Raw genomic sequence first — 121,514 nt, 5'->3', positions numbered from 1 at the left:
ACCGAAATGTATGTGCTTGTTACTACACGAATTATTGTTTTCGTAGTAATCCCTGCAGGAAGGATCATTTTACAGCAGTTTACTTTCAATCAGGCTGTCATAGAAAGTCCTTACTTACGACTTTGCTTGACTTTAGCTCATAATCCTCGCTGTCGGTCATATACATTAATTTTACTGGGTGGATTTACTAAGTATTTCTGTGCTCTTATGCAAAACTTGTGTAGGCTGAACGTTAATGCAACCTGCAGAACAGGTTCAGAGCAATAATGCGGCGCTTGGACTGTTACCCCACCCACCTAATCAGCTCCTCCTTCTCCTCTTCCTCAGTCCGTGAAAAACCTCCGCTCCTCGGCGTCTCTCCGCACACACAGTTGGGCTTTGTTTGCTCCTCTTGCTTCCTCCTAAAACAAGAAAGGCACCGGACATTGAATCAAAATGGCCATGGTTCTCGCTTACTGGGACATTCGCGGGGTAAGTCGAGTCGGTTTGGTCGTCGTTTGACTGAATAGTTTGCAGCTTTTCAAGCTGCTGTTGATGCCAGAGGGTGACACCCACCAGAGCCAGCCAGCTTTCTTCCCACCCTCTACCGCTACAGTCTTTTACTAATGCTAATGCTAATATTATATTTGGTCGTCGAAGTTAACGGGGTTATTTGAGGCGCGAGCTAGCCGTTAATATGCTGCTGACTGTGCGCGCGCAGCCCTCATCAGCGAGGCTAGTAACGGTTTTATGGGTTGAATTAATTATGCTTTACTGGATTATTCACATGGTGTAATCTGGGTGGTTTTATGACTGTGGGCGAGATTTTCTTTAAATACGAGATTAAAATCATAATATCATGAGTGAAGTCCTTGTAACACTGTGAGAATATAGTCATATTAGCGGAACAAAGGCGCAATGTTACCAGAAGGAGGTCGAGAAAATGAAAAGCGTCGAGTTAACAAGATCTGACTCAGTTTTTTAATCTGTGACAATGATTGCATTTTCAGTAGCAAAAGTCCTGCTTCTGATAACAATTTGATGTTAATGTAATAAAAGATATAAGTATTTCAATATTTGTAAAATTAATTCCAAAGTATAATTTCTCAAGATGCTTGACATTTCTCTTATTTTAGCGTAGTGGTAAGACTACTTTCACGTAGTCTTGCTACTCAAAATTACCACTTCTCCTAATATTACTACTTTTATTCTTAAAAGGAGAACTAAATACTCGTTGTCTGGCCCTAACACTAAGTCATACTATGAGGTTGGGCAAGTGGCGTTCATGGGTAACTTGAAACAGCCCAATCAGGAGCACTAAAATTCCCCAACTCGGTCCAAGATCAGGCAGATAATCTTTAAGTCAATGTATGGTTACATTGAAAATACTGGTACCCTTATCAACACCTCAAGGTCGGTTCTGGGCGGCTCTAAAAGTGGTGGTAAGAGGATTCACAAATACTAAACTTTTGCATTCCGGGGTTTTTTTTATACATCTTTTGACTTGTGAAGTTTTCGATTCATTTCTTTTTAGGTGTTGAAAAGTTCTACATGTATAAAGTGTAGCATGTAAATTTTACTTTAGCTACCTTTTTACAGATGAATAAGTCTGCCTCAGTGAGCCACAACGCAAAACAGCTATCACTTTTTTTGCATAGAGCCTAATTTATTGTGGTTTTAAAGCTACATTTTAATTCCAATTTAAACAAATTGTGGATTTAGAGAGCTGATAACCAGCTAATGAGTGACTATAGAGAGGCCTGCCGCCTGGGATAGACTGTAGTTACACTTTCCATAAAATGTTATTACAGTCACACACAAGTCATGTAACAATTGAACAATTAAACGCATGTATGTTTTGTTGTATATTAGAAAAAATCTCAGAGGGTACCTGACGTGTGTACGGTAGCAAGAGACTTAATCAAAAGTGAAACAGCCTGTTTTACAGGTTTGCTGCTCCCAGTTTCAAGCCGTGAAGTTCACTTTTTTTTTTCTTTTCTTTTTTTTTTACTTGGGGGCTCATTGTTCCTTTTTATAAAGCTGTATTTTGCAAGCCAATGTAGACAATAGTTGATTCTAACCAATCAGCTCAAAAGTAAAACTATACAAGAGTTTGGTTGGCGGCAGACCGAGACCACCTCAAAAAAAAATGGGTCTTGGTTGTTTGCTTAGCAACAGGATTCACATCAGTTTATTCATACCTGCACAAAAAGTCTGGACCAACGGGGGATACGAACTCTGGTCTGTTTAAAGCATACCAAATGTGTCAGGTCTGAACTCTGGTCTGTTCAAAAACGTACCAAATGTGTCAGGTGTGAATACACCATTAGTTTAGTGCCTATGCAATGTTTTATAAGTGAGGCTCCTGAACTGTTTGTTCATTTATGTCAGATATGGATGACTGTAAACTTGTACTTTGGCATTTTACTTACAAAATAATGCTTCCTGGAGAGAATATTTACTCCTAAGAAGGAATAGTATGAAACATTTAAAACTGCTGATTCATGTGACTTGCACTTTTCGTCTGCCATTCATCATTTAGCCTGATGCATTGTTCCTACTTTGCAGCCTCTTTTGTTAATTATTCACCGCCACATGTATTGGTGGTCAACAGTCATACTGATATAATAAACCAATTTATATACAATAATTAATTTTTCAGACAGTTTTGTTAAAGACTACTGATGACAGCAAATGGTAACTTTCAGTTGGATTAGATCAAATATAAAACATAATGTAATTAAAGGAAATGTATTTCAGTACATTGGTGATTTGTTATGTTTAGACATTAAATTGTGGCTTTCATTTGACATTGCATCAAATGTTTTGTAAAATAAAGTATTTTTGTTTGCTGCATATTACAATTAGCATTATACATTTTTACAAGCTAGAAGACAATCAATCTTCGTCCTCAAAGCAAAATCATTTTTGTGTATCCATGTGACTTTGACCTGTACAACTAGATCAGAACATAATGACATCTTCTCAATTAGCTTATAGGCTTAGTCTTTTAAAAGCCTAAATCAAAGAAATGTGTACTCTTTTCCTCTTAATGACTGCGGAAGAATGCAACAATTATGTTCATCCTTGGTAAATGTAGATTTGTTTGCGAATGTGCTGAGGCTCTGCTGATGATGGGTTTTCGTAGAGAACTGTGTTTCAATGTCCCAACAGAGACAAATGGAGACTTTAACTTGAGAAGATTTTCATGAAGACAATGAATGGCGGGATAATTACATTATAGCACATAGAGAGTGGTCAAGTGTCTTTTTCACAAGCTGTTGTCTTAATGTGATTTAAAACTTAATTAGACACTAAACTCGGTTAAGTGAGAAATCAGATGATCATCTTCTGAGAAGTTGAAATCTAAACCTTACATAAAGCCTAGACAAATCTCAGTCTTATTAAAACTTAAATAATGCTGTGAGTGTTTTTTTTTTGTTTTTTTGTTTATATGAAACTGGATAATTCAATTGTGCGTATTCTGACGTTTGTCCATGTCTGTATTTGGTGTCGATGTCAACCCTGACAATGAAATAATTTCTCCCTATTTTCTGAATCCATGCAGCTCGCCCAGCCCATCCGCCTCCTCCTGGAGTACACCGGCACTGAGTATGATGAAAAGTTTTACACCTGTGGTGAAGGTGATGCGCTGTTTCAGTTAACAGATGAAGAAAATCCACTACATTACCAGATTTGAATAAATCACACATTTCTCTCTTACAGCTCCGGACTATGACAGAAGCTCCTGGCTTGGTGAGAAAGACAAACTTGGAATTGACTTCCCCAACGTAAGAATTATTCAGCTTTGCTTTCACCGTACAGCAGGTTCAAGTGTTTTGTTGATGATGGTTTTGTGATTGACCCTCCCCGTAGCTGCCCTACCTGTTGGATGGAGACAGGAAGATAACGCAGAGCAACGCCATTATGAGATACATCGCTCGCAAACACAATCTGTGTATGTATTGGGGTCCTTCATTCATAATACGAAATCAAGTTGTTTTTTTCTTTAATTTAATTTAATAGTTTTCTGATGCCAAATGTTCTTTATGTGGACTTCCTCCAATTCTTTGTGATAACAGGTGGAGAGACAGAGGCTGAAAAGGTCAGAGTGGACCTGCTGGAGAACCAGGCCATGGACTTTAGAAATGGCTTTGTGAGGCTGTGCTACACCGACTTTGTAAGTAGACGTTTAAATGTTTTCACAGTAAATCTGGACGCCCACTAAAGTCGGCCTTCCCTCCATAAAATCAGGAAAATCAAAAGTCGGGGTACATCAGCTCACTGCAAGGTACGCTGAAGCAGTTCTCTGACTTCCTGGGTGACAGGAAGTGGTTCGCTGGTGATAAGGTAAGTTGTCTCAGTTTGAGTTTATATTGAAAGCTAAAAATTAAGCTTTGTAGCGCATTTTTTGATCCAATAGTATTTCGTCTAATTTGCTGGTTGCTCCTGTGGCCACCTTTCAGCTGATTAGTTATTTTTAAGTATGTTCTATAAAGACCAAATTATTGATGTAAGCGGATTTAAAACATGCAGTGAAAAAATCTAGCCCTCATATTTTAAACAGTTTGAGGAATCGCTTTCATTCCTTTGAGCTTCATTTCAGATGTTACACAATGATACCAGCAGGGGGCGGTGTAGGCTTAATACAGATTAAAATATTTCAGATTTAAAAGTGAAAGAAAGTATGTAATTGTTGTTTTTAGCTCATTTTTTCCTCAGCATCCAGTTTGGGTGGACTTTGGAGGGTTAAAGATTTTGTTTTGGCTTCAAAAACATCAAAACCTTCAGCAAAATGTATTGAAGGCCAAAGTACAGGGTTCCTATGCAATATGGAAAACACATACTTTGTGATTTTATTATTTTTCAGGTCTGAATAAGTTTGGAAAAATACATTTGTATTTCCAGACTTTGTTCCCTGTCCCACTGTCTAGATGTTCTTCCTCCTTAGTGTCCTTGCATTCTTCCTCCTTCCTTAATTGTATATTTCCTCTCTTCTTCCTTGTCAGTTTTTCCTTCCTTATTTTCTTTATTTTCCCAAGTACTCCATCCCCTTGTTCTAATTTTTACCTACCCGAACTCTTTTTTTTTTTTTTTTTTTCTCATGTCATTCCATAGTTGTCTGTCCTTTGCTTGCTTCCTTCCTTTCTGCCCTCCCTCTCAGTTTGCATTCATTCTTTTCTTATGTCCTCTGTTCCTTTCTTTTTTTATCCTTTCTTCAAAGTTACCTCATCTAAAAAAATTGAATATTTTGTAGAAATTGAAACTCTTACTGTGAAGATTAATAAAAATACTGAACTTTTTCACAATATTCAGAATTTTCAGATGTACTTGTGTCTTTCTTCCTTACATTGTCTGGTTATTACAGGTTCCATACTGAAATCCAATGTCTGCCTCCAATTCTTTGTGAACTTTTTTTTATGTCTTAACATGGGCTTAAAGAATTTTACTTGAAAAAATTTAGAAATCCTGACAATTAGAACAAGATTTAATTATGTGGTATTTTATTCATAACTGAATTTACACATTTGCTGATCTTGCACTTACCCAGAACCACAAACCTTGTGGTTCTTCAGGTTGAATGAGCTCCGTACTTCCCATTATTCGTGTTGTACAATTCTGGTGGAAATTAAGATGAGAGCTCAAAAGAGTTTGATAAATTATCTGGCACATATTCATTATGAATTCACTTCCTAAATATGACTGAATGCCCGAGTTTATTGTATACTTTAAAAACTGTTTGGTAATCATTTCCATTCCTATTAGATCACCTTTGTGGACTTCGTCATGTATGAGCTGCTGGATCAACACAGGATGTTTCAGTCTTCATGCTTGGACAACTTCAAAAACCTCAAAGATTTCTTAGACCGCTTTGAGGTAAGAAAACTGATACTGGCAGATGCAAAAAGTGCAAAGATGCTGCCATTCTTTGGTTTGTGAGAAACTGTCTTTGTGACGTCAGTAAGTGTATTTATGGAGTAATTACATAGACCTGAGAACGCATTACTTCAGTAATCAGGGCCAGAGGAACTCATTTCATTTTCCGTCCGCTTATCTCCTCTCCTGTCGTTGTAGGCTCTAGAGAAGATTGCTGCCTACATGAAGTCCAGCCGGTTCATTAAGACTCCCGTCAACAACAAGATGGCCAAATGGGGACACAAGAAGGAGTGAAGACTCAACTCACCTCTGCCTTAGAAATACAAAGTGCTTTCCACAAGTGCAACTTACTGGAGAAACTTAAATTCAGGAATAAATTTGTCATCTTATTTTTTTTTTTTGTATCATGAAGCCTTCATGTCCTTTTGGTTTGTAAAGATATGAAGGTGAATACTTTAATTTCAATCAAAGCACTTGTTAGTTTTGTAACATGTTTTGTTGACAGAATAAACTAAATCTCACTTGAATCTGATTTTATTTATTAAACTTTCTACAATAAATCACATGCAAGAGTCATTTAAAAAAAAAAAACGATGACTTACTGCAGAAGGTATCACACAATTTTAGACATTTATACATGTTCATGGATGATTAGATTAGAGGCAATAGTCCTGATTAGCCTAATACAAAGGTTAGTTATTAACATGTGAAAAAACAGATTACTTCAAGTGATTGATTACTTTTTTTATGTGCTATACAAAAACAGGCCAAACTGAAATAAACAAAGTTGGATAAAGTTCAGTAGATCCTAAGAGTGAGAGCAGATCTCTAGATTCAGAGGGATTCAGAACCGTCAAGTCCAGAAGTTTAAGCGTCACAGCTGTAGTTGTTGTCAGTAGCGGTGGTTGTACATTTGTGACGACTCGCTGGCGAGCTGCAGGGAAAAAAATGAAGCATTACAGATGTTTTCTGCATGCAGAGATGTGATCTGAGAGAACTGGGGGGTTATTGTTGCTTAAAGGTCACTCATAATAGCTAGACTTTTTCTCTACTAGTTAACATACAGTTTTCCTTTTACACTCCTGATCTCTCCTTTTTGAGACTAATATAATTATTTGAGGGTAATATATAGAATATAGCAGTTGCAGGTCGTATGGTGTTTTAACAAATAAACTCCATAGTGCTTCTAGCCACACTATTTTGATTCCAAGGTAAAACTTTATTATATATATTCCAGGAGAATAATCTCCCTGAAAGTTGTTTGATTTTTTTGGTGCCCTGCATGCCTGGGCCTTCTGGGTGTACAGGTTTAGTCTCAAACTGACTGTGACCAATCAAACCGGCCAAGCAGAAGAAACGGATTCATTGTACCTGTCTGTTCATGTCACCGTTGAAATTAAACTACATGGCTAACCATTTTCCAAGCTATCAGAATGAATTAAAATTAGCATCAGCAACTTAGCAAAAGTTTGTTATGACTTACAAATTTTTAGAAGAGTGCACACGACTTACTGCGAGTTGTGACTTAACACCTTGAAGCTGGAAGAAGACTTTTCCAGCTTCTTCAGGGCACACTGTCCTGATATCCTCTTTGCTCATTCCCAGAAGCAGTCTTCCAGTCAGGACACCAAGGCTAGACACAGTGCTGGCCAAGAGAAGTTGGCAACCAAGAATTCCCTGTTTATTCTTTATAAATCATTCATTTTTACTGAATAACCATCCTGAAGTTAGAGACTGGTCCTTACATTCTAGAGAAACCTCTGCTCTCAAGCCATGCTTTCACGTCTGCAGGAGTGGAGTTGTAGTCGAGAGTAACCTGGCTCCGTGAGTCCCACTGTGAAGCAGAGTGAAGAAGAGAGTGTTAAATCGGTTAGTTTTGTTTCTATGTAGCGCCACCGTCCTCTTGGCTCACCCGCTGCTCTTCCGAGGATTCGTTGTTCTCAACTTGCTCCAAAATGTTTGGAGGAACGTTGCCCTCCTCGTTACGGGAGTTTCGAACAAGCCACCATGGCCTAGATTTCTGGACCACCTGTCAAGAAGCGGAGCAGATCATGAAATTTACAAATACCTTGATAGCTCTGCAAGTACAAACAAGCTGGAAAAACAACTCTAACTTTTGAAGATTAAATATTATTAAGCCTTTTGTTGTCTGCAGTTCCAGCATGAACCAAAAATATGTCAATGGTCAAACCTGTTCTAGCTCTCAGAAAGCTAAGCATTCAGATTAAATTTTAACAGTTGATCTGATCAGATCGACTTCTGATCAAAAGTTTGCCTTCTGATTACCGTAGTTGTCATATTTTGCATCTGATCAGATTGAAAATGTCCTAATTCAAAGGACTTTAGAACAACTAGGTAAAATATGGAAGAAAATATACATTATTTTTTAAATCCAAACGCTAGATACTCTAAACAACTTGCAGATTTAACTGCAGTGGAAGGTGGTTAGAAAAAGTATGAAGCAGCTTTGAACATCATAGGTCTTCAAATCCAGGCTTTGGGGACCGATATGCTTCAACACACCTGAGTCAAATAACCAGGTCATTAACAGGCCTGGAGAAGTGTCACTGCATACTGAGGAGATGATTCAGCTGACTTACCACCAGGGTCACATCTAAAAGTGGCAGGACACCGGTCCTGGACGATTGGGATTGCAGATCTAGTTTTCAAGGTCAGTCGAATTAGATTAAGTTTTCTAGTTGTGTCTATCATTCTTTAATGGATTTCTCAACACAGGCATAGTGTTTTTCTGTTAAACTTTGCATTTTACATGTAAATGGCACTGAGCCCCAAAGCCCTTCACACTACATTCGGTCTTTCACATATTCACACACTGATGGTGGCAAGCTACAATCTGACATGCTCAGAAGGCAGACAGAGCTGGAATCAAACCAGCAACCCACTGAGTGCAGGACAAACTCCTACTGCCATCACCACCACCGTCTCAACTAAGGCTGTGTTCCCTAAGTGGTTCTGGCAAACCAGAAAAATGACTTATTTGGCTCGAATCAATGAATTTCTTCTTGCTGCTCTATTATAAAGGCCAGATTGCACTGTTGGCTGATTCTCCCACCTAAGCTGTGGATCTCTGCAGCTCCTCGACATAATCAAGGGTTTCTAGAGGCAGTAGATACTGGGACAAATACAAATAGCCATGCTAGGTATAATAAACCAGTAATGTGTACTATAAATCTAAATGTATACCTTTAAGCGATCATGTTTGACCTCTTACCTGAACCACCTCTCCCTGCGTGACGGTCAGCTCCTGCATGTTCCTTGCTGAGAAGTTGTACATGACACGCATGTAGAGCGGCGGCTCGGTCGGGCTGAAACCGCAACAAACAAAACATTCTGTTAACGTTTTGTATAATAACAGAGCAAGGAACAAGGAAATGTTAGTTGCGTGCGACCCTGCAGGCACTGCTGATAAAACTCACTATTGAGATGGCGGTGATCTCATTGGACCGTTGGACCTGGGCTGTATAAGACACAAGGTACATCATGATAAGAACTGTGGACCTTTAGCTTGTTTCTTCAAACCAAACATGTTCTAGTGTTGCTCTGTTGAATAGTAAGAGTGAAAAATCATAGAAATGATTGCTCTGGCCTTTTTTCTACACGCTATGATTTCAACTCCTGTCAGCAGGTTAAAAGTTTCACTCTTTTCTGTCATTTGAAAACACATCCAGAACTTTACAGTGTTGTGTTAACAGGTAAACAATGTCTTTACAAAAAAAACCCACAATTTAATCTGTTGCTGGAGCTGCTGAGAACCCATGATTTCTAACAGTCATTCACTTGACGACTGGGTAAGTGTTAACCACCTCAGAACGCTGAACCGTAGCTCTGGGCGAGTAGTTCCGGTCATTGTTCATTGGTCCGGGCGGAAAGCGCTGGCTGTTGTTTCTGTTCAGTGGATGGTTCCGCTGAGGATCAGGAGGGGAGTGAAGGGGTGCAGGAGCCTGCCAGCCGTCATAAAACTCTGGGATGTAAGGATCAACATCGCCCGGCCAGGAAGACCTGGGAGCAGAAAGAAGGGTTAAAGGAAAATAACAATAAGAAACTGATACCTACATAAATACAGACTATAGAAGAACCACAGTGCTGGTTCTGTTGGACTTCATAGCTTGACACTGATGACCATGATATATTCTAGAAGTGGCTGGAGAGCTGGGCAGGACTCTGGAACAGTTCTTGATTGGTTTGATTCTTAAGAACAGGGACTTCTTTGTGTCTATAGGTAACTTCTCATCAGAGCACACAGAAGTCACACGTGATTCAATCCTGGGACCTCTCCTATTTAATGTCTGCATGGTCCCACTAGCTCAGGTTTTAACAATAATACTGGTTACCATAGCTATGTGGATGATACTCAGCTCTACAGTATGATGTCACTAGGTGACTCTGAACCCGACCATGTACTGAACAGATGCTTTGAACAAATCAATATCTTCCTACTTTCAGCTGGTAGAAAGTCGGCTTTCTACCAGCTGAACAGAAACAACAGAGATAAATAGACAGACAGACAGACAGATAAGACAAAGCAACAGGTAGAAGCTTAATAATTATCTTTACGAGTTTATTGTATTTGGTAGTTTGTATTTCAAGGGTGCCGTGGATGAGTCTGTTGCAAAATTAAAGACTTCTGGGACACATACGAAACGCCGTAAGCACTGTGAAAACGTTTTAAGCTTTTGTTTTTTGTTACTTTTGTTGATTTCAGATCAAACAATTCAATTATTAGGAAGCATGATGCTGTGGGGAGGCTTTTCTTCAGCGGGGAGAGGCAAGCTAGTCAGAGCAGATTCAAGGTAGTCCTGGAAGAAAAGCTGCAAATAAAATCAGATCCTGGACTGAGGTTCACCTTGAAGCAATAGCTTCAGACTTACAGCCAGAGCCACAATCAAATGGATTTTTCACTGTGTTTGAATGGTCCAGTTAAAGTCTAGACCTAAGCGCAATTATGAATTAGTGATAAGTCCAAGATTTATGTTCCCAGATGGTCTCCTAATTGAACTGAGCTTGAGATATTATGATAACAACAATGGATTTGTCTAGATTTGCGAGCTGATGGAGACCTGCAGCTGTAACCACAGCAACATGAGGGGTTAAATATAAATGCTGACATTTGTCAGATTTTTATTTGTTAAGACCTTTTTTCTTTCCCGTTATAATCTGCTACTTTGTGTTGATTTATTGCATAAAATCCAAAGGTTGTGAGTAGAGATTGACTTGAGTCGCATCACCTAAAACAACTCCTCTGACATTGTTGCAGTGAGTCTGTTTTTCCAGCTATGATTCATAATAAAACACACCTTTCTGACATTTTTCCTCATATTAGAAAATCAACTTAAACTTTGACCTGTAGTTACTTATATTCTGCTGGATGCCTACGCCCAGTTTGGGCTTGGCGGAACAAGAAATTACGAGAGTGGCTTGTATCTGAGGAATTTTTACAAGCTTTATGAAATAAAAAAAGAAGCAGGTGCCTGTAGAAAATGACCGACCTGGGAATGCTCCAGCATTCTCCTAGATTCATCCAGATTTGTTTCTCCTGGGGATCCAAAACTTGACTGAGGAGCCTCACAGCCTCGTCCGTCAGCAGGGGGGAGGTGATTGTTGGAGGTAAATCTTGGGGATACAGAGGAACGGTCTGCGGGGAAAAAAAAAAAAATAGTATGCATGCACTGTCACAACTGAGACCAGATAGGGGAAATACCTGGAGCGGGAGGAGCTTACATTGCCCAGGAAAGAGAAGAAGATATGCACATAAAGATCAGCGGTGGGGTTGCTTAGGGCTCCATTCAGCTGGGCCTGTGATGTCAAGAAAAGTTTAGGTTATTTTTTTCACTGCAGTAACAGATTACTTCACAGCCAAACTGTAGCGACCGAACCATTACGTACCAGCAGATTGAATCCATATTTAATTTTCTGAAGAAATGCGACATATTCATTCCAGTGTGGCAGATTGGATGCTGCGGCACGAAAACAGTCACATCATCAACTTAACCACCAGGCGCGTTATGATATGCGAATGATCTTTGTCGATTATTACCGTTTGATTTGGATTTTTTCTTCTTCGAAAACTTAACCTTGCCCTTGTTTTCTTTCTCCGGAGCTGCATTCATAACTTGTGCTACTTTGCCACCGAAGATCTCCACATCAGTTAAAATGTGGTTAAAAATGTCCTGAGGAAAGGAATGAAAACATAAATGGAGGCTGCAGAAGCTGGACGTTGGACAGTCAAAGAGAGAGCTGCAGAGTACATAGCACTCACCGTGCTTCTCTCCATCTCTGCTCGCTGCATAGCCATGTCTGAATCTTGAAAATCGGAATAATTCGACATCTCTTCTTGTGGAGAATAGGGACGTGAGTCAGGTCTGTAATCTAAATGGATAAGAGATACAAAATGACAGAGAATGTTGATGGTTCCTCAGGTTTGCTGCTGAAACACTTTTTACAGTAAATTTGACCTCACAGAAGCTGGTTACAGTGGGCGGTTTTTTGGAGTTTGTCTCTACCATCTTTGTAAAATAACTCAAGACTGGATGGACTTTTTTTCCCCAAGTTTTGTCATAGATTCTTCAATTAGCTCAACTCTGGACTTAATCAAAGGAATCAATCAAATCCATTTCATTGCATCTCTGGCTGCATGTTTACGTCTAGTGAAACTATCTGAAATCTTTTACAGCCTCTAAAAGGCTATAAAAACCTTTAGAGGCCTTTTACGGCGCTATCTTCCCATCGTCTCCAACCAGCTGCCCTGACATGCTGAGGAAAAGCATCACAACAGCATCAAGCAGCCACCACCATGTTTCACCATGGAGACGGTGACTTCTGGGTAATTTGCTGTGTTTATGCCTCACAAAGCAGATCCGTGTTGGCCCAAAAGTTTAACTAGATTGTATCTGACCAAGACCCCTGGCTGTCTTCTTCCTGTTTTTCCATAAAGTCCCGACCCGTGGAGTACGTGAGTAATAGCCAATCTGTCGACTGCTTCTCCAACCCGAGCAGTGGATCTCTGCTGCTCTTCCACAGATACCATCGGTTGTTGTTCTAAATAATGATCTCTGATGTTGTTTTATACCTACCTAAACATGCTTCAATCTTATACTGCTGTGTTTCTTCATGATGCTTTTTGTTCGCTAACGTTCTCTAACAAAGCGTTAGAGAACAAAGACTCCATTTATACTGATAAAAATAACATCTGTCAGTGGATTCCTGCTCACATATATGTTGTTCTACTGAATAAAATCCTAATTAAATACATTGAAGCTGTTGGCTACATGTGCACCATCTACCCAGCTTGCTTTGAGCGTACCTGGCTGTCTGTTGTCCCACTGCGGGGCCACGTAGTCTGCAGGTGGCAGGTTCTCCTCCTGCTGCACAGGACTGAACCTTTCCCGCCGGAAACTGGTTGTACTCTGGCGACTGAAGATATTTCCAGCATTATTTTCTGAACATCAAATCTCTCCAACTTCTCATAAATGTGATGTTTGCTCAGTCGTGTACCCGATGTCAGGCGTCATTCTGCGTGGGTCTAAATCGCCGCCTCCTCTCTGCATTGCCTTGTCCAGATCAGCCTTAATGATCTCTGCCTGATAAAATAACAAGACCTGCCATTAATCACACCCCCAGCAGCATGTACAGATAGCAGTTTCACATAATTCCTTCTTCTGGAGCGTCCTGGTGCTCAAAGTAAAAGGTTCTCGTGAAAGGTAAAGCTCACCCCCGTCTCCTCACACTGGAACATGAAGACCTGAGGGCCGCGCCTGCGGGCTTCCTGCACGGTAACCACCAGCAGAGAGTTGTAGGCGCAGCTTTCCAGCACTGCACGGGTTTTCACGATGCTCATTAGAGGTATTGAATCCAGCTCCGCCTGTAAAATCAGAAGGAGTCGCTAAAAATTAATCAACAAACAGTATTTCTAAACTCAGAAAACCATCATACTCTGGTTACTAAAGCAGATTCAGGCATACTGGATAGATTACAGTAACAAAGTGAACAAGACCAAGTGGCTTTTTGCTCAGGGTGTCTATAGACGAACTCCAGAAGACCCCAAAACAGGAATCAGATTGTTATATTGAAAGCATTTCCTTTTGTTTATTTGGATATCTTGAACCTCAGATTGTATGAAAATAGCCTCATAACCACATGCAGTCGGGAGGCAACGGTTGGTTTTCCAAGGTCGTTGCCCAGAAACTCACAAAAGTTCTGCTTTTATAAAGATTGGTCAAACCTGATGTTTATAAATTAATCAGATGTTTTGGATTAGCAGCACCAGATTATCCCAGGCTTAACTCAATAGTGTGTCTCCAACTTCATCCAAAGATGATCTTCTATCTGAACAGAACCCAGCCTGTGTCAATGCTCACCATCAATACACAGAAGAGACCTCATCTGAACTGATTACTTATTTTCAAATAGGCCTGTCACAATAAACAATAAATCAATTAATCGCATGATAAATTAAAAGAAACTCGGTCATTTTCATTTGCTTGATTTATCGTTTTTCTCTTTTCTCTTTCCATTTACCAACAACAGAGTGATAAAAATCTTTAGTGTGGTGCTTTGGTCTCAACTATCCTTTTTTTGAAAGATAATTTTGTTTTCACCGACTTCATAAATCATTTTATTTGTTGTTTTCTGTATTTATTTTGAATATTTAAAATGTCTATTTAAATGTTAATTACAATTTAAAGTTTATTTATCTTTGAGTGTGTTTTTGCCATTATTATCCCATTATTATTATTACTATTACTTGGACATTGTCTCAAAACAACAATATTATCGTTTATAGTTCTGGGACAATTCATCATCCAGCAAAATGTGTTATCGTGACCGGCCTATTTTCAAAGTTAATAACTGTGGATATACCCTACATTCCTCATGTTACATCTTTTTACCTCGAATGCATTCACCTCGAAATTATTTCATTTCTGTTTGCCAAATTATTCAGGTCATTATGTAGATAATCAATACCAACCTTGGTCTCAATATCACAGAGCACGACATAGGCTCCCTTTATCTCTAAGATCATCTCTTGGGGCCACAGACGACCTTTGCCGTCCAGCTCCTTGAGCTTGGTCACACAGTCGTCCTCTGTCCTCAGCTCCTGGCCGTCCAGCTCACAGATGAACAGATGCTGTGGGAGGAGCGGGTTTGTGAAGAGAAGTTGAGACTAAATTCAAAATAATAAGCATATCGTCACGCAAGAGCAGATTTCCTACCTCCACTCTGACTTGAAAGCTGTCTGGGTTTTTGTTGAGCGTCTCTGCATACTCTTTTCTCTGCACTGATGAAAAAAAAACATATTTCTTTTCCCCCAGAAAACATAATTATACCTAATTAAGGAGGTGTGATTTGATGTCTGGACATACTGTAGATGGATCTTCCACTGGGTCTGGACATGCTGTTTCCCTGCAGCAGGGATTCCTTGGGCTCATCTTGGTGAAACGCTCGCCTCTGAGGGAAATCCTCCTGAGAGTAACCCCTTAATAATAAGAAGAAGAAAACACAGAAAGATGAAATGGTGTTTTTGAGGCACCTGGACAGCTTGTGTCAATTCAAAAACCTTAATATGCTGAGTTTCAAAACATACAAAGAGGCATTGATGGTCTCTTTATGTTTTACTTCCAAGGAGCCAGACCTTTTTTTTACAAAGTTGTTTTCATCAATTTGTTTTGACTTTTTTACTCATTTTCTGCCCAATTATTGTACGTGTTAATTGTGCCACTATGCAGACTGAAGAGAGTACAAAGGTTAAGGAAAGACATGTTTCCAGGACAAATACACGAAGCACACCCAGTGAACAATGTCTCAAAGCCGTATCTTTAGAAAAAAAATATTTAAATCCAGCAAACAGGCACACAAGTTTTAGCGAAGGTATAAAAAGTTTTTCAAGCAGTGGTTCTTCATAAGTAACATTGGTGACGCTAAAACTACGGCATCTTTGGTGTTTTTCATTGACTCAGCTGGAAATAACGAGGACAATAAATTTCTGTGAGACAGACTGCAAGTTAGAACAACCCAACACTGGTTTGTTTACGAAGTTCAAGAGTCGTTTCACATCTGAAAAATATATTTCTCTGAAAGTGGTCAAGACTGAACATCTAAAGTCCAAAGAAAAACTCCAACTTTCATCAAGCCTGAATTAATATTGACTTTGGAAGTCTGGCTTCTGGGAAAGAAAGAATAAAGAAATGTGAGTTGACTCTGTTATCAGCAAGGGTGAGGCTTATTAAGAGTTGGAGAGCTTTGAATCACAATTAGTGAATTCAAACATGACTGTTTGTTAAACATACCTCAGGGAGTAGGAGAAAGGTCGGCCGTTTCCAAGCATTATGGATCTACTGAGGTCCACACTTCAGGGCGGCGGGGATAATCTGGAATTCACTCCAACCACCATAAAAAGGACGCCTGTCAGGACAACAACAAACAAATCAGGACTTGTCCGGCTCCAGACAACCATCTTCTAACTGGTCACCTGTTTTCCTCTGTGGACAGGCAGATAGTTTTATCTCAAATCCACTTCATTTAGCAAATGGTATCCCTCAGGGTTCAGTATTAGGACCCCTTATAGTTATCCTCTTTATCAGCATTATTGGCAGTCGCGTCATCACGTCACAATTTTTTAAGCTGATGTTACAGTTTTATAAAGCTCAACATCTACAGTCAACCTAAGTTTCACTCAGCTGCAAATGGCTTTTTGCACAAGCAAATGTTTGAGCCCTAAGCTGAGTTTTAAGATAGTTTTTAACTTTGCAGATTAAATTAGTCTCTTTCTGAATATCTGGCATTTCTTTCGTTTACATCTCGTACCCAAATGCCGTTGAAAAAGCTCAATCTGAGTTTTGGGTTATTCTTTTAGCAGGCCTGATAATGAAGGATGTGGTCTCTGGCAACAAACTTAAAAGACTTCTTAATGACTTTCACTAGTTGAAAAAGTTCAATATAAATGTGTTTATGTCATCCAACTGTAAAGAAAGAAGCTGGTTATACAAATATTACTCATTTTGAACTATTGTCTATGCATACCTTCTTGTAGCCTTTTGACCAGCTTGAGGTGATTCTTTGTAGCCATTTTATCCTTTGTTGTAACTAGTTTTACAGGGCTATGGATATCTTTGTCAATTGTTTAAGTTTCAAAAGATTTTATTTGAAAGCTATTTCTATAAATTCACACTAAACAATGATTTAAAACAAAGGACCCTTATAGTTGGCTTATCCAGTTAACTTCCGTATGTGTTTTCTGTCTCTGATCTGAACAGGGCAGATTAATATTTCTTACAAATTTAATAATGCTGCTTTAGTTTGAATAAAGATCTTCAGGGAATTTTAATTGCCAATGTGAGCCTATTCAGCAAAGACACAAAAGTGTTTGCTTTCTACAACAGAACATTGATTATTATCCAATACTGTCCTTGGTAACCTAAAAGAAGGCATGAAAATGAAATTCAGAGATTGTTGGCACTAACAGGGCAATCCTGAGTTAATCAGTTACAGAACCTGTTATAAATTCGGGTTTAAATTAACAAAAAACTGACTAATAATCAAACTTTTCTCCAGACTTTATCTCATGGCTGAAGGAACGACAGTGGTGCATCAGCTTTGCGATTTGGTCGTTGTGTTCACTACTGATTTACGCTTCATTAAGATGTCAATTTAAATAAGTTTGACCAAAAAACTAAACTACAGCTCTGTATTTTAGCCCTAAATATAACATAGACCTCCTGGATTTAATGAAAGACACAAAGTAAGTTTCACTACTAACAGCAAGCCTCTTTCTGTAAAAGCAAACACATTTTCATTCTTAAAAACAGGAACCAAAGCTGTCACCAATAAAGATTTATTTGTCCAACCTCTACTCATATAAAGCACGGCAGATCGTTCAGGACTCACCTCTGAGTATCAGCTCCGCTCCGGAGTCATCGCTCCAGTCAAAATTAACTGAAGGCAGAAAACATCTGATACTCAAGACCATCGCCTAGAAAACGTCCTGGACTTCCGCCTGTAAACTCAAGGATCAAAGTGCAACGTTCTGACAGGAGTGACGGATCGAGAGGGGCGGCCTGATTTGCCATCTGAAGGACAGAAACGCTGTGACTCATTATGACTCCAAAGGGTAGGTGCAGCTTTATATAGCCTTCTTCAGATTTATCTACGGTCTCAAGGATTGTTCTGTATTTATGCAACGAAGCAGCTCAAGAAGGTTCCATTATATCTGAATAGGCAATATATAGCAAACAAATAATGTTTGATCACAATATTGGACAGAACAAAAACCGAGCACACAGTTTAGGTTGAATAAGAGAACCATTTATTTTACCGTCTCTTGACGTGTAAATACTGTACACACCCATAATGTTGACATAGACAACTGTTGAAGAGAAATAGTTCACTCTGTAAAATAAGCATAACGTCTCATCTAGAAACTTTGAGCTGAGGGTCCGATTAGTCTTCTTCAGGGAGGATTACGCTGCGGCTTTGGCCTGGGTAGTCTTAGCCAGCACCTTCAGATCTGCAATGCACTTGGCAATGCTCTCCTTCTCCTGGAAAAGGAAGAAAATAAAAGATGAAGATACGAAACCTAAAAAAAAAAAAAACTTTCCCCAGGCAACCTTACCACACAAACACTCTGCTGCAGTCTTTTCCTCATTGTCCTGTAATAAACTTTAACATGCGGACTTTGAAATATACCAGGTTTTTGTTGTTGTTGTTGCACAAAACCTGGTTGTTTTTTTAAACAACCAGGTTCCTAAAAATCTTCCTTAGTATTTTTTTAAGTTATTTTCCAGACTTTATAATTTCTTATTCAGCAGTTTCTACAACATTCTGGAGACTTGAGAAGAACATTTACCCTGTTGCGTTTAATGATCTGCATGTTTAACAAACCATAACAAAATGCTGAAGCTGGTTGTCTATTCTCAGAACGGGAGTTTCCTGGACTAAATACAGATTATGTGAGGGAAAGTTTGTGTTTGGTTAACCTTTTGATTATGAAAACTAAAGAAAACAAACTTTTCACTGTGTTCAGATATTAAATTTCATATCTCCATATTTTTATGAAATACTTTGGGGCCAACATTGTAAATATCCAGGGTTGACTTCCTTGTAAATAACTCCAAAAAAAAAAAAAAAAGATCAGTGAGTTGGACTGAAGATTAAAAGAACATAATCTAAATATGACAACCCACTTTACTGTCGTGAAATCACATTTTTATCGATTAGTTAATAAAATGAGGAGTAAAATGTGGGAAACTTTAACGTTTTGCCATAAAAATCTCTCACCTACGTCCACAGGAGTTCAAAATCCTTTAAAAATGACAATGTAACATCATTTAATTGATCATCCTGTCAGTGATGGGTTTTTCCCTCGCCATTGCTTAAAGACAGACCTCTCCAAAATTTGGCAAACTGGTAATTCTTAAATATCTCACACAAATTAATCATTGCTTAAATGATCAGAAAAACATTTGTGTATGACTCTCTGATTTCCTATTGAGGCAGCAACATAAACATCAGTGTAAAACGTGTTTTTGATAACAAAACCAAATAAAATCAACATGAACAATTTGTAGCATTTCAAAACAAACATCTAAATATTTACCCAAAACAAATTTTAAAAAAGAATGCAGTTGATTATGTTTTAATCCCATTATGCTGTATCAAAGTCAATACTTTAAATAAATGACACAAGAACAGCTGAGCCATAAAGAGGCACTTATCTTTATTGCGCTAAATAATTTTCCGGCCATAAGTGGGGCCTCTCTGCACAACCGCAAAAGCTTCAAGATCTTATTAAGCTTTGGCTTTTTCATAAAAAAAGGGGAAGGACTGACCTGCTGAGGAGTGATGCTGCCGATGACGTTCTTCTCCACCCAGTTGATCATATGTTCCTGCTGCATGCGGCGGTTCAGGTGCTGAAGGGCAATCTGATAGTCCAGGCGCCTCTTTACCTCGTTGGTCACCATGTGTAGCCTCTCCCTGTAGTTGGTCTCCAACAGCATGGCCACGTTGTTCTGAAGCAGAAGAGGAACAAAAGAAGGCAAATATGTTGGGTCAGAACTTGGACATGATTCTGGATAACATCTATATGTAAGAAAAGGAGTTTTATCTCTAGTTAAATTGGTAGCGTTACAAACCCCCTCAAACACTAATAGCAGAGGATAACAAAGTCTGTGCGTAGTGCAGAAGACATTAACCAAAGTCGTTACTTTTAAGAAGCACAGTTCATCACTGCAGTGCAGTTTACACCGTGATGCAGAAATGTGACCTCACCATCTAGATGCAGCTTATGAATTGTTAATTTAATACACATACACACGTTTGTGTAAAAGTTTTTTTTTTTTTTTATTCAGAACTAATCAAAGTAGTGCACATTAATTTCTTTGGTCAGGCACCTTGAAAATGTTCCTGCAGTTTTTATTTGTAACCAGAAGAGGTCAGTAAAATCTCCTTTTAATTCCTACTGCTCCCATTAAATCGTAAATAGATAAACACTGTTATCAATTATTACTCTATTCAATAAGTACATGTCCCCTTACACTTATTGAATAATTGAAGTACACTTTTTTTGTATCAAGGTTTTATTTATTTCTAGACTTTTTTATTACTTATTTTCAGGGTTAATTAATGTAATTATTCAATTATTTATTTCATAATGGTGTTTTTTTTCTGTGACATTTATTTTTTCAGCTACTTTGCATTTTGCTTAGGTGGCAATATGGAGGACACTGGAGAACTCCATGATGATCTGATGTTCTCCCTGGGAGAATTTGTTTCCCCTGCGCCGCAGGCCTTGCTTTCCCTTGTAAGCAGAGGATGTCTGCTGTTCATGGGCTCTTATTTTGAAACGTACACAACTCCTGAGGTCACCATTGCTCCGACTGGGTTGATTTGAGCGGATTGAGAAGAACGTTTGATTAAACGGAGATAAGTTCCCCTGACAAAAAGTTATTCCACCTCCTTCATTGCCCTGTTATATCAGTTCAAGCTCCTATATCTCACATTTTACGCACTCATGCAGATGAGCCCCACAAAGAAAACTGCGTCCCCTCATTTAAATAAAGCACCTTCATAAAACAATGAGATATATAAATCTTGAATAAATAAAACTGAGTGACAAAGTAAACATCCCATTAAAAAGTTGGTTTTGCTTTAGATCTTTTTTGTTTCATGGAGCCATTTATTGATGGAGAATGTATTAATTAACGGTATTTGCATATTTAATTTGTATTTAATTTCCATAAAATTCAAGTTTGACAGTAGCTGCTCTCCCAGTAACCAGAAAACTTTGCAAATTAGAATTACAAAAACAAATCTGCTTAATGAAAACAGCAATTTTTGAAGAAAAAAAAAAAAGAAAGCTTTTTCAATAAAAAGTTTTTTTACGCTTGCAAGCTTCTCAGCCATATCAAAATGTGAATATTTCACAAAAATGCAATGAAAGCATTTTTCCTGAATCACGCGAGTCATGTGATCAACAGCCAGATGTTATTACTGCTGGACAAAAACAAAGAAGGCACCATCTACCTCCTTTCTTTTAGGAGGAAGATGGCGTGGCATGTTTTTTTTAAGACGTATCGAGTAAACAAACGTATTCACGTTATTTGGTGGAAATGCCACAATTAGGAAACTGTGTTTTTTCAACATTAGTGGAATAGGGACAACGTTTTGCTCACATTTGCAATGAAAACACAGGTAAAGTCGTGACCCACAGGTGAGAAGTCAGAGGTGCTTACCCTCTTGGCGTCGAACAGCATCGCCCGTCCCTCAACTCTCCACTGTTCCTTCTTCTCATTCTCAATCGCCTGAGTCAGGCTGGACATGGCAACGTCCTTCGCCTCCTGGGCCTTGGCCATTTTATCCTGAGAGAAGAAAGATTAAAGAAATGATTTTCAAGCTTGAAGAACATTAAGAACATTGTTTACGAGGGGTGCACCGATTGCAGTTTTCTGATTACTGCAATCGGTGACACAATTTTTTTAAAAGCCTAACTTATCGATTCCGATTTTGGCTGATACCATTTTTTTTTTTTTTGTCCGAAATGTTGCTCAATATATCAAGAAAGTTGCTGAATTGGCAACAATGGGGAGACTATTGTTAACTGTAAATGTGCAGACATGACCTGGTCAGCCGGTTTGTCAGTCAAACTTCTCTCACGGGAGAAAAGAAAAGCACAGCGGTTGATTTTTAGACCTTTGCAAAGGTTGATAACATCGGTGGTTAAGATCGACTTCACATGTAAAAATCGGCTGATCACCGATCTTCCAAAATTAAGGAAAGCAGCACCAATAAATCGGTGCACCCCTATTGTGAACTAAAGATCTGAGAGAACATACTAAAACAAAGCTGCTATGAGTAAAAAAAAAACAAAAAAAACCCATTAAATACAAGGGAGCATTTGGAACCAATATAGTGAAAACTGAACAGTCGGGGTCAAAGTCTTTAACAACCGGACCAAATGCATTGCTAATAATACAACCCTCGTACAGAAGCGTTAATGTGCTTTAAAAAAATTTTTGATTCGGAAGTCAATGACATTATAACAAGAAGTTATTTGTAAATATCAAAGAAGTGTGCTTTTCTGTTGAAATTTTAAGCAAATTTGCTGTGGTAGATACTTAAATTGGTGTATGGTTTTAGAAAAAAGAATGCAGAAGCTATTTGTTAAATATTACAATCCAATAAATCCACATTTTCCTCTCGCCTTCTTTCTTCTTTCAAAACTTCTGTGATTTTAATCTGTTGGGCTCCACCATCTGAGTCGGATGTGGGAACTAAATGTAGTGAAACGAAACCCCACAGACTGACTGGATATCTGATAAGCAAAGAACGACTTAATGAAACTTAAAACAATTCTTTGCAATATTGATACCATGCACACCAACATGGCACTATAGATATGATATATATTTTGCAGCCTTAATTTAAATTGTTTAATTTGAGCTCTTAAATCAGACATGTCCAAAGGAGAGGCGTCTAAGTTAACCCTTTCAATCCTCCTCTGTGATGTAAAGAAAACACGTATAGACACATTGAACAATCTGTTCTGGTTTTCTCTGAGTCTGTAGAGACTGTTGTGTCACGTCTTTATCAGACTAAATGGAGAAAAAAATATATAGACCAGTTTGGATGGAGCAGAGACTCTGAAACAACAAGGGCACCAAACCTTCTCGACTGTAAGTTATTACATTATTGTAAATACAACCTGAAATCAGTTTGCATCAACATTACAAACACATATGAAATTACTTATTTGCAAAAAGTCAAATATGTAGGCACCTCATTTAGCTTGTCAGCAAAAGCTGCAACACTTGGACCAAATTTCTTGACACCATAGACGATGATTGTGCCAATGGTGATGGCGGCTATGGTCTCATGGTTGATGATGTAGATTTCCTTGGAAAGCAAGTACACGAGAAGCCCAGTGCCTAGCATGTATGGTCCTGGAGAAAGACGAAAATATTTTTAATAAGTTAAACTAGTAGTACAACATCCAAGCTGCAGTTTTTGTGAAACAGTTTAGAAATTACTTTTGTTTCTTCACTGTATCCTTTTACAAGAAAAGGGGATGAAGTGACTTTAGGAAAGCCTAGATGGCATAGCAACACCACTCACCCGTGACTCCAGTTTTTGGATATAGGAGCTGGAAAAACTCTTCTGGGATGAGGCCATGGCGGACTTTCCCTCCATACTCTGGCAAAGGAGGTACGGGGGCCAAACTCTGGGAGGATGTTTGGAGGGAGCGAGACGCCTGAACCAGACTGAGAGAGACAAAAAGATCAGTGACTTTAACAGACATTGTCTGCTTGTAACAGATCACCAGGTTACAAGATCCAAAAACGCCTGGATTTTATTTTGTATGGCCGACAATTGGTGACAACTATCACCAATTTAACACCGGTTTCAGCATCCAACAGAGAGATACAGCGTAAAACACCATCAAATGAATTCATTTTGTCAGGATTGCTCCAGGAAACACAGGGTGAAATTTCTTCAGACTTACTTTGAAAAATTCATAGCTAGAGTGAAGTCTGTTTGATTTTAATTACTAGTATTTCTTTTAATCACCATATACTTTCAAATCCAAATGTCTGTTTCTAAGATAATTGTTGAGGCAACACATATTAGGTAAGGATAAGTATTAATAGATACAAACCCAGCTCCAATAGGGCCGCTGCTTTTCAGAGAGCCTGATGCAAACAGAGGGAAACGGTGATTTAGAGCAAAGTCAGAACTAATGCCAACAATGGTTTTACCCTAACAGAGACAATGCCCGTGTAAAATGTCATTAAATGGCAAGATCACACGACAAGAAGCCACTTGTAGGTTTTTTTTGCACAACATAAAACAATACAAGAAGAAAAGTCTGATAAATTTCATATTAAAAGGTTGTGAGCAAATAGAAATAAGCTTTAAAATAAGCTTTAAAGTCTGAAATCCTTAAACTAGAGACGTTAATAACATGACATTAGCAGGCATGCAGCTACCGTTAGCTAATGTAGCTTCAGATTATTACACCAAAAGGAAATTAATGTGGAGATTTAAAATAATTATGCTATTTACATTTTAGGGCAATTAAAACAATAAGGCATTCAATGCGTTATCAGAAATGACGTCAAATGCACAAATATTATATTCTTCCATGTTAGCATGTTAGCATTAGCCTGTCTCGTTCAGTGCGCGGCCTACAGTTTACCCTTCACATACAGTCATTTAAAATGTAATTTCTCTAACTGGAGAGTGTCCAAAATCAGATAACAATTCACGGACGTGATATGACCAAATTTGCTCGTCACAAACCTGCGAGAAAAACGAGTCTGGACAACATGTTTGAAGAGTGAAGTGCCGATTTGTACTTCGCCGGGCACCTTGTTTCGGCCTCTCCGTGCCCTTCTGCAAAGCCACAAGGATGACGGAGACGCGAGAAACAACGCGAGACTACAGAGACAGCCTTGTTTATTTTTTTCTAAAGGCACCAAACTCAGAAAACCACCAGATGGCGGTGTTCGCAAAGACACACCTTCAAGACCTTTTTTTTTGAGAGAAGAAAATGTACAAATGTATGGAAGCCCGTTTCCGCCACTCTGTAAAACAAAAAAAAACAACAACAAAAAATTCTCATTATAATGAGATCTTATAATATCTCATTATAATGAGATAGTATCTCATTATAATGAGATAGTATCTCATTATTTTGAGATACTATCTCATTATACTATCTCATTATAATGAGATAGTATAATGAGATCTTATAATATCTCATTATAATGAGATAGTATCTCATTATAATGAGATAGTATCTCATTATTTTGAGATACTATCTCATTATTTTGAGATACTATCTCATTATACTATCTCATTATAATGAGATAGTATAATGAGATCTTATAATATCTCATTATAATGAGATAGTATCTCATTATTTTGAGATACTATCTCATTATAATGAGATAGTATCTCATTATAATGAGATAGTATCTCAAAATAATGAGATAGTATCTCATTATAATGAAATAGTATCTCAAAATAATGAGATAGTATCTCATTATAATGAGATAGTATCTCAAAATAATGAGATAGTATCTCAAAATAATGAGATAGTATCTCATTATAATGACATAGTATCTCATTATAATGAGATAGTATCTCAAAATAATGAGATAGTATCTCATTATAATGAGATAAAAAAATATATATATATTTTACAGAGTGGCGGAAACGGGCTTCCATACAAATGTGCTCCGAAGTTCCGACGCAAGAATAAAGAGATTTTCTCAGTATTAAACCACAGCGGTGGGAGCAAAGGTCTGTGAATGTCAACAAAATAGGCGCCATTGACACAAAGGTTTAAAACAAAACATTATTCTAGATGAATAAATACACAACAAACACGAAGTCAGGTAAGAGTAGTTTAACGCCAAAAACTAGTACATATAAATTGTGGACGCATTTATGTGTACTATGACGAAACCCTATAACAAACGTTTAATTTTCAGTTTAAAAAAACAAGCCTATCATAATCTCACGATTTGAAAAATAATTATTAATAATTAGTTTCTTCTGTTTTAATAAGTTGTGTTTATTTTTTTTATCTGTCAGGAACATCCACATTAATTTGAGAAGAAAAAAACATGTTGAACATTTTCAGTCACTGTCTGATTTCTGTCTGTAACTCTAGGTCTGGATCTGTTAATTTACGACAGTTTTATGCATTTATTCACTTCAGTGTAAATTTAATTGACTTTAGCAAGTCACAACCAAAATCAGTACTGCAAAATTAACATTGCTCAATAAAACACAAGAAATATACTCTCCAGTCATACAACTTTCATTCTATTTATTTAAAAAAATCAAGAGTTTGGTTGACAAATTTAACTTTATTATAATTTTTAACCCACACAGGGTCAAATTAGAAAACACAGACACTGTTTACATGCAACAAAAGCAGGACAAAGTGCCTTGCATAAGATAGAGGTAATGAGGTATAAGAAAGAAAAAAAAACTTTAAAGGAAATAATAAGCCAGACAAACATAGAAAAAATGGCAAAATGTGCAGTGGAATTGGTTTGAATGACTGAAAAGAAAACAAAATTGTGTTAATGATGAGGATTCTGGAGCTGGAGATAAAAAGTCATAAATCCCTGTGGGAGTCTTAAATCTAACACCACAAAAAATAAAAATAAATAATAAATAAACATAAAAATAATGAATAAAAATATATAAATAAAACTAAGCTATACTGGTATAAGTACCTGCACGTAAGTTGAATGGTTTTTATTTTTGTTATGCTATTATGTCATATTAATATTTTAGATTTATATCATGTTTTATGTGTCAGCATAATATATCAAAGTAGTATACATGTTTTGCTACATTTTATATTATGTACAATGCTACATAATACAGAGGTCTGTAGAGGAAAATCTGTATGAAAGTTTGTTCTAAAGTTAACATTAAAGTTGTGAATGTCAGATTGTCAGCCTGTAGTTGCCACAAATGGGGCAATAAGTTGACTATGTCATCACCAGTTCTCAGCATACTTGAATAAAGCTTCAGCTACTAAAAAAACCACGTGTGCTCACACAGCACTGCTCTCTGTCCAAATGGTGTGTTTTATCCCAGTTGGCTGGCCTGCACTGGAGCGAGTGGGGGGCGGTCTGGCCTGTCTGGGTCTGTCTGTAATCTTGGGGGCCACCCGTGTGTGGCATCAGCGTGGTGCGAGTGGCTGCTGAGATAGAGGAACATATGACGCTGTGGTTCTCTTCACTTCCTGTAAAATTATGCTCAACAGAAACAGCTACATGTGAAACGCAGACAGAAACCCGGGCGCTGTCGGAGAGGAGAGGGAGAAAATGGACGACTTCTTGGCCTCGCTAGAAGACGTTTCTTCAATGAATGGCATGGCCTAAAAGGTGAGCCTCATCTTCACGCCTTTATGTTCATTCTGGGTTTTTTTGTTTGTTTTTATTTTCTTCTTCTTTAAATTATCTTGCACCTGCACGGCTGTAATCAGGGCAGGGCATGCAGGAGTCTCTTGTTGACAACAGTGGAAATAGATTTCAAAGAAGCTTTCTGAGTAGCATTTTCTTAGATATGCCTCTAAACTCGGGTCATCCTGCATGCTTCACAGAGAAAATGGGTCTAACTTGTTTAGAGTGTATGATGGCTTTCACTTTAAACAATGCCAACAACAAAAAGTGTATAAATCTTTAGATTATAACGCTTACAACTCATAACTTTGACTTCACTACTCTCAAACTGCTAAATGTTTATTTTCTGTATGCCCTGTATCATGGTGTAATTTCCCTCTAGCATTGGAGGCTGCGTGAGAGTCCCAGGAGCTGCCATGGAACACCTGGACTTCGGGGCAACACAACACTTCCAAGAGAGAGAGTTTGACAGGAAAGTTGATTACCGAGCAGAGAGACGCGAGTATTTACGAGGACGCAACAACGTGACTTTGTGTCGAAGTCCCACCAGAGAGCTCGACACGAGACAGATCAAGAAGCAGCTAAAGCAAAAGAGGCAGTGGGAGTTTTTGAACCGGAGATTGCTGAGTCCGGAGCCACAGAGCTCAAAGTGCATCATCTGCTCCACGGATCTGTACTCGCTTTCAGAGTCACATCTGTACAGACTCTATAGATCAAGGAGCAAATCTGAGAAACTGGTCACAAAAACGCAAAGTGATGCAGATGGGCATCAAGAGATGATTCTCACACCAGAGAGCAGAAGTGATTGTCCAAGCACCAACAAATGGGTAAATGTTTCTTCAGGTTTTTGTAGTCTCTTGTGCTCTTTCAGGCTAAATGTGAATATTTATGCTCTTCTTTTCCCTCAGGCTTTACTGTGGTCAGAATCAACGCCAGTAACAAAAGAGGAGAAAGGTCAGGCAAGGAAACAGACATCTACCTCCACCACAGAAACCGGCCAACACAGGAGAAAAAGTAAAACAAACAGGAACATTTTTCCTTCGGTTTTCCAGCAGGCTACGTCTGATCTGTTCCACTGAAAATATCTGGCTTTCCTCTTTCCTACAGCTCAGAACACAAGCACCAAAACAGTGAATAAGACCGCAACGATTCACCAGAAATCATCTGTACAACCTGAAAAAAAGATACATAAAGAAATCAGTGTGCAAACAGAGTGAGCTTGGTTCACATTTTCCATGAAATATAACCTTTAAATAATCTATTATAAGCAGGAGCATTCTGGGTCTTCAGTAATGAGATATTTACCTTTGCAGGTCCGGGTTCGTCACGGTCAAAGAATCAGTAAGTTTCAAAATGAAACTGTTTACATGTTTGTTCATGCTTTGGCCATGTTTGGTGAACGTTTGGTCCTGTTTTAATTATGTTTGTTTGAATTTGATGATGTTTGGGCATATTTAGCCGTGCTTGGACATGTTTGGACACATGTAGTTTTATTTGTCAGGTACTACCGGGGTTTTTGTATGTAAACAAGATTGGTGCAAGTTTGATTACATCTGTTATGTTAGCTTGTGTTCTGTCACTCTTGGTGAATAGTTGGGGCCTGTTTAGCACATGATTTGCAAATTTGGGATGAGTTGGGGGTTAAAGGTGGAGTTCAGTGTCTGCCACTTTCATAGAATCTCCTGTCAGCTGTATAGTAAAGTAAATTCTTTTTTATTAAGTAGTTTGAATTGTTTTAAATATGTCTCCTCTCTGTCACAACAGGAAGTTCAGAGATTGTCAGATTACTTGCAGGTAAATGAAACCACATCCTCAGCTGTATTTTCTGTCTTCATTTAAAGCAGATCTATGTAAACCAACAGGTTATATGAATGTGCTCAGTGTGCATTTCTGTTTGCTCTCTAATCAGGAAGCCCTGTGGAGAGAGGAGAGAGTGAAGAAGAAGCTGGCAGTAGTTACGGAGATCTCCACAAACCTCGTGAACTCATCAGATGTGCTATGGACAGTAAGATGCTTTTCCTGTTTCTGGGGCTTTAGATTTGATTATTCTTTCTCGTACGGTCATCTTGTTTTCGGTCGTTTTTCGTCTTTCACGGTGAAATGTGTCACTGTCTCGTACAGAGCAGCACAAGCAGCGTTTGGCGGCTACGGAAGGCCTGTGCAGCTTGTGGTTTCAAACTTCCTGCTTCCGTTTTTCATCTATAGGACGAGCGCAAGCTGTCACTATCATACAGGAAGGGTGTAGCTCTCCGTCACTGTTATAGGTGCAGTGCGTCCTCCTGAGCTTTCTTCTGGCTCCTCTGGGTGCAATGCATGAGAGGGAAATACTGAACTGTTTTCTTAAAAATCTGTTGAACAAGTTAAGTGAGTTAAGTTAAAAGTTATTGACATTTTAAATTAGTCTCTAGCAAAGGTATGTTATAATTTTTGCGTCTTTCAGTGCAAGCACACGTTGTGATATTTCGCTACGTGTGTGTGCACCTGTTAGATGAGCCCATGAATCAACTTGCTTGCTGTCACAGCTGTTGCTACACGAACCATTAATTTTACATCTGCAGGTTTAAAGCGTGACAGTCTCTGGTTTCCTCTCTAACCCACACAGTCTCGCTGCAGTGAGGATGTGCTGAGAAGCAAGATCAAGGCTCTGGAGGCGCAGCTGCAAGTCTGCCGGCAGGTAAGCAGCAGCAGATGGAAACTGAAGCAGAAGCCAAACAGGCTTTTTTAAAAAAACATTTAAAAAAGTCAGAGCTAATTGTGTCTTCATGATTTCTGCGAAAAATGTACTTTTCTTGTTCTACACCACTCAGATTTTCTTTTTGCCATATTTTATGAGGTGTGGCAATCTAGTGTTGTGTCCTTGCAGAAGTTTCCTAAAGATGGAGTGAAGAAACTGATGCTACAGATGGAGAAGCAGAGGGGAACGTATGAGGAGAAGGCCTTGGTTGCTCTGCAGAAAGCCACACAGGAGAAAGCTGATGCTCTCTGCCAGGCTGAGACGCTGCAGGTGAAATTCACATCAAAGTTTGCTTTTTCCCCTCAACTTTCACATTGTGCAGCCAGACTTAATTGGTCCATCATTTCTGGAGCGGATTTGTTGAGGATATAACGTTTTGCGCACAGGAAGCACTCGTTACGGCGCAAGCAGAGGCACTGAGGTGGCAGAGCCTTTACAAAGAGCTGATGCTGAGCTCTGGACAGCTGAGGGAGAATCATCACCTCAGCAATGACCAGCTGCAGCAGCTGCACACTGAAGTCCAGGTATGGTGCACAAGGAGAGTTAGAGCTTTGAATGCAAAAAAATAAATAAATACAAACCTGACTGTGTGTGCTGTGCAGCTGTCCAGAGCCAGAGAGGCTGAGCTGAGGGGGGAGGTGGCATCGCTGAGACAGGAAAAGCAGGAGCTTCAGTACAACATCTGCCTCCTGGAGGAGGATAACCAGGCTTTAAGAGACGAAATCCAGAACCTTGGAGGTAAAACCTTTCAGTTGTGTTTGCTCAGAGAAATTATCTCTGCACTTTCGACAACCCGCAGATGTTTAGAAATCCTCTCTGTCCCAAAGATGGTGGCGATGAGGGCCAGAGCTTCTTCGTTCAGGAGCGTCTCGAGTCGGGCCATGTGGAACCAAAACTGACCGTCAGGAGGGACTCGCAGGTGGAAGAGGAGCTCCGACTCACTCAGGAGAAACTGGAGCTTAAGGAGAAGGAGGTAACCTTTGGACGAGTTCACAGCAAGCTAAAATACATTCACACGGTTCGTGTGCTGGTGGTTTCCGAAGTAACAGACAAGAAATACCTCAGCTATGTACTTTGCAAAAATAATTCCAGGGCTTTAAAAAAACATACATTTGTGTCAGTTTTAATTTACAACATCATCAGATCATTACGGTAAACTAGAACTGGATGAAAGCACACATCCCTCCCAGGTTGATTTGATTGGTCACTGGACAGAAAAACACACGTTTCTTAAACTTAGATATGGTGAAACTATAATTTAGGCTTGTGGACTCAGCAACTCAACAATGTTAATAAATGTTCAATAATGACAAAGGAAAATAAAAAGACATTTCTTGGGAAAATTGTTTCTGTGCTCAGATATCAAGTTTTTTTGTTTTGATAAATTTGTCTTTTAGCGATCCCCAGTGTTAAACCTGCTGCAGTCCTTAACAACCTTTTATTTACTCCCTTATAAAATCTGAACAATTTCAAGCTGATGCTTTTCTTTGACAAACACACCCTTGATCATTTTCTACAACTGAAATGTCACTTATTTTTTATTTTAAAAAATGTAGTTGGGATTCTGAAATTGTCATAAAACTTTCAAAGAATTCTCAGATGAGAAAGTCTGACATTTGAAAATTAATAGTGACATTAGTGTAGTTTAAGCAATATGTCAAGATTTTATTAGAAGGTTTTGTATTTTTTCCATTTGACCAAAAAGGCAGAAAAAGTTCACCCAAGGACTTTATACAAATGAGGCTTTTGACAAACATCTTGACCTAAATTATAGCTCCATCTTTTGATGATGTTTGTCTATCAGAATAGCAGTGCAGGTGATTTGTTTATGTTCCAAGGGAAACTCGTTGTTTTGCGGCTTATCCTGGAGCATGAATTTTATCAGAAAAGAAGAAACAACACACCAATCACAACAGAATTTCCTGTTCTGCTGCTTGTGGACATTCTGTATTGGAGCCACTCTCTGCCCACACTTTAGAGAAATTATTTTCCATCTGTATAGCAGAAAAAAAAGTACGTTTATTTGGTAGTTAAGTGTAAATGTACATCCAGCGCATCTTTAATCTTTAAGCAACAACATTTTTCCAGGTTCCATTTTGGTAAAACATTTTACAAATAGAGTTAAAGCACATTTGGCAGATTTTCCTTTAGATATAATTCTGAAGTGTAAATGTGGTTCTGGTGGGCTGTGGCTAAATTTAGTCTGCATGGTCTCCTTCCATATGGCGTGTGTGTGTGTGCGCGCACGCGTGGGCGTGTGTGTGTGCAGTGTGAGGAGCTGCAGACGGAGCTGCACGCCATGGAGCAGGAGTGTCAGTCCAGCCAGGCTCGACTGTCGCAGTGCAGAGACGAGCTCCGGCAGCTCAGCCACCGCCGCAGGAGACCGGTCAGTCCTATGTGTGTGTGTGTGTGTGTGTGTACATGTATGTTTCTCCACAAAGTTCTTTTTTACATTTCTTTTCTCACAGAAAAGCAGGAAGTCTTTGTTCCCTCAGAGCAGAAACTGATTTTAATGTTTTTATATGATGCTTTTTCCCTCTCTCTGTTCAGATGCTGTGCAACTCTTGGTGGAGGATTTGTCTCTTCTTCCTCCTGCTCCTCGGTGTGGCAGGGGTTGCCATGTTGTGGTCATGGCATCCCCCTTTCAGGGAGCAAGTAGAGATCCTGTGCACAGACATAGAGACAAGAATAGAAGACTATCTCATGGAAATGGCCTCTCCTCAAAACTCCGGCTGTTTTAGGCCAATATGACAGTATTGCGTTTTAAACTTGTTGTCGTTTCCTACCGTTGTAGATTTCATTTTTAGTTTTAAAACTTTTAGTATGAATGTTCGTGGTTCGTGTGTTAGTTTTCAGACTTGGAACTCGGAGTTTGTTGCGATGTGTTGAAAATGTGGCGGGTGTACTGTACGTTTGTGCAGAACGATAAAATGTTGAAAGTGATTTTAAGTTGTTTACAGCTCACAACAAAGAATTTTCAGAAACTGTGAGTCTAAACATCAGGTTTGTGCAAGAACAGGGACGATCTTTTGTACTGTAAAGGGACTGTGTAGCCAGAATTACAGCCTCAACTAAAAATAAATTTATTCATTTAAATATTTTGTCATTAGCAACGTGAAGCAAGGCTGCCCCCGTTGCCTTCCTTTTTCTCAAACCTAAAAATCTCCTGGATCTATTAAAGTAAAACTAAAACAATCAAATCAGTTGTTGTTGGTTTGTTTTTGGTTTTTGTGGTTATTCGTTTGAATATTTGTTTGAAAGGGCATTAAAAGGAAAGAGGAACCACACAGCTGTAAAAGGTCTGCAGCAGATGACACAGAAATACATCATTACTTCTGCATGTCATCTTCAGGATATATAGCCCAGCTTGAAATGGAAAAAATGGGTTTAAAGTGATCTTTTAATTTCCTGACATGTTTCTTCTGACTGTTAGTAATGTTAGCATTTTGTAACGGACCAGCCAGAGTCCTGACTTGAGAATTTGTGGATGGACAAAATTATGGTGGTGGCAAGGAGGCTTTTCGACCTCAAAAACTTGGAGCTCATCACCATAAATCATCAAAAAAAACAGTGAAAACATGAAGGCATGGCTACTGTAATAAATATTTTTACTGAAGATTTTTTCATTTAGCATTCAGAAGAAAATAAATAATTATCAATATGTTTTAATAAAATGGAGATGCAAGTTTTGTTTTCTTTTATTGATGCTCTTTTTCACATTGTTTTTCCACATTTTCTTTCAGAAACAGACTTCTTGGTTAAATCTTGGTTAAGTCAGGGTTGTGTTTAGATCATTTCAAGATTAGTTTTAACTGTTTACTTTTCCTGGAATCAAACAAAACTCTCCCTAACCTGTAATTTTTGCTGAGTAATGTTTCAGTCACAGGGTTTCATCAGGCAAACTCGTTCTAACGATTAAAATCTCTGAGCGCTGCTGCTGGAGTTGAGGAAGTGGTTCTGAGTATCTGACCAATCACATCCAGACACCGGAAGGAAAAAATTATCAATCATTCAGTCAATAAAATCAAAACCTCTTGTAAAGGTGAAATAAGCTGCCTCACTGCAGATTATTTCAATCTGAATTTGTCTTAAGAGCAGAAATATTTACATTTTACATTATTAAATTCAATATATGCAGCACCTTGCAAATGTTTTCCTTCCCCATGCAGTGTGCTTACATTTTGTCCCAATTGCAACCACAAACTTCAACGTACTTTATTGAGATTTTATGTGGAAAAACCACAAATTTAATTGTGAAGTTGAGCAGAAAGGATACGGGATTTTCAAAGTTTCTGATAAATTAAAATGTAAAAAGTCTGACATATTCAGCAGCTTTTAGTCTGATGCCCCTAAATTAACTCGATTTCAACCAAATTTCAGCAGTGACCAACGTAGACAATAGGGTCCATCTGTATGTTTAAAACTGTTTCTAAGTGAAACAGTTTTCACTGATATGCAGTGAGAATATTACTGAAGAAAAATCTTGAAAACCAAGAAACACAGAGAGAAAGTTTTCTGCTTTAAGCAAGCGGTGAGTCAACAACTTTGAACGTCTCATCGAGCTTCTTCCAGTCTATCATCTGAGAACAAGACATGGCCGTCCATCTAAATTAACATGACAGCCCAGGAGGAAGAAGCCAAGAAGAACAGTGCAACTCTGGAGGAGCTGCAGACATCCTCTGCTCATGAGAGAAAATCTCTTGGACAAATATTAGTCACGCCACAGCGGGTAAGAATGAGATTATTGAAAGCTTTTAGTTTACAAGAATTGCAAACAAATCCTCACAAAACCGACACAGGTTGCAAAAACTTGAGATTTAAATGAAAAACAGTTTTGTTTTGTTTTTTGACATATTAGTTGATAGGGAAGACATGTCAGGTTGGTGGGATGGTCTAATTAGCAAACCATCTTTTTAATATTAGGCAAACATCTATCCAGCCAGAGTAGTTTGAGTTTGATTTCTAGAGTTGTTCATGTCGCTACAGCCACACTTTATTTTCTAAAATGTAACCGTCTCTTCACCTCAGTACCTTCCTGTCATCTAACATCAGAAAAAGGACATTTGTGGCATCAACTTTTTGGTAATAACGATGTTCTAAATGTAAATACGGCAAGACCTTTTGAACATTATTAAATCAGAAGAAAGGACCAAACTACAAACACAAAAGAAAACCACAACACCACAGTGATACCACCGCCATTGTCTAGATTAATATTCTACATTAAAAATGTTATTTGCAAATATTTTCAAATTTATTCAGATTTCTTAAGATCAGGTAAAGATTGTGACTTTAGAAACCCCAACTTGACATCATGACAAAACGTCCAAACAGTCCATTCAGGAAGATGCCGTTGTGTCAGCGAGATAAGAGTGGTGGTGAACTGGTTTTTACTGGAACTGACACACAGAACAGATGAACAAAACCACACACACTTCTCTCTTTAAATGACCCCGTTTTTGGTTCATGTTTCCGCTTTCTAAGGCTTGAAATAGGTAAGTGGGAGAGTGTTTCTGAATGTTTCTAAATAGTTGCTTAAATTAGGTTATCATCCTTCAGTTTACTCACTAAAGACAAGAAATAAACTCAGTTTATTTAGCAGAAGCATCAATTATTCTTCAGTGTTGTGTCTATGTAGATTGTTTTAATTACTCTTCTGGTTTATTTATGATTTTTGTTTATTTTCCTCTGTTTGGGCAGCAGTAAAATCATTCTAAAACATAAAATGTATCTTTATTACCAGCCGTGGTTGCATTATGCTGCAGCTCTTTCCATGTAATCGTTCCTGAAGCGAAGAGGTGCAACCTCCAGCATCATCTATTGTCTGATAACACTCAAACTTTAGAGACAAAGCTCCTCCCCCATTGTTTATTGTGTTCTAGTTGTTGTAACTGTTCCAGATGAAACTCCATTCTCAAAATCCACTGACGCAGCACATCCACAGCGCACAGCCCCCGTCTCTCACCACCACATTTACCTGTATGTTCCCCAAATGCACCAGTGAAGAGATGGGTCCTTAAAGTCAGTCTGCTGGTAATCCTCTCGCTGAAGGTAAACAGAGTCGCTGTGAAGCTCTGCAGCTTCGTTAACTCCACGTTAACTCACAGAACGACTCACGTCTGTAAGATGAAGACCGCCGGGCTGCTGCTTGTCGTCGGGTTGTGCGCGTTCAGCGTCACATCTTCTCTGAAAATCTGCGCTTTCAATGTTCAGAGTTTCGGTGAATCCAAGGCAAACAACAAGAGGGTGATGGGAGTTCTACTGAAGGTACTCTGCTGGGAGCTTAAAACAAACTACATGAGGAAAAACAGGCGTCTGATAGATCTACCTGTGTTCTTCTTTTACTTTTGTCCTCAAGATCCTCTCTCGGTGCGACTTGAGCCTCATTCAGGAGGTCCGGGACTCTAAAGGGAAAGCAATACAAGCTTTGGTCAAGGATCTTAACAGGTACAAACTGGAAGATTAGATGTCTGAAGTGAGAAAGTCAGTATATTTATTACATTGTGATGTTGTTGTCATCAGATTCGACAAATCCAACTCCTATTCCTCTGAGGAAAGTGAACGAATGGGCAGGAAGAGCTACAAAGAGCAATACGTCTACATTTACAAGTAATTCAGCCAATTAGAAGTTAATTGGATCTGATTGTTAGAATTAGCTTTGGACCAGAAATGTGCTCACAGATCTCTCTTCTGTGATCATCTGCAGGAATAATATGCTAAAGGTCAAGGAGTGCTTCCAGCATCCTAAACTGGAGGGAGAGGGAACCAATGAGACTGACGTTTTCTCCAGAGAGCCTTTTGTCATCCGCGTTCACTCCCCCACTACATGTAAGAAACACAGCAAAATAAGAGCCTATTCAAACCTCACATACACACTGTCAAGAAAACGTTTTCGCCCCCCTATGAGTTTCTTCTGCTTTTGCTTTTTTGTTTGATTTAAAACACATTCAGCATGTCAATGGGAATGACTGGTTTCATTGTAAAACATCTGTTGAGAGTTCAGAAAAGCTCCATAAAAGTCATCAAAAATTGTTATTGTCAGAGAAGGATGATCTGGGTTAACACAAAAGCAGTTTTCACATGTTGATTTCATTCATTAAAGGACAAAAAGCTTCCCAAAACAACCTGGCTTTATGTAAAACAGCAGGAAATGCTACAGGTCACAATGAGAATTACCTTATTACTATTGCAATATTTACTAATATTAATCACCAAGGCTTCATATTGAAAATGCTCTAAATCTGAGCATGAACAACCTGCCCAGTTATCTCAGTTAGATTTACCAGACGTTGATCAAATCGCTCTAAAACCTTTATTTTAATTTTGTTTGTTTTGGAGCCAATCAGAGGCGAACCTGCTGGTGTAATCAGGATCACTAACCTGGTGCAAAACCCAAATTAGCTAAACTCTAATCATTATTAAGCCGCATCTTGTATTTGCTCATTAAGATTTGTCTGATGAAATGAAGCCTAGTAATATGACAAAAAGTAGCTGTACAAATATATCTGATGTATGGACTACCTGGTCATAAGATGGTTTATCACAGAGTTTACATAAATTCTGACTTTTTCCAAACCAGAACAGGATAAAGACAATTTGTTCAAGCTATGCAAACATCTTCTGGAATGATAAAAACAGTTTTCAGAAGGTTTGACTCCTGCTAAGCACAGATGTTTCCTTGTAGGTAATCATCAGAGATGACTTGAGTTATATTCAAGGTTATTCGTGATGCAGTTTCGTCTAGTTCCTCCTAATAACGATGTATTAAAAAGCCACCGTAAATTCATAACTTATGCTGTAATGTAATGTCACTCTGAAAACATATGAAGATCCAGTCTGCTGTTATTCAGTGAGTGAGGTTTTGTGTTGGTTTGTTATATAAAATCCAGATAAAATATGTTGTAGCTAATTTATGGTTGTATTTTGACAAAATGTGAAGAAAACGTTCAAGGGTGTCCTTCCTTCCTTAATCAGGAAGTTGTTGCTCAAGGCTCACAGACCTGCTATATAATATTGTACGGCATAAAGATAAAACTCATCTAAAATGACGTTCAGATGAAAAGGCACATTAATTTAAGCAAAATTCAAAATAAAATGACTTATATCTTCAAATATGTGGGGCCTTCTGAACATAAACATGCTGATCTAGAAGATCTGAAGTAGTAAATCATTTGCTAAATGTGTTTCTTTTCTAGTGGTGAAGGATTTTGTCCTTGTTGGGCAACACACATGTCCAAAAACAGCCATGCAGGAGATTGATGAGCTGTACGGTGTGGTCAAGCAGATTCACAAGAAATGGAAAACTGAGGTAGGTGAAACCTCGCCGTTATCATCAGCATCAGTTTTATCCGACTCGGTTCTGTTTTTAGCCAAAACACCTTGATCCAAGCCGGTTTCTCTTCTCTATACATACACTTCATGAGCAATGCCTCGCTTCCTCTTTTCCAGAACGTGATCATCTTGGGGGACCTAAACGCAGGCTGCAGCTACGTCACCGTTAAAGGGTGGAAGGCTGTGCGCCTCCGGAACGATCCCGGATTTCACTGGCTAATTGGAGACGAGCAGGACACGACGGTCAGAGAGAAGACTCGGTGTGCCTACGACAGGTCAGGGCCGCGTCACACACACACACACACACACACACCCAGAGGTCTATAACTGTTCTGTCACTAGAGATGACTGCGCTGCTACAGGCATGCATGGAGAATCTCGTCACTTCAGTTTCATCTGTAATCAGTCTGAAGTGTGGCTTCCTCTTCAGCGGTGATCTCTAATTGCACACTTAGCAACTATAAAAAGATCAAACCAAACAAAGAGATTGACCTTTTCAAAAGGTCAATCTCTCTCTTTCTCAGTTTAAGGAATAGGCTATAAATGTATCCAATCTCAGCAGTGTTTGCTTGGGTGCAATATGTGGTAGCTTGTTAGATTTTAAGAGACGTGTGTTTTAATGCTCTAAATTTAAATAACACTTTTGATCAGCTTCACTCCTTTTGATGCTCAAGCTTAATACAGATTTAATGTAACAAAATAAATTCACAAACGCTGATGGGAAAAGAAAAGAGTGAGGAGAGATATGGTTTGATCAAAGTCAATATTATCACTTGAGGGACAGATTTGTATGAATCTTTACTAGCTTGTCACATTTATTTTAATAATTTAATTTTTTTTCCTATCTTCTTATTTCTGTCCTTCTAAATATCTGTGTCAAATGTAAGAGCTAAATAAAATGTTTACCTTATGCATTGTTGCATAGAGAGTGGGGGGTGTTTTATATTTATAGTTTTTTTTCTCACTCAAAAGTAGAATGTATAGTTGTTCACAAATTGGACATTTTAATTGGTTGTGCATTCTCAATAGATATATCCATACAAGCAAAAATGTATATCATCATCACCATTATTCACTTTTTTGATGTTCAACTCCTAGAGGACATTTGGAAAAGAGAAAACGTCAGCCTTCAAAAAGTCAGTCGGCAATTAATTTTACTCCTTATCTTCAGAATCTTTTGAAACTTCATTCTGTGTCCAGAACTTTAAGATCCAAAAATCAGCTGCTACTGAATGTTCCTCCGACTCGACTTAAGAGAAAAGGAGATCGGGTTTTCTCCGTTGCTGCTCCTGTTCTATGGAATAATCTGCCTTTCCAGATTAGATCTGCCCACAGCCTGGATCATTTGAAATCGCTTCTTAAAACTCATTTTAATTGGGCTGTGCTGTGGTGGCGTAGGGGATGGTGCGACCCACGTTTGGAGGCCTTGAGTCGCCGTCGCGGGTTCAATTCCCGGACATCAGGACACTGGATGTTTGGTGGTTCCTCTCTTTTGAGTCCAGAACCAGGTGGTGACATCAGGAATTGTTCCCACTGACAGTTTTGGCAAAACAAATTGTGCAAGAACTTTAGAGAACTTTAGATGGAAAACAAAACGCTACACTGGATAAAAACATTACCAGTGTAGTCAGACTCAGTGTCCTGTGATTAGACACTGATTACAAAAAACACATTACGTGGCACATTACACAATGAAAGCAAAAAAAAAGAGTGTTTTGTTTTTTTTTTAGGATTTTTGTGACAAATGGTTTAAAGTCACAAGCTAATGTATTTCTGTCTTGAAGCAGCTGTGTTACTTCATTTATCATCTGCAGAATAAAGAAATAAATTAGTCCGATTAAAGTAATAATGAAGGCATTCTGCAGCAGTCTGGGTCAGAGGGAGAGGTGTGCAAGTCTCCATGTTTCTTTTTCTGATGGTCAATGTTGCCTTTTTTCCCACACAGGATCATTGTTTACGGTCGGGAGATTATTTCTGGCGTAGTTCCTGGTTCAGCTCAAGTGTTTAACTTCAAGGAAAACTTCCATCTTACAGAGCAAGAGGTAAACATGTGAAATGCCTGATTTTAGTTCATCTCTGCATGTAGAGTGATAATATTTGCGTCACTTCGTCCCTTCAGGCTCTTGAGGTGAGCGATCATTTTCCTGTTGAAGTTGATCTGAGGCCAACTCACCGCTACCTCCTGAGGAACGAGCTGTAGGTCACAGCACATCCCCTCTAACAAGACTTATTTTAACTTGAAATGTAATTTTTTTTTTCTCCTGTTTTTAATTTAAAAAAAATAATAATAAAGCAATCAAGAGAAACAGTTTTGGTGCTTTTAGTCTCGCTCCTCGTCACAGTGGCACCAGCGAACAGTGTTTCTGCATGAAGCGTTTTCGTCTGCTGGAGTTTGTGTTGTGCTTCTGAAACCAAACCCACATCAAAGCTGACATCATTTCATGAGCTCATGAAGGTGCGCTACAGCAGCAAAAGACAAACACAAACAACTTGAGTCTTAAGGTTTTACTTTTCAGTCAAAGCAAAAGAGATTTTCTTCCATCTTCATCTTTCATGGTGAGTTCATTTTAGTTGCTTTTCAGCAAAATATTTCAGTGGCTGTGTGTGAATTTATGCTCGATCTGTTCGACAGGAAGTCACTTGCAGCCAAAGCAGAGGAGTTACTTTGAGCTGTCTTTGTTTTTTGGGTTGTTTTTTTTAGAGACAGACTGACTGTTACAACAGATTTAAATTAGTCTTCATATAAATCCTGCTTTAACATTGATTTGTGTTTGTTAAGATGGAGGGCTTTGCTGATCTTCTCACTGATGCATTTTCAGGTAAAAAAAAAAACATATTTTTGTAGCAATATCATTATTTTTATGTTGTAGGATTTCACTGAGATGTTTTTTTTCTGATTGCAGAGGGTTCAGTTCCCTCGTTTTCCACGGGAGATTTGGACTTTGAGAGCTTCTGTTTTGATGAGAGGAGCGAGGAGGAACAGAACAAAAACCCAAAGACAGAGAACGACGAGGCTCGGCTTCAGGAAGCATCTGCAGAAGGTGCAGCTTTGTTGGAGGGCCCCCTTGCAGACGCACTGAACTCAGATGAGAACGCTTACAAAGAGCAGACTGATGAGGAAAATGATGAAGAGGGGCTTAACCGGGTCCGTTTTAGCAATGAAACCCCAGAGGACGATGAATGCCCAAGCTCTGACGGAGAAGAAGAACGGAGCTATTTCTGCTCTGGAAGAGATGGAGAGGAGGAGGCTGAATGCCAAGAGGAAGATGAAGATACACTGAAGTTAATTTATAAAACAGTGGATGGGATCCTGGAGGATGAAGACTCTGAGATCCTGGAAGATGTTGATGAGCTTCAAGTCAGCAACAACCTGCAAGAAGAGGCGCACAGTGATGAAGAGGAGAACGGATGTAGAAATGAGAACATTGCAGAAAGTCCTGAGAGTGAGGAGGAACAAGAAGTCGACCCGGACTCCTCTGAATCCGACTACGAAGGTGTGAAAACTGAAGAGGAAGAGAAAGAAAAACCCGGCCCTGCCGATCCGGCAGATTCTGGTTTGGAGTTCTCCTGCATATCTCTCCAGAATCTGCAGGATCTCATCTCTGAAGTGGATGGTGAGGTTTACGAAGAGAAAATGTCAGACTTCACTGGCGAGGAGCACCAGGAGGCAGGCGAGAGCTTTGCAGATTACCCCTCAGACTTTTCCTCTGGTGAATACGGCAGAAATGCTGCCACTGCACGGAGCGCCTCGCCTCGTCTGAGGGAGGAAGAAGGCCTGCAAAGAGCCGTGACTGAAAGCCACGAGTCTGAGGAGGAGGGTTCTGGGAAGGAGGAAGAGTTCCTGTTCAGCAGAGATATAGAAGTAAATGTTGAGAAGATGATGATGAGCCTGGATGAAGCAGCTGGAGATGAAGTTGAAGGGAAAACAGAGCATTTGTTGAGAGGGACCAGCTTTGACGATGAAGAGAAGACAAGTGAGAGCGACTCCTACAGCTCCAGTGATGATGAAGAGCCACTGAGAAGATCCAGTGATGTATTTTCAGATAAGTCCAGAACCCGATTCCTTGAACACAACACAAACCTGGAGAACATTAGATCTCTTGGTGCCAGCGGCTCTGATGACAGCAGCTTTGGGCGTGACAGATACGATCCTGCTGAGTTCCTCAGCTCAGGGTTAGGTGAGTTAGAAACCAAAACCTTTCTGTATGAATTCTTCCTGAGTGGAGAGGACACAGATGGGACAGAATCACCAAATTCAGGGGGAAATCAGTGTCCGGATCAAGATGTCAACAGCTACTCTGTGGTGCAGAAGAAAGACTCGATACCAGCAAGTCCGTTCGTCCAAGGATCCATCGACGACAGCTTCTTCTTCAATACTGAACCCAAGGACTTCACTGATGATGGACAGCAGGAGGAGGAGGAAGAGGAAGAGGAGGAGGAGGACGAGTACGAAGAAAGGAGAAACTTTGAGCAGATGAAGCAGAGAATCGAAGCTTTCAAAAGATTTTACGACAACAGCGATGACGAGAACGGGCGAGAAGGTCAGTGTCCAGAACACAGAGTCAGTCTCTCCTTGTGTGATAAACAACTGATCAGTTTCCAAATGTTCGTGTTTTTCAGAGAGGCAGATAAAAGTTCAGTTTTGTGCAGACCCCTTATCTCAAGTGAATTATTATGAAACGGACAGGTGGGTAAAATTCTGTCAGTGCTAACGTGTACTGTAAAGCAAAGCATGGCAGGTGAAACAAAAACGATTTCTGCTTGATTTTTGCTTCTCAGCAGTGACAGAGACTCAGTCAGCAGCTCCTCAGACAGGGAGGAAGACCTGAGCTCTGCAGAACAATCTGATGACAAAGAGGAAGATCTGAATCCTGCAGAACAATCTGAAGACACAGAGGAAGATCTGAATCCTGCAGAACAATCTGAAGACACAGAGGAAGATCTGAATCCTGCAGAACAATCTGAAGACACAGAGGAAGATCTGAATCCTGCAGAACAATCTGAAGACACAGAGGAAGATCTGAATCCTGCAGAACAATCTGAAGACAAAGAGGAAGATCTGAATTATGCAGAACAATCTGAAAATAAGGAGGAGGACCTGAACTCTGGGGAACAATTTGAAGACTCGAGCTCTGCAGAACAATCTGATGTAAGAAGATCTTAATTCACTTACACGGCACACCACAGAAGGACAGAGCAAACAATGCCTTGCAATATCATTCATGGACCTTGGACTGCTTCATATTATCTGTTACAACCACAAACTTAGATTTAAGTGGGATTTAATATAAAATGGAATTAAATCTATATTTATTTCAAACATGTCAAATGTCAGAGCAAAACAATAAGCAAATAAGAAGAAAACAAACAAAAAGACCTCATAATAATCAAACATAAAAAAACAAAACTTATACCCAGTTCCTCCAACTGTCTCACTCAAAAATCTTCCATGTGCATATTTACATATCCAATTTCTACTCTTTCAAAACGAAATATGTACAATTAATTTATTATTGTGCAGTAATGCTATCTACAGACTCCTGTAATATATCCACAGAGCTGCATTCATCCTTAGCAAAACAACCAAAGCGAAACATTTTTCTATCCTATTGTATTCTATAAATTAAACTGTACATAAACAAGACATCTCATACATCCAGTCATGTTTAATCTACAGTGCTGCATTAATCAGCTGTATGCTAGCAGATTCACAATGTGTGCTTAAAATTCTGTCATTCCTCCACTTCTCAGTTATACTACTCAGCCCCACATATTTACTTTCTGGTTGTAATGTGACAAAATGTAGGAAGGCCACATTAGGTGACAAATACATAACTTTGACTGATTTGTCTGTAACTAGGAACCGCAGGAGCCTGAAGAAGACCTGGACATAAAACCTGTGTTTGGTCCCCCAATCGTTCAGCAGCATCAGAGCCCGGCAGACGTCGTTGACACACAAACCTGCACGCCAACACGCAAGGTGTGTATTTACTCAAGGTCTTTACCCAGAGTGTTTCCTTTTAAGCTTATTTTCTAAGTGACTGTCCGCTGCTCTCTCAGGCTTTCAGCACACTGAAGATGATCGTGACGCTGGGAGTGCTGACGGCGACGGGGCTGATGATGTTCTGCCTGGCCACAGACCAACCCGACTGGCTCAGACCGTTTTTCTTCTTTTAGAGCTGCAGCTCATTGTGGTTATAAAGACTGAAAAAAAAAAAGCTCTGTACACATATGCATTTCTACCTTTAAAGTTATTTTTTTGTTTACAATGGTGACCTTTACTTTGGAAATATATAAATGTAAAATATAACTAAAAAAAATGGGGTTTTTTAATGAATTGTGTGGTAATGACTTTGTGAATTAAAATGCTGAAATGTTAACCGAATTTATGAATCTCCTTTACTGAGCTGAACATTTCAAACCAAATACAAATATGAATCGAAAGAACAAAACAAAGCAGGGTTCTGGATGAGGGGCGGTGTCCTGCAACGTTTGGGTACACGCTTGGGCCAACAGACCTCATTTAAAAGACCGAGTGTCAGGAAGAAGACTGGCAAAAATACACATTTCTCTTGTTAAATAACAAAAAAACGTAAGTTTATCTTACATAACACAAGCATCTCTGTGCTTGCCAGCCACACATTGAGCAAACAAAGGCAAAGAATAGCTCACTAATCAAACCTCTCTGTACCTGAAGACAATGAAAACCACACCTATTGCTTCTGGCACTGCACTGCTTTCTTGTGTGAGATTAATCTAACTAAACCAAACACTGAATGGAAAGGTTTTCTTTCTGTGCAGCATAAAATTGTGAGGGTAGATTTAAAATGTAATAATTCAAAAAATAAAAACATTAGAAAAAAATAGGCTACATGTTGTAGGTGATAAACTATAGCCAAAGTTAGATTGACCGCTTTTACAGGAAAGTCTGTCGTGCAGTGTTTATTGGTACAATCATAATTTTACATATAATACTGTATTTATGGCCTTACAGTCTCACCTCTAAAAATCCATCCATCCATTCATCCATTTTCTAACACCTGTGGGGTTTTAGAAAATGGATCATTCTGATGGGTGCGACTGGGGTCGCCAGTCTGTCGCAGGGCGACACAGAAACAGACCAGACACAAAACCATGCACCTCTTAAAAATATTCAGTCAAATTCAAACCGCCTCTCTGGTTTTACTGTATAAAGGGTAACATACTCATACTTGCCTGGTGGTGGCGCTGCTTCCGTAAGACACTGAAAACAATTTCAACAAAGAAAAATCCGGGAGAAACGGAAGTTGTGCGCAAATTGTCAGGGAGGGCGTTTGTTTTGTGTCTGGTATGAACTCCGAAAGGGCGGGATACGGGCTCTGAACGCGCACGACTTCGCCGCGGCTCGCCGGCACAGAAATCGAGCTCCCGCGTGTAGGAGGAGTCGATTTGGTTTTCTTTTTGACGCCAAAAGAAACTAAACTACTCTCAACCGCCAACAAATTCGAAAAAAATAGCCAATTTTAACCAAAGACAGAAACCGTGTAAAACAGATCGAAATGGCGTCGCTGGATAACAAGTCTCCGCAGGAAATCAGCGACCTGCTGGATGAGTACGGGATCAAACATGGACCTGTGGTTGGTGAGTGAATCACCGTCAGTGGACCTCGGCAGGCCCCCTGTTCGTCCGTCCGTCTGTCTGTGTGTGTGAAGTTTCTACCCCTGAAGTGTTTGGTGTGATTTGCAGGCTTGCTCATCATTGCTAATGTTGGTTTGTGTGTGATGTCTGTTCGTGCTCTCAGGAACTACCAGGAATCTGTATGTGAAGAAGCTGAAGGAAGCCATGGCCAAGGGGAAGAAAGCTAAACCATCATCTGATAAAACCTATTACAGAGAGGAGGGTAAACAGTCCTTTATAGACTCATTTAGTTTTATACGCTGGGTCCATAAGGTTTGACGTAGTAAAAGTTTAATTCTCTTATCACAGGTTTTTCTTGGTACTTTTTAGGGCTGCACGATGCATCCAAATGCACACAGTATTGCAGTGGGCCATCCAAATATCGATCTCTCTCAAAAAGTTCAGTTAAATTAAAATTACTGTATTAACCCCGAAAAGGAAATATAATCTACTGATTTACACTTTAGGTTTGTTGGCAACAACTGCTAATCCACCCCTTTTGCTTTTGCCACTCCTCTTTAAATCTTTGGCTGGCCATATAGACAGCTATTGGAGTCGGGAATCGGACACATGATCCATCTGATGCTATTATAATCAATGGACGAGATGTTTGGAGCTGGATTGATGGAGAGGCACCATCGTGATGGTGGGGTTATGGTATGGGTCGGTTGCATTTTATTGATACAAGAACAGATACAATGTCAAGATCCAGTTGTTTGGACCATGCATCCACAACCTCATGTTGGAGATGGTAATTGATGACTCCATTTTGCAAGGAACTGTACACAATCCCTGGAAGCTGAAAACATCCCAATTCTTCTGCTACCAGCAGACTCAACAGACTTGTCACCATACTCTGGATCGGCGTATGCAACAATATGTTCCAGGTCCTGCAAATATCCAAGAACCTTACAGTGAAGAGGAGGGCACCAGCATTCCACAGGCCACAATCATCAACCTGATTGATGTCTGTTTGGTTTATTGACCAGAGTCACATTTAAGTCACGCCAGATACTGAATGGCTTTCAGTATCTGGAAACCCCCAATTTAGTAAAACTGCAGGTCGGAGTGACCTTTTATTGTGGCTACACTCTCGTGAAGTCATCATACTGTCTAATCCTCATTTTGATATGTGACTGTGACAGATTATGTCAGCAAGGGAGAAGTGCTCACTAACCCTGATTAAGACAGATTGGTGAACCATATTTGAAAGAACGAGGCCTTTTGTGCATGTGGATGAAGTCTTTGGGCTCATGCACAATGGGTGCAAAAACAAAAGTGTTGTGTTTATACCTACCTATCAATGTAAAAACTACAGCACATGTTAAGCATTACTACATGATTATCCATTAGAAAATTCAAGACAGTGAAGTCTCTGATACTTCTGAACAGTATATTTGTGGGAAAACCTTATATTCAATGTGATTTTTGTGTTTTCTTACAGAGGAGGAAGTCACTTATGTTTACAAGACACCAGTAAGTATCTCTCCCCTCCCTCTGCTCAGGTGTTTGTGGAACTGCTTATTTACAAGGTGCAAAGTGCACTTTAACATTTTTTTCCAAATAAAAGTCAGCAATGTGATTATTTTTGAAAATTTGAGCCAAGCACCCTGAACAACAGCTCTGCATGTAGCTCAACAGTGGAAGCTGCTTATAGCGTAGATGTGCTGTCTTCACACCAACACTTGTGTTTAACTTCAGTGCTTACAGTTTGTTTCCATCTTCTTTCAGACCAAAAGTGAGATCTCTGGAGACGGGTCGGTTTCTCTGTTTTCTTTCTTGAACTGTATTTACTTCACTAAATCGGGCTAGCCATTACAAACCAGTCTGTCTTGTTGCTATAGGGGGCCTTACATGAGATCCAGACGAGAATGGGCTGAGGGGGAATATGGACATGAGTAAGTCAGAATCGGCGATTCCTGAAATTGGGATTTTTTTTAAATTTATTTTTTCAAAAGCCCTTTGAATCTTTTACTTTTATATGACTGTCTGCAGCACTTCCTACTCGAGCTACTCAAGTTCCAGGCCTGAATACAGAGGAAGGGATTTGGTTAATGAGTAAGTACATCTGTGAAATATCCTACCCTCACTTCAGCTGCTGTAATGTAGCATTTTTTTTCTTCTGCAAACCTCCGTTGCTGTGTGAGTTATTCTGAAATTATTTTTTAAAATGTTAAGTCATTTTATACTTTGTGCCATTTGGATGCACTTCTTTAAGCAAGTTTTATTTTTAAAAGGTTGCATATGAATCAGCTTCATTTCAGAGTCTTTATCTCCTGGACCAAAAGTTGATTTTTTTGATTTTTTTTTTTTTTAAACATTGTGAAATTTGTCTTTATACTTTTGGTAAAAACTCAAAAAAGTGTCAGTTGACAATTTGTTTTCAACCAAAATGTCTGAAGTAGTGGTAATTTGGCATTTTATTTTTTGAATCTAGTAAGTGTGTGTGGGGAAAAACATGTAAAATGAAAAAATTTAATAAATGTCAAAGTTACATTGACTAAATTAAAACTACATCATTTATTAAGCATTAGGAGACTATTTTTATTTAGAAAATGAAAGGCAATGAATCGCAATACTTATCTAGACCTGAAAATTGATTGAAGTGAATTTCATACATTTCCAAAATTGCATAGAAACCCTGAATGGCTGCAGCTCTGCAAAGTCTCGCTCTCCTACAGGCTGAATGATCTGCTGACATGTTTCAAGAGATTGTGGAAACTATTTTTCTTACATTTATGCAAAAAAGAAAGATGCAAGTGCAAACCATTTATAAATTGTATTCATTGCCAAAGTTTGTGTTTTTGCGGCTCTCAACTCCAACCCAGATTTCACATTTATGAATTACCTAACTTCATTTAACTGATCAGTGAAGAACATCAGTGCACGGAAACTAAAATTGTAAACTGAATTAGTGTAACCGTGTCATGAACCAGCTGTTTATCAGGTAAATTCCCGGTAGCTCTGGAGATTTAATTCAACACATGACCAATTCTCAGCCGCATCCTGACTTGTTGTTTCAGGCCCTACATGTACGACACTCCGTCCACCTACAGCAGCAACTCGTATGCCAAACCAACGCCCATGAAGTCGGAACCAGAGAAACCAAAGGCACAGAAATCGTCCCGCCTGATCCCCCTGTGGCTCCAGTTCGTCTTCTTCCTGGCTCTGGCAGCCTTCCTCTACTTGGTCTTCTCCAACATGGAGACAAACGAGCCTATCCAAGGAATAGTGTGATTTTATTCTAATTGATTTGATGTCGAGGGATGAGATACTTTATTTTACATCTACAGTTGATGGATGTATTTAAAATTTTGGGGATTTTAGACTTTGCTGTCTTTGTGGTTGATGCAATATTTGTGCTTTTTCTTTTTTCTTTTAAGCTGAAATTTATTTGCACCTACCTGCTACGGCTGTGGTTAACAAAAAAAAAAAAAAGAGCTTGCACCTTCTGGTTCTCCCTTAAACTTCTTCTAAAACAACTTAAATCTAAACCGAAGAGTAGAAAACTGCACGATAAACCACAAGCGGTTCCATTTTATTATTCTTAAGCGAAAACTGACACCAAAGTGGGGGAAAAAATGTGAGCTAGACCCCTTTACCCTTTGGATTTAAAAGGAATGTCTTTTGTTTTTTTTGCATGACTGTACAGGCAAGGGTAAAATACATTCTTGTTCACCAAGTTTCACTACAGCACCTCTTTGAGTCAAACTGCAGAACAAACCCAATTTTTGTCATATACGGGTGATGGTTCTCTGTTGATCCTATAATTGCTGGGTTGTATGATCCTTCAAAGCTCCTGCTGCTATTTTGTTGATCATTGGTCTAAAGGTAGAGCATAGTAAAGAAATATTTTTAGCAATCTTATGGATTTGGGGAAAATAGGGTAAATATTGGGGTTTTTAAAGTGTAGTTATGCGATCTAAATTGTCATTTCAGCTCTGTCCTTTTTTTAAAAAAGAAAATCAGTTTTGTAATAAAAATCAGAAACTTCCACCTGAGTAACCGCTGAAGTTCCCGGTTTAATGTCTGCATATTTAAACACTGCAGAGCAAATATTACTCAAAGACTTTTGACGATAACACACTTTTGTTCATTGTACATAATTTTGATTTAACTCATTTTTCAGTGTGGCTGAATTTAATAATGTTTGTCAAACAAGTACTGATGCTTCCATTTTGCTCGCAGCCATTAATTAATATTTTGGACAGACTTAAATTCAAGTGCCTGTGTTTTACTATCAATTCTGATACAACTGCAAATTGCATTCAATAAGTACATGGAGATTTTCTAAAATTGCTCAATACAAGCTGTAGTGCTACAAGTTTATGCTTTGCTCCAATGTGCAGCACTTCTGTGCCACATCACCCATCTATCCAGTTTGTAATTTGTTTTGTAATTGGTTTTCATAATATAATAAAGAGCTTGCATATGTAAGCATTTTAGAGTTTCAAGTCGTTTATTCAGGAACAAAAGTGTCGAGATAAATAATGTATACAAAAATAAATGAACCACATACCACAAGATGTCTTTAAAAAAGCTTTCTATTTTGCAGTTTGCTCTAAAGAAAAGTACCATCAGCAACATGTTTAGATTTTCTAACAATTTGCACACAAAAATTCAGCATTTTAACCAACTACAGCTACTATTTACAAAAACAAGTGCATTATTTAAAAAAAAACTGATGAAAATGCATAGTAGTGTTAGTCTTTATGTACATTACATTGTATAAATAAATCCTTTAAGGATCATTGTTCTGAGGGCAGGTATCTAATCATTAAGCAGTCTGTTATTAGTGTTATCTGGAACAAAGCTGCTGAACTCTGTATAGAACACAGAAACGTATTCGCTCGTTTCACAGATTTAAGGTACGTCTGAGATAGTGACAGCCTCCGGCTCTGAGCTCACATGGCTTTAACAGGACCGTAGAAACACACATGCTACTGCTGCTCCAACATGGCTGCCGGCCTGCACATTACAATAACATGGTGCTGAACATTAATCTTATCCACTGTTTTCCAGTAAGAGTAAAAAAGCCAGTACAGTCTCAAAACTGCTTCCCAGTGGAAGTGCTGAATAGAAGTCTCGGTTGTAAACTGGTTCCAGGAGTCACCAGCAGGTGGCGAGCAGCAAGTATCTAGTTGCTGCCGTCTCCTGCAGCTGGATGTGCTTGAAGACGATCCGAGCCTTTTGGATGTCCAAACGTTAAACCTGATCAAATAAGGACAGAAATTTAAACACTTAATTTAATAAGCAAAAAAAAAATTACCAACTGCTCTGAAAATGTATTTGTGTTTGTTCTACATTCTCACATTTTGTCAGCTATCTATAAGATTAATCATTTCTAGAATCACCTTTTACTGAAACTATTGCTGTAATTATTTTTGTTACGTCTGAACTCGCCTTTCACATCTACAGACATTTTGAAAATTATTCTTTACAAATTACTTTAGGTTTAAGTTTAACTTTTCTTATGTGCCATAAGAGACACAATAAGAGCTAAACTAGTTAAACGGCATTAAATCAAAGAATATTTCAACAGTTTTTGGTCCTCATTAAGCAGAATCCATATTGAAATCAAATGAAGGTCATATTATAAACATATTATGACAGTTTATAAATATATTTACCTATATTTTCCTCCCTTTAATAGAAATACCAGGAAATTATTACTAGATTCAAAGGTAGTCCTTGCAACTCATGATATTTAGGAGCAGGAAATCACCTGTGTTAAGCTGAGCTGTACTTAAATAATCAGAAACATGGAGCTACTGCTCATATCACAATCACAGGAAGTGAGGATCAGAACAACAGCTTGTTTAAAATGGGCACTTACAGTATGTCAAAGGTCACACTGAAGGACTAACCCCTATAGTCACATCCAGTCCAGCTCTTGGGATTATCCAACGCAGAGCTGCCTGATGGCTATCATTAGCTAACTCTTTAACTTAAAGCTGCAGCATGTTAAAGGGCTTGGGTTAAAATGAAAGAATGAAACAGTCAGGTAGTGTGATTAACATGTTTTAGGTTCAATTTTTCAAGTATAAGGTGTAATAATTTACATTTATTTAAACATAATGAGGTAAAATCCAGACATTTACAAAAATCCAACATTTACAAATTTAAACATTTCTAAAACATGCTAAATTTTGCGCACAAGCACCTGTTATCTGCACACTCCATCAGAGCTTGTTGACTGATAAGGCAACATACGTGTTGTCCACACCTGTGAAGAGAAGAACATCTTTCACTCTAAATCTCATGAGGATTTATAGATATATTTAGTCTTTTGATGGTAAAGTTGACTCACAGGTTCTGGTCTCCCGCTCTAATTCAGAGGGCTTCTTCTCCTTGTTACACATTACCTTCGCCACAGTAAAAATAATGATGACGGCTATGACGAATGTCACCCCGGACACCAGCCAGCTGATCACCATGGGGCTCAGCAGCGGGTCAGGATCTGAAAGTGGGCAGAGTCATTTCTCAAAACTCAAGATTCCCCATTTTTGCGTTCATCACCGCCTTACCTTTAATGGCTATAGGTAGCGGCTGGCTTTCTCTGGAGACAAACGTGCGTCCGTCCAGCTGGACCCGATACAGGCAGTAATAGTATCCCTCGTTGGAGCTCTGGGCATTGGGGAAGGTGAAAGTAACAGACTGGGAGACGGCCGGGAGCGACTGGCGCACCGTGCCGTTGGAGCGGACCAGGCGGAGCTGGAAGGAGGCGCCGGGGTACTGGCGCGGGGTGGAGCAGGTGATGTTAAAACCCTCGCCTTTGATGACGGAGCCGGTCGGGGCCTCAGAGGACGTGTTGTACCAGTGATGGGGAGTCAAGAGGTCAACTGCCAGTAAAACACGGAAAATGAATTACAGATAAGGTACAAACTTTTTTGAGGATATAAGTAGTTGGCATTACAAATTGGTAAATTGTTTCTCATACAAACAGTACGTTAAGCTGCACAACAAAATACCAAACAATATTCTGTAAAAGTATTCATCTCAGCTGAGCAAAAGCAAAAGCTAATGGCTTAGCATGCCAAGATCTTGTACACACAGTTGAGTCTTTATAAAAAATAAATATCTCCGCCATATTGTGTTAAGAAAATGCAAACAACAACGCAAAGTAGCGTTGTTTTAAACACGATAAACACATAGGGGGCAGCGTTGCACAAAACTGAAACCTATGTCATCAGATTGCGTCAAAACAGCCAGGAGTTTCTTTTAGGAGTTAAACATTGCGCCAGAAGATTCATTTGTGTGGACAGACAAACAAGTTGAACCACTTTTAAATAGCTTAGATTATTAACTTAATAAAACACAAGATGATGTTGCCTTTAAGGAAACATCAGTATTTATACTGACATTAAATTCAACAAAGTCTGACCTCATTTCCTAATTGTGCAACTTCAGAAGCAAAAATAACTGCATTAGATTTTATTCAAAGACGTTATTGTCAAATGTATGCTTTTTGTCAGATTTCTATTTTTTAAAGTCTGAGAACGTACATTGTTTCCTTCTATGTTATAAATCTGACTTTGCCCAATCACCTAAAATCCTAAAAATGCAAAGAAATTTGCAGTTGCAACGTAAACTGGAAAAACTTTCAAGGCAGTTCATCATAGAAAAAACAAAAATGAGGATTAAAATATTTGTATAAGTAAGACATAGATTAATACTCACCCACAGTAATATTAACAGGATGGCTGGTTGGAGATGTGATCCGGTGGGGAGGGAAACCACCCTTAATGTTGTACTGGCAGCTGTAGCTGCCTTGCTGAAAAGTTTCTACATCAGACAGAACCAAGCTGACTCCGATCTGGGTCGGGTCTGCGCTCTGTGTGACCAGCGGCGTCTCGACTCCGTGCTTGTACAGGTGGACGTTGCTGACGCGGTCACGTGGTTGAATGTTGCAGTAGAAGTGAACAGACTCCCCAGCAGAAAACACAAAGTGAGGTGAAAGCACTGAGAGCCTGGGCTCCATTAGAGTACCTGTGAGAAAAACAACAACATAGTTCACTGATTACAGATTAAACCCGATGTTTACCTACGTTGTGTAAAAAGATGCATAATCATTTGAATCCTCATTGTCTGGCATTAAATCAGACAAAACTAAATATCCCAATATTTCACAGGCAAGTACATAATGAGGAAATAATAAAGCATCATCTCAAGACAAAAGCCAAGGAGTCTAATGTCTAGTGCTTACTCTACACTGACCCTAACGCCAGGGTTTCCATCACTGTATTATAAGCCTGGCGGGCCACCAGGCTTTACTTGTGCCCCCACCAAGCTAAGCATTGTTTATTTACGGTATTTTAAATTTATTTTATGTTTGACTTTATAGTTGGTGTTCAGGTATTAGTCTTCCAATAACACATAATTACCAAGTGATATTTTCAAATTTCCTGACAACTTTGAAAAACTTAGCTCAAAAACACAGACAAATTTCTGCCCTAGCGCCTCGACCACTGGGCTTAGCAAGTTTTCTGGGGAAAACCCTGCTAAAGCTACATAAATATTAGTTAGAAAGTGGCAAAAAGGTAACAGACTATACCGAGGGAGTGGGGGTTTGCCATGGCCATCCCAAAACCCTGATCTCATTCTCAAGAAATTTGTTGGCAAAGATAAAAAGTGTGTTTGAGCCAGGCAGCCTACACACCAGACTCTGTTACACCAGCTCCGTTAGGAGGAAGGGGCCAATATTCCAGGAAACTGTTGTGAGAAGCTTCTGCATGGTTTGCAACTCTAAAAGACCCAACTTATGTAGTTTAAAAGGTAAGTCTACAAAATAAAAAACAAATGTGTGTATACTTCTGAATGTGAAGGAAGTAAAATAAACTCACTCTCTCTTTTTTCTGATGTTAGGCAAATAGAAATAACTTTGGTAATCCTAACCAGCCTAAAACAGGGGAAATTTAGTCTGATTTACCATCAGACAGTGAGGGGGAAACAAGATTACAAGTCTTTTCACACAGCATGTGTAAACATCTGGTTTCAACTGCAGATGTCCTTAGCATTTTTGAACACAATGTTGTTACTTTGACCTGTATTTTTTCATTGCCAGCCATGTCTTCTAATGTGTTTACACCCCACTAAACTGCTCCCACTCCTAATCAACACTATGTCAACAGATCAATGTCTCACCAGAGCATTTCACACCAGCATCATTCTGATGGGTGCAAATGGAGTTCCTGTTAATGAAGGCATCACAGTGAACCAAGCTGGACTCATGCCCTTTGCAATGGACGGAGCGCAAAGCAATCAGTCCACCGCCCGGGCCAAATTCGGCGCCACTGGAAGCGGATTCAGCGAAGCCGCAACCCAGCTCCGAGCACACCACACTAGCTGCCTGCATATCCCAGTCATGGTCGCAAATCGTCCCCCACTTCTCGTGAAGGTTTACTTCGACTCTACCGGAACAGTGGTGATCCCCGTTCACTACTCTCACCCCACCTGCGGATCAGAGAAAATTCACTTAGGAGACATGAGCCACAATGAATGCAGATTCATAGCAGTAATCCCAGGCTCACCATACGTCCCAACACCAAAAGCTCCAACTCCATCAAACAGAAAACCCAACAGGCCTATAGAGGAAGAGAAAGTAATCAGAATTACAGATCCATGTCTTTGTAAAGCCATAGAAAACATCTATTTACATCAACATGGTTAACTTTTGATGTTCCTTTCCACTGTTGCCATATGCATACTCAGTATGAAGGATTGATGCAAAGCAAATGACTTGACACTAATTTATAGGTTTGGGGAGTTTCAATAAGTCAATCTTCCGACTTTCTTTCAGTGGATACCTTGTTTACCAACTGTGATGTCATCATACACTGCCAATACGCACTTATGATGTCCTCATATGTTAAACTGAAGTCAAGTGGAAGTTTATTTATATAATAGCACATTTACCACAACCTCAACCTTCAGCTGACCAAGTCCTTCACAACAATCATAGATAAGTGATGGAACAAGAAATAAAATTAAGTTTGATATTAAAAAAAACAATAATGACAATAATAATAAAATTGGCAGTACAGTACCAAAATAATAATCATATTAATAAAAACCAAGACTTACTTAATTTCAGCTATAGTGGTTTCCCAAAAACTCGAATTAATTAAGTACTAACTAACTTAGTGGTTGACGACATCTACCAATAAAATATTTATTAAATAAATTTTAAAAAGAAAACACGCATGTTAAATAAAGCTCAAATGTTCGCTGGTAATCACGTTGCATAATCACGTATAAAAAAAGCGACACTGTGCTAACTAGCCAGCAAGCTTGGCTAATCGCTGGCGCCGTACCTGTTAAAACGACACGGAGGAATCTCAACATTGTTCCCTCAGCCTCCCATCGGACGTCCGGGTGTTGTCCTGGTGACGGAGCCGCCGACAGATGCTGGAAAACATCCGCTAACCGGAGCAACAGAGGACACCGCGGGGCGAGGAGCTAACGGCTAACCAACGGTCACCAACGGTTACCGCACGAAGCGCGAGCAAGCTCGGAGACATCGTCCGGCTAATCAATAGATTTTATTCACATTTAAACGCTGCGCTAGAGTGGAGTTGGAGGAGTTTTCTAATGATCCCGGTGTGGCTTTCACACTTCTGCAGCTGAGTTGGCTCCGAGCCGAAGGGAGCCCTTTTCCCTGCGGCAGACAGAGGTCAGCAACAAGCCAAGTACACCACAACGTCTCCCTGCTCGCAGAAGCCGGAGCTTTGCTAGCTTCCCGCTTCCGGAGGCTCGGCACGCAAAGAGGCGTGGCTTCAAATTCCAAGTGATTAAAATAACAATATTCTCATAAAATATGGAGTAACACTCAACCTTTCAAGATATGAGCAATTTGCATATGGAAACATAGTGTTATTGGATCTTAAGGCTAAATCAGGTCGCCTACTAGTATAAAGCACTTATATAAAGCCTGAGAAAATATAGTAAAGCTGGTGACTTGGAATTCAATTAAATTAAAAAAAACTTATGTTTTAAATATTGATTTAAATGTTGTAACTCATATCATTTAAGTATCTTTAAGAGTCATTGTCAATGCTGTGAGGAAGGATCTCTGGTAGCAGTCAATGTTGCAATGACTGTAAAGAAGCCTCTGACTGAAGACACTGCTGCTGTCTCGTGACTGTAATACATGACTGTCATGCTTACATTTCAACAATGAGGAAGTAGAGAACATGTTTTACAGTAACATAATCTTGATGACATCATCAGTTCTTGGAAACCACTGCTAATCCAGCTCAGTTGCTTTTGTTTTCTCTTTAAGTCTCTGTCTGGTCATAAATCCGGTATTATTTGAGATTTTGAGATGCTTTTGCATGCAATCATATTACAATCCCATTACAAAATAAGAGTATAACATTTAGGAACACATAAAAGGAATGAATCATTAAAATGCAAATTCAACACAAATTAAAAGATATGGTCAATAAAATGGATAAAGTCATCTTTGACCTGTGCAGGAAAGCTAAAATTAGGTCAGACTAAAAAAAGACTTGAGATTGGAGGGGAGGTTCACCTCTAAGCACACAGCTACTGAGGAGTGGTTTACATCAGAGTTTGTTCAGATATTAAATTGGACCAGTCAAAGTCTGGACTTAGATCGCATTAAGAAAATGTAGGAAGACCTGAATACTGATTATCATAGACAGTTTCCTTCCAAATTGATTTAGCTACATTACCCTCCAAGTGTACTAAAGTGGAGACATGCCTCAAAAGAGTTGCAGCTGCATGCTGAACCTTTCATATTTTATTTTTTTAAATTTAGGGAATCTTTTATTTTCTTCATTTCACAATCATTCACCGCTTTGTGCTGGTCCAGCACCTCAAATCCCATTCAAATGCACTAATTTAGTCACGTCTGCTTATAATGTGACTAAATGCTCCAAAGTGTATGAACATTTTTGGACAAACGATCAAAACATACATCATTCAGCATTAGATAAAAACAATTTGTTCTCATCAAGCCGCCACATAAAATAGGGTGTGTTCTTCTCACGGCTGTCACGAAGATGAACCTGGTTTCTCTTAATGCATGTTTATACCTCGGCATCCGTTCGGTTTTGCTCAAACTTGTTATCCACAAACTGCAACGCCCCATTATGAGTAATAAGCACATACAGGACTGTTGATAGGCTCATGGCACACCACCAGAGTATGTTATTATAAGCATACCTGTCTCACTACTCTGTTATGTAAAAAGTCTAACTCATACATGGAGTCCTTGTTTTTGATCAGTACTGCTGCTCATCAACATACTTTGTGTAGTTGTTCACCTTTACATACATTTAGCACAGATTATTTTGAACATTTTGTGTTCCATGTAGAGATTAAGAAGACATGCGTATAGAACAATGTTTTCATGTTTTGTCAAAAATTATTTATCCCTTTCTTAATGATGGTATCGTGGTAATCAACCCATTTTTATTAGGCATATTTCCACTGGTGAGGGCTTGTCACACCATATTCATACCCCAGAGAAACATAAGTCATGGATTAGAGGATCCTGAAATTGATCAATTTTAAGGACAAAAGAGTTAATGAGGGAAAAACATGCCATTTATTTTAGAAGGCTGCCACCAATTCTGTTATTTAAAAACTCATTTTTAATGTGGGATAAATTGTCCCACTGTATATTCATTTGATCTGATTTTACTACATTTTCAGTCAGACTCAATAGAACAGGGTTCCTCAAATCCAGACCTCGAGGGCCGATGTCCTGCAACTTTCAGGTGCATCACTTCCTCAGTATGCAATCAAGTTTTGCAGTAGAAGATTAATTTATTCAAATGTTTTTCTAACCTCTGTGTCACCTAATAAAATATATTTGTTTGAGATGTGATAAAAAAGTTTACTGTTCTAGTAAGAGACATTAGTAAAAATGTGAAAACCCCTTATTTAGGCTGACCTATCAGTCATACTGTGTGAACAGGCAGTTTCGCTCAGCTCCTCATGACCGCTCCTACCTCAGTCCTCCCACTTGCTCATGAATCGGTTCCAACCGGCTGGAGGTGACGGACGCTGTAGTTAAAATCAACAAAAAACAGAAGGAAAAGGACGTGTTCTGCTGATTCATGGCTGAGTCATCATGGGTGTTTCACATGGCACGACTAAAAAAAAAAAAAAAACTAAAAACAACTGCTTCAGGAAGTTCTGTTTCCCCTTCGCTGTTTCCCATCAACTTACTGATGTAGACAAGGCAAAATATAAACAATAGAGCCAATGACACCTTGGGTTGGGTTGTTTATTAAGGAAGCCATTTGTTCCCTCTAAAACGGCCTTGGCTGGCTTCAGGGAATCAAATCTAAATTTATTTATTTTGGCTGTAACCGCCTTCATGTCTTTTTAATGGTTTGTGTGACGACAGGTCATCTTGATCTTGGAAAAAATAAAATGGTATTTTAACGTGAAATATCTAAATGTAAAGTGATAGTTTTTGATTCACAGTGATCAAGTGAACCTCCAATTAGATTTTTTTTTTTGCAAAGTATGAACGTCTTCACGAAGGAAACACACGTACCTCTGTAGAGTTGTGCATTTATGGAAAAATACAATAAATCTCTGTGCAGCTCAAACAACTTGAAACAGATTGTAAAACAGAAATCTTTAAGTAGCCCATGTTACGACTAAAAGAACAGCTCTACTATTACAACTTCTCCTGAATGATATTGTTAGCTAATCGCGTCAACCTGCCCACATCATTCGTTATGATACAGTGATGAACAAATATCTTCAACATTACAAAACAAAAAATAATTTAGTTAACTTAAAACTAGTCACCTACAAACATGACCTTCCACAGGTATGCAGTTTCAGTACCGAGGCTTTGTGTTGATAAACTAACAAGCTCTGAATTAAATAATGTGTCGAACTCTTTGGATGACAGTACAAACTGCTACCGTTTCTTCACAGCGGTCTGTGCAGGACCACTTTGAAAGTAATTATGTATGCATGTATATGCTACGTTTTCTTCAGTCTCTTGGGATTACTCTGGAATCCATTGCGTGAGAGGAAAGTCCCAGCTTTCAAACACAACATCACTTGGAATCTCCCAGCAGGTGGACGATGAGTTCGTAGGTGGACAGGACAATGGCTGTGTTGGGGATTTGTCTGATTAGCTGCGGAACGAGTCCTCTGTAGAAAGCTGCGTAGCCTTCTTCCACAGCTATCAACCTCCCCGTCTGGAAGAAGTACTTGTACTTGCTACCCTCTTCTCTGAGCCTGGTCCTGATGACCTCTGTTTGGACACAATGAATAAATGGTTAGACAAACAGAAATACAGCAGGCCTCTGTTTGAGTTGAATATGCAGCGAATTTACCATGTGGGTAAGCTATGCAGGAAGCGCAGCCCTTCGAAAAAGCTGCTGCCATCATCAGCCGCAGGAAGTCTGATGCTCCTTTCTCGTTGTTTCCGTTCGGCGAGGCGAACTGGCTCTTGGCGAGTTGCTTCTTCAGCGTCTCGTAGATGAGGAAGCAGATCATGGTTTCCGAGATTCCAGCGTAGGACGCAGTCAGGCCGCGGTAGAAACCCCGTACTCCCTCCGTCCTGTAAACGTAGCGAGCGCACTGAAGCGCATTCATCTTCTTCTCTCCTCTGGCTCTAAAAGTCAAACCGATACGGATCGTTAGTGACAAGTTTATAATGGTCATATTTTCCATGAGGTAGAAGACGCCACAGGCAATACAACCGATTCAAGACAGGCGTTTAAGGTAAACGAGCAATTTGTGGTTGTTGTAGGTAGGTCGGCTTTCAAACGTTCTTAAACAGTTGAGGGAATAAAAGGCCACATCGTCTTGCTTTTATTGTTTAATTGGGCTGATTATGGCTCACTGGGAAAGGTATGATAGTCTACGCAATATTGAAAGTTGAGGGTTAGACTCCAGTTTCCTCCTCTGTCACAAGGGCAAGGCATGTGTTTCCAGTCCACAAAGTGGTTAATAAATGCATTGCCTATCAATTGTGGTTCTAGTGTAAAGTGCTTTGATTGGTACAAATATCCAAACCATTTCTATTTAGTGGGTCATTTTGAATATGTATCATAATAAAGGTCTCTTCTAAAGGATTTATCTTTCTCATCGTCAACAACCCACCCAAAAAAACAACAAAAGTCCCTCAAAAGAAATCTATCTGCAAACAACGTTAATAACAATGTTATCTTAATGCTAGAGATGCACCATTGGTTGTAGCAACTGGCAGGTCAAACATAAAAAATAGATTGTTTTGTTTTCAATAAAAGTGCCAAAACAAACTCAATATTTTGTCTATAAGCAGATCAACCAACAGCATGCACACGCTTTTTTTTTAAATTTTTGAGTTTGATGAATAACAGATTAAGAAGTCATATGCTGTCTTTTTATTCCACAAAAAAGTTGGCAGTTCTGCTATGTAGCTCTTATAATAATAATAAATAAAAAATATATAAAATCCCAAATGGTCAAACTGGAACCGACTGTCAGATACAAACGATTTTGGTGTCTTCCTGGAAAAACCTGGTCGCCTCATCTTTACCTATCGAGATATTTTTTCCCCCCCAACTTAAATTCAATACCAAAAAAATTAAACCATCCAATATTTACTACCAAAATCTCTCCTCAAAGACTGACTTAAAATCATCTACTGAAACAATCTGCTCACAGTCCTTCTATTCTTGACATGAAGCCTTTAAGATGCTTTTGGACATCAATGGTATTTCTGCTTCTGTTGTTTGGTGTGTCCAATTTTTAAGATAGATTATTTTCAGAATGCTCAAATTTCAGTGGAACTTGACAATTTGGTTTAACAGGCCAGACTACAAGCAAAAAGCCCTGGACAGGGGAAGACATGGACACAATTCACTCTAAGTGATTCGTTACCTTTATCCTACATAAGGAAGAAAGATCAATTCAATGATTTCCTTATTTCGGTCAATTATTAACCAGTCTAACTCAGCTTCTTCTGTTGTTCATATGGTTATTTATCCTTCAAAGAAGTGATAAGTATATAACCTACTTTTAGAAAAATGTCCCAAATTCACCTGCTTGCGTTGCAGGAAAGAACCCCGTCTTTACGGGCAGAGAGAGCAGACTTGTTTTCTGTGACCTTACTACTGCTCCAAACTTGGCAACGTAAATATGGCCAACTGGATGAAGGACAGTGCGTCAGTGGTGCGTATTTATAAAGGCAGGTCACACGCTCAGCCTCACGCACTGCAGAGCAGTGGGTCCGTGAACTCAGGCCCCCTAAATGGCTTCATTTGAAGGTCAATTATACTTTAACACCTGTCAGCCCCCTAATATAGGTGTTTGACACAACAACACTATGTGCCTAAGAATGTAAACAAATATAGAAAATACCAACAGGGAGCAGAACATACTTTTTCTCCAGCTGCATCCTTGTCTTGACCATCCAGATGGGGTTCATCAGAGAATTGGTAACAAAAGCTGAAAACAATGAACATTTTAATTTTAATCTTAAAGTACAAGATTCCACCATTCAAGCATGCCATAATAATGTTGGAGAAGCAACATTATTATGTTTAGGTTAATTAATAGTTCATGTTATCAGCTTTAATAAATAGTTTATATGGCACCGAATTGCACAACATTTCTGTTTCATTTATCGATTAGAGACACCGGGCTGCTCACCTGCAGTACCAGCTGAGGACATGTGCACCAGTCCACTGTTGGGGACAAACAGCCCGTTGAACATCTCCTTTGATTTTGAATATGCAGCAAAGTAAATGGCTCTGAAAGAGACAGAGAGAGAGATGCTGGTAAGGACTCTTAATTGGAAGCAGCTGCAGATAAGCTCAGAGTTTTACAATAAAAGTGCTTCGTCCACTCAATGCGAATGTGAAAGCGGAGCTATATATTGCAAAAGCGGAACAGGACTGTGTGAAGTTTTGATGGTGTGCCTAGAGGAATCTCTTTCCTAGCGCCAGCTCTCTCTGTTCTGCTTCTGGAACAAACTGTCGCTGCACGAGAACACGCTGAATAAGCACCGGCCAAGCCAGAGATGCCCACTGGGACGCTCTGCATTGAAATCTGTCGAAGCTCGCCAGCCTAACGAGCAGCGCATAATAACGCTGTGGCTACTATTCAACCACAGACGAAGCTTAAAAGTAACACATAACTCCCTTTCAGTGTTAAAGTCCAATCAACATCTAATGCAAGGTGAATCAGAAGGTATTTGGTACGGCAAGGTTATCAGCTAAAGGGAAACAGTGCAAAGTGCACAACTTTGTTGACACTAAACATAGAATAAAGGTGAAGTTGAGACATCATAGTATGTTCTCCTGTCAAAACTTTCCCTGTAGATTAATCGCCACCTATTCCTGGTATTATGTTTGTTATTCTGTCACACACACACAAACGTGCCCCGAGGTTTATGAAAAACTGCTGTCTCATGTTCACAGATGCATCACACGCAAACTGTATGGGACTAGGAAGCCGCTGCCATAACAACGGCTTCCTGTTTATGTAACAAGATAGGGTTTTTTTTGCCATTAAAAAAAAAAAAGAAGATAAATAAACAGTCTTGAGTTTTATTGTTTGCCCAAAGATTCAATTTAAACCTCTGGAGAGTCAAAGTTAAAACGCTTTATTTTGAATGTGCTTTGTTTATTGTCTTTGAATCCATTAAGCCATTTGAATGTGTGATTTCCATCTGCACCAACAGGCTGCTGTGTTTGAAATACACTTGGAGCAAAGATGCACAGCAAAGCGCGGCCTGAGGAACTGAGAAGTGTGCACAGTGAATCTGTTGTACCTTGAAGGGGCAACACCCACGAGATTCGGCCCCAGTCCTCGGAAAAGAGAACTTGGTCCCTCTTTTTCAAGAATTGATCTGTAATGAACACAAAGCAGAAACATTTAATACACTGATATGAATTAAACCAACTTTTGTTCATGTTTTTTTTGTTTTTTTTAATCAGGGGAATGCATGTGAGGACTCTGCTGCAATCCCCCTCATAGTTGCATCAGCTCAGTTCAGTGGATTCTGCTCTGAACTTCATGCCCTGGTTGGTGTCTGGCGAGTCACGTCAGACGCGTCCTCAGAGACATTTTAACCCTTTGAGGGAAGTGACCCATCTTTGCCATGTGACGGCCCACTCTGCCCTGCCAGAAACTGAGAAGAAGGGAGTGTTTCTGTAATGCACACTGTTAATCATGCAGGGTTCATGAACTCCACTCCTTTCTGTCACCGACACCTGACGCCTCTTCTCAAACAATGACAAACTGACCACTTTTTAGGTCGAAGCAATGCTCAATGTCAACGTTTCACTGTCGGAGCTCCATGAAATCTGTTTGTTATCATCCTTTTTATTGTGCGCCGCTTCTGTCCTAGTCTTTGGAAACAAATGTTGCTGCATCTTAAAACACAGAAGCTTAAAAAAAAAAAAAAGTAGACGATAACATTTCTTCAACAAGCCATATATAGCTCTTCATCTGTGGCTGCATGAAAAAACACATTCAATTCAATTTGTTCTGGAAATCAGTATAATTATGTAAATATAAAGTTACATTTTGAACAAGTAAACAGACACTGAAACATCATGACTCATTTTTTTAGATCAAAGTGATGTCCAGTGAAAAATAATTAAAGAAGAGCAAAGCAAACGGTTTCACTGATCAGTGGCTGAGGGAGTCTACATTTAATTTAATCGTTACAAGTTAGACAGTAAACACAAAATCTAATGAAATAAATAATAGCTCTAGACTTGACTTGATGATTTATTTGTTTGGCAGTTCTGGCGGATTATCTCCAATATTTACAGCCTAAAGCAGCCGGCGCCAGTTTAAACCAGTTCAGTTTGCAAACCTAGTCGTCCGAGCGTAACATAACTCCGCGCCTGACTAATACCCCTCCCTCATTCTCTCTCAACGAACTGGGGCAAAGTCTATTTCTTCTCAACCAATCACTGCAGACATGAAGATGGATCACTTCCACAGAAATCACAGAAATCAGTTTTAGTCGAATCACGAGGCAAGAAGAGGTTGTTTACACTTGAACAAACAGCGGGTTAAAGCCTCTAAACATTAGCAGGGCACAGTGTACTTAATCCTCACTTTATGTAAGACTAGATTAAAGGGCGTTTTGATTTAAAGATTATGAAAGTAACAGGATTCTGGAAGTGCTTCCAGGAATTTAAAAAAACATAATAAAGCTTTTTACTTTTGAGATAATTGGAATAATATATTTTTAAATTATTACACATTATTTCCAAACATCAATCTAAATGTTGTGGAGATAAACGCCAAGTTTCACCAGCTGCTGGGAAGGAACACGTTGTCCCTCCGTTTGCAGTTGGAACCATAAAACATCTCCATAGGCAGCTCGCAGAGTGCGCTGCGGTGCGTCACCGTTTGGCTGACAACATAAACAAACGTCTTACCGGAGCACCTGCAGCAGTCCCGGTGTAACCGTCCCGGGTCGGATAACCCCGGCGCCGCTGAGGGTTCCCAGCTGGACCTGGAAAACGGGCCGCAGGGTGAGGCCAGACGACTGCAACCGTGTCTTCAACACCTCCAGCGGGCAGGTGACAATGGCTCCCACTGTGCCGCTGCATCTATGAAACGAATCAGGACCGTTAGGAACTCGGCAAGCTTTGAGATGTGAAGATAAAAACCAAGTATGCAGCTTCTGTTGCCATTGGATGTGACTTATTAGCTTTCACTGAGGAGTGTTTTTCCATCAACGCGGAGCTGAAGAGCTACAGGCCAGGAGACCAATGAACAATCACGGTCTAAAGCAGTTTCCTCACTCCGCAGTGGAAATTATTCCGAGTGGACAAAACACATCTGGCCGACACGGTTCTTCAACTCAGACATCCTAATTGCACATAAAAAAGAAGCTTCTTCCTGAGGGAAGGCCTTTTAAGTGCAACATTTCAAAGTTATTCAACTGGTTAATAAAGCAGAACGTCTTTAACAAACAGTATAACCTCACCAGCAGCAAGTTTAGCAGACCAGAGCTTATTACACTAAGCCTCTCTGCTGTGTCATGTCTGAAGGACAAAGTCAAATATCTTGGGAAAAGTAACGACTGACCCAATTATCTCGTCACTGGAATCCAGTTACTCTGTTATTAATCCTTCAAGGAGCAATTAAAACTTATTACATTTTTCGTAAGGCGCACGCTGGTATGAGATTATTATGCAAGTACAGAGCTTTCCTACAATATTTACGTAAAAATAAAAAAATAAAAAGTTCATTTTCCTACTGCTTATAATGTTATTTTGATGTAGACTTAAGCAAAAGTAAAGAATAATAAATTTAGAACCAAGTATTAATTGCTTATTGTGCAGAATATTAGAGCTTTTGAAATTTTATTCATGAAACAACTACATAACGGCCTGACCTTTAGTCTTTAACTACCAGAACTGTGCACATTTTCCTCACCACCTGGCAATTCTGACAAAACCAAACACTAGCAGGTATGCTGAATTGTTGCGGGCATGAACAATTATCACAACAGGGAAGTAACTCTGCATGCAGCTAACAAGTCGAGCCAGGGCAATGACACCGGGCTTCAAATCAAAATGTTATTTAGATAAGAAACCAATGAATTTCAAACCAGTTCCCTCAAGATTAAAGTGCAAAATAAACAGTTTGAAAGCACAGTCTAATCATTTTGTGTCCTTCAGATCTAGAAAAGGCCAGTACTATAATAATAATAATGTTATCTATGCCATTCATTCATTACTAATTTTACATAAGCTTAAAAAGAAGCAGTGGTAGATGTCAAGCAAACCTTTTAAGTCTACGTCATCTTATACTGCTTCACTGTCCTGTTCCTTGAAGGGTACCAGTATAACATGCTGGTTTTAGATAGTTAACCAGTTTGGGTATCATCCTCTGGCCAACACCCTATGGTACACCTGTGATAGTTTTAAAATAGAGCATTACCTTAATGAGAGCGATGAACGGTACCAACACCTAGACTACTCATATTTTCAAAACAGACCGTTTCAAAAATTAAAAAAAAAAGAAAAAACCTTCAAATCCACACTACTGTCTGGCTAAAAAAGTATATATGGTATACTTTTTAATGTATACTAGCCGTCTCTTTGGACATCAACAAGCAGCTATGATTTTTGTGCCCACGAAACAATTTTGTTTTCGGTCAGAGGTTAGAACCAAGTTCACAATTGTGAGCATTAAAAATGTGTCCTTTCCTGGAGCGCATGATTTTCTCTCCCAGTGACAAGAATACAGTAATATCCTGGTGGCAAATCCCTGTGCTCCTGCTTTTTAGTCATTTTCTCCTCCTCCTCCTCTGGGCAGCATAGGAGAGTAAAATTACTCTGTTTTTTGAGAAAAAGAGGTCTATTATCACATAGAAAACCTTTAAACCACAATAACAGCATGACAGACATGTTTCCAGAACTTTGAAGTTATAACTTAAAAAAAAAACATGAAATACATTGCTAGAAGAAATTGCTGTCTAAACTGAACTACGGTAAATGTTTTTTTATTTTTGTTAAAATGTTTGTAATTCGGTCATTTTGTTACACCTCATCTTCAAAACAGGCACAGTTAATGAAACCATCTCTGTTCATCAAGTGCAGTTCACCTTCCAATTCTCCTAATAACCCATATATCAACTTGTCATCTCTTTTCAGATTTAGTAAAAGCTTCAACCTTTTGACAACAGATTAAGATTTAGTACAGTCGCTACCCATGACACTGACAAGCCTGATTTTACTGTAAACGTCTAATGCGAAACTGAAACGTTAAATGGCGCCATTAACAGGACAGGATTAAAAATAATTCCTCCTCCAACTGTGGCTTTTATTATGCAATTCAAGCTGCTTATTGTGTTGGCAATGTGCAGTTTTGAAATGCAAACATTGCGTGTTAAGGATTGTCGTCACCGTCCAGTCAGAGCAGCGGCTGCTTGCATAAGGCAGTGAAGGACATGTTGATGCTAACAGCTAGCTATAACAGCTAGCTATAACAGCTAGCTATAAATGCGGCCACATTGACAACGAGGGTAAAACAGCCAACCAAACCACGTCATTACGAAACCCGTTGAGCTGTTGTTTCACCTCTAAACTGACAGTAAATTGTTGAAATAAGACTGTCGGTCGTCGAGAAGCTAGCTGGCGCATCTCAGGCAACATTAGCGGCGGAAGATTAGCAAACTTCCGCATGGAGAGGGTTTCTGGGGAGATTGCGCCGGCCGGTCATTGTCCACCACGACCTTAATAAAGTCCTAAAACTAAAGTTCACAGCTTTCCCCACATAGCTTAATCGTCCTTTAAACCATTTACCTTACTAAATCAGTCACTGAATTAAAGAATAAAATAAAGAAAGACATTGACGGCACTCGAGAGGTTGCGCTGTGCTAACAGGAGCTAGCTGGATTTAACACGATCATAGGAATAAAATAAACCGTGTCGGATAAAAACAAGTATAATATTTAAAATAACGTTCACATATTTTCGGTTTACATAACCTTGAATTGACTTACCCCCCGGCGAAGAGATGCAGCAGAGTGTCCTTCTGTGCCATCTTTCCCGTGGGTTCAATTAGCCACCATGTTGCCGCTGGGGTCCGAGTAGAAACCGCGTTGAGCCGCAGGAAGAGAGACGGGGACGGAGTTTGGGTCACCGGTGCTCAGCAGGTCATCTGTATCTGCGTGTCCGACACCGTCTCCGGCGTTTTTGGATCTGTCAGCGGACAGCCGTGCTGCCCGGTTCCGTTCCATCTACGTAAAAGGGACGGACGGGGGTGTCGGCTCTGACGTGGACACATGTGCTCCTCTCCGTGTCTCCTTGGACTTTTTTTTTTCAAAAGTGTTGCACAATTAGACCACGAACACTAACACAACTTTAAAAAAAAACAACAACCGGGCAATACTTTGAACTGCTGACCTTGAGCAGCATTAGAGCAAAAAATAAAGCAGGCTCAATACCAGCATTGTACTTATAATTAGTGTTGCCACCTTCAGGGCCGGAGTTAGAAAGATAAGGACCCATGGGCAAGGGCCATTTTTGGTGCCTTTTCCAAAACAATAACAACAAAAAAACAGAAGAAGAATCTTACTCAAGTTTAAAACGTCCCATGTGAGATGGCTCCATGTTGCCCCCATCCAAAAAAAAATATACTATAGCTGCAGAATCTTTAAATATTTGAGTATTGTATACTTTAATAAAAATATGACAATATTAAAGTGCCACACTTCATACGACCCTAAGAGTTTCATACTTACAATGCTAGTAAAACATGCATGTTTTTAAGCACAGTGTTGGACCCTGGGATACTGCCGGCCCGGCCGTCTTTCATAAATGAAAAGGACGACCACCATGGCTGCATCGGCCATCTCTAACACAGCAGGGTGTCTGCAGCAGTATGCTTTATGCTGATAGTTTCGTAAAAGAGTGAACAGGAAAGCAGTCACTCATACACAGAGGTTGGTTAGCGTAGTACTAGTGAAGTTACACTTCAGTAAGAACAGTATTTCAACACATTTGTACTTAAGTAGAATTAAAATTAACCTCCCAAGAAATTACTGAAGAATAAATTAAGCAAGCTCAATATATATATATGTAACCGGATCCCTTCTGCGTTGTGCTGGTTATATATATATATATATATATATATATATATATATATATATATATATATATATATATATATATATATATATATAATTGTATATATAACCATATATATATACATATATATATATATGTATATATATAAGTTATATATGTATATATAACTCATCCATGCATTCATCTTCAGTCATATTGATTATTGCAACAGCGTCTTCACAGGTCTGTCCAACAAATCAATCAAACAGCTGCAGCTGATCCAGAATGCTGCTGCTCGCGTTCTCACTAAAACCAGGAAGATAGAGCACATAACACCAATTTTAAAGTCCCTCCACTGGCTCCCTGTAGCTCAAAGAATAGACTTTAAAATACTGTTGTTAGTTTATAAATCACTGAACGGCTCAGCACCACAATACATTAAATATCTGCTGTTGTTGTATCAACCTTCCAGAACCTCTCAGGTCTTCCGGTTCTGGTCTGCATCTCCAGAACCAGAACCAAATGAGGAGAAGCAGCTTTCAGCATCTATGCACCACAAATTTGGAACAAACTTCCAGAAAACTGTAAAACAGCTGAAACACTGACTTCTTTTAAATCTCAACTAAAAACCCACCTGTTTAGAATTGTATTTGAAATGTAATCAATTACAAATTTATGGATGGAACTTGACTTAATGCTTTGTTTTGATTATTGATTCTATATTGCATTGTGTTTCTGTGTTTGTAATGATGTAAAGCACTTTGAAATGTCTTGCTGCTGAAATGTGCTATACAAATAAAATTTGATTGATTGATTGATATATATATATATATATATATATATATATATATATATATATAAAATCGGCACAGATTTCTTGATCCGTCGTCTTCCGCTTATCTGGGATCAGGTTGCATGGGTCACTGATCGAGCAGAGAAACCAATACTAAGTATTTTTAAACTTTAAAACGGGTCAATTTGACCCGCAACATAACAGGAGGGTTAAGGAGTTAATTATTTCTTAATAAATAAGGAATATTTATTATTCCTGATAATAAATCAACAAATTGTTTTTGGACTTCATATTTGGTCTGTGCTTTGCTGCAATAAAACCCATGCTGCTCTTAATACAGACCGCTAAAAGAGATCTTTCCTGCCAACAGCCATCACCATCTACAATAACTTTTTTAATAATCTCTATTAATGAGTTACAACAATATTTAATTTCCCTTTGAAATAAATAAAGTATTTTTGAATTTGAATTAATCTGTGATCGCTTTAAAAAAAGTAAATAATTGGTGTATAAAGTGAGAAAAATGGTATATAACTGTACTTCAATAATCACGTGTGTCTAATGAAGGCTGAGGCAAAGCAACAGCTGGCTGATGTTACATTCACAGATGGGATACCCACGCTATGTGCACTAATGTACCCTCAAACCATCACCGATGCCAGGTTGAACGCTGCTGCACTGAACCTAACTCTGGGTTGTTCCCATTAATACATGGAAAGATGTGCAGCAAAAATAGTGCTCTAATGTAAATTTATATGCAATATCCTGAGACATAAAATAAGCTACTAGAACAACAACATGCAGGACATGCTGAACTATATGCTTATCTTGTACCCTTACTTCCTGCTGACATAATAGCTGCTAGAAATCTTCCATTAACCTGTTTACCTGGAATTAGTAGGGAGATAAGAAGAAAAGGCAAAACAAACTCCCCTATTATGACAGAAGGTCAGCATATGAACACAGACCATGAAATGTTGCATGTGTATGTGTAAAATCTTACATTATAGTCCATTTTCTCCTACAGTGTATCCACTAAAACAATGAAGGATATTTGCTGATAGGAAAGGAATGAAGTCACCTTGACTTCATTCCTGCTGTGACAAACTTTCAGCGTTTGTCCCAGCAGTACCCGTGTTATTGTTCCAAAACATCTCGTCAAACAAGACGCACTTGCACGTTCAGCTGTTTAAAATTATGACAGTGTTTTTGTTGGCAGCCAATAACAGGGCGAAAAACATGGTTTATTTTGCTTAATAAAGTAGTGCTGGATTATGTTTGTATATTCTTTTATAAGGAGTAGCAGTGCAGCGACTTACATTATGTAACAACAGGTGCACTTTCCTGCAGTCGTGCCATCAGGTCTAATTTAAACTTGTGTAAATTGTTGCACCTCTGACATTAGGTACAGCTGCTCTATTTTGGTATTTATGTCGCTGAGGTGCTACATTTAAGAAGCACGCAGCTCTCGTTCTGTAGAATAAACGTGATAGGGGGGTGTGTTTATAGGTGTGTGTTCAAACTGTGATCTGATTCGACAGAGACGAGCTGAGGAGGCGACTTCTTCCTCCTGTTTGTTGCATGTGTTTACACTGAGAAGCTTGACCAGTTTCTGTCAACAAAAGCAGAAATCAGGCCAAGTATTTGCTGTGCTTGAAATCAGATACAATTATAAAATGCCAATCACGCATCAACCTTTATTGTTAAAGGTTTTCAGGTTTTGGAAATACTGACACCAAGTGACCAGACGTTCAATGCACATCTGCCTTTACTTTGCGTTAAACTGTTAAACCCTAACTTTATTTCGGTTTTGCGTCACAACTTTTGCTGTTGATCATTTCAGTTACATCCAGCTTCATGAAATCTGCCTGCTTTTAGTTTTTTTGTTGCCAGCTGCTGTTCCTAATCCTGAGCCTTATGTAAAAAGATGAACAAATGCACGGATTAAAATCTCTGTGTAAAACTGTCCCAGACTGGACACAACGATGGAGCAGAAACCGAGAACAGCTGACTGCTCCTCGCCTTCAATAATACCCATTAACCCATGTATTCAACTTAATGGATATCTGGATACTCTTTTATTGAATAATACATCTTTTATTCCAAAATCGGCACAGATTTCTTGATCCGTCGTCTTCCGCTTATCTGGGATCAGGTTGCATGGGTCACTGATTGAGCAGAGAAACCCAGACGCTGATCAAACATTTCTGGGATCATATTCCCAAACTTGACTCCTTTCAACGTGAGCTGCAGATCTACTCTGATCCAGACTTGACTGATGGCATTCCTCCTCGTTTATAAGACTGAACTCGACCACCTCTATGAAGAATATCGTATCATCTGCTAGAACCCAGGATAGCTCATATCTCATGCTAGGATTATTTCAAACAGGACATTATTTGTATAGCACATTTCATCAACAAGGCAGTTCAAAGTGCTTTACATTATAAACACACACAAAAAAATCTAATGAGCCAGATATCAAAAATAAATATACCAAATAAATAAAACAAAAAACATAATAATGTGCTCATACCAATCAATATCAAAATTTTATGGGTTTAAACTTGTCCCAATTTTGATATTCAGCTGTTTTCTGTGTGTTTGAACCTGCAAACAAAGCAAACCACACCGCAGAGATAGTGAATCACATGTAATTACGTAACGATTATGTCTCCAGGCCAGTGACGTGCTTTGGTGCCCAGCAGAGCTCCCTTCTGCCATAAACTGAGGCGTCACATCTCGCTGACACTCGCACAGCTCTGCGCTATTTATGGACAGATTGCTTGCCGTCTAGTGATTCATTTTCTCAACAGTCTCTGAATTGTTTGGTTGTTCTAATTATGCAGGGAAATGATTTCACTTACTGGAGCTCAAGAGATGGTGTACCATTTTGTGGCAGATGTTAGACAGACGGAGACTTTAAAGTCAGACTCTTTTCCTTCCCACAGCTTCCTTCAAAAAGTACATTTGAAACCTGCCGCTGCATGGAGTCATCACAAAGAGCAAGACTGTGGCTCATAAAACTGGCAACTTGTAGTGACAAAAGATTTAATAAAATTACTTTTTGGTGATCTGTATGTACTTCCTTCTACATTATTTAATTTATCTTTTTCAATTTCAGAAAAAACTGGTCTTATGCAAGACATCCAAGATCAATCAAGTTATTTGTTTAAAGCCAGATACGAAATACAAGTCAGAACATTTTTCTGTTTAAAACTGAACTGTTAAGTTGACGCTTTTAACAAAAGTTTATTGCTCAACTAAAAATATATATATATAAAATATGGCTTATTTAAGAGGTACGCATTACAAAAATGTTCACAAATAATTTTCAGTGCATTTTAACAATTATTTGAAATATACTTAGTAATATGGATGGACAAAATAAATAATCAAATTCTTTTCATGGCAGGATTTTATATTTACTTTTAATACATGGGGGGGGGAAGTCTTTATTTATAAATTATTCTTTCAACATAGTACTGATTAAATCTAGAAAACCATTAAAACAATTCATACATTTTCACAGTAGGGTTTTCAATATAAGACATAATTTTATTGTTATACGTTTACAAAATAATCAGAATTGTTTTTTTTTTTTACATTGAACTCAATACAAAAGACCCAAATAAAGCCTTTGTGTGCCATAACTACATTTCCTGCAACCATTTTAAAAGTACCAGAAACTTGTAATATCTAAATCCGCCAGAAGAGGGCAGAAGCATACAATTGGTTTCAGAAATTGCCCTTTTTTTTCTAAAGATATTCACAGGGATTTTTTTCCATCTTTCAGATTCATTGTAGTTCTGAGGAAAGGTTATGACTAAAACTTTATAGTCAAAGCTGCTAAACAGAAACATATGTGGTAGATTTATATTTAGCTATTTACCATCTCTTTGTTCAGTGGTTAGAAGAAAGAAAGAAAACTGAACCTGAAATAACCACCAGCATGACGTTGACACAAGCTAATGGGGCAGAAAGATTGAAAACACACCTTGTGTGGGAGGAGCCTGATGATGCAGGACAGTTTGTTCATAAGAACACCATTCAACTCAGATGAAAACAGTAGGAGAAATTAATGAGGGCCAATTCTTTTTACACAGCACAATGGATGCAAAACAGAACACACAAATAACCCTGAGTTTATCGTCACCATTGACATCACACTGCAGCTCTTCCACTTTGACATTCCACTAGACCACAGGTGTCAAACTCCAGTCCTCAAGGGTCTGTGTCCTGCAGTTTTTAGATGTGCCACAGGTACAAAACACTGGAATGAAATGGTTTAATTACCTCCTCCTTATGTAGATCAGTTCTCCAGAGCCTTGCTAATGACCTAATTATTCTATTCAGGTGTGGTGCAGCAGAGACGCATCTAAACGTTGCAGGACAGTGGCCCTTGAGGATTGGAGTTCGACACCCCTGCACTAGATAAAGGCTAACACAATTTGAACAAAGCACAGCCATGTTTTTGGGCTGTGGGATGAACATGGGCTGGAAGAAGAGTGCTGCTAACTGCACCACTGTCGCCTGTAGCCGAATACTAGACATCACTTTTAGATAGGATTTGCTATATTCGACAGAACAGCCTGAGCAGGCAGAATAACAAGTCTGATCCAATAAGAAAATGAACACCACAGACAATGTGAAATAATCTTTAATAGATACTTACAAACAAATTTACACAAAGTAATACAAATCAAGTGGAAGCAAGCAAGGAAAAGTAGGGTGTACCACTTATACACATTTAAAAACATACAAGTTTATGATATGGCATTTGACAAACTGTTGGCAATCTGACCTACTTCCATTACATTTGTGCAGCACTCTGTAGATTGTCGCTTTCTGTTAATATGGTGCTTTAAAACCAAAGTTTATCAAGTCAGGCACCTACAAAGCCAGCTTCCAAAACCCCTGGCCCCCAGCTTTACACTTCATAGACAAACAAGACATCATGGTTCATGGTTTTCTGCCAGTGGGGCCCAAGAGTCAGCAAACATTTACATGTTCTTTTTTCCTCCTTTCTTTGTTTTAATATGTGCAAATCAGTGCTCAAACATGGAGATTATGAATTAAAAAAAATGCTCTTGGGCCTCAACAGCACATGGTCAAGAACTACTGCACTAATAAAAACAAGGAGTGACAAAAATGATAAAAAGTAGTTTGTTGAGAAGAGTTTCCTGCAGGTGCATGCTACAAAGAATCACAGTGACATTATCTTTCTGTAGAAGACTGCTGATGATATTCCTGCACCGCAGCAGCTGAGCGGATACATCCATGTTACAGAGAGACCGTTTAAGAGCAGCACAGGCAGTGAGTGCCCTGTGCTGCTCTTAAACGCACTCAGAGCACCAGTAACTCTATAAAATGGTCATCAACTCTTTCCTGTGTCATGTGAACAGCAAATATATTTAAAAACCAGCTCTAAAACCCAGAATTTTATAATGCTTAATTTGAGACTGATGCGAGTGTACTGCCATCTTGTGGCCAGATAACAGCAGTGCACTACTGTGTTTACTGTGTTTTTGGCTCAGCGTCGTCTCAGCACAATTTCATTCAGATTTCCAAGGCTACAAAGACAGGAATGCATAACTCAGGCTTGGAGGTCACAGCAGATGCCACATTACCCTACAAGCTAAAAGTGGTTCACCAGCACGGTGACTGTCAGGGCATCAGTTGGATCAGTGTGTGCATAGTACTCAGTGATTCCTGATTTTACAAAGTTAAAGATTACAATTGAAAAGAGTCATAAAAACAGGATAAGAAACTCGAGAGGAGTTTTGCAACCGACAGAGAAGCGTACTTGCTGATTCACGCAGGTGCCTACATCAGTCCTGGAGGCTTCAGTAATGCTGCCAAACGGGTTGAACCCAAGGACGATCCCAGAGAAAGAAACAAGGGAGTGCAGAATGTGTTTCGTCAGTCAACTTCGTCATTGGTAGAGCAGGTAGTTCTTGAGAGAGGCTGGCAGGGGAAGTCTGTGGATTTCACTCAGCCGGTCTCTTCCTAACGCCACCCTCACCGAACGCCTGCATAGGTCCATCAGCGAAAGAGGTTCAGCTAGGGGAAGACAAAAGAGGCAGATGGGTGAGGAAAAGGATTGGCTTGCAGGGACTGTGTTGTTTAATTGGTCAGCAACTGTTACCTTCTGTGACCTACATAAGAATCAATGAGAATAGTTACAGTATGAACATTAAACTGGAAACCTGCTTGGCTTTGTAAGCACTACATCAAGGTTTCAAATAAAAAAAAGAAGAAGAAAAAAAAACATACAAAACTGTCAGCTGGCTGAGGAAAAAAAAATAAGACATCATCGTTTTCATTCCTTATGAGCAAGTTAAATTCAGCGGATCAAAAGAGTTCAGGTTTGAAGCAGCTGAACCAGAACAGGAACCATAATGACGTGAAGGCCGTCACCCATCCTTCTGGTTAAAGTTGGGTTGTGTAATTGGAATTAGCGGCATGTAGATTCACCATCCAACTAAAACAAACACAAGGTCCCCACACATTTTGATCTCATGTCCAAAATGGTTGAAAGTTTGATTCCATTTGTTTATACTCAGTTAAATGGATTAAAAATAGCTTTAAAAATAAAATAAAAGCCTGGTACAATACTTTTAGTTTTACAATAATTCTGCACAGCATCAGTCGCTCACCAGTTGTGAACACTGATGTGCTTATGTGGGAATAATTGTTTTAATTATAAATAAAATTACATCACATCATACTTGTTGTCCTGCCCTATGCCTGCTTGCAAATAAAATCGAGACTATTTGAAGTACAATTATCTTATAAATTGATGGGAGTAAGAAATGTACAAAAACCCAAAGAAAAAAATCTAAGCTTAAATGGCAGCCAGTGGTTAGAAATGAGAATCTCCTTTGTTCTAAACAGTTTTTCAAAAAGGGCAAAATCTTTGATTTATACAGTCAGATAAACATCAAGGAGGCAAAACATACAAAGTATTGGAAGGATGCAGTGTGTGCCCACTGCAGGAGTCGAGCCCACACAGGCAAATTGTGCCCCATGTTTGGCACAAGTTACCAAATCTATCCAGGAAGTAGGTAGATTTTCCAGCTGCAAACTTTCTGTAGGACGCATCAGTCAAGCTGTCAGATAAAAGACTTGGTAACTATTGTTCTGATGAGGAGGAGGAAGAAACTCACTGCAGCTAAGAGGGTGTGGGTTTTTATCAGAGTTCAAGCAGGCCTGTGTTGGAGCCACATCGGCTACAAGTCTACCTCTGAATAGGGAGCATTGCCAAGTCTGAAAATGGTTTCCATCTTAAGGCGTGGGATCAGCTCTGCTCTTCAGCTAAAAGAGAGACTGTCACTTCAAACTGTAGATTGGTTTTGTGAATAAGAGATTATCTGTGGTGCTTTTCTTGCATAGGCACAAAACTAGGTCAAGGGATCTGAGTCAAACATAAAAATCTAATGAGTACAAAGCACTTGGGACAGATGGGTAATACACGGTCTAATGTGCACCAGTGTTTTCAGACCAGAAAGCTGGGCAAATAGGATTAATCCAGTTTTAGTGTACTTGCTTTAATCTCTGTGATACTGAGCAGCATCAGTTTTTGATCCTGAACAACCAGGAACCTCTTGATGTTTCACTAACATCTATTCAGGAGGCTTCCCAACCAACTACTGGAGCCAAAGTACAGTTTGTGACAAAATAGGGCAGTTCCCCTGAAGACCAATCTTTACAGTGAAAAGTCCTTCTTCATAAGGACACACAAATCCCTGACATGATGAAACAGCAAGTCGCTGAAAGCATCACATAAATAATTCACCTGATCAAACTGCAAAGCACATTGCAGATAATTTTGAGCTATAACCAGTGCATAAGAAGGGTTTCAAATAAAAGTTCTGCTGTGCTTTAAAGGAAGCCTGTTTTGATGTGAGGACAAGGCATGGACTGTTTGACCTTAGTTTACAGCATCAATAAATCCTCTGGTTATAAAATCTCCATATACAGCCACACAGTCGCTCATGGCAACATAATACGTTGAAACATTTACAATTCATACTTACGATCAAGTCCATTTATGTACCGGATTCGTATTTCACAGTGTCCCCACACGGCGCTCACTATTGGGTACAGCTTCTTGCCTTTGAGTCCTCTAAAAGCCACTCCGAGATAATGTCCATCCACTATGTAACCCAGAGTGCCCTCGTCCATGTCCAAAACCACCAGGAGCGAGTCTGGTATTATGAAGGTGTCGTCTGGCTCTAGGAAGGCCGGGTAGGTTTTTCCTGGAAGGTTCTTGCCATCGTGGTAGAGTTTACTTCTGCACAGGTCCCAGCCCCAGGATTCAGAGTTGCTCCCCACCAAAGCCGTGTAGCCCACAGAATGCAGAGGGGCGTCGCTCGTCCCAACGCCAACCACCGCGTGCGTGCCCCTCTGACGCATGGCCCAGTTGATCTCCCATACGTGAAGTCCCCTTGTGTAGCCAACACGCCCCCGGATGGCGTCCGTGCTCTGCGCCACAGGGTGCCTATGGAACACCAGCTTGTTGTCGTCCTTCACAAAAACATTGAGGGAGCGGTCGTCGCTGTTCCACGAATGCTGGATCTGAGTGTCCAGGCTGGCGGGCGGCATGTCCAGCAGAAGGTCTAGACGAGATGGCTTGGTGTGACTCAGGGCTTGTAACTCCAATGTTAGGGGACTGAATGCCGGATCCCGCATGTCAATAGTTTTAATGCCACCTGGGACTTTCTGCCCCATGCTCCAGGTGGGTATAGCAGCTCCTCGATCCCCACCTTTTTCTCCTCCCCCCGCCTCAAAGACTAATGGGGGGAGTGTTCAGCCTCAGAGCCTCTCCTCCGCCGTGCTCCTGCAACCTGGGATGCGTCTGATGTGGACCACCAAGACGAGACGTTAAGGACCAGTCTGGACAGTTGAGAGATGAAAGCACAGAAAACAAGTCAGGAAGTTTGTTTTTCTTGTGTGTAGACTTTAAATGTGAACATCAGGAGTAGAGAGGTGAACATTTTGTAGCCAATTTCCAAACTGGAGTGTCTGTTTTTAAAGACTACAAACATTTAAATATTTTTCTAACCCTTTTAGTGTGAGTGGTCATTTGGACAAGGGTTCACTATTATTTTAAATCAGTAAAAATGATTATGGAATTAAGATTTGAATCGTCCATAGCATATTATTTTCTCAATTAGCATGGTTAGCATTACTTAAAAACACCAGTCTGAATGTATTTGCTTGGTTGTAGAACTTTGCAGTAACTAATGTTTCTTGGAAACATTAAGTTACTCCAATTCCAGCAAATTTCACAACAGACAAAGCTAAAAAGATTCAAACAAGCCCCATTCACACCTTGAAATAGCTAAGTGTGAACAGAAAAATGTGATAAGATTTATAGTGACTGATAAATTTTGATTAGTAATTGTTTGAAAAACACCCCAAAATTGACCATTAATTTTTACTTAGCATTACCAGAGAAGGGTCATTTCACATTTCTACCTTTGGAGCCCAGAGACGGGTCGACTGACCTGAAGGATTTTAGCTAGCATCCTATAAGCAGGTGTGAACAGGCGCTTTTGTTCTGTAAATAAGGCCATTACTGGCGCACCAAAGGAAGGGGGAAAGCTTAACTCCCAACTAACTGTCTAGTTAGTTCTATTCAGTATATTGTATTTTATAATGTCCAATGCCTTCTGAGTGGTGAACCTCTTCTGCATTTTGTTTCTTGTGAACTAAATAGGTGAAGCAGTCACCTATTTATCCTCCACAGCACAAAAGGCTGCATGAAAATTTGCATGTGCTAAGTCTCCCAGATCTCTTTTGCTTACACTTTTTGCATGATTTTTTTGAGGTGGATCAACACAATTAATTTGGTTAGTTTATTTCTAAACTGTCATTTTAAACCCACTTAGCTTTATTTAAAAGAAGAACATTACTAATTTCTTTTAGAAAAACCTTTGCATATTTCTTGAAACAGATTGTATGTTTTGCAAACTCTATTTACATTTGGCAAAATGACCTGGATAATGCAGCACTACATCATGGATCAGCTGCAAAAGGTCACATCTCTCCAAAAACACTTCATGTATGCTTCAAAACTAAACTGAAGAGCACTACCTACAGGAGAGTCTACTGTAGAGCTGCCTCCATCATAGATCGCACCCACCCCCAACATGGACTATTCACACTCCTACCTTCTGGCCTGACGGTCAATGGCCACATTTACAATTGAAAAAGGGATGCTAATTTGAGCCATCAGAGTCGTCAGTTTGGACTCAGGGTCTTTTGACCCTCTTTCGGGACTTCAGGGGGGAGGTCGAAAACCCTGGTAATGCTAGTTTAATATTTTCACCACTGTTGATTCCTTGAGACCTTAGATATTTAATCATACTTATAAATATGATTAAATAGTTACTTCATATGGAAAAAGGGAAAATAGCGACGCATCGTCACTGCAGTCAGCTTATCTAAAAGGTATAAAACGTACTAGCTAGAATACTGTAAATAAAGGATATTTTCTTAGAAAGCCCGGATTATATGGATCAGTGGATGCAATCAGTGAATTTCATTTCTGGTACTGGTCATTTCAGCTGAGGGCTTTTCTTTTAAAGATATTTCATACAATGCACAAAATCTCTGTATGTGGAATATCCAGCCACATTTATGAAGCAGTGGGTGAGTAAATTAATAAAGGTGTGCAAGCAAGCCATGAACTATTTTACTGCAGTGCTGTTTAATGAGTTAAAGTTTCTGTCTGCTGCTGCTGCTGCTTTATGAAGCGCCACATTATCTATGTTTAGTTGTCTCAGTCAAATTATGTCTGCTAAAGTAAGCTTCAAGAGTTTGGAGATGAAACAACCCAGAAAACGTGAACCGAGACACTCAGCCAAGTTGGTGCCAGTCCTACACTGTAGTGCTCGTGACTGAATGTTTCATAATTAGCAGACATGTAGCTCATTCAGGTGATGGATTACTCTGTGACATGGGTGTGTGTTTATTTCCATATAAAGCAGGTAACTCATTCTGACATGCCTCTGTAATGTAAAGGTGCCAACAGCTTCTGTGCTTCCTCCAACTTTACATTTAAACACCTCATGAATACTCAAAATAGTTAACCGTGTCTTCTTCTGTCATTAGCAACTTCTACACTGCAGAGTGTTGCCATCAAAACCCAATACACAGGGTGTTTACTGGCTACAAAGGACAGATGAAACTAAAATCATCTGACTCCGGTCCCCAGCAGATTTCTTTTTGCAGCCGTCATGTAATTCCAAAAACAAAGAATTAGATCTAATGTTTACATCTACCAAGAAACGGTATGTTTCAACTGAATCTAGTTAAAAGCGGGCAAAAACCGAGAAGCTGCAGGGCTGCAAGTAGCCTCAAAAGTGTCTTTGTTCTCATGTGATTCTTGGAGAGAGGGAAAAACATGTTAGGACAACAGTGTCCCAAGAAATCCTGAGACACAACCAGAAAACCTGCGTCGGCTGTCGTGCAGCCTTTAGAAAACTGTAGAACTGTCGGCATAATGCATTTATGAATAACTTTCTCGGTTTCGCTTAACATCTTCGGTTGTTTGACATTGTTTTTTTCCCCTTTTATCAGTTCACCACAACATGAAGCCAACCCAGAGGAACAAGATCAACAAGTTTCTGTTATTCAACAGTCTAACGTCTGTTAGACTGAGATTAACTATAATAAACTGATTACCCAAATAGAGGAAGCCGTTAAAACTTTAAATATTGAGTTTTTCAGCTGATGTGAATGAAGTCTTTAGAAAGAAGAGACTGAAGTTATGTATTGTACACAACAAGCCTCAACACGCCAACTTCTTTGTGTGTTTTTTAAAGAATTTGAGTTGTCAAGGCAATTTGAATCATATGCCACAACAGACAGAGTTGAAGCATTATTCTTCGAATCCGAGGGACTAGACCAGATCTTGCTACAAAAACAAATAAAAAATTTAAGATGATTCTTAATAAAATTGTGTATTTTAAAAAGGCAAACATCACAAAATATGTACATTTTAATTGCTGGAACTTGATTCACAGCCAGATTTATGAGTTCTACTGTTAAACTCTATAGCTTTTATACAACTTTAGAAAGAAGAAATAATTTTTTTTTTGTGAATTTACAACAAAACATGTCTATGAGGAATAGTATTGTCTATGGAGGCATGCGATTTTTAAATTGTTCTATGTAAATAAAGATAAAATTGGGTTGTACAAATATGGGTGAGAAACATCTAAACCTAATTTGATTAGTTGTCTCATATCACAGAGTTTTCCACCTTCTCTTAATAAATAAGAAAAGGCAACATAATGAAGTTAGTTTTACTAACTAATCGAATAGCCCTGACACAACACTTAACATAACCCAAGGACTTTAAGGATATGAATGCAACAATACAGAGAAGACCAATACATGTAATATATGTGAAACTGAAAAAGATTAGTAGAAATGTTGGGGTACATTTCCTTATAAGGCAACAATATTCTGCTAAAATAAAAGTGAAACATTCTCCAATAATAAGAAATGGCTTCATAAACGTATCTAGATAAAGTAAAAAAAAAAAAAAATTCTCTGGCAAATATATGGCTTTTCATTTTCCCACCAAATACCAAGAGCAGCTCAGATGTGACAGGACACCATTTTATGACTGAGGTGTTAACACACATCATGCGTTCATTTTACAAAAAGATTACAGATAACGCAACATACTCTGGATCAAAATTTCACTTTACAGTACCAACTGTATTTTGCTTTATTTTTGTATTTTTGCTGTATTTTGAATCTCAAAGGAGATTTTTATGCAGGTGCAGGTCAATCTGTGCCTGACTGTACAGCAGTGCCACGGCACAGAGCGTTTTGTAATGTGGAAAATTATGCTGCTGGGAAGGCCACTCTAATTAAATTGTAGACAAGAGTTCATTGAACACCGCCTTGGCTCTTCTTCTAATGCAAGTAAACAACCATTTAAATGGGTCATGTCTTCTCACTGATTGGAAAACAGGAGGGAAGAAAAAGCAGGCAACGGGTGGCCTGCATTTCAATGTAAACCATCTTCTTTTCATTGGCTGTCCAGCATTCACAAAGTAAGAAACATGTTAATTTTCACAACCTTTGGGCAAGGACTTTACCATTATTCCTCTCACCGCTAAACAGAGTACATAAAACATCTCTCCACTTCTTACGTTGTAAATTATTACAAATATAAACACTGCAAGTAGTAAAAGCTGGCTTGTGGCTTGCTTTGTTTTGCAGGCTAAAAGCCTGGCCTGACTGGGGCTCCTGGGCCCCTGGTTTGGGTTAGAGTTGATTACAATGCAAGAGGAAGGGCTCATTGAATTTGCTGAGCCAAGGAAACACTTGTTTTGCATGTAAGGCTCAATTTAAACTGTGCCCAGTTTAAATTAGGAAGATTGTTAATTGGCACATTTGGGTAAAAGTTTACCAAAGTCATTATCCTTTTACCAGTGAGAAGAGCAAAACTCTTGCACGCCATTTAGCTTTCAGGACATGCAATGTTTTATCTTGATAAGGCTAAAGAAAAAAAAGGAGGATTTTTACTCAAAGTATACTTTTTTACTTCTAAACTGTACCATACCCCTATCCCAATTCGTTTTGGAAAGATACTTTAATTTCCCAGATCACCCTATTCTGGCATATACCGACTTCCTTTGTGCTCCCTATTGTCCAAGTTTAGGGATGTTTATACCAAGCCCTCAGGACAGCTTACATCAAAGACTGCACTGATTATACTGATAAGACAATGCAGGTTCAACAGAATGAGGTCACTTTTTTCCCCCTGTTACTTTTAGACGCGTTTAATCTTAAAAAGAAAACTACATGCGTTACTTGTAGGTTGAGAGTTACCCTTTATCATGTGACCCACAAAAGCAGTGCTTTACGGTTCTACAAAACCTGAAACACAGCTATGAACTATTAATGTCTACCTGAACATTGTGTTTAACAAGACGACATTCTGAAAGCTGTTCATAAGGTTCCCGGTTAGCCACTTTCACCCTCCCTTAACTTCAACTCTGTAAATAACCACACTTCCCGTTTAAAACAGGCGAAGACACTCACCTCTTCACAAAAAAACAAACAAAAAAAGCTAGTTACTCTTCGTCAGTACTACCAGCTGATAAAGACTAAAGCAAGTCCTTGAAATGTTACATATAGTTTTAAATGTTCCGGCTTGTTTTGTCGAAGAGTAATTCGTTCAAACAGGAGAGCAAGTGACCATCCGTGGGCCTACTAACTGCTGAGCTTGCCATGTTAGCCGTTGCTAACGCAGGCTAGTCGCCACACAAGCGCTCGTTGTTCGGCGGGACGCCAAGCGAGTAAACCACAACATTGGAAACCATTAGTTTAAAGCCTTGTTACTTTTCAACAGCTTGCGTTAAATCGAGTCGCGTTCTGTATTAAATAAATTGATAAAGACAGCGACACAAACCTGCTGTGATTAGCATAAATATAGCAACATAACACGGCTAATCCTACCAAGAGGCTACATAGACAAAACACGGATATTTAACAGAGCTACACTGGACGTTAGGGGACCGGGAGTCCTTAACGGCCAGCCGTTGCTTGCCCGACACCAAATTAGTATTTAGGATGTGAAGAGAGGAACACCGAAAGCAAAACAGACGCTTAAATGAACAGAGAAAACTGACCTCGTTTAAGTTGCCAGGCGGCGATTAGTAGCAGGGGGTCGGGTATCTTCGTCTACTTCATACCAGGTTTCCTTGCTGTTTCACCTTTTACCGTTTGAGCCCCCGACATGAATTAAGTGAAATGGTGATGACTGCTCTGACATCGCTCGAATCACGTGGTAAAATGCTCCCAGCTGCACCAGCAGATTAGGACCTCCCCGTGACGATCTGCAGCAAGACGAGAGGTTCTGCCTGCAGACACTCAGACCAGTGGAGCTCAAATTCAGGCGGAAGCGACTAATCTCCGCCATATTGTGAGTGGCATTTCCTTTTCATTAAAGGTGCAGTATTATGAATTTTCCAGCTACATAATGCCATTTTATAGCACAATCAAGTTACATTCAGTTGTTCTAAAAATTCCGCATCTATCAAATATGACTTAAAATCATGACTATGATTTGACATTGTAATTTTACACCTTGAAATTGGGCCTATCATTTACATGAGAGGGCCATTTTCTTGAAGAGCTGCTCTTCAAGAAACGTCTGCTTTTTCTGACACTCCATATTCAGAAAATAATCATAACATCACTCCTCTATTAAGTCTTTAACAAAATTTTTTACCAGCATTGTGCTGGGAAGTAACTCGTATAATGAGCTCTGCAGATTCCACCAGCTGACTAGTCTTAAGGAGCTGAGGCAGAAGATGGAATGATGCAGCGCCGATTAGGAGCTTCATCCTTGAAGGTGGCACTTTGTCCCACCAAGCATTTTGCACCGCTGAATGGCTGCTATGAGAGATTAAAGGATTTATCAAACAACACTCCAGCCACACTCCAGGTATATTTTTGAGGAAATAACCTTATAACATGACGTAAAGCTCAAAAACGTCAATTTTGCATAATGCTGCCCCTTTAAAGGGACTACTTTATGTAGTTTCCAGGCTCACAGTTGTTATAAAAATGGTACACATATTACAAACTTGACTTTATAATTTGACACCGTAAAATTGGACCTCTGTCTGTTTAAGAAGCTCCTACTTTTTCATACCCCACATTCATCAAGGCATCACAGCAGTGCTCCTGGTTATGCCGTATACGATCATTCTTCGGAGCTGTGGACTGAGAAGTTGTCTGATAAGCTCAGTAGACACAGTTCCGCCAGGTGTTTGCTAATTACTGCTGCCACTAGTCTGGTGGAGTTGAGTGTGGGAGGGGAGGAGAGTGGGGACGAACAGAAGTAGTTCTTTGTGTAGTTCTTGCTTTTTATTTCTTTCCTTCACAGAAATCCAAAGTCATACTATTTTCTCCAAAAAAGAATGCAGACCTTCCCCCATCAAGAAACTAACGAGCACGCCAACTCAAAATACTGCCACAATATTCCACACCACGTCTTACAAATTTTCTTGCCATCCTCTGGGCCCTGAGGCCCCCCTCTCTCCCCACAGCTCTACGGGAGGCACTGAAACCTGCAGCCATCTCCATGCCTCCCGTTGACTTCCTCAGCTCCTTCCTCCCAGAAGCACAGTCAGATGGGTTTCAGCAATGGCCTCATTTTCAACAAGATCAGCACACTTAAAACTCCAGAAACCAACAGAGATTTTCTATAAAAAATTACTGAAGTCCAGTTTTCTTTTTAGATGAAAATATCCTTCCATGCCGTGTCAATGTTGCCTCACCTCTCATCTTCCTATAAACAGCTGTTTGCCCCATTGAGAATGCAAGGAAGACTAAAAGATGTGATACAAACAGTTACCTAACATTTTGTTTCATAAAGAAGATTTGTTTGTTTTTTCAGCAAAATCTTAATAACTCAATCTCCCACAGCTTGTGAAACCCAATTACTTATCAGTGAACAGAACGATCCACTCTTCACATAACCTTCATGATCTGGACAACCAGTCCAGTCATTTCCAATCTTTCAAGGATGATTATAATCACCAGCTGTAACAGTGGCTCAAGTAAATGATTCAGGCAAATTTGTAAACGACTGCTCTAAGAGTCAAAGTAAATGCAGCAGAATTCAGGTGAGTTTTGTGAAAACTGAGTACTCTGTTGCCATCTAGCGGCTGCTCTGAAGCATACACCTCCTTCTGTCTGAAGGCCATCAGTCTGAACACATTCAGGATATTTATTCCACCCAGCGTAGAGTTGGCACACACACTCATCCTGATCAAAAAACTGAAAACCTCACTGATGAGTTTCTCCAATCACTGAATCTCAGTACTCAATCCTCATGCTTAATTTTTCCTGTGTCGTGTGAATTCTCCACGACGTGGACCGGAATAGGAGAGACCTTTGAATATGACCTTATTTGTCCAACGTGTGAGGCTTCTGAAGGTAACTTGGCTCATTTTACATCCTCCATGAGGAACATAGCTCGACGACTTGAATTACCTTCCACTCAGCTCATCTCCCGGTAAAAATCCCATTTTCCCATGCGGAGATGGTGCAATGTGCTGAGCTCGGTGATATCTCAGGGCCGCTCCACGGTGGAGGAGGGGCAAGCAGACATGCTTACTGGCTCCCTTTTAGAAACCATCACTTCAGCAGGATCGATAGTACATCCCACTCCACGGCTGGCAGAGCGTGCTGCCTCCAGAGAGGATGGAGGCCTGGGGTGGAGGTATGCATTGACAGCTGCAACGGAGGCAAGTTCGAGCGGCGGCACGCAGTCAAGGTGAATGATCGCATGCTGCGTCAGACACTGCCACTCGCTTGCTCCCAACTGCAGTTTCTGAAGAAGGCCGGTGGGTGGATGCAGTGGCAGCCAACGTGGCGATGGAGCTGGTGAACTAGTTCAGCTGCTAAGCGCTACATGGTCTGACTTTCAGCTTCACAGTTGATGCAAAAGTCGCCAACCGATGCTTCTTTTTGTGAATATCTTCAAGTGCCTTTCCTTGGTTTTCTGCAACCCTTCAACTCAGTTGGAGAACTTAAATAGATTGATGCTTCTAGGTGAGAAGACATCTTGTGTTTCACACAAGATGTCAAAGTATCGCTTGCAATATAAGACCTTCAGAGTTCAGGTCAAAGAAGAAATCCTTACACAGCGATAACAATAATCGTTGTCTTTTCTTAGCACAGCGGGCAGGAATGAAAAAAATCTTTCATTTCTATTTTGTCTGGAAGGATTTAAATGTGTTGTACTTAAAAAAAAAAAACATTTATTTATTTTATATTGCATCTTATTTTTATTGTTCTAGTTAGCAACATGTAGAGAAAAAAGGTGAACGATTACAATTGTTTGAGAAACTTGATAAACCTAACTTCAACACACTTAATTTCAGATTTAGAACAGCTGGTACAATACTGAACATGCAAAACTTAATACATTTTAATAAACCAGTAATACAAATAATAATCTAAACGTATAATGCATGGCAAAAATTGCAGTGATGACTGTTAGTGTAAAAAATTGCCACAAGACAACAAAATATTTCCCATGTTCCAGCTCAAATTGTTGCAGTAATAGTCCAAGATGAAATCATACAGAAGCTCACTAAAAGTGTAAACGCTACTGTTAGAATAACAGGTTTTTAGACTTTGAAATTGAGACAAATCCTCATTTTAAAACTTTAGTCCCCTTGAATGTGACAAATATTCTGCACAAAGCAGCTTTGCAGTCAGTCAAAACTTACTTGTATTTCAGACTGCTCACAATTTCACACACGTTGGGCCACTGACCTCAGTTCCACGTGAAGACAGTAACTCCAGAGCACATGTTGTTGTTGGATATACAGAGACCGACATTTTGAAAAATGTTGTTACCTTCTTCAAATTTACAGACATTGAGATTACTGTCTTTCAAAACAACAAAAAAAGGGAGAGCTCAGATGATGATACTCAAGTAGAAACACAGTGGGAATATCCAGCCATTGTGTCTTTCAAGAAGACAGGTTTTATGTCCCAGATATGATTGAGTTTTGTGAAAATTTGTGAATCGACCCCAGAACAGAAGCAAAACATGGTGAGAGAGAACAAATCCTCTATTGACATTGGCCAAAAGGTCACCCAGAGAGGAAAAAGTCCAATATTCCAAAAGCACCTTGCACTAAAAAGACACAATTTACAGATGCACTTACATTTGGAGGAAAAAAGCAGAAGCTTGCAAGCCAAAGAAATCACCATTACTGTGATTTACCGTGGTGGCAGTGTTATGTTGTGCTGCAGGAGGGACAACATCTCAAAGTAAATGGGAAAAAGTGGAAAGTACAATATGATGAAATTTTAAATCAGCTTCACAAGATATCAGGAAGTCAAAATTTGGCCACAAAAATAAATTTTCTCATTTTGCAGATTAAAATCTGTCTGACTAAAGGGGAAAAAGGTGTTTTACTTTATAGAGTACAACATCTGGTTTCAACTGTACCTTTGTACAAAGTGACCATTTTGAGCTGCAAACTAAAGCTTTAGCTAAAGGATAGACTAGAACAAATATGAGGAAAATCCTACTGGGACAGCTGGATTTTATTTCAGGTTGATCATATTCACCATAGCTGATGGTAGGTGTGAACACTGAATGCTGAAATTAATTTAAAATGTTTTGGTTTTTTTATATCGTTCCTACAAACAGATTTGTTTTTGTTGTTGTTTTTTCATTTATATTGTGCACAATAAATATCATATTAAAGATGAAAAACAAATTATTTTAAAGTGGGGTTTTTTTTTTACAGCGGTGTCCATAATATTGAAAGCCAGAAAGACTTTCTAAAATTATTTCACTTAACATGATTTTAAATACCTAAACATGAATATAATTTGAATATTTAATAATATAATTAATTCCACAACACAATCAATCTGAAACGTGCAAAATAAGTAACATTTTGCAAAAAATAAATGAATAAAAATGAAATTACACTACAGCTTCCTTCCCTCTCTCTACACGTGTCAGCAGGTAGTGAACCCGTATTCCTCCTATGTGACTTTTATTGGTGTTTTTGCCGGTTTGGAGTAAAAGGCGCATCTGTTAAGGGAGGTGAACCACTGCAGGGCAGGGGGATGTGGACGGGACAGGATGTGGTGCAGTACAAGCATCCCCCCACTGCTCAGATCGCTGCTCATTTGTCAAGTTGCCCGCATACTTGAATGGTGCATTGCTGCTGTAACACGGCGAGGCAATCAGCAGTGGAACAAGCACACCTCATCCAACCAGGATGGCTCCCAGGTGGATGAGGCGCCTCGCTGGGCCATGTGCAGAGCAGTCTTTCCATATACACATGCTAACGGATTAGAACTGTCTTACATTTAACAGTCTTTACTGTGACAAGGTAAGGCTTTTAATTTGAATACAACCTAACGCTCTAAATAACGTCGCAGCGGTAAAATGAACCGTTTCTGCTGGTTGGTGTGGCAGGAGTCGACCAGTCCATTGGTCATCCTCAAACCTGCAGGGTTAAACACACGGGGGAACGTTACTTTGGAAATTTCCAGAATTTATTTGAGTCATTCTTTCTTAGTCCCGGGTAGACTGATAATACACATTCAGCACATGTTTGAAGCGGTTTGGTGCACAAGTTCTGCTCTCCACACAGGGTCCAAATTATCCACACAATCTCAGATATATATACTTTGACTCCTGCTAATATTTGGTTTTGTCCTCACAAGTCTGAACGAAACCAGATGCTTTTTGCAGCCTTTAAAGGCTTAAGGCTCTGGCTGGTGCTGAGGTCAAGGTTTTTGTGGAGGCTTTTTAGAAAGCTTATTAAATGCTTTCCAAACCTTGTTTGGAAGTGTGTAGCTAACCACATCTACGCAAAAGGGTGGTGTTAGCGTGACCTTGTAGCACTTAGATGTGGCGCATTCACTGATTTGAAAAAAAATTAGGTTCTGACCCGGTGGTCGTCACTAAGCAAACAAAAAAAAACATTAAGCTGAAAATCAGTCATTTCTGTTGACCAGGCAATTTCATGGTGCCTCTCTGTTGGGTAATATGTATTTGCTGTATCAATTGCTGCATTGTGTTGACTAATTTAGTTATGAAGAGCCTGGTTTTTTTAATTTTTTTTTTTATGCTTGGCTAAATAATACAATGTTCTCAACGAATGATTATTTCACTTGATATTTAGTCTTGTAAAATTACATATTTTTCTTAGGGGGAAAAAAACAGACTTAATATGAGAAAAAAAAATATTGTATTCCTCCCTCCATTCTAAAACACAGCATGGGCCACACAGTCTCCTCAGTACAAAACAGCACACATGATGAGATGTTTATTTAAACCTGGAGGTATGTATGTACAGTCTCTGGCCAGAAATCCTTTCTAGTGCGTCTCTGAGGGTGCAAGTTTGCAATCCTCGTGTGAAGTATTCATGATTATGCGATCCTAGTTATTTCCATTTTAGCTACAGACAGTTCTTATGAAAAAAACAAGGCAATATACATCATCCTTTTTTAGGAGTTGCATTAGCAGTCCACAGAACATGCACACACCAAAGGACAAGTTAGAGAAACCAGTAAACCTGATCATGTTTTTGGACTGTGAGAGAAAGTCAGAGTACTTGGAGAGAATCCATGAATGCTCAGGGAGAACCTGCAAACTTCACACAGAAAGAGCCAAATGCTGGGATTCAAACCCAGGGCCTTTTTGCTGCAAGGCAACAACAGTGCTACCAACTGCACCACCTGGATTTGCGCCGTGATTTACAAATTAAAAACCACACTTTTCTGGTTTAACTCAAAAAGTTTCAGATCATTAAACAATTTTAATGTGAAACAGAAATACGCAGAGTGAAAAGGCAGTTTCCAAATAATAATTTAATTTATTTAGAGGGGGAAAAAAGCTGTCCAAATGACCTCATGTGAGAAAGTAATTTCTCCCCCGACTCTTGGCAAATGCCATCAAACTTTGGCAGTAAGGAGTCGTGAGATTTTTTGAATCACTTTTTAGAAATTTTGAACATTTCTTTGCAGAACTGCTCTAATTCAGCCACACAGGAGGATTTTTGAGTCTGAACAGCCAGTTCAGACAGACTTTGACCAGCCCACTCCAATACCTTTATTTTTTTCTATTCAGAGGTGGTCTTGCTGGACAGCGTCGAATGATTGTTATACTGTACAACCCCAGTGTGCCTGAGCTCAACATCACAATCTGATGGCTGGACGTTTTCCCTCAGGATTTTCAGGTAGAAAACAAATCTTCCATATCCTGGATCAGCAATGCCGCCTCATGTTTGAAGTGCTTTTTTTTATATATATATATAAAATGCATGTTAGTTTTACAGCAGATATAATATAATACACGCTTTTGTGTTCACCTTTGTGTGGTGGTGTTCGAAAAAGGCATTTTGTAAATACTCAAATATTCCTGACTAGTTTTAAAATTTGTTAATGTGACTAAAAATCAAAAATTGAAACCTGTAAGAGGAGATCTGTCTTTTAGCACTGTACACAGTTATTAATTAAAACATCACATTTGATGAAAGTCTTCAAAAAAGCAAAATTTTCATCTTTTTTACTCTGTGTCTTTGTAAATCTCCCAGTGTACAGCTGCTCTTAGAGAGTTCAGCCCTTTCACAGGTTGAGTGTGTGTGTGAGGTTTTTTTTTTTTTATCGGAAGCAGTGCACGAGTCAGGACTCCCCCTGTAGAGACACTGCAGCAGCTGAATACCTTCATACGAAGACACGGGCGTTGAAAAAGCACCTCTGGAGGAGACGGTTTATTATCTGTCTTTGCCCCTGCGTGCTCGACACGTTTCTGACTGTAGCATGACGGCAGCGGCGAATGTAGGCCAGGAGTCAGCACACTTCTACAAATGACTGCTGCTGTCGAGGATATGCGGCACTCCTCCAAGAAGCAACCTGAACACAATGCAGCAGTAAAAAAAAGGATTAAAATAAGAAGCTCGGCAGCTTTTCAGTGCACGAATAACAGAATAAAGAGCTGGCTCCAAGATTTTCTGTTAAAAGTTACTTTGTTTCTTTTAATTATACGCTGGTGGACTGCAGCAGGAACATATATACGAGTTAATCTCAAGTACATAAAGAGTCGGGGGGGGGGTAAATACAGACAACATAAAACTTTTACAGCTGCATTATAGTTTTAGTCTTAAAAAAGTTACTGAAGGGGTGCTGGAAAAATGTAACCGAAGTTCTGTGATGGCTCGATCCACATCCACAGAGATGTGTCATGACTGATGCGTGTGTTAGGCGCTGCTGTAGAAGCGGGCCGGCTGACAAAGCATCTGCTCGCTCACTACAACAGAGCTGCCAGCTGTCAGACATTCTCCATCACCGCTCCTTCACCGCCATCCATCTCACGCCGAAGGAGACCCCAAAGATACGCCACACTTCATATTGTTTGTGTCTTCACAGCAGGGCGCTTAATATCACTCTGAAAAAATCAAAATAAGAAATAAAAAAAAAAAGGGATTCTCCATCCAGGTAAAAATCTGAGTGTGTGTGTGCAGTCGTTCCTCTGGCAGCAAAAGAGAGCTGGTTTGTTGTTACGGCTCTCTTTGTAGCTCCACTTCACCCTGTGAGCAATCTGTTAGTTTTTTATGGGGGGGGGGAGTGATTAATAAAAATGGGGGCAGCAAAGAAATATTGGTCCAGAGAAATAGAGGTCTTCATCTGCAAAGTCAGAATCCCATCATCCAGTCCAACTAGAGTTATATTGTGCTAAATGCGTAAGAAAACAAACGACAAAATTACATGAGAATTATCTGAACTCACACAATCACTGAAATAACATAGATAAAAGTGCAGGCAAACAATTAGCACATTTATGAAAGTTTGATCTCCACATTTTTTTATGTTAATCCTAAATGTGTGAAATTTATATCTTTCCTGAAATTTCTACACACGAGAAAATGGGGGGGAAAATGTGTGGAAATTTAAGGAAATACATTAATCTAACAAAGTTTGTAATAATTCTGCAACATAATGAAAAGTGGAAAAGTGAAGTGCTACAAATACTTTCTGGACGCATTGTGTTAAGAATGTGTGGCAGAGTTTTAGATGGCAAATTAGGAAACAGTCACAGTTACACAGCTGCATTAAAATTAGGTTTATTGTCAAAATACACAAAGTAGCAGTTGTTGAGGCCGTAGAAGTCAATGAAAGAAGAATTTAGCGTTTAACTTGTATAAAACTCATGTAGTACTTGTTGTATGCACCTATTTAAACGTATCCTGTGCAACTGGTTAATTGCGGTTATCTGAGCAATTAAACGTTTTACCAAGAAACCTAATCTGCAGTAATGAGGGTTGAAGATTTTTAGGCGCAACTGTAAAAACAGCGTCTAGAAAAGGTTGGGGATGAGTTCCCCACTCTGGTGTGTCGTGAAATAGATGAACCCTTTAAGTACACTCAACGCGTAAAAATGAAAAGGAATGTAGAGATTTTACGAAAATGTTAATATCATTAAAGGACTCAGATAATCTGAATGCATTCCTGCACCGAAGAAACCAGGCTGGAATCAATATTTAACAGATGTAATCTTCAGATCCTCCAGCAACACTGCAGCATAACTGGGCTCGATTGTGTAGGGGAAACCGCGGCTTCGGCTCAAGAACACTTAGAAGAGAAAATTAACGCTGCTTCCACCAAGGCAATTTATAATTTATCATGCAAGAACCAGAAAACAAACCTCATTTATCTCATGTATTCTTATGTTAGCCAAGGACAGCAGTGTAATGGGGGACACCATGCCAGTCAGCAACAACACAGTAAGTCAAACGGTATCAACTACCTAAAATCCAGGTATCTGGGTGGGAGGAGGACTCTGGTATTCTGGAGAAATCCCATTGCATCACAGAAATCCCATGCAAACACAGGATCATATGTGAACGTAGGAGGTTGCTGTGAGGCAGCAGCCTCCACTGCCCCGACCCTAAACTCTTAGATCTTCATAAAATCAGAACAGAAAAGATCCCGGTTGAAAAAACTCAGTTTTTACAGGGCCGAGCCTGTAAAAATGTAAAAAGCAACCGATTAAGAACATCCCATTTAACACAGAGTTTTAGTTGATATGAACCAGATGAACTGTTCAGGTTTTTAATATGCACTTTGCCCCTTTGGGAAATAAATTCCTGCTTTCACATGGATGTCACAAGGCTACATTTTTATCTTATTAGTTAGTTTCAGACAGAAACAAATGAGGAAGAAATATTTTAGTCTTCCTTAACTAAACTCTCCACTTACCGTTTGATGAAGCCAGTTAATACACATGGGTGTTTTTTTTTCATTTATGTGTTTTCATTTAGTAAAGTTATATTTCTTGCACTGAGGGACAAACACTTTGGGAAAGTGCGCAGCATTCATACATGTCTCACAACCGAAAAAGCAAAGTGTTCAAAATGTCTAATAATCCTATGGACATTGTGGTACAATACAATGTTTTCAAAATAAAACATTCAGAGAGCCACGCCACAGCAGTTATGAACTTGTGCCACCTTCTCTCTAGTTTTTATTTTCCACGTTTAGATGTCCAAAGCTTAACCCTGCTTTGTGCCTTGGTCGTTATGTTGCTGTTTTGTTAATGTTCTCTATCAAAGATAATTGAGGCCTTCACAGAACATAAAAACACTTTAATGCGCTCATTTAAAACTGTGCGTAGATAATACATCCGACTGTTGAAAGCTGGCATCAAAACATGCTTAGAAACAACCCACATGCCTAATTAGTTACTGAAATTCTGTATTTTTACAATTTGCTCTTTCCTTCTTAAACGTAAAATGTATATATTCACATTAATGAATATTGTAATGTCCTCTCAGCATTTATTTGTAAGATTTTGTGGATAGACAGTAAACAGAGATAGATGTGGCATGGCTCTCAACATCAGGAATCAAACTCTGATTTGATTTTCATATTAAGTTGGATTTGTACAACTTTCCAGCAAATAAAAAAGCTTAATCAAAATCTCTGGGTTTGTTTCATTGCTGGAGTGGACATAAATGAGCTAATCTCACACCGTCTTACCTTTTAATGCATTTTGTAACTGTTCGGAAATTGTTTTGAAGTATTTAAATTCTGTATTTATATTTTTAAAATATTTCTAATATTGTAATCTTTTGTGGGACTTTGTTTTTACTAATCATATTTTTTTCCATTGACAAGATTACAAAAAAATTCGCCGAACAATTAATTCTTTACTTTGACAAAAATGTCTTCTGCCGAGCAGGAAGAAACTGAATATCTTCCCAAAACAACTTTTAAATCCACGGTTTTCAAAACCAAGAAGTCAATTGTCAGTCAAAGCAATTTTCATCTTGACTGAGGACTATTGAGAATTAGTCCGAACTGATGTGTAAACCAAGCAAGCTGCTGAGCTTGTGGATCAATGTGTCTATTATCTTTTCCGGACAGATCAATAGAGCTGAGCAATGAGCTGTGAATCACGAAAAAAGGAGAGAAACACTGAGAGGGAGGAAAAAAGAACATACACTAACTCACCAGCCAATGGGTTGGGCTTAACTCCATTATCTGTATGTGTCAAGAAGGTTCGTACATGACAGATAACCTTTACTTCCTCAAATGGATCCTGTCACAGTTCAGGCCACGGCACCAGGTGCCTTTATGCTGCTCCCTGCTTCAGTTGAGCCTTTCTCATCACTGACTTGGGTTTATAAGCGTTTATACAGATCATGCGAAAGAGGGATTGGACGGAACCGTGCTAAAAAAAACGTTTATGTCATGGAAAAGTTCAAAAATAATATAACACTTTTAATGCAAAGTTGCTCTAAATCTTGCATTAAAAGTTCGTTAAAAGTGCCAACTTTGCATTATTTGGTAAATGTATACACTTTTATGCAAAGTTGGCACTTTTAATGGACTTTTATTGCAGCCTTTAGAGCAGCTTTGCATTAAAAGTGTCATTTTTTTTACCGAGTGACACGTCATGACAACAGTCATAAACATTAAATAACATGAAATAACACCGGTCATGAATGTAAAGACATTAATAAAGACTTCTTTACATTCATGACGGGTGTTATTTCATATTTATCTCAGTCTTATGAAGACCCCTTCAAATAAAGTGTTATAATTTTTTTTCAGTGAACATTTGATGATCTGCAGTTAAGGATGAAGCTAAAAATGTTTCTAACATGATCAAGTGAAAAGCTCAGCTTTTTCTGCTGAACTTCACATCAATGGAGAGAACAGCTGATCTGTGGACTAGATTTTGAATTAACCAATCAATAATTGGATTGCAAGCACCTTTTTCAGAACGTTATCCAGGTGAAGCCAAAACTATGCCACTTGAGAAGTTCTGTTGTGTTGTTTTTTTAAATATTAAATTAAAAATATATATGTATTTTATACACTTTTGGCTTAATTACTGCTCTGACTGTGTTGTTCTGTCAGGAAATGGCCTTTTTTTAGTCCGTATATTCTATTTAACAATTAATTAATTACCGTACTCAATTAATTGACAGTTATTTCAATAATCAGTTAATCCTGATTATTTCAGAACAATAAAAAAAAAAAACATTTAATACAAAAATTGTGTTTAACACCTGCTCCAAGATTGAATGTGACTGTATAAGTGTACATAGAGGACTCTGCTCCCTATGATCTATGATCCTTATCCCTTATTCCTCTGGCAGCCTCTGGAGAGCTAACAATGGGTAACAGTAAGTCAGAAAGAACCAGAAGTGTTGAAGTGAGATTAGCCAGGTAAAGCACAGCCAGGTAATCCAATAGGATGTGTAAAAGGGCCCTTCCTCATGGCTTATTCATTACAAGGGACGTCATTACTGAGCGTGGTTTGAGATATGGGAGGGATGTGCTGGTGGGGGCATTTTCACCAGGAGTCACAGAGTGCAGAGGAGAGCATGGTGGCTGCAAGACTGCAGCAGCAGCAGCTGATCGTACATGCAGATCAGCTTGACTGCATGACATGGAGGAAACGGTTCTCAGCTTTAATGGTTGGCATGCAGACATTTACCAGGGTTACCAAGGAGTTATTTGAACTAGTTCCTAGTTTCTAGTTCAAATAATTCCTTGATATTGATTAAACAATAGTACCTATAAAATGGCAAAAATGTTTTGTTATAAGTGAAATAATCTGCCTGTGGAATAAGGCATTTTTTATCAATATTCAAGAATGACTGACTTAAAGGAAGCTCCTGTTTCTTGCTGAAAAGTCTCTCATAAGTTTGTTTTGTCTTATTTTAGCTGTACTAAGATATTTGCAGAAAAATCTTGATTATTTTGCGTAGAAGACAGGACAGTAACTATAAAAATACAAGGCTTTATGCAAAGAAACAGTGTCTATTTTGTTTAAAGCATCAATATAGTAGATTATCTGAAACCCTTTTCTTTAGCCTAAGATAAATATACTCCCTACTTTGAACCTCAAATGACATATTCATGAATTTGGTCCATCAGTAAGTCAATATAATAAAAGGCAATGCCAGATTTGTTAATCATGGCTGGTAAAAACAATCTAATTGTGGGGTGAACCAAGGTGATGATCTGCAGACTGAAATGAGGCAGCTATGTACTTGCTATTTTAATGCAAGCTGCTGGACTCCTTGTTAATACTCTCTGAAAACATAATTTTCTTTACAAATCTCTCTTCATGTGAGTCTAGGTTTAGTTTGTTTGAGTTAATATATCTGAATCAAAAGTTGCCAAAGAGTTATGACGTTAATTTTGGAACACCAAACTTGGGCATCAATGCCAAATACACCCAAGTAGTGATAGCAAAGTCTCCAGCTCAACTTTGATCCCACAAAGTGAAGATTTTTATGATAGTTTGATCAGCAAGGTGGAGGAAGTCAAGAGAAAAGTGAAATCATCCTGGATTTAGAAGTTCTCTGTGAGGAGCATGATCTGACTTTAATTGAAAACAGCGATGAATTACTCTTTGTCACATAAATTATAACTAAAACCTGTGACAAAACTGTCTTTCTGCCTAAATTAATGTAGGCATAATTTCTACTGCAGTTTTCTTACTCTGATTTTTAGATATGTAGCTGTGTCACCAGAACGCCATTGTGCAAGTCTCACTTTTCTCCACATAAACAGTTCATGTTTTACTTCAGAGGGTTTAAATATGCAACAATAATGTCCCTGTTCGGGTTGTTGATTTCCTTACACTAAAGATAATATTCAGGGAAAATATTCAGCAAAAAAGTGTTTAAACAACACAAAAAAATCGTCCCTACGTTTTTACGTATAACAAAGTGGATATATGCATACATTCAACATATTCTCATTTTTTTTCGTCGAGTAAACAATCCACCTCATGATTTTTTATTTTTAAAAAAGTGCATTTTGCTGTGACTTTTCTGCTTTTAAAACAAAAGGAAAGGGTGATTTCAAGATTATTATATTTTCTATGACCTCTAAGATAGGTAAATATAAGAGAGAATACATCCTGTGTGAGATATGGGAAAGCCAATGTAACTGAGTGAAATGCTTAAAAATATTGCTATTATTACTAGCACTAAAACTACTACTGGTCCTACTCAGTTACTGTGACTACTATAACTACAATAATAACTATCAAAATAATAATATTAATCCTACTAGCATGACTCTGCTGGGGCATGCAGTTAACATTTTTAATATTTCGAATATAGTTAAAAACAAACAAGATCATATTGATAGATGATGAATTTGCACATAACCATAATCCAAAATTGTCACATTTTTCATAACATCAAAGCTCAATAACTACTGATATTACTCATATGAGCATTTATTGATATGAAAAGCCTCACATAGCTGAATCTCCAACAATACGTTGTGGGACTTGTGCTGATTCAATAATCTGCACCACCAATGCTGCATCTCACAAGAGTGAAGCTGCAAACTAATTGTGGGAAAAGCCTTCGCATAATATGCAAACTCTAATGAGCTGGAAAGAGATGAGCATAAGCCTAGACTAGATGGGATCAGGGTTAACTTGAGATAAATGAAGCTATTATTTTTTATTTCCAGTAAATTGAGCCTCGCGGCTTTTACCTGAGGGCCAAGGCGCTACGAAGCCATGAAAAAAAAAAAGACTCCTGCAGTGAGAAGAAGAGAGCACTGCACTGCTGCAGGAAAACAGCCAAGACGCTAATGGGTAAAACACAGAGGATTTCTAATGGAGACACCATTATCAGCACAGTGTTCAAATATCATCACTTGAAAGCTGGGAATTGAACCTGTAAAAAAAAAAGACCTTTTTATAGTAAAACATCATCCGGGGGTGTGGGGGGTTACGGGGAAAGAAAGTGACGCTTAAAGCCTGACTGAATGATGGATGATCTCACTCTCAATGTAATCTATACGAGACAAATTCAGTTGGTCAAGATTTTTCTGTTTCTAGCGCACTGCAGAATGGCACCAGTAGAACATTGCATCATGGGTAATGAAAGGTAGGTAGTTGCAGATTAAGGACATTTTGCTCCACTGAGGGGAATTTCGTACTGCACCTCAGAGAACAATTAAACTTGAAACAGGACTTTAGGAGACAGTTTGCAGGGTTGCATGACTGCAATTGTGACATCAATTTATGTCTTTTATATACTTAATCAACCCTTAAGAGTAAAATAAAATAATATGGCTAATGTCACACTTTCTAATATTGCAAACCGCATGTGAAGAGTTGGGAAACATCTATCCTCGCAAGAATTTTTAAAAGAAATTTTAAAAAATTGTATGAAAGTATGAAAGTTTAATTTAACCTTTCATACCACTCAGTTGTTTTTTTTTTTTTACTTTATTGAATATTTTGTTTAATATTTAAATAAAATACACATTTCCATACCTTTTGGAGAATTATTAGTAATAGTGATAATAAACAGAAGAAACAGAATGTATAAATGAGGAACAGCTCCTGGTGAGAACATGAGTATGAGTGGATGGTGAGTTATGTTTGCACAGAGGGGGTCTCTCTGTTCAGAGGAGTCCTTTACACCGATGATTCTTCTGGGAAGAAGGGAAAAAAAGAGGATGAGAAGGAAGGATGCTGAGGAATGTGGAGAGAGGGGAGGAGAGGATGTGCAACACCGACTGACCCTGGAGGTTGCGTTCCCCTTTAAAAGTCCCATCCCTCTCACATACGCAGAGCTCATGCAGGATCTGCTGCGGCAGTGGGGGAACACTGCTGAGCTGTGCAGTTTGTGCTGCCAGTGAGCGTGCAAAGAAGAGGAGGGGGGAACAAGCGTGCACCGGAGAAAGGAGGAGGAGTAACAGGAGAGAGAGTGCAAACAATGTCATTCTGTTCAGGAGGCAGTGCTGCAGTCAACTTTGCCGCGCCATGAAAGCACATCACCAGTGACCAGGAGGCTCGCAGAGAGTGAAGAGAAGTTTTCGTCCTCTCCTCCTTCGCTGTGATGCAGCGCCAGACTCTTCTGTAGGTAAATATCCCATCCTCCTCTAGTCCGCTTTACCTCGCATGCTCATCTGCTTTAGCTACTGACCTGTTTCTAAAGAATGGCATGCTCCTCGGATTTGCATTAGATGAGTTGATATGTGCCTGTCGGTGTGAATGCCTGCAGTGCTGAAGCTCCAGGCTGCCTCTGCCTCATCACTTGCAGGCAGCGGCCAGACAGACAGAGCCACTCGGCTAGCAGTCAGGCTCCACTGCTCCCTCATCCATGTTTAACACATAGTACAGGCTGGAAATAGCGGCCGGCGTGTCAGATAGCGGCCGCTCGACAGGACTCCATTTCTCACAAGGGCACTGAAAACTTAACCGGGATGCAAAGAGTTCCCTCCTCTAGTGGAGACTTCCATCTTTGCTGACTTTGCTGATTTTTTTTTTCTGCTCCCTGCTAGCTTTGTGTTTACATTTCACACAGTGTGTTTATTGTGATTAAAATGCTTGAAGTGAGTAAGGACACAACGATGACTGAGTCTATAGGTGAGTGGGAAAATGAAAATGAGGCCACAGTGGCCTGTGTGGGACAGGGAAGCTGTGGTGCAGTCTTGAAGTTGTGCTAATATGACTCCTCAGATGTCCTATATGAGGATGCTTTATACAGACTTCACACTGATGAAGAGAAACAGTGATGCTTCTGGATGCACAAATACTCTTGCAGGCCATAATTTCACTGCAGCAGTTTGTCAGAACTCAAAAGTCAATGTTACTCGTTCTATACCAAACTTTAAGAGCTTTTAAAAACAAGATTTTAAAAACAGTTTATAGAGGTGGTGCATGTTCAAAATGTGAGTCGGTGTAAAATACAAGTTTTGAGAGCAGCCGGGATTGGGTCAGCAGTGAGTTCACTTTAGGTAAAGGTGCTAAGACGACGTGGCGTTGAGACGGCTCTCTGTGGAAGAACTCACAGCGGACGGCTCTACGGCTCTGCGCTGTGAGCTTCACATTAAACAGGAACAACTGCAGTTCTCCTGCACGCCGGCTCACTGGGCTGAATGCTGCACTGCCGGCACAGGAAACTGCCGCACTCACCTGATGTTTCTTGCACCTCTGTTCTTGCCCTGCTCCCCACCTCCCAACCCGTCTCCTCTCCTCTCCTACCCTCCGCCTCCTTTTCTCCTGCTCTCCAGTTTCTCCTACTGTAATCTTGCTTGCAGGTACAGTTGGCCCAACAAAGCGCCTCACTGGCATGCATTGCACCTCGGTGATCCCCCCCGCACTCCCTCTCTCTCTTCTACTTAACCCCCCCCTGCTGAAAAGTATGCAGCACATGCTTTCACCATCCTCCTTGAGCAAATTGCCTGACAGAGAACAGAGAGAAGAGAGGAAGAGCCAGTGAGGACGCAGCAGAACACCGATCCTGCAGTGTCCTGCAGCAGATGTACTCCTGCAGTGCTGGCCCACAGCAGCACGCTCACACACACGCGCACACACACACACACACACTCTCACATACACAGACGTAGGAATATTTAGATGCACTATCAACTCTATCATTTACTCGTCAGAGTCCTCGTCTCACGTGACATATCCGTGTCCGAGTTTAGAGACAGAACAGAAACAGATGAATCCCCCCACCACCCTCCACCCTTAACTGCTCCCCCCCTCCCTCACCCCCGATGGTGCATTGTCCCATTCCAGCACTCCTGTTCCGATGATGTAATCAATGCAGCAAGCTTTGAACTTGCTGGGCTAGGGGTTCCTCTGCACGCCCCCCATCCCACCCCTTCACCAACAACTCTGACTGACAGAAATAAAAGTGAGGCCTCACTGCAGTCCTAGGTAAGACAGGCAGTAAATTCAGGTTTTATGCATGGATTTGACTTTTGCACAACAGAAAATTATTTCCTCTGAGTGGCCTCGCTCAGTGGACGTCCATATTTCACTCTTGTGTAAATAGAAGGTCAATTCTTGCATAAATTATAAAAGTCAGTTTGCACTTTAACACACTCACAAAAAAAAAAAAAAAAAAAAGAAAAGAAAAAAACACCCTGGGAGTGCAGTGCTGCATCATGGCTGTCAGTGAATTAACGCCACCACATCCAGGCAATTTCCCCTCTCCTGCTCTCTTCACAGAGTTCCTGTATGGTCGCCCGCAGCGGGACAAAGACGAAGCTCCAGGCAGAGCTCAAAGCTCCGTGAGTGTGGCATCCTGGTGACTTTGCTCTCTCATTGATGAGGTCATCGGCCTGTTGATGGGCCGCAGCGGAGGGCGACGCCACTGATGTACAGCACGCCACTTTTATGAGACGCTCAGGTAGCCAAACTCAGGCCATATTGTAGCAGGTGAGTTTTGCTGAGCTGGCTTCTGCTGCTGAAGCCAGAATCTGCCTAGTGATCAACTTTCACTAACGGCAGTGATGAACTGGCATCACCCCTCCTCTACATAAAAACCCGGCTACTCAACGTAATTAGCACTCATGGATACTGATGATCTGGCACATTTAGCGTGGCTCAACGTATGAGTGGCTAAGCAGAGCGCGACGCAAACAAATTCGCCTCCCTGATCCGACTGACGGAAGATCCCTTCGTCGCTACGTTAACAAATTGCTTTTAAGTTCAGATCAAACTTCAAATGTCGCTAAGGAAGCATTAATATTTCACATGGATTCCAAATCTTTGTTGATGCATTCCCTCTGATTTTCGGTTTTATAATTCATGCTGATGGGCTTCATCTGTAATTGATGTGACCTACTGTATAATATGATCTGATGAATCAGCAGCTTTCATTAGTATGCTGTGCTGGTGCCCAGTTACAGCTTCTGGTGGAGATAAAGCCCGAACCACTGCAGACAGAACTGAAGGTAAATGTATGATCTTTCAGATTTTGCGTCTTATGTGTTATGCGCTTCATGTTATTCAGCTTCAACCAATGAAGAGTGCGATTTTGGTGCTGAGTATTAGATGTTGGCGGCGGTGTGACATTTTCATGGGACGATAACCTTCAGTAAAAATGCAGCAGTTTTATTGTGGCTTTTGGTGCAAAAAATGTCAAAGTGCAGCGAGACCTAACAGAGAAATGATTCCTATGGTTGCCAAAGTTATAAGAATATTGATCATTGCAGTTTTAGTAATGTTATCAATAATATTTATCACAATTTTGATAATTAGATTCATGCTAAAAAATAAAAACCAGTAGTTTTGTTAGCTTTTTTGTGCAGAGTATTATATCGTTTTACACGTCTGCTCTTTATATTACAACAAGTAAGAATGAAAAGCTCATATTAGGAGGCAGAGTGTCTGAAAGTCAAATTAAGATCTCTGTGTGCAATAAAAATAGCTAAAGTTGACTTAATAATGAACTTATCTACAGGTAAGCTGAATATTATTCACACCCCTGGGCATATTTAAATTAATTACATTCTTTTTGTGATCCGGCAGGAGTCACGGCTAAGTCTGGCGCAATAAGCAATTAATCAATTCATCCCATGACAAATTAAAATGGACTCGATAATTTCCATTCTGATGATTAATAATTTTTGAAGGGCAATTTTGTTTACAGAGACTTCGTGGCTGGTTTTATTAATGGTTTTGGTGTAGTGTCTGTTTTTTATTTTTATTTTGTTCATTGTTTTTGGTTGTGTTTATTTAAAATATCTTGCAGTTCCAGTGCTAGGTGTTCTTCACAAAATTAAAGTTTACTGGTCTGCGAAAGACCAATAAACATGTACTATTATGAAATTATCAATATATAATTTGAAAAAGGTCCCAAACAACATTATTGTGACAGGCCTAATTGTGTCTGTTTGATGCAATAGGCATGCCACTCTGTTTTACAGCTAACTAAATTACTTTCATAGCCAAGAGAATTCATATTTTAGCCTTTTTTCAGCCAGCTCACTAGCAGTGCTCAGCCACAGGGGCAGTAAGGGTAGTGCAGCGTCACTCTGCTTTAAAACACTCCAGTGCTTCTTTTGCCATCTCATTAAAATCCCTTTGAACCACAGACAAACCAACAGCATGAGAAATTTGAGCCATTTTGAAACTATAACTTTCTAAAACCAGTAAAAAAAAATCCACATTGTCAAAAACAACTTAAGACCTACGCTGTTCCAAAAAGCACACACAAGTTTTTTCCATTTCTATTAATATAATAAGACAAGCCAGTCCAGTGTATTAAAGCTGTGTCACGTCATCAGCTGGAGCAGTAACCCCATCATCCGTTGAAGTGTCTCAAAGTGAAAGCTAAGCTAACTGAGGAGGCTGAGTCACGCTGGGTCCTTTCTGGGCTTCCCCCTTCTCTGATCCTCCGCTCCTCCCCTTCTGTGGTCTAGGCTCATGAACTGGGTTCGACCGCTGGTGGCATGTTGGAACATGCCTTGACTTGTTGTGCTGTCTGGGTGAAGCACACAGAGAAAGAGAGAGAGAGAGAGAGAGGAGGCACAGAGAAAGAGAAGAGGCTGGTGGTCAACTGGAACCTTGTGTGAAGTGACCCTGCAGCGCCCTGCAGATTTGGGTGGATGGAGGAGCTCTGCCGCCGCCTTATTCCCTGGTGAGTGTGAATAATCGCTTCTGACTTTAATGTTAGAACTTATTTCAATAACATGGTTCACTTTTGCTGTATACAGAGCCAGTTAATCGTGGAGCATTTCACATTTTATACCATAAGGAAGTCAAAAAGAGCTGGCTCTAAGGCCTCAGATAGGCTAAATCAAGGTTGTGAGTTATTTAAATATCAATGGTTAATTTTAAAATGACAGCTTTCGGTGTTGTGAAAGTGTCTTCATAACTAGAGAAGAGGTTGCTGAATGTACAGGACAGCCAGGCAAATTACAAAGTGCCATGATAACATTTGTGTTAATTCTGAACTAAGAGAAATGTGGAATTAGCAACATTCCCTCTTCAAAGCCTGGAGCAGCTTCTACAGCTTCTACTTAAGAGTGATGATACACTCAAAGTGTTCTCACTCTCAAAAGAGAAGTGTCGTCAGCGCTTCTGCAAGATTGCACTACAGTGTACACAGAAACGCTGATAAAACCAGGACGGGCTTTCCACGTTGTCACTCTCATCACATGTTATTGATAAACTCAACAGAGAAATCACATTGAAACGTCTGAAAAGTGAAAAGTACACAAACCCCTCAGTGACCGTTCACCGTCCGGCGCACTATGACCCGTGTGTTTTACACGAGCCTACCATGACGACTGTGTGTTTTCTGTTCACCATGTGTACGGGCCATTAACCCACTCCTCTCTGTAGAAACAGAAGGGATTTATTTACACTGGTTACCAGTACAAAAGCATGGCAAGATTGTTTCTAAACTTCGGTTTCAAATGGTTTTAATTTTCCATCATGCAGCTACAAGTCCTTTTTTGTGAAGTCAGAGGAAATGTCTGAGTGTCCGGCTGTCGAAGCATAGAGTTACACAGCAATGCCTCTCTCCCAGCTGCTGCAAACTGAAGGTCAGCTGGCTGCAAAAAGCCCCCGACACTTTTCCCTGTAGCGCTATGGAGTCTAAACCTTCTGCGCCACAGAACAGAATCGGCAACTTGAAAGTACTCGACTGATATTTTATTTTGTCAATGAAAAGGGCAAATATATTAAAAATGAATCATTTTCTTTTTACCTACTAAGCAATAAATGAATCAGCAACATTTCCAGGAAACGAGGTAGAAAATAAATAATTATTGTAGGTCTGCAATAGGGCCTTGGATGTGTGCTCTAATAAAAGATCAGGAGCCATAAAAAAAAGTTATTCCATTGTCCCCCAGGCCTCTGCACTAGCTTATGAAAAGAAAAACAAAGTCAGATGCTGGCAAATATTTCTGGTTGCAAAAAAAATATCATAGGGTAACTGTTTTAAAACTATTTTTAAAAGCTAAGAGTGGTGAGTCTTCCAAACAGCCTGACAAATTAAACTTACATTCCTGTTTAAAGAGCAGAATGGAAACTAAAAGATAATATTCTCTATAACAAGCACTAGAGAATTACTAACAAGTTTAGCTGGTTTTGTTGTTAAAATCAAAGACATAAAAGTCAAAATAACAAAAATAATCAATCAATATGTGAGCTTATTTAGCAGCCATCATCATATTTGTGTACTTTTGTTTTGAGTTAAGGCAATTAGCTAATATTTTATTATTTTTTTATTAACATAATACCAGTAAAAGCTCACATATTAATATGAGGTCACACTGCCCCATGACTCGCTTACTCACAAACAAAACGCTTTTCAAAGCACAGAAGCAGTTATTATTTATTGCTTCTGATTACGCTGAATTAAAAGGTCTCCAGCCTCTAATTTATAAATTAAAAGCTTCGCTGCTATTCAGAAACCTCCCTATACAATAAATACTAACAGCTTTGTCAGCCATAAGATGATTATGTGAGCACAGGGACCAAGCCAGAGAGACATGACTACTGAGCGCCGTGAGCCGACACTAGCGCAGCCGAGGAGCGTAGAGCGGCGCTGGAGATGAGGAATGAAATGCACGCCGCCGCTGGCTGCCACGGTGGAGCCGTGTTTCTAGCTGACACATTCTGAGGCCTGACAGCAGTGGGATCCAGTGTAGGTGAGCCTTGGTTCGGGTTAGGGTGTGAGTGTTAGTTCGTGTCAGTGCAGACGTGTTTTTTGCTCTTGAAAGGAAATGTCGAGGCCTTGAGTCCTCGACGCGGCTGTTGTGGGTTTGATTCCCGGACCCGACGATATTTGCCGCATGTCTTCCCCCCTTTCCTGTCAGCCTACTTTCATATAAGGGACACTAGAGCCCACAAAAAAAACCCTGGAGGGGAGAATAAAATAAAAATAAAAAATGCTAAATTATTTTCAAATGACTTACTTTCTGTTTACTTCCTAAGTAATAAGTTAATCATGCAATATTTTAATGAAGCAATGGATAAAAAAACTAATTACTGTAGGGTTGCCGATATTTTCTTTAATAAAAGAAAAGTTTACTTTTTACAGGCTTAAGGGAATCTTTCAGTTTTAACAGCATGTTTCCTCTCACTGTTAGTGATATAAATGCTTTGGAGGAGCACAGCCAGAGTCCTGACTAAAGTATGATAAAGGATCTTTGTCATTATACAAAAATTTTTGATGACAAAGACATCTTTCAACCTTAGACGACCTCATCGCCAAAGATAAATTGTCAGCTGGTCAGCATCTACAGGAAGGGCTTGAATGCTGTAATGCCATTAAAGATTTTTCCATTGATTATTGACAATAGCATAAGTGCTATTTGACATTTCATTTATTTCACATCCAAATAAAAGCTGTTCTTTTACATTGCTTCATAATTTTTTAAACGTTGCACACTTCATTTCCTATTAGAAACAAACTTCATGGTTGAACAAAAATTGTTGTAATCCTAATCTGCAAGAAGTATAAAAATGTTTTGTCCTGCCTCTATATAATAGATCAATACAATAAAATACAAAACAGTCCTTCGTGTTGAATCATAGTAAATTTATCTTGAACTAAATTTAAACGCACTGAATACCATGACAATTTCATCCTATGACTTAATCAATTTCATCCTATGACTTAATCAGGAATCCATCTTAAATTGTTGCGATTACCCACTCCCCTATTTATGTAACATAACCTAATTCATTCAATAAATAATTACTCATTAAATTAGTAAGCATAGAGTATTTTCATACCCAGTTGATTTAAATTTAAAAGATTTAAAAGTTAAATTCCACCTTCGTAGCCTTGAACGTGCTCTGAATGGATGAACAGATTTTGTTGTGTTGTGGACAAAGCGAGACCTCTGATGGTCATCGTTGTCTTTCAAGCACATTTACATTTCTCTATTAAAGAAAAACATTGTGAATGAACCAATGTCAATTAGCTGAGATGCATTTACCTATTGCAATCATCTCAAATGACAGTTTCAGTTGCTCACAACAACATTTATAAACATAATCTTCACAACTCTTTTTCTTAACGAGCGGAGGCTCTGTGCCGTTGCCGCTGTCTGAAGCAGAGCGGCAACCTTTCATTCATTTAGCGAGCAGAACTGCGTTTTCATTGGCATTCCTCAGCCCTGTATTAGGGATTACATCAAGGCCGGAGCAGGGAGGAATCCCTGTCGTCATGTGCTCAGCGAAGGCGGCGGCAGGCCTCCAGACAAAGACACAAAGGGACGCGGATGCAGCTGTTTGGCATCAGAAAGCAGGTCAAGAGGAGTCCCTGTGCCTCTCTGCGGACAGGAGAAGAGTTCTTCATCCTTCATAAAAAACAAATTTAAAAAGTGAATGTTGCAGAACGCTTTAGTAAAACGCTTAAATTATTTTACATCAGACAAGACCCAGCGCCTACAGGCACAAATCAAGCTCTGGAATTCCCAGTTGCACAAGCATAAACGTGTCATAAATTTCACAAACACGCAGTGGACGGACGACAAATATAACCCTACTGAAGAATCCAAATCAGAAGTCCCTCTTTTCCATTCGTTAGCAGCTGCAACGCCAGTCTCCAGTATTCCCGTTGTCCTGTCGGAGAAGCAGATCCCACACGGAGACAGCAGCGGTCAGCTGGCCTAAAATAGCTCTGTAGCGAGCGAAAGCTACTGATACCAAGGAGCGGGGGGAGGTGGAAAAAGGGGGACTTATTTGTTGTTCCTGAGGTACATCAACACACAACGGGTTCACTCGAGTGAACACAAGTAGGTGAGAGCTAAACCAGACCAAGGTTTTGTTGCAAAATCATGAGTCATGACAGATCTATTCTTAGTTCGCGGGTGTTTGTGTTTGCCCAAGTTATGCAAACTTCAAGTGATGCTGCAGAAAAAAGGCTGGAGGGATATGAAGTATCTGTTCAGAAACAAGCTCTGGGTTACAAGGAGGGAGCAAAGACTTTCTACCCGCTTGAATTTCTTATGCAATATGAAAATACATCCATTCAAAATAATATTCAATCCTTTTTCTTCCCCACATCTTCCATTCCGTAGGTCTTCTAGTGATTGGCAAAGCATCCCGACACCAAAAACCCGGGAAAGTGAGATGCAAACGTCAGCAGTGCCAGACTGAAGGGGTCAAACTGTGCGGCTAAAACCAGCCAAGTTCCTGCTGAGAGTAAGCAGGCGGACAGACGGGTGGACGGACGGTAGGCTGCGGCTGCTGTGGGTGTTTCTCTGGCAGTGTCTTAGCTGGTTGTTGTGAGGAGTGAGAACGAAGCAATCAGCAAGTATACTGCCGCAGAAATTCTTCGCAATAAGACGCCCTGGGATCAATGCTCGTCATGAGGTGCAGAGACCGAACAAAGGTTTTTCACATGGAAACAGACCCGAGCTGTAAACTCGAAATGGAAACGGGATCATCTGAAGACAGATGGAGAAAGAGAGAGAGAGAGAGAGAGCATGACTTTTTTTTATTACCAACATTTACATTGGGATGAAGGCATCGAACCTCTGAACTCTAAGCTGCAGTTCCATGTTCTTCTGCTGCCATCTTGTGACTGAAAGCAGCCTCTCTGCATGCTTTTGTTGATTAAAGTCCGCACCCATTTATTGAACCTACATCAATCTTTTTTTGTTTTTAGCGTCAAAAAAATATCTGCATGTCTTAATAGTACTAGATCCCTTTTTTTGTAAGCGCATCCTTCTTTGTAACCAAGCTTAACTTAATGTGAATATATCAAACTTATTAGCCAAGGCATTTCTCCATGTTATATATTTTAATTATAAAAAGGTTGTAATAAATGTTTCATAATAACTTATTTATTATTCTGCCTCATTTGTTTTGGGGAAAAAAAAAATGTTGTACTGTGTGTGAACCGCTCTGCCGTGTGTAAAAGCACCAACGCATCTGAAAAGCTGATGCTGCCAGGATAACAAAGCAGACTTAATGAGTGCAAATGACCCAGGTGCACATCAATTCAAAGACTCACTCAGTAATTACAGCTGAATCTATCTTGTTCCTCTGATGTTTTGTTTTTTGGCATACAGAATCAGAGGAACGTGAATGGAGAACACGTCACTGCTGCTCGTAATGCGATGCTGACTCTAATGCAGATGTTGCGCTTGCTGCAGTCTGCAAAAAAAAAAAAAAAAAAAAAGAGCCTGTTATTTCACTGCACTGCTGCAACCCAGGGGGGCCATTGGGGGCTGCAGGTTTTTTCTGAGCTGCAGTGATGCAGAAGCAGTAAACGCTGGCTCGCACACAAGGTCACTGCTTCGCTGCCTTTAAGCCTTCTTACATTTTAGATCTATGGAAACCCTCAAATTCAAGGCCAAGAAATAATTAACATCTGCTGGACACAAAGAACAGCAGACGTCGCTCATTAATCACAGAGGTTACGAGTCGTCATCTTATTACAGCGGCCCTGCAAGCTGCTTGATAAGAGAAAATTTTACTCTAGAGCTGAGGATGCCCATGAGCGGCACACCTTTAATTCAGTTTATGTTCTTGTGTTCACGTGTACTTTTTGATTTACTGGTGGAATGCTAATGTTGCAGATAAATTATAACAAATTGAAAGGTTTCATTTTAAAGTAGCTAATGAAACTAAAACGATAAGGAATTCCAGGCCAGTCAATTGTTGAACATTTTTCAATGGATGCAAAGTGCAGCATTAAAAACATTTCAAACCACTGGAAGTATATTAGATAACATAAAAAGAGCCATGCACATTGTTTTCTACATATCAGTAACACCCTTCTTTATACAGTTTGCATTATTAGATTTAAAAAAATGACTAAACTTCAACCAGGAAACATGTTTTCCACCAAGTAAAAGAGCTATAAATCCAGATTGTTAACAATAAAACATGTCTGAACAAGCTACATTTAAAGACCAAAAAGCCATTCGTAAATAACTCTGGACCTGCAACGTACCTTCAATCAATCAATCAAGTTTGTTTGTATAGCACATTTCAGCAACAAAGCAGTTCAAAGTGCTTTAAACACACACAAGACATCCTTATCCTGGGGGAAAGAAGTACTGACATCAAAGTTTTTCACATTAAAGGTATTTCTCACAGGACAAATGATGAGAAATTTGCAGCAGATCATGGCACCAACCCAAGAAATCCACAAATCCAAAGAAATTAAAACAAGTCAGTCTAAATAAAGCTTAAAGTTGTGGAACAGAAGGACACTGTACTAAGTTCTGCACACCCCAACCAAAATATATTCAATACTTTCTGGGTAGCACCAACCAGCTGTGTGCAACGCTCAGGTGCGATCCAAACAATAGATCGTGAAGGCTCTGCAGCCTCTTTTACATTCAGTTATATTCTAGTCAGGTGAGTTTCAGATTTCCAGATGATTTATTTTCTTTCCTTGACACAAGTTGACAGTTTCCATGAATGTGTGATTGGACTCATTGTATCTTCTGGTAGTTTTTATGGCTCTCCCAGTAAATTTCTCCATTCTTCTTGCCTACACCTAGATAAAGTCAGCCGATATAAAACATTGTTTCACATTTAAAGACTTACACTTGGTTTCATCTAACATTGCTATATTTTACTGTCTTTAAACTTTTAAACAAGCGTGCATTTGCTTTTTCTTCAACAGTGGAGTTTTGTGCAATGAGTGTTAATAGAGACCAAGATGGTTGCGTGGATTACTGCTTGTTTTGATAGAAAAACTGTACTTGGTAATTAAAAGTCTTTCTTAAACTTTGCGTGAGAGCTCGTTGGCTGCTCAATCAGTTTTCTCATTTTGATTCCTCTGCTGCAAGTCTTGTGGCCCAATACTTCCAGTGCTCACTTGAACATTCACAAGTTTATAAAAATCTCTTTAACCAATTTTGCAACAATATGTTTGTAAAGTTCTTGAAAGAGCCCTTTGCTTTTACCAATTATAAGACGAGTCTTCTGTGAAAAAGACGCAGTAGAAACAAAGCATAGTATTCCACTTTATAAAATATAACTTGATTTATGAAAGAATATGTTTTCATTTTTCAAATGTGTGAATCACAGGTTCACACTTAGTGTGAATTTCATATCAAATGCCCTCACAGAAATATATTTATTGGTTAAAATGTTCATCAGTGTATCAGTTCATGAGGAGTCTGACCAGTGCAAGGGGACACATTGTCCTCTGAGCTTTTAAGAAAAAAAGAAAACACAAAGCCATCACCAGTCACTAAGTAAATAAACTTCACTTAAAAACAATGTGTGATGAAGCACCTTTAAGTTACAAAGCACTTTTTAATGCAGCCCTTTTCTCTCTTTGTAGTGCCCAGAAGCAGCCTTCCTAATTATTCTATTGATTCTGACTTTTATGATCCACTAATGCTTACCTCAAGCAGAATCTGAAGTAAACACCTGCTGCTATTACCTTATAAAATACAATATGTCAAGAGGCTTACTGCTATTTTAAAAGGGTCTGCGCTTACTCAGGAAAAACCTTGAATAATCCCTCATCAATTCGGTCTCATGTAACTACGTCAAGTTTAGTTTACAGATCAGATAGGAGCAAAAATGCCCTGTTTTGTCCAAAAACTGAAATAAGCTTGCTTCAAAACGTTTATGTGTTCCTCTGTTTTCCAAACTAAAACTACAACTTTATTTCGATTCACTAGTAGGTTAAAATATGTATATATTTATTTTATTTTTTTTAAGTTGTATGAGCTTTTTCTGACTTGCTGACAAAAATTAGGTGAGATTCAGTGAAATCGAACTAAAAATGCAACCAGAACTAAATATTAACTTGGAAAACAAAAGTCAACACCGGGAAAGTGAACCAATGAGAGAAGGAGATTCAAATGCAGCATGTAATGACGGACAGAAAAATTATTTTCATAAATATAAGGTGACCACTGCCCCGTAGGCCCCATTTGGTGACGCCACTGCTAAAATGTGAAACTTTGAGATGTGGAAAAACAATTTTTCTAAACATTTTTCTTGATTCGTGGGTCACGTTTTAAAAAAAACAGATGTTTTATCCGAAACGTCATGTGTCACACGGTGATACAAGAGCTGTAACTAGCTAAGTAAAAAAAAAAAAAAAAAAAAATCTGCGGACAAAAATAAACTTGTTTCTTCCCTTTACCAGCGGACTGACTTCTGCTTTGGGTTCCGGTTGGTGCAAACAGTAGGCGTGCGGGGAGGGAGGGCTTAGACGCTGGGCGAAAAAGTTTTGTTTGCCTCGTCTGGACTGGAAGTTTTAAACTTACACTGCCTTCGAGGGAAATCATGATCACATCTAGCACTAATCTGCTGCTCCCAGAAGTGTTTGGCCAAAGTCTGATCTAGCAGCCAGTTTTCGCTGTAAACTATGGCCAGCGGGAACCAGACAGAGGTGTATTTGTCGGAGCGGGTGGTGGTGCTGTGTACCTGCGCGCTGTCCGTCCTGGGCTCCTCTCTCATCATCCTCACACACATTATCTGGACGGACCTGAGGACCACCCCGCGGAGGCTGCTGGTGTTCCTCTCGGTGACCGACTGGCTGTCGGCCGTCTCCTACGCCTTCGGAGTCTGGAGCGTTTTCCGCAGCGACTCGACCGAGTGCGTCGCTCAGGGAGCCATATCCACTTTCTCGAACACCAGCAGTTTCTTCTGGACCGTGTCCATCGCCGTGTACCTCTACGTCTTCATCGTCAGGTCCAGCCAGAGGGTCGCCGACAGCCTGGTAGTGCTCTTCCACCTGGTCAGGTATGGATATGGCCGTGGAGCCAGTCTAAGCTAGCTGTAAACGTAGCTTCCCAGAGAAACCGAGCGCAGTCTGGGGCATGTTGGGAAGTTTTGCGGGAAAGCGGTTAAACTGGCAAATACTGAAGTACGACTTTTGGCTTGATTTATGCCTTAGTTTCAAATGTCATATAGGGTTTTTGCTAGCATTAGGAATGGGAATATCACTAACTGTACTAGCGTAAAGTGGAGCTGCTCCAGCGCGTGCGGTTTCCATGGAAACTCTTTGAAAGTTAGTCCAGGCTAGGGAGAGCAAGTCAGTCACCGCCTCCATGCATTGCATGGCAGGCACCTATTGTTCTACACCCAACGGAACGTCTCTTTGTTTTATATCTTTATTTATTTTTCTCCCATCACCGTTAACGCGGCTCGCACCGCTGCGTGCACCCCCACAAAAGTGGCGTCAAAACTGTGCGTCTCGATGCCGAGAAGGGAGCCGTTACTTTTAGTAGGATTCCGAGTTACGATGGCGACGTAAAAAGCGAAAACGAGCCAAAGTTTCCAACTGCCGAATCGCAGTCGCGTCAGCCAACACGACCCGACAACATCCAGAGCCTTAAGGAACTCCTGGCAGGTCTCGTCCACCCCGGGGGCCCACCGCGCCACCGAGGAGCTTTTTAACCACCTCGGCGACCTCGTCCACAAAGATTGGAGAGAGATTAGAGAAACCTGCAAACAGGAAACCCATCAAATCTTTTTACCTTTCAACCCCATAATTTTATTTAACTGAACACATCAGGACACATGTTCAGTCCCAGTCACATTTCTTCAGGCTCAAAATGGTCAATAATTACAGTATCTCTTCTGTGAGTTTTTTCATCTTCCAAATTCGTTATTTTTAGCTCCTCTCCAAAAGCTTTCGTGGTTCTACCATGTACAAACCAAAACAGTTTGAGATAGATAGATAGATAGATAGATAGATAGATAGATAGATAGATAGATAGATAGAAAACTTAGTTTAAGTTAAAAAACAACAACATTTGAGGTAACTCACATTGACTCTCCAAACTAGTTCTGCTTTTGCTTTTGTTTTCCAGCTGGGGCGTTCCTCTGGTCATCACTGTCACCGCTGTGTGCCTCAACAAGATCGGCTACGATGCATCAGAGGTGTCTGTGGGCTGGTGCTGGGTCAGGATCCAGGCTCCGGATCGGGTCTTGTGGATGCTGCTGACTGGAAAGATCTGGGAGTTGCTGGCCTACCTCACTCTTCCCGTGCTCTATATCTTGATTAAGAGGCATATCCACAGAGCGGTGAGGGGTCCATCTGTCTGCAAATGTGTGCACATGTTTTCTGATTTAACTGACAACTATTTTATTTAAATAACTTCTGAACCTGAAGAGGAAGAGTTACCTGTTTTCCTTGTCCATCATGACTATATACAGTAGGATCTACTGTCTTTAAGCAGTTATTATAACATATTCATTTTTATTAATTGAGCTGCCATCATTTTTATTAGATCACAAAATGTAAGTATTTTTCTGATTCCCAATTTAAAGGCTGTGCAAATTTCTTTATGAATATTTGTATTTATAGTTGAATAATTCAAACCATTAATCAAGAAATTTTGAACTTTTGATTGTGGAAAATATGAAATTGATAAAAAAAAGAGAAAAGTTTGGCAACCCCGATTAAAGGAGAAACATTGATCACAAAGTAAATTTGGACTTTTAGTTCAAGCACCAAGCCAGTCTAAACCCAGAGTTAAGTGACCTAACTTCATCTGAATGATGAATTGGCTTTATTACAGCATCTGCAGTGTCCCTCCCAATGTCAGGCTGTAAATAACAATCTGTCAGAAAATCTGAGCCGTTGTTCTTGATGATCCATTGCATTCTCATTTTTTTCCTGTTCTTCTGTAAATCATCCCCTGATCTGTGGCCTCTCTTTGGTGCAGCATGCGGCCCTGTCAGAATACCGTCCCATCTTGGCCACCAGACCTCCGTCGCAGTCCTTCTCCTCCATGGCAGATGTCAAGCTAACTCTCATCCCCATCATCTTCATCGTCCTGCGCATCTGGAGCACGGTGCGCTTCATCCTGCTGCTGGCTAACTCTCCGGTCAGACAGACCCCGGTGTTGGTCACACTACACGTGAGTTTAAAGTCTGAAAATAGCTGCTTTTAGTGGAGATGACGTCCTTTCATATTTAGTCATTTTCTTCTGTTGTCTGATGTATTTGGCAAGCAGCACATCAGCATGGGGGTATGTGTGCGATCATTAGCTGATGTGCTGTTATCCTGAGTGTGAGATAGGATGTGATTAAATCCATCACTCATCATCCTGCAGTTTCTCTCTATAGACCAGTGGTTTCTGTTTGAAACTCCTTGCAACAGAACATGTGTAGTAAAAGGAAGACTTATCAGTAACTTGAATATTATTATTCATCGGAGCCGTTCTTTTTCTAGGGTGAAATTAGCAATGTTTAAGAAAAAAAGCGAAAATCCAATGCATAAGTTTGAATTTATTGTGGATTTTCTCTAATCAACATAGACTCAACAATATATATATGTGCTCAAACATATTCTAATATTTGCTCAGATGTCCCTTATTTTTTGCACCTTTTGTAGCCATCAGCAAGCTTCTGGCATAACTCTGGCTACATTTTGGACCACCGTTCTTACAAATGTTCAGTACGGTAGAACATTGCTGAAGCTTAATGTCGGCCAGTTCTGATGTGTGTTTGTGTGGAACATCCAGCTCGGTCCAGATTAGTTGCTAATTTGTAGCGAAGAAGAAGAATTTGGATGAAGTCCTCCTTCATCATTCCAACAACTTTGTGTACTGGCTGTGAACAGGCCCTCAGCATCAAAGCTGCACAAAATAACGCAACATGCAATAATGTCTACAAAGACGTCTGGTGATGGAAAAATCTTCTTTTACAGGCAGTACCCTGCAGGCATCTCCCAATGTGTTACTAGCATATGGAGCCTGAATGCATGCATAATACCTGTGGTGCTGTGGTGGTTGCATCATACCCTCAGCATGATGCAACCACCGCCATGGTTGGCAGTTGGTAAAATGTTCTTAGGGTTTAATCATACGCAAGAAGTGCAGTTGGATGAGTTGAGATACTCATCCAACCGCACTTCTTGCGTTTGCATCTAAAGACCTGTCTTTGTCTCCTCTGATCATAAAGCCGTTCTCTGCAAGCCATTTGACTCGATCATGTTGGTAACTGCACATTTTGCAATGAACAAAGCGGGCTTGTACTTTATTTTGCTTCTTTATGGAGTGATGGGTTCTGTCCCTTGTAAAAGACCAAGTATTATTGTGTAGCCACATGCATTATTAAAAGCCCAACATTAATTCAGTGTATGTAAACATCTCTGTCACTGTAGTTGTTTGGCTTTTTTTGTTACATTTTACCACTACAGCTAGTTCTCAGTTGTTAAAGACTTAATGAAGAATGGTTGTTGTGATGATGTGTAAAGGTGGAGTGTCAGAAAGTGGCGTTAAATTGGAAAGTCGAATTTCTTTTAAGTTCGGTCTGATATATACAGCATTTTTATAACAACTGAAAGTAACATGGTTATTTGATTGACTGGAAAATACACAATATTGCCCTTTTAGGGACTATATTTCTACATTTAGCCATCATAGGATTTTAAAAACTGTGTAAAAATATAAATAAATAAAACAAATAATTTTTCCAGTTTTCTTGGTCACTTAAGTGTCTCTCTGCTTATTTTCTGCGTCCCTTTAGGGTATCGGTAACACGTCTCAGGGAGCAGCCAACTGCGTCATGTTTGTGTTCTTTACTCAGCCCATCCGCTCTCGTCTCTGCACTACGCTCTGTTGCTGCTGCTCCAACTGTCGAGCCGAGGCGCCGCACTTGGACGATACCCCACAGCGGCACCAGGCGAGACGGGACTCGAGAGGAGAAGAAGAAAAGGACGGTGCCAGTGGAGTGCAGCGGGAGAGATGATGCCTCGCTCTGTGACCAGTGAAACCGGGCTGAACCGCTGAGGTGAAGGAAGCGGTTGAGCAGGAAAGCCTTATGAGAGCGCGGGATGGAGATGCTGCAGATGCATTGTCTAGGTTACATACTTGCACTCTGGGTGTTGGGTTGATGCTACCTGAATTACACTGATACTTACCTGAGCACTTGATGACTTCTTAAAATGATGTTTCACTTATGGTTCTTCTACTATGCCTCTTGAGTCTGTTACACCAAATGAAGGACAAGTTACTGTAGCACCTCTGTTTATCATGTACTGTAACAAAGTTACCACTGTGAAGTAACGGTTGGACAATCTTCATATTTTGTCCAACTGATTGTGCTTCCAAATGACATAAAAGAAGATAATCTGCCAAAACATCTTTACTCTGTTGATGTCACTGATTAGAAGGTTTCGCATTACTCCAAATGTGCCTGCTGGACTTGAAATGTTGTTTCCTCTTATTTTAAAATGTCTTATTCCAGTCCTGCAGCAGGATGTTCGGTACTGTATTTCCATACTGGTGTGTGCTTAATCTATCTTCAACTAAATGTTTCTGCAACCAGAAAACTATGTTGGAATGTGAAATGAAACTAAGATCAGTATAGTGGGTTAGCATGGGTGAACTGAATATGATACAGATGTATCTGATGCTATCATGATGCCAGCAGATGTTGCAACATGTCCTAGTTTAATAACTCATTGTAAGGATTTAGAAACTTTGAATTCCAACTCATGATGTTGTAACTGTGCTGTTTTCTAACTTTTGTTCAGAAATAAGCTGTGGAATATTTTAGGGTCTCCTCCGCTTTTACTTTTTCTTTTTCCCTGAGACAAATCGGATATGTTCTCTGGCCAGTTTAACATCTACACTCCTATTGTTGCTTTGTACAGTGTAATTTGCAGTGTAGAAAAACGAAATAACATCTTCCTTAAAGAACTTTATTTCTAGATCTTGTCTGTGCTTTTGTTTTTTTTCATAATTTTAAACTGATGAGCTCTGGTCACCCATTCATTGACTGCCACTAAATAATTAGGTGATTGCATTAATTATTTTGGATCAAACTTATGCACAATCTTTAATTTGAGGCTTGACATACTGTATTTGTATTGTAATACATTTCTACTGTTCCTCAGCATGTTTTTTTATATTGTAGATGATTAAAACCTCCAAATACTGAACTATTTATTACAGCTGCATAGCATATCAAATCTCAGTCATAAACTCAATGTCAAGGTGTGACGTTTTCTTCCATCTTATATTATAAATTGAGTAATTTTTGAAGTTTCTTCCTAAAGAGATGCTTTAAAATTCCAGTTCGTTCTGTTCTTATTGGCATCCGCGGTGCAGATATTTAAACAGTTTGCAATAATCTAATCTTTAATTTCAGTATTTTCAGAAACTAATGCCGGAAGAGGAAAGAATATGTGAAAGTCAGTGGGTTTTATGCAAGCCAGAAAATAAAACATGCAGGGTTTTAACTCACAATAATGCCAAAAATAATATGTGTGAGTAACTAGACTGTTCTTATGTTATCTTTTGCTATGTCTGCTGTCTGTGTGATATTTTTGCTGTGTCTGTGATTGTGGCTGTAGCAAATCCAGTTGCCTTATGGGGACAATAAACTTTTCTACTGCTGATACTTAACTGGAATTGTGTGCTTAGGTAAGATTGAGCTTTTCAGAAACAAATGGCCCAGGTGGGTTTGACATGAATCTGAAAACAAAACCACTTAATTCCTACTGATATGAGGATCTGTGAATCTGGTACCTTGATAGAGAGTATGGCATCATAAACTCTTTAAAATTTAAAAACATTTTAATAGAGTAGCTGACATGTTTGACAAGTTATTTTTTTATATTTTATTCAAATATGTCTTTATAGTCCTTATTTTTAGTGCTGTTGCATCAAATGTGAAATTATTTTAAAGGTTTTTCTCTTCCCACTTTTCTTTTTTTGTTTGATTTTCTTACCAAATTTGCTGCTAATTTTGAAGGACGGAGAAATAATTTTGAAAGCAAACTAGTAGAAGCAGAAGTTGATGCTGTGGTTGTGGTTGCTATGGTGGTCACCGTTTGCACTCGCTGAAGTCAAACTTGCTGCAGCACTCAGACACCTCTGCCCTGGGTGTTTTAGGTGTTTTCCTTCTACCACACAACTTATTTGAATAAGTGGGTGAAGAACATGTTTCTGCAGCACTTGATGGGGGTCAGGAAATCATTTGAATCAGGTGTTCTGGAGCAGACGCGTCTAAAATATGCAGGGGAGGAGTCTGAGGACTGAATTTGAGGAACACTAATCTAGAGTTTTAAACCAAGATACTGTGGAATATTGATCTACAATTTTTAGCTGAACATTTTTCTATATGATCTTTTGTTAGAATATGCCAGGTCTTCAGTGCCTGTTCAATCAGTTTCAATGCAACAAAAACACTATAAGTGCCAAAACCCTGTTTTACTCTCATGGCAGGCTAGTTTGCTGCTTTTCTATTATTTAAAACTCATAGCTCTTGTGCAATAGCATAGTTGCAACACAATTCAGGACAGCGTTTGCGAAAGATCAGTTTGATGTGTCACCTTCATCATTGCTGGTCACTGTGTTCAGGAGAAGCGTGAACAATCATCACATGTCATCCTTCCTCCTTGCAACCTGAGCTGCTCTCGTGACCCTGAACGTCTCGCTTGACCCCT

The 121,514-nt window shown here is 39.4% G+C and overlaps 10 protein-coding genes and 4 long non-coding RNA genes across 15 annotated transcripts; 7 read left to right on the top strand and 7 right to left on the bottom strand.

The window, feature by feature from the left end:
• Window positions 1-303: 303 nt before the first annotated feature.
• LOC114136326 (glutathione S-transferase Mu 3-like) lies at window positions 304-6,383 on the top strand. Its single transcript, XM_028004234.1, has 8 exons — window positions 304-471; window positions 3,548-3,623; window positions 3,706-3,770; window positions 3,856-3,937; window positions 4,062-4,159; window positions 4,234-4,329; window positions 5,746-5,856; window positions 6,055-6,383. Exons 1-8 carry the CDS (start codon window positions 436-438, stop codon window positions 6,148-6,150), a joined length of 660 nt encoding a protein of 219 aa, XP_027860035.1. The 5' UTR covers window positions 304-435; the 3' UTR covers window positions 6,151-6,383.
• eps8l3b (EPS8 signaling adaptor L3b) lies at window positions 6,246-18,050 on the bottom strand. The gene is made up of 20 exons (XM_028003749.1): window positions 17,758-18,050; window positions 16,161-16,275; window positions 15,237-15,349; window positions 15,087-15,151; window positions 14,843-15,001; window positions 13,586-13,735; window positions 13,369-13,454; window positions 13,178-13,287; window positions 12,134-12,243; window positions 11,912-12,044; window positions 11,761-11,831; window positions 11,596-11,670; window positions 11,364-11,509; window positions 9,681-9,876; window positions 9,294-9,334; window positions 9,089-9,182; window positions 7,769-7,885; window positions 7,602-7,690; window positions 7,369-7,501; window positions 6,246-6,790 (listed from the first exon to the last, which is right to left on the bottom strand). The coding sequence occupies exons 2-20, from the start codon at window positions 16,196-16,198 to the stop codon at window positions 6,749-6,751; spliced, it is 1,968 nt and encodes a 655-aa protein (XP_027859550.1). The 5' UTR covers window positions 16,199-16,275; window positions 17,758-18,050; the 3' UTR covers window positions 6,246-6,748.
• A 102-nt stretch (window positions 18,051-18,152) lies between these two features.
• Window positions 18,153-24,826, bottom strand: atp5pb (ATP synthase peripheral stalk-membrane subunit b). Its single transcript, XM_028003974.1, has 7 exons — window positions 24,664-24,826; window positions 24,020-24,053; window positions 23,479-23,624; window positions 23,143-23,306; window positions 21,600-21,725; window positions 19,698-19,877; window positions 18,153-18,407 (listed from the first exon to the last, which is right to left on the bottom strand). The coding sequence occupies exons 1-7, from the start codon at window positions 24,689-24,691 to the stop codon at window positions 18,330-18,332; spliced, it is 756 nt and encodes a 251-aa protein (XP_027859775.1). The 5' UTR covers window positions 24,692-24,826; the 3' UTR covers window positions 18,153-18,329.
• Window positions 18,414-19,013, top strand: LOC114136415 (uncharacterized). Its single transcript, XR_003593795.1, has 2 exons — window positions 18,414-18,573; window positions 18,610-19,013. It is a non-coding gene; the product is annotated as an uncharacterized LOC114136415 (long non-coding RNA).
• Window positions 24,827-27,140: 2,314 nt separating the features above from the next.
• On the top strand, window positions 27,141-33,227 carry traf3ip3 (TRAF3 interacting protein 3). Its single transcript, XM_028003866.1, has 14 exons — window positions 27,141-27,275; window positions 27,676-28,120; window positions 28,202-28,307; window positions 28,401-28,506; window positions 28,607-28,634; window positions 29,058-29,087; window positions 29,203-29,298; window positions 29,896-29,967; window positions 30,157-30,297; window positions 30,414-30,551; window positions 30,630-30,765; window positions 30,855-31,000; window positions 32,297-32,413; window positions 32,578-33,227. The coding sequence occupies exons 1-14, from the start codon at window positions 27,259-27,261 to the stop codon at window positions 32,776-32,778; spliced, it is 1,779 nt and encodes a 592-aa protein (XP_027859667.1). The 5' UTR covers window positions 27,141-27,258; the 3' UTR covers window positions 32,779-33,227.
• Window positions 33,228-35,997: 2,770 nt separating this feature from the next.
• dnase1l1l (deoxyribonuclease I-like 1-like) lies at window positions 35,998-40,672 on the top strand. Its single transcript, XM_028024948.1, has 8 exons — window positions 35,998-36,294; window positions 36,386-36,474; window positions 36,550-36,636; window positions 36,734-36,855; window positions 38,223-38,335; window positions 38,476-38,633; window positions 40,304-40,400; window positions 40,478-40,672. The coding sequence occupies exons 1-8, from the start codon at window positions 36,154-36,156 to the stop codon at window positions 40,556-40,558; spliced, it is 888 nt and encodes a 295-aa protein (XP_027880749.1). The 5' UTR covers window positions 35,998-36,153; the 3' UTR covers window positions 40,559-40,672.
• A 114-nt stretch (window positions 40,673-40,786) lies between these two features.
• Window positions 40,787-44,743, top strand: LOC114149244 (glutamic acid-rich protein). 2 transcript variants are annotated; one of them, XM_028024935.1, is made up of 7 exons: window positions 40,787-40,914; window positions 41,138-41,177; window positions 41,262-42,899; window positions 42,979-43,045; window positions 43,141-43,507; window positions 44,219-44,338; window positions 44,419-44,743. In XM_028024935.1, exons 1-7 carry the CDS (start codon window positions 40,912-40,914, stop codon window positions 44,533-44,535), a joined length of 2,352 nt encoding a protein of 783 aa, XP_027880736.1. In that variant the 5' UTR covers window positions 40,787-40,911; the 3' UTR covers window positions 44,536-44,743. The 2 variants fall into 2 exon arrangements, with proteins under 2 accessions (XP_027880736.1, XP_027880727.1); XM_028024926.1 differs by having other exon boundaries at window positions 40,788-40,914; window positions 43,138-43,507.
• A 5,227-nt stretch (window positions 44,744-49,970) lies between these two features.
• LOC114148062 (uncharacterized) lies at window positions 49,971-56,975 on the bottom strand. The gene is made up of 8 exons (XM_028022982.1): window positions 56,328-56,975; window positions 55,545-55,598; window positions 55,159-55,467; window positions 53,695-54,003; window positions 52,542-52,856; window positions 52,325-52,474; window positions 52,178-52,240; window positions 49,971-51,225 (listed from the first exon to the last, which is right to left on the bottom strand). The coding sequence occupies exons 1-7, from the start codon at window positions 56,356-56,358 to the stop codon at window positions 52,197-52,199; spliced, it is 1,212 nt and encodes a 403-aa protein (XP_027878783.1). The 5' UTR covers window positions 56,359-56,975; the 3' UTR covers window positions 49,971-51,225; window positions 52,178-52,196.
• Window positions 56,976-58,408: 1,433 nt separating this feature from the next.
• LOC114148089 (uncharacterized) lies at window positions 58,409-80,065 on the bottom strand. Its single transcript, XR_003596210.1, has 3 exons — window positions 79,788-80,065; window positions 74,609-74,614; window positions 58,409-58,419 (listed from the first exon to the last, which is right to left on the bottom strand). It is a non-coding gene; the product is annotated as an uncharacterized LOC114148089 (long non-coding RNA).
• On the bottom strand, window positions 59,549-68,750 carry slc25a33 (solute carrier family 25 member 33). The gene is made up of 7 exons (XM_028022995.1): window positions 68,483-68,750; window positions 65,403-65,576; window positions 63,776-63,853; window positions 62,653-62,753; window positions 62,382-62,448; window positions 60,348-60,628; window positions 59,549-60,265 (listed from the first exon to the last, which is right to left on the bottom strand). Exons 1-7 carry the CDS (start codon window positions 68,521-68,523, stop codon window positions 60,066-60,068), a joined length of 942 nt encoding a protein of 313 aa, XP_027878796.1. The 5' UTR covers window positions 68,524-68,750; the 3' UTR covers window positions 59,549-60,065.
• On the bottom strand, window positions 75,164-85,158 carry spsb1 (splA/ryanodine receptor domain and SOCS box containing 1). Its single transcript, XM_028023005.1, has 3 exons — window positions 85,005-85,158; window positions 78,381-79,239; window positions 75,164-76,404 (listed from the first exon to the last, which is right to left on the bottom strand). Exons 2-3 carry the CDS (start codon window positions 79,072-79,074, stop codon window positions 76,277-76,279), a joined length of 822 nt encoding a protein of 273 aa, XP_027878806.1. The 5' UTR covers window positions 79,075-79,239; window positions 85,005-85,158; the 3' UTR covers window positions 75,164-76,276.
• Window positions 85,159-90,985: 5,827 nt separating this feature from the next.
• On the bottom strand, window positions 90,986-114,662 carry LOC114142851 (uncharacterized). The gene is made up of 2 exons (XR_003595121.1): window positions 114,533-114,662; window positions 90,986-92,784 (listed from the first exon to the last, which is right to left on the bottom strand). It is a non-coding gene; the product is annotated as an uncharacterized LOC114142851 (long non-coding RNA).
• On the top strand, window positions 101,067-110,969 carry LOC114142846 (uncharacterized). The gene is made up of 4 exons (XR_003595120.1): window positions 101,067-101,285; window positions 103,385-103,594; window positions 105,583-105,800; window positions 110,203-110,969. It is a non-coding gene; the product is annotated as an uncharacterized LOC114142846 (long non-coding RNA).
• Window positions 114,282-120,471, top strand: gpr157 (G protein-coupled receptor 157). The gene is made up of 4 exons (XM_028014345.1): window positions 114,282-114,850; window positions 115,924-116,137; window positions 116,782-116,976; window positions 118,589-120,471. The coding sequence occupies exons 1-4, from the start codon at window positions 114,474-114,476 to the stop codon at window positions 118,808-118,810; spliced, it is 1,008 nt and encodes a 335-aa protein (XP_027870146.1). The 5' UTR covers window positions 114,282-114,473; the 3' UTR covers window positions 118,811-120,471.
• The last annotated feature ends 1,043 nt before the right edge of the window (window positions 120,472-121,514 follow it).

Source organism: Xiphophorus couchianus, chromosome 1 (assembly GCF_001444195.1).
Source record: "Xiphophorus couchianus chromosome 1, X_couchianus-1.0, whole genome shotgun sequence".
Lineage (NCBI taxonomy): Eukaryota > Metazoa > Chordata > Actinopteri > Cyprinodontiformes > Poeciliidae > Xiphophorus > Xiphophorus couchianus.
This window is presented reverse-complemented; position numbering and strand designations above follow the sequence as displayed.

Excerpts from the sequence above, each read along its gene's own strand:
- LOC114136326 (XM_028004234.1), top strand. The coding sequence starts at position 436 with ATGGCCATGGTTCTCGCTTACTGGGACATTCGCGGG. Across the intron at positions 3,624-3,705 it reads GTTTTACACCTGTGGTGAAG|CTCCGGACTATGACAGAAGC; the intron begins GTGATGCGCTGT and ends TCTCTCTTACAG. Across the intron at positions 5,857-6,054 it reads ATTTCTTAGACCGCTTTGAG|GCTCTAGAGAAGATTGCTGC; the intron begins GTAAGAAAACTG and ends CTGTCGTTGTAG.
- eps8l3b (XM_028003749.1), bottom strand. The coding sequence starts at position 16,198 with ATGCTTGGAAACGGCCGACCTTTCTCCTACTCCCTGAG. Across the intron at positions 13,455-13,585 it reads TCCAGTGTGAGGAGACGGGG|GCAGAGATCATTAAGGCTGA; the intron begins GTGAGCTTTACC and ends TTATTTTATCAG. Across the intron at positions 11,832-11,911 it reads GAAAAAATCCAAATCAAACG|CATCCAATCTGCCACACTGG; the intron begins GTAATAATCGAC and ends TTCGTGCCGCAG.
- atp5pb (XM_028003974.1), bottom strand. The coding sequence starts at position 24,691 with ATGTTGTCCAGACTCGTTTTTCTCGCAG. Across the intron at positions 23,625-24,019 it reads AGCGGCCCTATTGGAGCTGG|TCTGGTTCAGGCGTCTCGCT; the intron begins GTTTGTATCTAT and ends TGTCTCTCTCAG. Across the intron at positions 19,878-21,599 it reads TGCTGTTCGACGCCAAGAGG|AACAACGTGGCCATGCTGTT; the intron begins GTAAGCACCTCT and ends CTTCTGCTTCAG.
- traf3ip3 (XM_028003866.1), top strand. Across the intron at positions 30,298-30,413 it reads GCCAGGCTGAGACGCTGCAG|GAAGCACTCGTTACGGCGCA; the intron begins GTGAAATTCACA and ends TTTTGCGCACAG. Across the intron at positions 31,001-32,296 it reads TGGAGCTTAAGGAGAAGGAG|TGTGAGGAGCTGCAGACGGA; the intron begins GTAACCTTTGGA and ends GTGTGTGTGCAG.
- dnase1l1l (XM_028024948.1), top strand. The coding sequence starts at position 36,154 with ATGAAGACCGCCGGGCTGCTGCTTGTCGTCGGGTTGTGCGCGTTCAGC. Across the intron at positions 36,295-36,385 it reads TGATGGGAGTTCTACTGAAG|ATCCTCTCTCGGTGCGACTT; the intron begins GTACTCTGCTGG and ends TTTGTCCTCAAG. Across the intron at positions 36,856-38,222 it reads CGTTCACTCCCCCACTACAT|TGGTGAAGGATTTTGTCCTT; the intron begins GTAAGAAACACA and ends TTTCTTTTCTAG.
- LOC114149244 (XM_028024926.1), top strand. Across the intron at positions 43,508-44,218 it reads GCTCTGCAGAACAATCTGAT|GAACCGCAGGAGCCTGAAGA; the intron begins GTAAGAAGATCT and ends GTCTGTAACTAG. Across the intron at positions 44,339-44,418 it reads CCTGCACGCCAACACGCAAG|GCTTTCAGCACACTGAAGAT; the intron begins GTGTGTATTTAC and ends CTGCTCTCTCAG.
- LOC114148062 (XM_028022982.1), bottom strand. The coding sequence starts at position 56,358 with ATGTTGAGATTCCTCCGTGTCGTTTTAACAG. Across the intron at positions 54,004-55,158 it reads TGCTGGTGTGAAATGCTCTG|GTACTCTAATGGAGCCCAGG; the intron begins GTGAGACATTGA and ends TTTTTCTCACAG. Across the intron at positions 52,857-53,694 it reads TCCTGTTAATATTACTGTGG|TTGACCTCTTGACTCCCCAT; the intron begins GTGAGTATTAAT and ends TTTTACTGGCAG.
- slc25a33 (XM_028022995.1), bottom strand. The coding sequence starts at position 68,523 with ATGGCACAGAAGGACACTCTGCTGCATCTCTTCGCCGGGGG. Across the intron at positions 65,577-68,482 it reads CTGCATCTCTTCGCCGGGGG|ATGCAGCGGCACAGTGGGAG; the intron begins GTAAGTCAATTC and ends TTCGTTTCATAG. Across the intron at positions 62,754-63,775 it reads GTGGGTGTTGCCCCTTCAAG|AGCCATTTACTTTGCTGCAT; the intron begins GTACAACAGATT and ends TGTCTCTTTCAG.
- spsb1 (XM_028023005.1), bottom strand. The coding sequence starts at position 79,074 with ATGGGGCAGAAAGTCCCAGGTGGCATTAAAACTATTGACATGCGGGAT. Across the intron at positions 76,405-78,380 it reads GTACATAAATGGACTTGATC|CTGAACCTCTTTCGCTGATG; the intron begins GTAAGTATGAAT and ends GTCTTCCCCTAG.
- gpr157 (XM_028014345.1), top strand. The coding sequence starts at position 114,474 with ATGGCCAGCGGGAACCAGACAGAGGTGTATTTGTCGGAGCGGGTGGTG. Across the intron at positions 114,851-115,923 it reads GTGCTCTTCCACCTGGTCAG|CTGGGGCGTTCCTCTGGTCA; the intron begins GTATGGATATGG and ends TTTGTTTTCCAG. Across the intron at positions 116,977-118,588 it reads CGGTGTTGGTCACACTACAC|GGTATCGGTAACACGTCTCA; the intron begins GTGAGTTTAAAG and ends GCGTCCCTTTAG.